We start from the raw sequence: 144,179 nt of genomic DNA, 5'->3' as shown, positions 1-144,179 counted from the left end.
AGGAGCACCAGCTCACCTTTTTATGGATGTCACTGAGTTTATGGCCACTGAAACTGTGCTAAGCAGGCAAGGCAAATGAAGCAAATATTATGTCTCCATTTGCTAAGAAATCAGATTCACACTAAAAAGTAATAAAACTATAATGATTTTTTTACTGGTTCTCCTTTTAATACTACAGTGAACTCTGTTTCTGATGAATGACAGACTTATTGGGAGAATAACCTGTCTGCTGATAAGATTTAAAGAAAAGGGACTCCTTTTTTTTTTGTTAACTAATGCTTTTGAAAATGTCAACCTTTTGCTCACTGCAGTTATGGGTTTAGACAGATCCCCACCAAAAAAGCAAACTTTGATCCAGCATAACACTCACCAAACCTGGAGCAGAGCCAAGGATGCCTGCAATTACAGGACAGCAATGTGCCTCTATCCTGGGGGTCCTGTGCTGCAAAACATACAAAACATTTCAGACAGCATAATTCAGATAATATTTCAGATAGCATAATTAATAACAATTGCTTTAATTAAGCCTTATCAAACAACACAGAACAAGGCACTGTAATACCAGCACACCGAGGCTGGCGCAGATTTTTTAAGATTTGCTCAAGCAAGTTGTCATCAACAGCTCTGTCCTGGCAGGAAATTCAAAGAGAAGAGGGTAACTGAATATTTATGCAGTGACACATGAGCTTACAACTATTAAATGCAAACTTTGCAAAGAACTTCCTAGAAAGGGCAAGAGACGTTCAAACCAGAATTAGACCTTATCGCCAACTGAGAACAGTTCTTCAATGGTCTCTCTGTGCCTACTGAATGTCTGTCTTCAGCCCTTCTCTTGGGAGATATCTTGGCAGAAATATTAGAAAGGAAAAAAGACCTTCAGTACTTGTACTCTTTCTTGTGAAAGGACTGTTACCACCTCCACCCCTCCTTCTTAGATCTGCTGTGCAAAGCGGGTCTGCTGAGGGGTTTTGCATAGCAAAAGTTCTGAAGATGATGATGCCAGAGCATGGAGCACAGTGGGTGCGCACCTGGCCTTCACTTGGTAGCAAGAGAAAACAAGGTGCCTTCAGCTTTTGAAGTCTTTTAAGCAAATCTGTTCACCTGATCAGAGGCAGGCTGTCTACTTGGAAGTAGGTTTTGTAGGAAATTGTAATGCAGAGAAATAAAATTTAAATACCCCATTTCAATTTAATTAATTGACTTGCAATTATCCAGTGTAATTCATCAGCAGTTCTGCAGTTCTGCCAGGATGGGACAGAGCGTACATCGGCACACCGGAGAGACACATGTGGCCTCAAGGGTGCTCACACTGGCCCCAGTCAGCCCCAGTGTCTGAACTGGGACCCAGTCCTATCAGAACACAAACCTTAGGGAAATGCAAAAGGGTTCAAATCCTCATCGTGGCTCCTTTCCAGCACACAGAGTTTGAACACCGCAGGGTGTTCACAAGGGGTGCGCATGGTCAGGCCAGGTCCTGCAGCCCATCTCTGGCAATGCATCATATCACTCCACTGGCACGGATGAATGAGTCAAGCCAGGGGTTATCATATGTGAAGATGATGTCTGGAAGGTACCTTTGATCCAGAAGAGGTGTTATAATGCAAAAAGACCATGTCTTGTTGCAGACCATTGCCCCAGTCCCTCACCAAGTCCTCGGGTTATAGCTGCATATATCAGGCTCCAGCTGTACTTCACTCTTTTCCAGCAGCAGCTCAATAGTTTGTGTTCCTTTCAAGGTGAGTTCTTCCTTCAGTTTTAATTTGACCGTGTCGGCATGTTTTTGTGCTCACATTCAAGTGAAGTTAATTTTATATGGCAATATGCCAGTTCAGGAAACCAATACGCAAATTCATAATTATTCATGCATAATTCAGGAATTATTTGCATACAGTAAACAGGCCATCATCCTGATGAAGTGTCAAATGATACAAAATGCTAATGAAAGAAAGGAGAGTAGACAAGAAAGGATCATGAGACCAAGAGAGAGAAAGTGGGAGTGGAAATATATCCTCTAATGAGCTTTCGAAAGTCTCTCTAGGCTCTTGTGCATGACAAGAGACACTCAAAACACTTTTAAGCACAGACCCAGGAGCCATCTCCTCTCCTGCATTTGCGTTCAGGACAGTACAAATATTCCCAGCAAGCAAAGATCCATTTTCAGTCCGGCCCAGGGTTTATCCTGGTATAAATCAGATCTTTCCAGTCAAACCAGAAATTATTTCTTCCAAGACCTAGCAATTCAAAAGACCTGTCATTGTCAGAGGTGAAGTGTTTCATTATTAAAGGGTTCCTTGGCTGTCTCAGGAGGGTACCTGCACTCTTATTATGTATTATGTATGGTGAGATTATTTTAATCATTTCACTGCCACAGCAAACATTTCCCAGACTCATTCAAGTCTCTCTCTCACTCTTATCCTGGGGTCTATGAGTGAGACAGAGTCCCCACCCCCAGCAACTGCAAAAATACTCTGTATTACTAAGAGTGCTTGTTAGCAACATATTATTCACTGAGGAAGAAAGGGAGAAATGGATTCGCACTGTGATACTCCAGCATTGGATTCATTCACATTGTTTTACAGTGAGTGTTACATCCAGTGGAGAGACCCAGCTCTTACTGAAAGCATTCCATTCGCAAGGAAAAACAGTCAAAGTTTTTTGCTGACAGTAAATTCTTCCCTTTTAAATATGCTGACTTTCATTATTATTACCTTGAGCTTTAAAAAGTAAATATTTCAGAAAAGGGCTTTTAGCTTTCAAGATTCAGAATAAGTGTGCCTCATTTTTAATATGTTTCTATGTAGATTAATATTTCTACCAAACTGTACGTCTAAGTAGTTTCAGTATTCATCTTAATAAAAACCTCAGAGAAAAATGTTGAGACTTGTTGTGAGAAGTATGCTTTTTTAAAAGCAATTTTTCAATGTTTAATTTTAAAAACTTAATTTTTAATCATAATTGCTAATGAACAATTTGACAGAGCAAGGAACAGTGCAAAAACAAATTAGAAAGCACAGTTCTTGTTCTGATTTATGGTGTATGACCCTGTTGCTTTGTGCATATTATAATTGGCATAAAATTAAATAGAAGTGATAATGTATTACACCCGGTAGTGACTCCTGCTAGACTGAACCAAGTCCAACCAGACTGTTTTAGGCTCACAGGGGCTATGGAGTTTCTAGCACTTTTTGTGCGGATGCATTATTGGGTGGTTTATCATTGATTAGGTGTCATAAAAGACCTGACTTTGCTATCTGCTTCCACTGAAGTGGAAATCAGTGGTATCTAACCAGACTTGCTATAGATTTATTATACTTCCACTGAACTGAAAACATACCTATTATTAACGGAGGGGCAGTCAACGTTGTCACTAAATACAGGTAGCAAAACACTCATTATCTTTAAGCGTTTTGATTATATTACAGTTTGCTCATTTTTACTCTCACATCAAGAGCAGCAAGGCTGCATTCAGAGGACAAAAGGAGAGACAGGCTTTCTTTGTGTGCATTTTTGTTTGTTTGCTTGCTTGCTTTTTAAGCAGATAATTTTGCCTCTCCGCAAAACCTATTTACAATCAAGGCTTCAGTCTTGCTTTCTTCTTGTTTTATTTTTTTCCGTGAATGGACTGCCAGGGGGAGCTGAGATTGGGAGATAAATACATTGGCTGCACTAACTCTTGAGCAGAGCTGATGATCAGCACGGCGCTCTCTTCCACGCTGCTGTACGCATGATAAAAAGGATCTTTTCTGGTGAAGATGCTCTAGGAGAAAATGTTCTAAGTGAGGTGCACAGCAGAGAAAGGAGGAGGGAGACAAAGTCTGGAAGAGAAGGCGGGAGCACTTTGTGCCATAAGAAAAGATTTAAGCCTGTCAGAATGAAAGACAGGTATATTCAAAGTGTGTAGTTTCCAGAGAATTACATGGGATGTGGGTGGCTTCAAGGCTTCAGCTCCTGCTCTGCCACAGATAGGTTTCAAGGCCAGAGTCTAATTTTATCCTGTGATATAACAGTCTGCATGATGAAGCTGCTGAGGCATGCCGGAACGCCTGTTGCCCAAAGTGATTAGCACCTCACCTTCCTTGTTTCTCTGAAGCTGCAGACAGTGCGAGAACGGGCGATTTGGGATCGCTCCGTGACGTTTCACACGTCAGCCTCGTGAAGAGCACGGGTGACATGGTCACAGCTACAAACACTACTCTGAGCAGCAGCACAACCACCATTGGTGGCTTTTAAGATGAGCTGAAGGTGATGAAGGGGAAAGAAATGAAAGCAGAAACTCCTGTGTGGAACACGAGCTATGAAAAACGCCAGGTTTTTTCCAGTCATCCCACAGAAACCTTAGCTTGAAACTTAACCACTTCTGTGCGGGAACCAGAAGTGCAAGGCAGGAAGATAACATTAGCAGTGATTTTGTGCCCATGAATTCAAGAGTAAGTCTCAAATGAGTTTGTAATTTCCCTGGGAGAAGCATTGGGATGAAATCAGATTTCAAGGAAACTTCACCCAAAGAAAAGAGCAAAGAAAAAGCAAATTACATGCAGAGACAGACCTTGAGGAAGCTGACAAGGATGAAAACGTTTTCATGTCTGTTCCTCATAGAGGAATGCAGGGTTGGAGAGGACTGCAGGGCTGGATGGTTGTGATCTCTGGAAATGGGTCCATCGGGGTTCCTGGGATGGGCTCTCTGAGATCGGGGCAGGCAGAGATCTTCACGTAAGTCCTTCTTGCCTTGAACAAGCATGGGACAAAATGACTGTCTGCATTCTCTGCCATTCTCTCAGCCCTGCTATTCAATCATTTCTTAATACCCATGAATTCCCTCTAATTTCTCTGTTGGCATCTGCAATGTATCCCAAAGACAGACATGAGGAGACCTGTGAAAGAAACTCCAGTAATGGTTTTTGGTGCTCAGAAGGCTTTGCCTGATTCTCTGGAGTATCTTGTGACATAAATCATGTTATTGCTAGCATTATTTCTAGCAATGCATTGACAATTCCTTGGGAGATACTGGTCCTGTCAGCCCTCAGATTTAAAAAAAAAAAAAAAAAACAAAAACAGCACAAAACAAAACTATCTTGATTCTGGGAGACTTACTGAACACCAGCAGAGAGATCAGCAAGGGGCTTGTGTTCACACAAATTATGGATAGATCTAACTGAAAAGAAACAATCAATAATTCCCTCTACTCACATAAAAATGACTGCTATCAGCACACCAGCTAGGAGAGCTCTGTGGAGCAATTAGAAAAGAAAAAAAAAGAAAAGAAACAACTTCACCCTTTGTTACATTTCCTATGTATTTATATGAACAGAGACAGATGCCAAAAATTAACATTTTTTCTTTTTTTTTTCTCTTTTTTTCACAAAAATAAACCTAGAAATCATGAAAACATGCAGGGCTGCACAGAAAATGCTGGAGAGCTGGGTATATCTCTGCAGCCCAGGGCTGCTGCTCTGCAATTGTCACACAGAGAATGTCAGGGTTTGCTGTCACCACCACGTTCCAGAGTCAGCTCAAAACACTATTAAACAGAAAGGTGAATTCTGGAAGAGTGGTCCCTTCCCGGTGAAATGCAGCCCATTGAGTGTGTGAGCACCCTCGGAGGGTTCAGCTCTGAGCACCCTGCCTGCTCAGCCCTGTGCTTGCAGCCTCCAGACACAAGGGGTTTTTTCATACCTTGCAAGCCCTTTCTCTCCTGTGAGCTTACCCATAGCAGTATTAAAGCAGTCTCCTAATGACGAGCTCAGAGACACATTTTTTTTCTTGCCTACACAAGATCACTACTAAGTCCACCCACCAAAAGTATTGACCACCACTGAGATAGGGTCACGCCTGGAGCAGCGAGACAACAGAGAGCTGCAAATTATAAAAGACAAATTCAGTCTCCATTGACAGTTCTGAGCACCAGCACACAGAGAGCTTTTTCCTCCCAGCATAAGGCTTTGTAATACTTTGCTAGATTGAAAAGAAAAATGGCACATGGCGACGACCTTTGGGCAAAGGAAGAGCCAAGTAACAGCTGGAGGAGGTGCAGGATGATGCTGTGGGAGCAGTAACAGTACCAAGAACTGCACAGCCACCTCTCTCTTCTGCAGCATGGATGACAGAAATCAGCTCCATCAGTTCTAGCTGAGCTGACATCAGGCACCAGTCCCCCAAGTTAGAGACCCAGTGCCATTGCAAACACTAAAGCATCTGGCAACTGTAAACCACAAATTCTCCTCTGAAACACTGCATTAAAGCAAAAACTTCACTATCTTTCTGACACAGCATACATTTATTTTGCCTTGTACTTCACATTGTATTTAGCTGTATTAAAAACAGCTTATTCTACACCAGTACAATGCTTGCTATAAATTATGCTGCTGATGATTATAAATTCTTCATGTTATTTTTCAAAGTAGGAAAGATTCACAAGGTGGGAGAGTCTCTCTTATAACCCTTTTACCTTAGTCAATGAAGCTTGTAAACTTATTATAAAGAACACAATCAGAACACCAGTATCAAATTTCTTTGACAAGGTTATCTTGCCCTCCTTTAACATTTTACTGGTTATGAAGTAGGATTTAAATGCCTTAAAGGTACCTCCGCCCCTAGCAGATGGCAGAAGTTGCAAGGCAAGAGCTGTAATTGAAAAATCAATAGCAGTCTCATTTACTCATGCACAGCCTCTTACATCAGTGCTGAAAAGAAAAAGAGGGGTGTCTGTTTGCTGATGTTGAGCGTACACATTTTCCAGTTTGATGCTCCTTTCCCATGGCTGCCATGGAGGATGGCCACATCCCACTGCAGTGGTTTTGGAAATCTCTAAATTGTTCAGTTGTTTCCAGGACCAAAGCCAAGGGAAGATATGTCACTTTGCCTGCTAATAAGTCCCCAGTTGCTTTTCTTTGATGCCTTTGGAGCCAATTCACAAGGATTGGCAGGGGAAGGGCACTTACACTGGGACTGTGCCTTTTGCATCCCCCTGAGAAGTGAGCAGGCTCAGCCCAGAATTTCCCCAACACTAAAGTGAATGCATGCAGAAAAACAGCGCTCCAAGAAATGCTCCATGTGCATATGGGTTAGACCAATTTTAATTACATGCTTTCACACTATTTTTCTCTCCCAGTTTCTTAGACTTGTGCAGGACCAGCAGGACATGCTGCAGGGCTGGCTCATGATCCACTCATTTAGAAGGAGCTGTATTCGTAAACCACAAGAGTAAGGTCAGACCTGCATCCTCCAGACCTGCTTCCTAAAGTATCAAATCCTCAGCAGCAACATGGAAAGCTAAGGAACAAGTAGCACTTCTTCAAGCTTTTCAGCAAGGGCTGAGACCAGCTGGCCTGGCTCAAAAAAGATGCAGAAGTACATGAAGCACCGGTAGTGCTTTGCCTGCAGTGCTGCCCCCAGCCACAGCCTCCTGCATCTCTGCTTTTTGCAACCCAGTCCTGCCCGCTGGCAGGCCTCCAGCACATTGCACAGCAGGCTGGAAGGGTGGGAAACCAGCCCCAGAAAAGGGGTACTGGCAAGCATAGAGTGTATCATGTGGAAGGTAACAGGACAAATGGTGCAGGGGTACAGGCAGCGTTCACTCAGAAGCAATTCTGGAAACATCCCACAGAGTAGGTAAATGACAGGGAAGAGCATTTTCCTTTAACAGTCCCTTCATTTCTCTTTTATTGTATCTGAAGTATGCAATAAAAGGAAAAACATTTGAAGCCATAAACAGCCTCAAAGAAACAGCCTGGCATCCCCTTGAAATACTGTGCAGGGTTGGACCCATGCAATTTCAGGAAGGAACAGGGTGCTGGAATGAAGGAATAGTATCAACAGCCCATGCTGGGCTCATCCCTCCCCAAGATGAAATGAAAATCCCACACTGTCTACCCCTCAGCACTTGTTCTGCTCCAGGACACCTGCCTACAGGCTCCACAGTCATCACTGGGCACCATGATGCTACCTGGGGAAGAGGAGCTGGTGGATAGACGTGAGGGTGCCTACAGTAAGACAGACCCACAGCAGCACCACATGTTGCAGGTCTCAGAGATGTGCTATGGGGAGATGATACAAGACAAATTCTGTGCCTCCGTGCCGCAGCATCAGGAACCAAACCAGCAAAATTCCGCCCCCTTGGACAGTAATAATGCATCGATGTTGGAGCATCCCTAGCTGAACTGCACTTCACTAAATACCAAGGAAAACTGTTGGGGTTTGCTTTGTTTTGTTTTTTAGAAACTAATAAGGTATCAAAACCCCAGGTTGTGTGGAAATGCTATGAGGCCCAGTTAGGGGGTTAGGATACCTGCTCCCATCGATACCTGGAGTAGAGCTGCAGGATGGGAGTGGTCTGTGCTGCAGATACTACAGCATGGCACCAGTAGGGCTCAGTGGGACCAGAAAACTCCAAAAGTGAAAGGTTTCATGAGACATTCAGTTTCAGAAAGAGTCTGTGCTGGGCTCACTAGCTACTATCAAGAACCTCATTTATAGGAAAGACATGATAAACAATTTTTCTGCCTATACACGTGGGACACTGCTGTGTATAAGGCATACCTGTTCTCTCCAGCTCAGATACACCTTCTGGACAGATCATACACACTGCAGAGCTGTAAAACGCTTTTGATTTGAGGAAATTTAAGCCTGACTCTGCCGTGCTAATGAGCAGTCATTATTTGAAGATGCCAGCATCAAAGTCAAGGGAGAGAGATCCTGCAGCAGGCTGAAAACACAGAGGGGTGTCAGGGAGAAGCACAATTGCCTTCCCTATGAATGGAGGGTGCTCTCACTCAAAGGCTGCCACAGTACACCTGGAAAAGCAGCTAAAATGAAAGAAGTTACCAGAGGAAGTAACAAGGAAGCGGCTGAGCTGGAGATGGAGCAGCTATGACCCACCACTTCCAATTTGGTGGTTCAGTTCTGCTTCAAGCATGGAAGATGCTCACCAGCTCCAGGAAGGGGGACCAGCTGCAGCTGGCTTGAGTGAGTACACGGATTTGATCAGGGTGGTCTTGGTGCTGTGAAGGTCGACCTCCTCCCTCTTCTTCCTCCACTCTCTCCTCATCTAGTCTGTGCAGGCTCTTGCTGCCACATTTCCCCCTTCCAGCAGCACTTTCAACAATAGGCAAGTATCTGTTGCCTAAAACTCCTCCCTCCTGCCCTTTATGCCAGGGGCTAGGGAGATCACAAGGAAATAAGCTTGCAGCAAGCTGAAGTAGAACCAAAATCCCTGGTAGGAGGCAGGGGCACTGTGCCGGGTGCTGAGGTGGTATCGCCTCCAGCTCTTGCCCAAGCAAAGCAGGCAAGGAAGAGAAGGCAGGAGCAGGAGAACCATACGCAGGGAGCACAAGGGCAGCAGGAGGGGTGGGAGAGCACAGAGGGGGCTGAGGAGGAGGTGGGTACCTACACATGGGATGGCCATGGAGAGGGCAGGTTACTCACTGGGGCTTTCTGGGAGAGCGCATCCAGGTTATTCAATCCTACTGATTTTTGCTGTTAAAAGAACTTCATAAATCCAAGAAGGAAGCAAACAACATAATTAGCAAGCAAATTACACATCGCAACATGATGAAGAGTGAATAGGGGAGAGGTAACTCGTTGAGATCTATCTGCAAATAAGTCTCCTATTGGAGTAGGCTACATAAACAATTTCTCAGAAACTTATTACATCTCCATGAGTCAGAATTGGCTTGAAAGCAGGAAAAAAATGTAAAAGTTCACCACATTCTAATTGGCAACAAACATTTGATCAGCCTCAGAACTAGTATCATAACTACAGCGATATAAACAACACTGGCTTTCTTATAAGGTGTGTAGAAAGATGTTAAATAACATCTACTGCTGTTTTTCATTTAACTGGATGCTGTAAAATAATGCCAATGTAGGGAGGAAAAACCCAAAACAACCCAAAAGACCAATTTCCAGTACCCAAGTGTCAGTAACCAAGCACATGGAAGAGTTTAATAATAATATTTAGTGTAGACATGCATTATGCTATTGGTTGTCCAGCCAGCAACACCTAACTGAACTAAAATTATTCACTCTGCACATCTAATTAGAAGGCACAATCTCAAGCCTGTGATCTAATCAGTCACTCAATGTCAGGCTTTTATATGATACACAGCTGATGACACTCACTTGTGCATGGCACGGAGGAAACGCCAGAGCTGGAATCGCAGCTTTCATTTCCAGCAGATATTACTGTTTATGATAGCCTTGATCTTTTTGTCATAAATTTACAGATCCTACTGCTGCGCACAGATATCACACACTAAATCTATCAGAAAACATTACCCAGTATGGCTCTTGGCAACACCAACTCTGCTACGTCAACCAGCCAAAACAGGGCTCTAAATGAGGAGAACAACTTGGATCATATGCTTTGCTAATTATGCACAAGACGACGACGTAAACAAGCTCCATTAAGATTATGATGCATGAGTTCATGTTTTTGCATAATTCACAAATTACCTGTAACTTCTCCTCTCAGATAAATAATGTTGGAACAATAAAGCTGACATTTTGTGCTGAAGACTATGACTTCATTGTGGCTTTCAGAGAAATTACCCTTAGATTTATGGTCTTATTAACCCATGACCCTGAAAAATGTCTGATGAGACTTATCATCCTAGTCTGGTCGCTGAAAACAGTCCTTTTCTTGATCCAGATGACTCAGTGCAAAAGCAATATGGCTCTGAACTGAATCCTTAACAATGTGGTCTGAAAAAAACAATCCCAACTGTGCACAAGCATGGATGTCCCTGTTTTACCTAGGAGAAAAGCTGCCTCAGGAGGGAGAACATGTAGGATATCTTTCCTTTTCTGATTAAAATCAAGTTTATACAAAATGGGAATGCTAAAAAAAGACAAAATTTCTAGAAAGCATTTGTCCAGCAGAATCCATGGATCACACCAAGCTTGTGATGCTTCTGCAGAGTGATGCGTGGAGAGTCTGTGGGGTGAGGACAAAGACATGGGGCTCCTGCAAGCAGCATCTCCGTGTCCTGGAGAAACACATCTTCAAATGTATAAAGCCATGGCCTCTCCCTGGGGCTCAGATCACACCGAGCATGTTGCTTTGCAATATCACTCCCTTTTTAAAGCATTTCTGGCTTCATTCCTAACTCATTTGGGGTTTTCTCTTGAAAAATGTCAGGAAGTGACTGCACTCAATTTCTTGGTGCCTTTGTATTTTTTAACACCGCCTAATCAGATCAGGGCAGACTTGTGACTTTTTAAATTAACCATATTATTATTTTGATACTATTTTCTTCTGGACTGTTCCATAACAAGAATGTCTTTCTAACCCCATGTCACTCTGCAAATTGCTTTAATTTGTACCTACTAAGTACTGGCCTACTGTCTGACACTAGAAAGGATAAATTTCATATGAAGAGATTGCCTGTTTTTCTACAGTATCTCCCAACAGAGCTAGAAGAAGGAAATTACCTCCTGAGATGAGAGTAACACAGGACAAGTACGTTAGCCAGCACTGCAGACGGCTTTGTTGGAGGAGAGCAGTGGTCAGCAGGTGTCTTCCCTTGACTGAGCTTGTACGCATGCAGGAGGCCTTAACTAACATTTGTTAGATTTGTAAATCCCTAAATGATCTTTCTGTGTCTCTTTAAAATAGTTTTGAGGCACTGCCAGGTTCACCAACCTTGCTTCATTTCCAAAATGTTACTGAGAGCTTTTACTTAAACTGGGGGTGTGGACCTCCTTGTTCCAGCTGTTCTCTTCACACCTGAAGGGCTTTAAAAAGATAATTTGAGGACTTATACAGAAATCTCCTCCATATTCCAAAACTAACCATCACAAGGGACACAACTGCTGTACTACTGAGTGCCTGGTGGACTGGAGGGCAGAGCAAAACCCCAGATGGAACCAACACGACCTGGGTGTTAACCCCAAACTAACCCACGCCTCCATGACCTGCCACTACCTTCGAGTCGGAACAAGCCTGTGGTTTCCTATGGATGCATTCAGGCATTCAACTTTCAAATTCAGCTTGCTCAGGGGCTCCTGTTCTACGTAAAACGGCACCCAGACCCTGAACATAACATTTGCTAGTGGCATCCTTGTTCTCCTTGACTATGACATTGATAGCCTTTAACTACAGGTATTTTAGAATTATATTAATGTCTCCTATATTATGTAAGGCAGATTAGAGTTCTGTTCCATTTAATCTTGCTCATCCATCATTTATTTAACATTGCACATTGTCATTCAAAGCAAGTATTTTAAAATCAAGGCTCCATTAAACCCATTCAATTATCTATTGTTCTGGGTAACTTGTCACTGGGTGCAACAGCTTTTAATAACTGAAATAGAACACTATGAAAATAAAAATACGATTGTTAACCTTGGAGTATCCCCAGGTCCTCATTTTAAAACAGCTCAGGCATTAATCCTACAACTTATAAATAAAAGTTTATTAAAAAAAGACTAGGGAAAGTTGTAGAAACGGACAACTAAGCAATGTCTTCCATGATTGATTTTGGTTTTTTTAAGCAGGTAGGTCTTTTTTCCGTGCAGCACACAGAATGGCTTTGATGTTTTATGTAATGCTGTCACCCATTGAAAGGCAACTTGGAGTTCAGCGTAAAATTAAGACTGCACAGAGAGTCTAACCTTGCAACTCCTATTTATGAAATGTTTTATATTTACGAGTATTAATACTGCTTGAAAATTATGTTCAGAAGAGACACAATTGTGGCGACTCAGTCTTAATCATTTTGTAATTAGATGTGGGTTTAGTAACTTCAAAGTAAGGGGAAATATTGGTCTATTTCTGTACTATTCTTACTCTATGTCATGCTTGTAAAAACTTCAAAGTGTTTAAAAAAACAGTCTGATTTCATACATAATTAGTCGTGGAACTGATACTTCCAAACAGAAGCCTAAGACAATAGCAACCCATTTTCTAGCATTTGGCAAGGAACAAAACAAGGCAGAGACAACAGGAAGAAGTAGCTGATACCATAAATCACCTCCCGGCTTTCCAGAGTGGGAAAGCTTGGGATCAGACAAACCATGCTGGCCACACTTCTTTAGGCTTCTCGTTTGTGCCAAGAAGTTAGCGAGGAGATCTTATGGACTGAAATGTATTAAATGGTCAGAAATAGGTGGCTAGACCCAGAAACACTTTTAAAACATGGAGGTGTAGAAGAGTAACACACTTTAAGGGAAGATGCCCTCAGCCCAGCTCTCTGGATCCCAACGGCACCTGATATAGCATCATAAAAAGTAGCTAATAACAAGGCAAAAATCGCAAGATTGATCATGAAATTTCATGATGCTTAGATACAATAGTTAGCTTTCTCTGGGGAGAAGTGTTAACACAGGCATCCTTGTGATCCTTTCTTTTCCCAGCGCTGGCCAATACCACATCATCCAAATAACCCAAACTGCTCTTCTATGGACGGCACAGCACAGCTTACCTTCACATCAGCAGTTCTCCAGTGCAAGAATCAATGTGAACTAATATTAAAGCATATTTTTTTCTGTTGTTCCTCCATCACAGTGCAGAGAACCAAAAATTACCTTTGAAAAGATGTACATATGAGATTAGATGAATTACAGGCAACAGGAACAAGAGAGGTATGCGGGTATTGACTAACCTTCTTGCTCAAAGTAATTATTGCAGGCTGCAGTGAGAAAGCTGCAGTTTCCCAAATACCTTCAATCATATCTCTTTGGCCTCCAGCCAGATAAACCTGCAAGAATCTTTTCAATCACACGATCCTATAAAAACCAATTTGGTTTCATGGTGGTGATAAATCTGTCCTCCGACTAACCTTATTATTTGCTTGCTTGTTTTGAGAAGACCCAGATCAGACAGCTTCAGATTTACGCATACATTTTTGGTGTTTTGTTAATCACTCTATTGCTTTATCGATGTTCCCATATTGGACAATTACCTCCATCTGAAGAACACTTTCTAATTGTCAGTACTTGCGAGGCTGGGCATTTCTGATAAATATAATTAAAGGGACAGCATTTCTCTTGTTTTATCAGAATGTAATAATCAGCTGTTAGATAACAGAATAAAAACAAGTGGAAAACAGAATAAAATGCCATGTGTTTTCATCCACGGGAAATCATGCCAGACCAATAGGACGTCATTTGTTATAAGAAAACTACCTTGTTGGAACAAGGAAACACACTAGTCCTCATCAATCTAGAGTGTGGCTATCGGTGAAGTCACCCCGTGTGACGTACTGCTCTGAGGTGGAGTGGTTGAGAATTAATAGCAGGAACCAGCTCCGTGAGGATTACCAGCAGACTGTGCTGAAAAGGGACTTCTCAGAGCACAGACACTACCAGTGATGACAATCCTGTTCACGGTGGCCACTAAGGGTCCTGGGCCGTGAAGCAGCTGTGATGTTCAAGGAACACGCAGGCTCACGTACAAGGTAATAGCTGTCTTGCAGAGCAAGACATAACATCAATCCTGTGTAAAACTGCACTGTACTACTGGGCTTTTCTTTTCTTTTTAAACCTTGAAACAGGCAGTCTGAGAGTCAGAGAAAAGACGGTGATATTAGAGGGACTAATACAGCTAAAGAGCAGAGTGCTCTGCAAAGAGACATGGCTCGCCTCTGCCCTGCATCGGGCTGGTAATTACTGCCCCAGGCCCCTGGGAAGGGGAGCCATAAGAAATGTGTTTCATCTCCTGAAGAATCAAGAACTGAAAAAAAGATGTAATCAACAATGCAATTTGCTTCTAATTCAAAAACTTTTGAGGTCTTCTGCTGTGAAATAGTTTATAATGAAGCAATTTCTACCACCATGCTGAAGAGGAGAGACATATGGGCCAAGAACAAATCGAAAGCCACTCCACCAGAATCATCCCTCTTGAAGAGCCATCAGTATTACTGCTGAAGTGTCTTCAGTGCACATGACTTAGCATTTATTACCCACGCTGATGCCATACTAACCAGCCCCACGCAGGTCAGTGTATTTCTGGCTCATCTCTGCTGTCTGTGCTGTGCTGAGGCTGGGAGGCCAGGTGGCATTTGAGCTCCTCCATGCAAGGAGATGTGGAGGACATGGAGTATGAAATGCTCCCACTTGTCTCCCAGAAAAACTTCAAGTCTAAATAATCAAGTAGTGGAGGAAAAAGGTGGTTTATAACATCAGCTGCTGAAGCCTATGTCTGCAAAGCCTCTGTCCATAGGGGTACCAGCAAAGGCTCAGCTGGTGCAGAGCAAGGCTTTAGTCCCCACAGGGCTGAAAGCAACCCCTCTGCCAATCCAGGATACCTTGCAGTGACCTGCCCGTGCTCACCAAACCCTTGGAGATTTGCAGGATTTCCTCAGCTCAGTTGGGACCATCAGGGCACAGGGGCAAGCAGGAGCAGCGGCACGGCCAGCTGCCAGGATGGGCACCTGGGGGTCAACACTGCTGGTCCTGCCCCAACACCAGGAAGGCTCAGCCAGGGCAGCTTCTAGACTGTGGCATCGCAAGCTTAGCACTCACCCTAATGAGCTACCAATTACATCAACAAACTGCATTAATTTTAATGCTCTCCCATTTACGCTGGAGTCATTATGCTTTTGCACTCCATTTACATGACAGTGTCCGGCGAGACAAACAGCAGCTTACATTAAAGCAGCAGCATCTCCGCACCCCCAGGAGCCCCAGGCCAGAGGACCAAAGCTCAGGCACAAGCTCAGCAAGACCCAGATGCAGCACAGGGGATGCAGGAGATGGTGGACAAGCATTCTCCTTGCTGCCACTGCTGGGTTTCCCCAGGGCAGGATCGGTGCCCGGCTGAGGGGAAGTGATGTTTTTGCATCCAAAACCATCCCAATCCCTCTGCAACTGCAAGGTGGCTGATGGACCTGAGCAGGATCCTGAGCAGCAGTGTGCTGGACACAGAGGCAGCCATGGGCTCTTCCATAGGCAAGCAAAGCTGCCCAGCCCCTCTCATTGAAGCACATGTCTGATAGAGGATGTCTGTTCATCAGAAACTGCAGTTTTCACAGGAAAAAAGGAAACAAGTGGCATTTTTCACTCTTTCCCTTTGAATTTTTAAACTGAAAATACCATGATTTTCAAAGAAAAGAAAAAAAAAAGAAAAAAAATTACAAGACAGTGCATAAACAGAAATTAATAGAAGTATTTTAACAGGATTTTTAAGCATAAAAAAGCTTTTATAAATATCTATGAGAAAATTACTGCTATTTTGGATCAGCTGTGGAGTCAGCATCAAGCAACATATTTTGCTGAGCATCCGCTCCTCTAGAAACGCTTCCCAGGATAGAAAGCAAAACTCCCAGACTTCTCAGCACATTTTGCTAATTTTGTCCAAGGAAATCTACTCACCAAGCTGATCCCTTTGTATTTCAGAAGAAGTAGTCCCAAGAAAGACCAACAGCACTGCAGACACTTTGGTCACCGATCAGCCCTTCCCAAGGCTGCACTACGGTGTACGTAGAACACTATGTATATACAAAACAGTGTACGTGAAATATGGTGTACGTGGCCTAACTGGGGTCTGTCAGAGCCTTTCTCTTGCCAAATATACATTTTTAACCATTTTAACGCTGATCCTCCCTGCAGTGCCTAAGCAGTGACAAGGGGCTAAAATACGGACAAAGCTTGGAGGCAGCGACGAAGCCGTTCGCGAGGTGTTGGGGAGCACCAAACTCTGCCCAGGGGCCCTGGCAGGAGCTCAGCTCCTCCTTGAAGCAAGCAACAGGAGTCAAACAGAGCGGGAAAAGGTTGAGGAACTTCTTCCAGTTGCCTGGGGGTGCTCGGCATCACAGGCAGCCACGCTGAACTGGGGCTGGCCTTAATTAAATCCAGCAGAGAGCACAGAGAGCAAGACCCTTGAGAGAGGGCAGAACAAACTGTATGGCCACGGCTGTTGACTAACTAACAGCAGCTTATTATCTAACCAATGATCAATTAGTGTAAAAGCATGAGGCCCAGCCTGTTCCAGAAGCCAGCAGCAGCAGCATCTCCCTTCAGAGCCTGTAGCACCCAGGTGCACGTGAAAAGACCTTTCTCTACGGGAATTATTAGCAAAACCAGCAACCTCTCCCATGCTGACAGAATAATAATAATAACTTTAAACAGTGGAACTACTGTGATTTGACCACACATTTGGGGTTTTCCCATCCCCTGGATAAAGCCCTTATATTATAATTTATTTATTAACACAAGCCCTTATTGTAATCAGGATTAACCTCCTGCTTTGCACTGCTGGGTGCTGAAGAGACACAGGGGACGTGGGTGCAGCACAGGGGACCCATGTCCGAAGGTACCCAGGGTTTGGTGCAAGCTGCAGGGACTTGAAGCCTTACCAAAACAGCATTGCTGGTCGCTGGGAGGAAAACGGCATCAGCAGTGTCGATGGCTGGTGCTGGAGAGGTGCTGACAGCTGCAGTTCCATCCCCAGGTTGGTGCTGCATCTTCTGGCTGAAGACAAGCGATGCTTCCCTGAGCGGGGCATGATGCATCAGGATCAGCCGACATTTGTCGCAAGAGCTCTTCCAGGCTTGTCATCACCCACATGCTCACCCGTGCTTTCTGTCTGTACCACAACAATTGAAACCAACTGCACTGTCGAGATGTCACTGCATTGTCCAAATGCAGATATGAACACAGGGGAGAGCACAACTTCCAAAAGCACTGCAGATTTTGCACATAAAAACCGTTTGTTTTTTTTTTTTTGACAGAGTAAATCAGTATACAGAGACAAATCTCCTGATCTACTGATAAAGTTTATTTCCTGACAACCTGCTGTATAGCAGAGCAGCATTCACTCTTACTAATTCCAGTTAAATCAATGGAAATAACCAGTAAATAATTTAGTCAACAGCTAATTCATATTCAGCTGGTCAGGACGAATGACAGTGTGGTTCCTCGTTTGTTTGGCTGGTTTGTAACAAATCTATTGTCTGGACTTGAATAATAATCCACCCCGAGGACTCTTAGTAGAGTATTGATGCATTTTTGGTTCAGCCCCAAATCTGTTCAATACAGAAGGACCATTTTTACCGACTTTGGAAGGGGTTGGTCAGGGCTGATCTCCTGGAGGCTGTGCTGTCCCAGGCACAAGGCACACAGAAGAGGCTTTGGAGCTCGTCTGCACGCCTGCCTGGACCAAAGCCAGCACCCGCTGGTCCCAGCTACCGTTCTGCAGAATGGGAGCTCCATTAAAAAAAAATTTATTAAGGATTACACAAGCATAGTTGGGTTTTTTAAATGTATGCCAAAATTAACTCTGTACCCATCAATGCCATAGCAGAGCTCTGCAATGCCGGATGTTTGTAAGACTATTTTAAAGATTTTAAAAAATTGGGAAGTGAGTAAAAAAAAAGAAAGTTCCAGCTGAAAATTTTAAAGCCAGTTCACCAGCTAAATAAAGCAAGGAAAACAAAAAAAGAATTAAAAATAAAGTTAGCAGGCCTTTAATACTACATTTATCGGACAAGCTAAATATAGCAGCTAAATATAGCAGCATTAGACTAAAACACTCTCTTCAGCAGGCTGAAGCTTCAACAACTCATTTACTATTTGGCATCTACATGAAGTCACTTAGCATCTCAATTTTTTAAAACAAAGACAAATAGTAAATTTTTATCTCTTTAAAGAAGCTCAGATTACGGTGGGCTAAACATAGAAAAGGAGAATGATGTAAAACCTAATTAAAGACCTTTGCTGCAAAATTGAAAACCAATTAAAAATCTCTTTTTGCCTAGAAAAGTCCCAGAAGAAATTCCTAAATCTTAATTTGCTTCTGTCCTTATCTCCTTTGTGACAGGTCTCTGAAGCCTCCTCTGCTAAGCCAGGAAGATAACAGCAGCAGCGCACAGGGTCTGCCTCCCCCTCTGCAGACAGAGCTGGCTGGACCGTGAACTTTAATTATGGAGCACAATCAGATGCTCCATTAGAGAAAGGGCTTTTAAAACCCTATTTAAAATTTGATATGGAAGCCTCGATACCTTGCTGCTAAGTATAGCCCTTGCAGATGATGAAAGACAATGTTCAGCCCAGGCTGTGCCCTGAACCCACCTCCTCCTGCCAGTTGTTTCAGCTGCTCCCAGCTTGAGCCACTCTGGGTACATCAACTGCAGTGCAAGCAAGGAGGCAAACTGAAATTTTGAAGTTTATTCCAAAAAAAATTATAAAATGGCATTATAAGGATCAGCGCACTTCTGCCCTGTTGCTTGGGGTAGTGCCTCAGCACTTTGCCAGACACTTGATACCATTTTGTTTTATTACTGCAGAGAATTATCAAGGAGACAGGCTGGGAACACTTAGAAAGCCTTTTTACAGGTTTATATTTAATTTAAGAATCTAATCTAATTCCTTCATAGCCTTTTCTTTTTGTTAAATTAATACTTAATTCCTTCCTTGCTATTTGAATGAATTCATATCTGTGGTCAGCCAGAGAAGATGAAACTGGAAAATACAATTCTGGGGGTGTCATGCTGCATATGAGTAATGAGAACTAGGGGGGTTTTACATGGATTTTGACATTTATTAATTTTCTTTAATACCACTTTTTGTTCTGTCTGACAATCTCATTATGATCTGGGGTTTGAGATTCACAGCCATGGCAAGTACAGAGACCAGAGGTAACCAGACCTCAGCCCTGCTGCCTGCTCCAGCACTGGGAAGACGCAGCCTGCCCACCGTGTGCCCACTGAGCACAGCCATTGCCCTCCCAGGCATCACCGACACAGGCCATCGAGACCCTCTGAAACGTGACCTAGGAGCTGCTGCTGCCGTGCCAGAGGGGGGGCATCCAAGGGTGGAGAGGGTGTGGTGCCAGATGTGCTGAGAACTTGATGCATCCTTGGAGTAATACAAAAGCACCTTTTCTCTTGCACATCTTCCCCTTTCATCGCATGCTCCCTTATTCCTGTTACTGCACTCCTTTTTCCTTCGCTTTTTTAGGCCTCTAACCTATTCTGTATTTTCCTTCCCACCAAGCCATACTCAATGCTGCTCACACCGCCGCTCTCACCAGCTCTAGTCTTCTCACCTGGAGAAGGGGGATAAAAATTTTCTTAGCAAACTCCTGTAAGATGACGGATGACTGACCACTGCACTTTCCCCCTGGAGATTCCACTGGCATTGCTTGAGCTGGCAGTTTGCTGGGATTTTCTTAGTGTGTGTCCGTGCAGGTTCCTAAAGAGCATCTTAGGCATTGCAGGTCCTTTTATTATTTTTTCTGCTGAAGCCCCAGGCTCTGTCCAAGTCACCAGCTGCAGAGAAGCAGCCTGCACCTGTTCAGATACAAGGACATATCACAGTGCTGGTATTTACCAGCAATTACATAAAGCAAACTTTCACCTTGAGAACACATTGACATTATTCAAAACTTGTGCTCCCTTTTGCCTGTGCACATCACGATGGCAGCTGCAGCAAATTGCCACCCCAAGTGTGCTGTGCTGCACCGGTGGGGCTCTGATTTCTTCTCTCTCCCAGCGCCAGGACTCTTGTTCCCCACAGCAGGGCTGGGCACTTTCCCCTCCACCCTTCGGGTTTGCAGCTCCCAAAATCACTGTGCTAGTTTGGGCTGGGGTAGAGTTAATTTTCTTCATAACAGCCAGTTTGGGGCTATGTTTTGGGTTTGTGCTGAAAACAGCATTAATAACACAGGGATGTTTCAGTTCTTGCTGAGCAGTGCTGACACAGAGCCGAGGCCTTTTCTGCTCCCATGCCACCCCACCAGCGAGTGGGCTGGGGGTGCACCCAACAACGAGTTGGGAGGGGACACAGCCTGGATAGCTGCGCATCTTCCCCTGCGTCCCTCTGTGTTACAGCTGCCGTCCTCCCCTGCTGCAGAGTTTCCCTTCTTCTCTGGGCAGCAGCTTGCAGGAAACCCAGGGACAACTGACCCTGCACGGCAGCTGTGGGGGCATTGCTTTTGGTGGGCGCTGGCTAAGCACTTCTCAGCCTGCAAAACCTGGATGTGGAGAAGGCAAAAGGTGGTGTTTCCAGCAGGATCGGTGCCCAGCGTGGCCCGGCAGGTCCTGCCCAGAGGGGAGAAAGGGGCTCTTCATGAGGGTTTTGAGCTGAGGGACCAAACGTTTAAGTTGCTGTCATGGTTTAACCCCAGCCGGTAACTAAGCACCACACAGCCGCTCACTCAGTCCCCCCTCACAGGATGGGGGAAGAGAATTAGAAGGATGAAATTGAGAAAACTCTTGGATTGAGATAAAACCAGTTTAATAGTTGAAATAATAATAATAAATTGTAATTAAAAGGAAAATGAAAGAAATAAACCCCAAGAAACTCAAGTGGTGCAAATGAAAACAATTGCTCACCACCAACTAACCAATGCCCAGCCAGTCCCCAAGCAGCAGGCTCCCCACCCCCAGTTTTATTGCTGAGCATGACATCATGTGGTATGGAATATCCCAGCTGCCCATTGAAGAAGGGAAACTTTCTGCAGCAGGAGAGGATGGCAGCTGTAACACAGAGGGACACAGAGGAAGATGAGCAGCAGGGCCCAAAGACCACAGAGACACATATCCTGTCTTGAGCAGCTAAAAATCTCTGCAGAGAACCAGGTACCAACCTGGGCTCTCTCCCTGCACACAAGAGGGTTTTCTGCTCACGCAGAGGTTCTCAGTCCCTGCTGCCATCAGGAACATGCACACAGGGCTGACCGTGCATGGGGACCTCACTGCATGTGTGAGCTCAGTGACATGGTGTCACTGCTGGGGATGTCCACACACAAGCAGGTGAAGGCTGGGGCCCTCCACGCAGAGGCCAGGCAGCTGCAGGCTGCTAGCATTTGCTGGGCTGGTGCTGCTGTCTCAGAGCCCAATTACAGAGCCAGAGGAAGCGACGTGTTGGCCATCAGCAGCTCTCTTGCTCACTCATAGGTGTAATGCACCCAGATGAGTGATGAGAGCTGGAATACCTACCCGCCCCAGGGGCCAGCTTTAATTGCAGCATCTTCCCTCCCAGGACGGGGGCCTCAGAGGGCAAAGTCTTTCCTCCCCAGGGACCAGCTGTGATCTTGAGGTCTCACTCTCTGGGAAACGTGCTCCAGGGCTCTGGTGGTCCTTTTGCTTCAGGTTCATGCACTTGTCATCGCTTAGCATTTGCAACCAGCCTTTGAGGATCATTTCCGTGAACCTGATCAGTTTGCTTACCATGCAAGTGAGTTTTGCTGCTCATTACATGAAAAAAGCAGCTTTAATTTGGGGAAGGCAGCTTTAATCCTGCTGGAGGAGAAAAACCATCAGGAGTTCATTTAGTGCAGTTTGGCAGGAGCTCTGTGTGTCGGCTCTCACACCATCAGACACTTAGTAAGAGGCAACTCCAATTGAGAATTAACCCATTTTGCAGTTACGGCTGAACCTCTCGGTTTAATTATTTTAAGGAAAGTATTTTAATCCCCATTGCTGGTCTTTCCCAGAGACCTCGCAGCCTCAAAGGAAGTTCCTTTCTACAATGGCAACTTCAGGACCTTCTCTAAGGTAGGCTGGATACAGAGCTCAAGTGGCCCCAGGCCATCAGACCCATCCAGGTATCCCAAGACCATCATCCTCAAGGACTCTTCTACACATAGAAATAGGCTTTTTTTTTCCCTCCCTCCATTGGTACAGCTAAAGTTTATTTTCCCTTATGCCAAGCCTGTATTCCTGAACAACAGACTGCCCTCAGAGAAGGATGGAAAGGGACTGTCTAGAGGTTTGTGTATTGTAAGGTCACAGCAGGCTTTCCCTGATGTAAGTCACCAATAGCACCGCTAGACACACTAAATGACATAAAAGTCTAAAATGGACAATTATATTTAATTTCAAAGTGATACTTACTCTACTTGGAAAGAGCACTGATTTACCGTGTCTAATCCTTTGCAAAATGTCTGTATATTAAATAGCAATATTTAATGCAACCACATATTCTCTTGGTGGTCTTGTTAGTCTATCCTCTTGCTAAAAATACTCTTGGTTTGTCTCTGGGAATACAGTAATTCTCATTAGCAAATCATGGTTAGTCTTATCTAATACAACAGCACAGACTAATATACATGGAAAATACATCAAAGAAACTAAACGATGGCTTTATGACTTTCTGAGTGGTAAAAATAATCAAAATGATCAGTTATTTTCTTGTGAGAATAGAAAAAGAAACCCAAGCCACTACATGCAAAAACTAGCGATTATCTTGTGCATGTATAAATTAGACCATACACATCATTGTGCTCAGACCATGCATCATACCCACACTTACGTCCTTTCATTACCTTTATGGCATATCTTGGAGGTCCTTGACACAAGCCATACCTACCTGGCAGGGTTATGTGCCAGCTGAGAACAACACCTCAAAGTGCTCTACTTCCACACCATGCTCATTTTGGTTTCTTAAGTTGTAGCTTTCCAATGTCTCTTTGTCACAAGAACTTGGCCCCCAATTTACAGGCAGTTGCTTGTTGAATTTCTCCAAAGCGGGTGTTGCTTTCACACCATCCTTGCAGAAATACTCCAGCCTTCAGGAAGCAGCACAAGCCCTGCATTGCCCTTTCATACAAAGCCTTAATTTGCAAAAAAAAAACAACCCCTGTGTATTTTACAGAAGTGCTAAAGCAAGTAACTGGGAATTCTTAAGACTATACAAAGCACCTCCCATAAGTGTGCTTATGACTGGTTTGGGCTCAACCTTAAATCAGGATCTCCCTTTCTCCCTCCCTGTCCCTCAAGGTCAGATCCCTTATTTACCAGCAACTAGGCTACTTGTTTGGATGACTTATAGGCAGGAGAAAGCACCTAGTTACCCTGCAAAATAGCATCAGGAAGACAAAAAACAATCACACCCACAGGTTTATTTTTATTGTTGTAACAAAGATTACCTATCAATGAAGAAATGTAATGACGCTTTTTTGAAATACAGGACAGCTTTTGGGGGCTTAAAAAAAAAGAAATATTCCCAAAGCCCCAGACTTACAGATTTTTTTCCTGGCAGTGGGACTCTCTTGGGATCTGGTTAGACAGCAAATAGCACTTGCATGCAAGAGCTCGTTTGCCTTCTCTGCTTCATATAGCTTCTATATTGAGAAAATGAAGTGACCAAAGTAATTTTCACATTCTCCAGAAGGCATCCAGTTTGGAGATCACCCACTCAAACAGCATGGCTGAGCAAGGAGCAATCTGTAACAACAGCAGCAGCCCAAAACTGCTGGCCAGGCAAGTGCTGAATCCAGCCCCTCACAAATGAGAACAGGCTGTGAGAGATGAGGCTGAGGATGCCTGCAGTGAGCCTGGCTGCAGGTGAGATGCTCCTTTCTCTGGAGGAAAGCTATGCCCGGGAGGGTATTGAAGCTCTCGGGTACCCCGCAGCCTTGCACAAGGCCTGAGTGCTTCCCTGGCCTCCACCACCTTCTTTAAGCAGCAAAACCCTAGGAACCTATCAAACAGGCTGAAAGGTAAGCAGTATTTTTACTAAAATTGCTTTAAAATTGCTGTAGCTTTCATAAAACTCATTTTAGCAGTAATTTTTTCATGTTGTTTTGGTAAAAAAAAAGCCCAGTCACTGCCTGGCGACAGCCACAAACAAAACTCGCACCACCCTGTGCCTGTTGTAATGCTAGCAATGTGCTCCAGATTATTTCTGAGCCTAATATTACTTGAAATAGCTTTTCAAGACATGTAAATCTGATCTGTGACCCACACACAAGTATCTTGCCTTGTTCCACATCATTCACTGAAGCTGGAAGAAAAATGGACCTCAAATGAACATAAAAGATTTTATCTGAGTCTTTTTCAACTAAGTGAAACCAGTTCCCCCGTTACTTGTCTCTTGTTTATGACATTATTCAGCTGTGAACACCTGATTATTGGTGACAGATATTCTAATAAGTAAACAGAGTTACTTTTAATTAGTAACTGAAGTTACTTTTACTGAATAAGTAAACTGTAAAGCTTTCTTGTGTGCCTACAGAATGTATTTTCTCTTATATTGTCTATGATTATATTACCTTAGGCCTCCTATTAGGCAAACCTGATAAACGAAGCACAAAAATACAAGGCAGGGTCTGAATAGGACAAATGTTGCTGGTGAAATGGCTGGTGGGGCCGTAGAGTTTCCACTAACAAGTTGCCACTAACCTGCTGCACCTCTTCCCAGTCTCTTAATGATGGAAAGCAAAAGTGGGAGCTTGTTGAGAAGTGGTAAAGCACTTCCTACAGGCAATGAGAAGGAGCAGGGCTGAAACTGCCATATATTTGCCACTGTAGTGCACAGTTTTCCAAGCAAATGTTGATGTATAAACCATCATCCATCAACTACGATGAAACAAACAATAAAAATGGAAGAAAGAACAGTTAGCTGTTATTTACCCACTCTAGTTTTCTATTTAGTCATTCAAGGTGGCTTGATTTTTCCCTTTTTTTTTTTTTTTAAACAATTCATCCCACTCCACCTTGACAGCTTGTTTACAATGTTTTTACCCACAGACAACCGACAGATGTGATGTAATTAGCAAGACAAGACAGCCTAAATACAGAGCAGACAGCACAGCAGAAGACGCACACCAGGACTGCAAGCTACTTGGCATGCTTTGACATACCTACAAGTCCTGAAGTTTGCATCTGAAAGTAGAGATGGGCATTAACCCCTGCAATTCCAGGCAAGGTTAGGTTTCAAATCTGACTGCACTTAGGAGCAGACCCAGTTTCTGTAGAATTATAGAGAAAAAGCAGGTGGTTCAACTCTTTCAGACAGGAACATTTTCAGCTCAGTTCCACGATCGTTAGCAGAGTACTAAAATAATTATTGCAGTTCAGCTTGTGCCCTGGTGACCTTCTCCTTGATGCCATCTCTGCAGTGCTATGGTAACAGGAGCCTGTGCAGCAGAGTGCCACAGCTGCTCTGATCTGCAGGAGCAGAGGTGCCTGTGGGGAAACACTCCCCTCCAATATTCTCAGTTGTCAGACATGAAGTCATCTGTGTATTTTCCAAGCAAAGGGGTAGGGATCAGGAGGAAGGGGAAAAACAAAGAAATTGCCTAACAAATCCAAATGAGTATCTTCAGTGGGAGTAAATTCAAATACCTGGGGTCACCCTTACTAGGGTCTTGACATCGCATGCTTTGGCTTCTCAAAAAAAGCAGAGGCATTAACCAACAGGGACGAGCATCTCCTGGCTCAGAACACAGCTGGCTAAGATGCCACCACATTTTTTTAATTGTTACTCATCTGGAAGATGGGGAAGCCCTCTCACCCAGTGTGTGGCGGTGCTATTTCAGTGTGGCTGAAAGCTCAGCACCGGCCAAACAGGACACCCAGCCAGGCTGCGGCCACTTCCCACACTTGAGCAGGGATGGTTCAGAGCCAGGAGGGGCAGCTTGGACCACATAAATCTGTACCACACCAGAGTTTCAATCAGTTACTCCTGCAGCGAGCCCAGTTACATGCAGCAATTCAATAACTGTTTTCATATAACAACCAGTGCTTTCCTCCTGAGGTTCTCCCACGCCTTCCATGTGTGGCCAGTACAGCTACTTGACAGCATAGTCTTTGCTGTTGACATCAAAAAGCCCTGAACTTGACCTACCTACCCTCAGGCAGATCACAAGATGTTAGGGCTTTTGGAAAAAAAAAAAAAAAAAAAAGTAATATCAACAAAGTGTCAGAGGAAAAAGTCCTTCAAACCCTAGATGATAACCAGCATCAAAAGAGTGGGATAAATTATTTGCTCCCAGTTCATGCATAAGGGAACACAGACTGTCCAGACGGCTTAGAAAAGGAACAGGAAAGAGAAAGCTCTTCCTTTAGCGAACGGGAGAATTACAGAAATACAGATGCATCACACCCTCCCACCAAGACCCACTCCCTGGGTTGACATATTGCACGTTCCTCTGCTTAATTCTAATCCATTTCTAGAACTAACCTGTTTCTAGTTCTAGGGACTAAGATGAACAGAGTTTAATGGCTTGGTACTGCAAAGTCAGTTCTGTGTGGGTCATGCAGTGGAGGGGAAGACCGGAAGCAGGGGCTCTTGTAAAAAGAAATTCCTATGATTTTTAACTTGTTTGCTAATTTATGGACTGATTTTATACTGCCCAAAATAGTAACTGCTATTTCCCTTCAGCCAGTGGACTGTTAATGAAGCTGGAATTTGTCCCAGCAACCATATGGCACACATCATCTCTATCAACTTATCTAAATTCCAGAAAGTCCACATTTATAAGTGTGTAAATATGGAAGAGGAAAATGAAATGTGATTTCTTAAGAAGTGCATTTTCTGGAGTAACGTGACACTGCAAGATGCAGCTGTTTGGCATGGTTTCTCACACCACATGGTGTTAAAGGAAGACCAAAAAAAATCATCTTAATTTGGAATAGACAGCAAAAATGAGGAGTGATGTAAAATGTGCAACATCTTTTAAAACTCCTAGATCTAATGCCTGGTCTAATGCAAATGTATGTTTACAAATAGGATGGGTTTTCTTTGGGGAGGAAGTAAGGAGGGGGAGAACAAAAAGGGCTTTTTTTCTCATCAGCATCACTAAGTACAGGACATATGCTTGGTGACACAAGGAGGTCAGTCATGGTCCTAACTGCTTAGCCACTGCATGCCCCAGCCTGCCTAGAATAAGAGACAAAATGTGTGAGAAATATTTAAGGACTACACAGAAAATGGAGGGGGGGATGCCAACCCTCTCCAACATCAGTGGCCGATGAGTGCTAAAACTGAGTGGTCTCACCTAGACATCCTCTTACAGTGACCTCTACACGCAATGATTGCAGCTCATAGTTTGCCCTATGCTTTGGAGAGTGAAGATTCAAATTATTCCTATGAACAATCACGGATTTAAAAAAAAAAATAATCCTTCCACACTGCCAGTTGAAGACATTTTCAGGGCTCTGCTGTCTGCACAGGAGCCACGCTACAAGCCTTGCTCATCCCTGCTCAGGCAGGCACAGCCAGCACCTGACCTGAGCAAACCCTTGTTCCCTCCACTGACCTTCAGCTTCCCAGCGCCACGGGCTGGAGCCCCACCTGGGGCAGAGGTGGCCACGCAATGATGGTCCTTGGTTTTGGGCGGCCACTCTTGCTGCGGGGAGCTGACCCATCCCTCAGGCAGGTGCACGGAAACGGGATTCGAGGCTGGCTGCCTCGGTGCAGATGAGTGTGCATTGTTATTCCACGGCACGTGACAAAAGTAACAGCTTGGGGAATAAGACAAAGGTATTTGATAGTTTTCCTGTCCCAGCCCTGTATCACTGCAGGCCAAATGGAAACCTCCTGGGTTATTAAACAAGATAAATTTGACAGGATTGTAAATCATAAAATTGTCCCAAATTGCAGAGGTGCTGACAGCATATGCTATAATCTGGTTGGTATCTGATGTTTCTTTTTCTTTGTTTCTTCTTGCCACAGGAAGAAACGTCCCCTCCTTAAATCTCTACAGCAAAAAGCAGCAGCAGCAATGCCAAAAAACTTGAATGATGAACCAAAACCTGACATTTCATGTTGTCTTTGCTGGGTTCAAGTAAATGCAATAATGTTATAATAGTTAGATACAGAAAATGGCTTTAAAAATTGTTTCAAAAGACCCCAAAAGTATATCCTATAATATTCTATGTAATTTAAAAATATTATTCAGAGTTGACTATAAAGAACACACGGGAACTAGGCATCATTCATGTGATTACAGCAAAAAAGTGAGGCATTTGTTATATATGAGCACATGAGACATCCCATATATACACACAGTCAAATGTTAATAGTGTTGCATATCAACAGAAACAATCTGTTTTGGGGACAGACTGGGAGATTTACTTAATTGTCTTTATTTACAGCAACAACCCTTTCATTGTTAATACCCTGAACTCCCCACAAAGCACGCCTAAGGGACAGCAACTCTCCCTCCCCTTCCTAGACACACAGGCTTTCAGATCGAGACGCTGACTTTTCTTTCTTAACTGCAATTAAGCTGCTGCTTTGATTTTCCATCCAAGTTCAGTTCTCCTGGCCCCAGTGCAGGTTCCCTAGTTACACAAGGTTGTTCCTTTGAAGCTGGGAGAGCATCGCTCTCAACAAGCTTTTGTGGGCAGAAAGGGAGACTTGCAGGCAGGGGCTGAGTAAACCTCACGAGCCAGTGCTCTACCCACCTATTAGCAAGGAATACACACTCTCTTTAAAAAGGCTACGTAGGTACTATTTGCAAAAATATATCTGAAAAAAGTAAAACATTCAAAACTGAGTTAATGAGCACAGGCCAAAATAAACTGCATTTAAATGTCCAATTCAGGGCAGGTCTATTCTTCAAAGCAAATTATTTTTCCAGATGTATTTTATTGTTAGGAAAAGGGATGAGACCCCTCTTTACCATAGTCAACAATGCAGCACAGGATCCTGTACCCATTAGCAGGAGTTACATGACTTTGTAATGGTATTTATTGACAGCTGTCAAAGGTTTGGGTAAAAATATGGAAAGATACACTGGCAGGCACTGTGTAAAAAAACATGGGAAGGGAACTTAGGTGATCAGTGGTGTGTTTATTTCGGTGCATAAAACATGTAGGGAAAATTATTTCCATACTTCTAAGAAAAGGTTACAAGCAATAACAAATGGAAAAAACCAAGCAATTTTTTTACAGTGATGTTGAACAATGGAGGTAAAGGCAAAGTTGTTAATTCAACAGAGGCCAAGTATTGTGGAACAATCCTGGATATGGAGAACACATGTTAAAATGGACCAAATTTCATTTTTTCCTTCATTAATTGATATTATTCTGTGAGTTAATGTTGAAAATCTGAAGCGTTCCTACAGGTCTTTCTCCCACAGTGTTGTGCAGGCAGATGAGAGTAAACCAGCTTGCTCACTTCTGGGATCTGGGAAGTGTGACCAAACCCTGACCCTCCCCTCCTGCAATTTCCATATGGGCATAGAAGAAAGAAAGGGCAGAAGCAATGGCCAAGAAAGAACTATCGCATACCAAAGAGTTACTATATTTACCCACTTCCAGAGGACTCAGCAGCTCTGGTACACAACCCTCCTTGAAAAGAGGACAAGGAGATTCTGGTTGTCTTTAGATGCCAGGGTAACTAAAATTCTAGGTCAGCCTTAAGAGATTCGCCTCCTGCACACAGATTTTAGCTGGGTTTGGGAATATTTGCCTGCAGGGCAGCAATGGGCTGCTGGGTAATGAAATGTCAAAGCCATGGTCCTCATCCCCCAGCTTCACATGATCTTTAGCAGGCCAGAACCACTACATACTTTAGATAGAAGATCAAAGCTCAAATTTGTTTTGGAATTCAATCAATAGGCAATATGGAAGACAGGAAAAGTTCTTTTACACTTGCCCAGAGAAAAGAGACCCCAGCCAATGCAGAATGCTGCGGTCTAAGGGGCAACACAGAGACAGGCCAGCCAAGAGTGCAAGCAGGTATGACCAACTGAGCTCTGGTTCACCTAAGCCAACTACAAATTATTTAAAAAGAAAAATAAATAAATATATATATCTTGCTCCAGATAGCCTGTGGGAGCTAAATGTCCAAATGAACCTACGAAACATGCCAACAAGCTCTAAAAAATGCGCTTTTTTCTGCCTAGATTATATTTTTACTCTGCAAACGTACTAGCTTTGCATGTTTCCAGTCCCAAAGACATTTTCATCTGAGATCTCTTCACATCACAAACTGAATTCTTATAAATGCTTAGGAAACAGAGCCCTAAATAGAAAACTTTTTAATGAATATGTGGATAACCTGACAGCATTCAGCTAGCTCAGAAAGAGCCAACTGAACCTTTCACTCCCACTACAGATTCAGAGAGGCATTACTCATTTCATGAATAAAAAGTGAAAAACCCGAATAGCAGCAATGAACACTCTCAAAGATGAGGAAAAAAACCCCAGCATTCAAGATCCAAAATAATACACAGAGGAGGCGGCAATCCCCATTCCAGACCATCCCTTCTGGAATGTCAGCCATGCTCCTGCTGTAGCACCACTCCCAGGTTATCTGGGCTTGCATCTTCTACAAATCGCCTGGTTGTAAATAAACTCCAGAGGACTCGTGTATCACTCATGCAGGAATTCCTAACAAAAACTTGCCATGTTGTTTTACCAAGATATGTTGTGAAACAAATCCCACCACATTTTCCCCAGAGTAGGTAATCAGCAGGTCCAACAGGGCTGGACATCAAAAGATAGAGCCTAGGGACTGAGAAAAGAAGTTCACTTAATGATGTGTAGAAGACTGGCAACAAGAACATGTGAACTGGTGGCAGTCAGTAAAGTCATCCTAATTCCCTAGCTTGTTCTCGAAACTGATCACCTTTTCACAGCTGATAGGGTCCTGCAATACTCATGGGACCAAAGACTTTATCATTAAACAAAGCATACATAACTCTGCATTTTAAGACTTCTTTTTTCTGACCACATCTGTACACAGAGAACTATCATTCACATTTTAACTAAAATACAAAAGAAAAAAATATCTGATAAGCCACATATGCTGTGCAAGTAAAGAACACTTTCACAGAGCATGGAAAGCAAGTGCTACATGAGAGAGCTTGACTCACCCTCCAGATCCGTGGGTAATCTATCACTACACACAACTTAAAACATCATGTAAGGTGTGAGCCAGGAGAAAATGGGACATGCATGACTCCTTCAACACACATATACCTTTTACAAGGTTAAAATTGCTTATATATTTCCACGTGTGCATTTATCAAAAGTATGTTACATACCAGCAGTACGCTATTTTCTCCCTTGACGTGAGGACCATGCCACTAGAAAAGCTTCAGCTTTACCAATTATGTTTAGGAGCAGACGAAGTAACAGAGATGTTAGCTACAAAAATGAAGAATTAAAAAAACCTAGCTACCAGTAGAGTCAGACACCAATGCAAAGATGAGGTAATTACCAGCTGGAGGGTAAATTAAGAAGTAACAACAATCCTAGTAAGTAGAGTGAACTTTGCAAAAAAGTGCTCCAGATCAGATAATCCCCAAATCTTTGGCTATAAACTTCTCCAGACATTTGCATTGCACTTATTGCTATGGCATCAAATTATTTTTTGATGTCCAACCAGCCTGTCAGATTAAGGCTGTAAGCCTTTGGGGAGAATTTATTTATCTGTATGCAGACTGCCCTAATCCAAGATTTCCATTATTCTGCTAAAGAATCAGACTCTTGGTTTGAGCTTCTGTTACTAACATGCTACTCCTTGAAGACACCACCCCACCCCCCACCCCACCCCGAAACAGAATGGCAATTTAAAAATAGCATTGGTATGAGAAACAGCTCATTTTTGTCCTGGGAAGAGGTTCAAACTCAGTGATTCTCCAGCACAAGGGAACTCTAGAGCTGCAGGTCAGGCTGTCAGCCAGCTGCCTTCTCCTGCTCTGGTTCTCACCCCTTCATGACAACTCCATTATCCCAAGAATGCCAAGATTGCAAATGCCCCAGGATAGGTTGGGTCGTGCCATGATTTGCTTTCCCTGAGCCAGACTCTCAGACTTTGTACAACTTTTTAAGGGAAGGGGAACCACGGAAAACCGGACATCTGCAGATGGTCATCTCTTTGATGTGAACAGGGCAAAGAAACTTCAAATAATCTGGGTTTTCCCAGGTTTTCTTTCCCATCTTTCTTACCCTATTTCAAAACACAGCACAAGGGAAACTTCATCCCAGGTGTCTTGAGTCATTCAGAGTACTGTGTGTTTCTTTGCAGGGATATCAGCTGGGCCTTTTGCTGAGTTGTATATGGAGGCGAGCACTTCTGGCATTTGCTGCTAGTTGGGCACAACAAAAGCCAAGTCCAAATGAATTCTGAGACTGCAGAGTGGGTCTACCATCATCAGGAGAGGGTGGACAGCTCCAGCGGCTCTCCCTGCTAGCACACTAATGTAGTCTTATTCGCATTCAGGTCAAATATCTACTAATTGCTTTTTATCCAGATGCTTTTCTAATTTAGGCACTGTAACTGCAAAAATGAAAGCATTCACGATTTATGAAAAAAGAGGTGGCTGCTTATCATCTGGATGCTGCTGGCTCTAGATACTATGACGGGCTTACTCTTCATAAAAGCAGCCTTACTGAAAATGGAGACTGAGTATCTGCTATATCTACAGGTACACCCAGAGCTGTGGATTCAGAGATGGGAAGGGTTTGCTCTGCTACAGTTAAGAAAGATGTAATGAGCATCAAGTCATTTTACACTGCATTACAGAAGGAAACAGTTTGCAGGTCTTGGCAAATCTTTGATGCTTGCTTTTCAATCCTGATGAGTAGATGTTAACTAATGTCATTATGAACACTTTAATCCAGAGGGAGATATAAGAAAAAACCTCAAAGATTAATTTGATAGAAGCTCTACATTTAATTCACTATGCTATGTCCAACACTGATGACAAAATGACACTCAAAAAGAATTCTTCCACTTTAAGTAGAATAGATAATGAGTCACTAAAAAAATAAATCTCTACATTGTGGCCATACACCAGCTCCTGGGCTATTCTCAAGGCTCAGACACAAACTTTGACATCCTGACTTCTATCTCATAATGGTTAGAACTCACCCTAAGTTTCTTCCGAACAGAGAACTGGTGAAGATACTAACTTCTTTTAAGTGTGTGTCTCCTCATCCCCAGCATACAGACAGCAGCATATATTTACACTATCCAAAAGGAGTTGCAACTTTCAACTACTTTTTAGTTTAATTAATAAAATAAAAATGGAATATGGATTTCAGGGGATTTAAACTCAAGCAGGCTCTAAAATCCAGTCTCTGAGATGGAAAAAAAAAAATTAGTAGCATGTGACACTTAAATGACTGACACATACTTAAATGACAGAGCAACGTTTTCCTATCTGGTGCTTTGCACAGCATTAGAAGAGTATTCTTAAGGTGATGAGTCAATTCATCCTGACTGGCTGCTTTCCAAGAATATCCACTGGTGCCACTATTAACACCTGTAACAACCTTGCACAGCTACACAGAATTAAGATTATTATTTTTTTTAAAGAGGAAGAATTACTTTTGATTTTAGCTAAAACAATTATGAAACCTAAAGCTTACACATACATTTTGGTAGTGATCATTACTAGTAAACTGCATAAAGAATAAATATCAGTACTTCCAAAACTGACACCATCATAACACTGCTGCTTGATACATCAAGCAGGGACAAAACACAAATAGCATACTCCCGACGGAAGTCTATTAAGCTTTACAATGTTATTAGGAATAAGTAGCACAATAGAATAAGCTAACTGATTAAAACAGTTTTCCCCAGATGATGCCCCTCTATGTTCATTAGCAAAACCACTTGTAACATACAATGAGAAGTTCAGAACAAGCACAATGGTATTAGCTTTCTATAAGCACTCAGAACTGCAATTTGTCAGCAGTACACTGTATTTTTGAGCAGATAAAGATTTCTGTAAATTTGCATGGCTGCACACATAAGCAGTAGTTCTCCAAGAAAAAAAAAAGTTAAGACACAGTTTGTTGTTTTGTCAGTCCTTAACAAAATGAACACAATCGGGCCAAAACAGTTTCTTAAAAGTAGGTCAAAAATACCCATTCATGATCACTTCTGCATTGGTTTCCTAGCAAATTAATCTACCCACACAGATATACGTAATGCGTATCCTGGAGACAGTGAGGCAGAGGAAGAAAACCAAATACATTAATGAGGTAGCTTAGACTGAATAACTGCAGTTAAAAGTTTTATTGAACAAAAGAAGGTAAAATGTGGTACTCCAAGTTCACTGAGCAAAAGCAGCTCTCTCGCTGAAGCTGCACATTGTGCTAAATAACCTTATTAACTGAGACTATACAGAGGACACATTATGCAAGTTATCTCAACAGCAAAGGAGAAAATGTAGATTAAATTTGATCTGATGGAACGATTTGGTCAAATTCTGTGACTTAATGTTTCTAGCCCTTATCTACCTATATTCAGTACAGGCATACAACAGAATATACAACTGCACTGAATTCCCATTAGTTAATAGTGTGTGCTCCCATGCAAGTGGAAGCCAATTCCTGAAAAACACCCAATTAAAAACCCCAAACATTTTAAATCTTTTGTTTGAAACGTCACTCAAGCGACTCAGGAAAAAACACTCAATATATTTTATAAAAAAAACCCTCGGCCTCTAGAAGGTCCGCTTCCTGTATAGTGCTAATAGTTTAAAATTATTTTATTTCTCCCCTCTGCCTAAGAAACTTCATATGCTCTGAAAGCACCCACAAAGTCAGGTGGGTAACCAGATATGTCAAAAATACTCTGTGAAAAGAGGGAGGTAGCTCAGGCCCCTTGGCAACCTTCTGTCATAGTTCACATTCACGTGATCTACCTCCCCTTGTAATCGGCAGTCAAAAATGAAAGGAAAAAGGATTTCAACTATGAAATTTACTGAAAGAACGTGTTCAATAAAGTCTTCAAATTTGACTCACTGGGTTTCCAAATGTAAGCTATAAGGTACCTCACACCCAATACACAACATTAATAATGTACCTAGTTCATACATTTTATAGACAATATCTTCTCATCTGTTAAACATTTGGCTCGGGTGAGTACATCTTTTTTTGTTAACCACTTGACAAACATTCTAGGCCAAACAAACAGCACAATTAATGTCAAGGTCTTTTTTTTTTTCCAGTAATTGTACAAAATGCTGTAGGCTAAGCCTAACACAAACTACTGAAGAAAAATAATAGACTCCATGATGCAGTGCAAAGGTGTTACTACAACATCATAAGTCAAGGGATGTTTCTAAGGTGCTGAAAGAGGAGATTCTCTAGACGGTGACCCCGTATTGTCCTCCGGTGGGAAAACAGTAAGAGTGCAGGCTCGAATGCCACCAAGCGATTCTGGAAGGTCAAATACTTTATGCCACTCATCTTTCTCTGGATCGTATTTCTGAACTATTTCCACCATACACCGATTATTCCAAGAATATCCTCCAACAACATAGATTTTATTTTCAAAGACAGCAACCCCAACATCACTTTGCCCACGTAACATGGCAGCAATTGGAGTCCACTGGTCTAGAGTTGGTGAGTAATATTCACAGCTTAGAACATCATCATAATCACTCGTTCCTCTAAAGTGATTTCCACCAATAACATATAGCTTGTCTCCTACAGTACACATGCAATGCAGACCTCTGACCGTTGTCATCGGAGCTTTCTGAGTCCATTTGTCTGTGTCGGGGTCAAAACACATAAGTTCCTTTTGGAAAGTATCATGGGTAATTCCCCCTAGAAAAATAAAAACACATTAGAGCAGTGCTCACCCTAATAAGCAATAAATAGCATAAACATACATTTTCATTAATTAATTCAGCCTTCCCTAAAACTATTTCACATTAGCTTAGATTACTATCACATATGTGCTCTATTTCAAAGGACATTTTTAATGTACCTTGTTCCTTTAAATCTGCATATGGAAAGAGGCCACGTGTCATACAGTACTTCAGTACATAAGATGATGCTGGCAGTTTAAAAGAACAAAAACTTGATACCTATGCTTCCTTTTAGCAAAATTATTTCTTTGCTTACATTTTTTCAGTTTGCTTGTTTTGTTTTTCACCATCAAGAAAATTCATTTCCCTTTCAAATTTTGATACGACACTATTGTGTTTTAAGTGGTCCTACCACACAGCAGAATTTTCTTCAGAACACTTTTCATCGACTTGAACTGAAGAGAGAGAGGACACTGATTTCAAATATTCTTCTGTTAATAGATGCCTATGGTTCTCTCTATATTTACCTTCTCTATGGCTCCCTGCAAAAGCAGTTGGAGAGGCTTCAGGGGAAATCACAGGACAATTTCCCATCAGTGGATGAAGTGTCCCACCTTTCCACAAGGTCACTAGGCAGGTCAGAAAGCAGTCACACCAATTTCAGACACTGTAGGCTTATTAGCTATGGTTTAAGACCATAATGCAACTGTATTTGAGGTGCTAAAAAATATGCAGAGAACACTGCTACTGAACAACCTCCTGCTGGGGTAACCATTCAACATTGAATTATCACGCTTGGGTTATTAGCAGACAGAGATAGCACAGTGTCTATAGGAAGTTATGCAAGAAAGTACTTCAACCTCCAGCTGGAAAGTAAGAATTACATACAGAAAAAATAGGGGGACTGTCCAGCCCTGACACTTAACAACAGCCATAGTAGTGGCATTGCTTGGGAGCCTATCAGGGAGGCAGAAGCTTTAACAACAAAAGAACCAATCTTCACATTTTCATCCCCAAAGTGTCCAGACTCACAGGGATATCTGAGAGGACAGGAAAAGAAAACTATGTGGGAAATACACACTATTTATATGAAAAAAAAAATCACAGCAGGGAGCATATACGTGTGCCCCCTGCAGTAAAACAAGCAAAATGAGCAAAAAAAGTACAAATTGCAGCATAATGATTAGCTTAATGGACTTGCTCATAGAAAAATAAGCAGCTGTACCTTACGGTAAATTTTAAAGCAAATCCCTCCTAGTCTACTGGCACAAGGCCCCCTTATCCAAAATACCCTGAAAATCAATCTGCTCCAGTGCATATCCCCACCAGCTCTTCACAGCTGAGTAACCTGAATTTCAGCTTAGTTCTTAGAAGGCATCCCTTACAATTGCAGTAGGAGAACATATATAGGTCTGATCTCTGTAGAGATCACTGGCAGACAGATTGAATCTTCTTTAAAAACTGAGCAGATATCAGATTTTCAGAAAACCTGCCCCCAGTTTGGAAAAAAATGGAATGAAACTATAACCTGTGACATATAGGACTGAGCATATTACAAATGAAAGACTACTGAAAGTACAGAAATTATTCATATATTGTGATTAACATGAAAACTTATCCCTTTCCATTAGCTCAGTGAAGGCAGATGTTCTTCTTTAAAGTATAAAAATTTCCAGTGCTAACCAAAATGCAAAGAGGATGTATTTAACGGTTATTTCTATATCAATGTATCTATGTGCTGTTGCCACAAAAAAAATTATTCTGACAGTTAAAGTAACTGCTTTGGAGTTCAGAGCTATCATTTACTAAGTAAATGCATAATAGTATCAAAAATAATTTTGTCAGACTCTGCAGTATTTATGTTATTTGACTGGCTTCATATGAATTTGCATCACTGCTTGTACCATGGCAAACCTATTGCAATCAGAGACTAATTTTTATTGTCTCCCACTGAAATAGGAAAAGTTAGATTAGTAATTGTTTAATAAAAATTATATGATCATATGAATCATTTACCTGAAATATACATTAATCCCCCATAGACGGTTCCAGCATGACCATAGTGGGGTTCATTCATTTTTGCCACGTAGCTCCATTCATTCATTCTGGGATTGTAACATTCCACAGTGGCTGTTTAAAACAAATGAGAATATAAAAATGTTGAAGCTAGCATGGCAGTCTGAGCACAGTAGCAGTGGCAGTAATATATTCACAAACAGAGGAAGTATCAATGGGAAACATTGTTCAGCTGAGAAAGTGTCAAGGGAATTACTGAGTATTATGTTGAGAGACAATACAGAAAAACCTCAAGCTTCGTCCCAGAGGAACAAAGAGGAAGAAAAACCCCTCTTGCCTTCTTGCCTTCCTCTTGTCTCATTCCCATTCCTGCTTGACACACAACCTGCCCCGGCTCACGAACCCGGCCGGAGGTACAGCTCTGGGACAGAGAGAATGGCAACAAAGCTGGGTGAACTCAGCTTATCTACTCTTTCCTCTTGTACAATTCCCTTCAGTGTCTGCTGCAGAGAGGGAATAAACTTAAAACCCATCTCAAAGAGCATCAATACATCTGGCGACTAGAACATTTTTCTCAGACCCATTTCTTCAGCAACACCCCACCCATGCAGAAAATCAGGCTAGATTTTCTTCTTGGTATTTTGCATTGAAATGGTCCTGTGCCCTCAAAAGGGGGCAGCAACTGTTGAGTAATTTTCTATTGTCTTGCAATGTTTTAAGTACTTGCACATCAACATAGAGCACAGCCTGTGCAAGTCACTAATTCAAACAGTTTACAAGAGCCCAGGTTTTAAAAAAATACAACATCACTGAATCTCGAATGGAGAGAAGCAGTGCCTGTGTCGATACACAGCTCCATTTCTGCAGTTTTCTTTGTGAATTGGAATGTTAAAATGATCAAAGGTTTTATCAAATCAGAAATCACAGAGGTTAGTAGAAGTTAAAAAGAAACCCAGAGCCCAGGTGTCCTTGCAGAAAGCATTTCTGAGAAGGAAGCATTTCACTTCAAAGTGGGATGGAAGAGGTGTAAGGTTGCAGGAAAAGGGATATGCAATAAGCACAGAGACTAGAAAACAGATTTAACAATGGATCTGAGCAAGCTGTAGAGACTGGCAGCTTGAATAGTACAGTATGACCAGAGGGGCAAGAGATCCTGAAAAACCTTGTAATATAGCAACCTTACGATGCACAAAGCAATTATCAATAATTGTGTTATCTTAAAGACAAATTAAATCTCATTTTAAATAATTAAGCATCAGATTCTAATGCTTGTTATTCAGTGCTTAATCTCTGAAGAGAGATGTTTATGAACTATGTGTACAAAACTGAATCTGTCTTTGAAAGTGGTATTTTACTTGCTCTAAGAACAAGCTTTTTATCTAGTCAAGGGTAGAAAAATCTGAGCCAGCTCTATGGAATCAATGATGGTGACTTACAGTCCAGGATTACACATCAACTGAAAGAGACAAAAAAAGAAGCTGCGAAACTGGACATTTTGAAGGCAGAAGCTAGTTAGTGTTAGTATAAGCCTGCAGAATTAGCAGTACTGGCCAGGCCAGTAAAGGACATCAATCAGTAACACTCATACAGTGACCATAAGATACCCCAATATAGAAAAAATTCTATATTGCACATGAGAATTGCTAAATTGTTACAGCACACTAGATTTCCTTTGGCTTTTCCCCATCCAGGAGCTGAAATTTAAATTTAAGAAATACAGAAAAGTGCTGGTCACGAACATTAAGTTCACGATATAAAGAAAATCCACTAAATTCCCATTTCTTTCAAAACAAATTCTATACTTTGATCCATAAGTATGAAATGATTAATTTCACATTCTTGAAATTGTTTAGTAATGACAGCCTGAAATGCTTCTGGTTTTGTAAGAGTGGCTTGCACACATACTCCCAGTTACACCAGCCATCTCGGGGCCTCGTAAGATGGGTAAAAAATAAAAAACTGATGCAAAGTAACTGAAGACAAGTGGCTCTATACACTACTGTTGATATGCCAAATTTGTGATTTTAAAAAACCTGCTCAATATAATATGGGCAAGTTCTAAGGTTTACTCTAAGACATCAGTCCTTCACTAAACACTTTTCCTACAATCTAGCCTTCTTGTCACTGCATTTCCTACCTCAGCCTTTTGAAACGAGCCCCGAGCTGCCTTTCACATTACACACATGTACAGGTAGATAAAAGTCTGCATAAGGAAAAGTACAAAACGGCATTCAAGCATTCTTCTAGAATGAAAATTTTTAAAGTCAGGCTTGATTTTTTTTTTTTTTAATCAAGTCAAAAATCTCTTTAAAAAAATTGGCATTTTTCCCATTTGATATCCTGCAGACTTTGTGTATCCATCAAGGACTTACATGGCCATAATGCCAGTGAATGCTAGAGACAGTATCATGCTCAAATAAAGGTACAAGCACAAAGAATTGATTCCACAAATTAGACCTAAAATTAAAACTGAATTGTATTTCTGTGTGCTGCCATCTTGACACCATGTGCAGTATTTGCCCAATCCCCAAATAAACCCACGCTCTTTTTTGTATAAATGTATTCATCCATTCCAGTAGTCTTCTAAAAAGGAAAGCTCCTTTCTAGTCCGCTCTATTTAGCAATCAGAAGAAAACAAAGATGTGCAGAAATTTCAAGAACAGAGAAAACCAGATTTGATGCACAAGTAATTATAGCTGTCCCAGTTCTACCCTGACGGCAGACCCTTCTGACCTGCTGTTCACTGTTATGCTGGACCAAAATCATCGTTCTACTTGTTTTCACAAAAACAAAGGCATCCTTCCTCCCATGGCACTTCCACTCTGTGCTGAGGTGAGGAACTTCAATTTCTAATACAGTATAAGGACAGGAAGAGCAGAGTACGTGCAAAGCCATCGCAAAGCCAGCAGCAACCAGATTAACGTGGCATTTCACACTGGTTTATCTCACTCTGCACTACGGATTGCATTCAAGAAAGAAACTATGGCCAAAAGATCCCTTTAGCAACAGAAGATAAAACATGCAGAAATTGGCATACATTACAGCCATCTCTATCACCACATTATAAAGACATTAGTTATCTAAGAAAGGATGCCATTGACGCCAAGATCCCTTTCTGATGTGGTTTCAAAATTCTCTCAAACATCACCAGTAAAGCTAAAGTGCTGTTTGACGGTATTTCAGACAAATCTCACATCTACCATGCTCTAAAACAAAGCTAATTATTTCCCAGCTGAAAAAACCCTACTGTTCAGTTTGGTGGTTCTGCATAGTTGTTTCCCTGTTTCCTTGCAAGGTGATTCAATTTCTCTCTTCTAACAAGATCTCCCTCTGCACTGAAAAGGAAAAAAACATACAAAATTCCAGCTATTAAAGGTGCACATCAATTTAAGAGAGGCATCAGGATGTTCTATATGTCATCACCAGACAGAGCACAACTCACAAAGCACTCAAAGGAACTGTGACTTTACTGAACCTAAGTATACATTCTATATAGCACGAGACTAATGGATTAATTTTCCCAACAACATGAATGATTCAAATCAGGCTTTATTTATGTTTAACAGTGGAACTTCTGATCTGTTCATTACCATAATCCAGAGAAGACAGGCCTCATTTTAATAGAATTAAGCAATCTCAAAAAGACACAAAGCTTTGGCAGTCCCAAGGGATGCTCAGTCTGCACTCATTTTATAGTGCCATCTGTGACGCTATTTGAGGAGTATACAGATACTTACCACTTCTCTGTCAGTAGCTTCTCATGTGTCTTGAGGTTTATTACAGCAGCACTTAGCAACTGCGCGTGATGTCCCAAAACCCAACATCTTAATGTTGTTATATTATTTCTATAATACGGCTTGCTTCTGTAGAACTCAAAGCTGACTTGGTTAAATTTAAACACAGCTCTGAGTAATTTTGTCCCTAGCATAGCAAGGAGCCACTTCAAAATAATCTCCTATGCAAGAGGTCCTCCATTTCACACTTTGGTTTGATATTCACAGTACTACACAGAAAGCCCAACTGGGTAATGATACATATTCTTCTTCTTAACTAATGACATTTTAAATATATATTATATAGACTCACAAGAGAAGTTTTTACATAAATAAGTTGTTTGAATTGAGGGTTAAGTATCATAGAGGGCACCTGGAAAATAAATGCCTTCCCACTTGTTCGGCATGTAACTGTCCTGCCCTGGAAGTCTTCTCTTTCCGTCTTTATTGCAGCATGATAATGAAGGTAACAATGAATCAGTGGTTTAGTCACAACCCAACACCCCCTGAAGTGCTTAGGAAAAGCTCATATATAAAAATCTCAAACTCCACTCAAGCCTATCAACAGCAGTAGCTGAAGTATCCGGAAAGTACCTAACTGCACAAATTTTCTAATGCTTAAAGGCACAGCTTCTGTCATCGCCGTCAAGCACCTCAACCAAACACTTCCACGAGCAGCTACAAAAATCTGTTTGTCTGAGAAAACAGTAGCCAGTGCTCTGCACAACAGCACAATTGCCGTGAGCTCTGCTCATGAGTATCTCTGTGAACCACATCTGGTTTTCTCTTTGTCTCCTTTCCCAAAAAGTCTTGCCTTTTGCACACCTGCCTTCTCCAGGCTGGTCTCCTGCTTGTGCCAGAGTGCTGCTCTCCCTGCCTTCTGGGAATGCCTTTGGCAGGTGCCTGCTTTGACATTTAAAAAGAACCAACCAAAATTACGTACAACCCTTCTAGGATTGGTGCATGCTTCTGCACAGCCCTCAGTTGTCACAGGGTTGAAAAAATCTGAATTATAATTTCATAATTCAGTGCCTTTCAAAGATATATTTAGCATATTCCAATGTACGTACCACATACGTGCAAATTCACCTGTACTCACCAATGAACCAAACTTTTTTCAGTGACATGCACTGTTAAAGCAGTAGCTGTTTATTACTGCTAAAGCACATCCTACTGCAGTAGAAAAGCAGTATTTACAAAGTTCTCAGAAGATTAAACGTTTGAAAACTGCTTGGGGAAGGCTTGATAGAGATCCTCAAAAAAGTATAATTGTTATTCCAGTGAATGTCAGGAGAAAAAAGAAAAATAAACTCATTTTAGCAACTTTAATCCTTTGGCCCTTTTCCATAAGAGCTGATCTTCTGGAAAGCTGAATTCAGGTTTTGGGAATTTTTCCTCTCTAACAACAGATTGAAATTAGTTTGAACCCAAGGGCAACTTCTTTAATACCTGTCCAACACACATTTAACCTTCTATGAAAAGCTTGAGAGTTTTTCCGTCTGAAGAGAATGGGAAGTTTAAGCTGGATTTCATCTTTTGGCTGTCAAGATTTATGAAAGAAACATGAAAATGAAAAGTGACTTGCCTCACAATTAACAAGAAAAGAAACTGAAGCCCCAAATCAAAGCATCAGACAGCTACAATATTTAGCATTTATAGAGTGCTCTTCCCACAGAACAATCCAATGACATTTTTCAGGTCTGTGTGGAAATCATTGCAGCATTTTAATGATATCTTTACAGAAGAATTTTAGACAGGTGATAGATTTTATATTTTAATTAAAGCTGCAGAACAGTTGAGGGCAGCAGAACAAGACTGCTTGATCTAGTTTAAGAAAAACACTGCACTTAAAGACTGTTGTACACACAGGTTGCACTTGCTTAGTGACAGTATTATTTCACATTGATTTTGTTAGACTTGCAACTTTCTGACCAACATTCTTATGCCCATACGCTGTTTAGATGGCACAGTACAGAAGGACAGCAATCTGATTATCTGCTATTAATTCATACCATTAGAAAATAGTTCAATGAAAGTCAGGGTTTCTGATACTCAAGATAAAGATCAATACACATTAGTTTGTACCTTTGGTCTTTTACAGGGTATTAAGCTTGCTTTTAGAATGTATTTTCAGGAAGATAAAATGACATGTAAGAGAAACTCTGAAAACCTCAGGATCTGCATCAGAAAATGGCTAAGAAAACAAATTATTGCAAAAGAGTTTCCCATGTTTTTTGGAAACAGGAAACATTTTTTATATCTCATTTCATCAAACATTAGAATGGATTTTAAACTTCTAGCAAAACTAGCCCAGTTTTGTGTAGTGGAAACAATATACTATATGTTTCCTAAGAAAGTTTGCAATATGATCATGAAATAAAGTGTGTATGTGAACAACTGACAAGCATTAATTAAAAAGTCACAGATGCTGCAGCACAAATTAGGTTTTGTATTGTTTCAGTTAAATGTATTTCTCACTGCATTTGAAGATACTGGTGTATTTCTAAAAAGCAAATCTTAGCAGCACAAGATACTGCCACAAAGACTTAATAAGACACGGTTAAGTATTGGGCTGAAAGCAGCAAACAAAATAATGAAATGTTACATCTGGTTTAGATATAATATTATGCTAAAGTTCCAAGCATGATCACTGTAACATTTCAATTTTAAAGCACAGACAAATTTATCAATTGAATATACTCTCCCAGACTTGACTGCAAATGCTAACCACCATGGCTCTGGAAAATACAATGGATTAATACAGGCCATCCTCTACAGACTTTTGTTAAATTAAAAGTTACCACATATTTATTCGTTTTCAACCATCTTAATTCCCTGAAATTGATTTTAATTTTTTTTTTTGTCAAGTAAAATGAATCATCATTTGCAAGGCGGGGGGAAAAGTAGGCAGCAGGACAGAATCATTCATATTATGCAATGGTTTGGGTTGGAAGGGACCTCAAAGATCATCTAGTTCCAACTCCCCTGCCATGGGCAGGGACACCCTCCACTAGACCACGTTGCCCAAAGCCCCGTCCAACCTGGCCTTGAACACTTCCAGGGATGGGGCATCCACAGCTTCTCTGGGTAACCTGTGCAAGTGCCTCACCGCCCTCACAGGGAACAATGTCTTCCTAATATCTAACCTAAACCTACCCTCCTTCAGCTTAAAGCCATTACCCCTTGTCCTGTCACTACACTCCCTGATAAACAGTCCCTCTCCTTCTTTCCTGTAGGCCCCTTTAGGAACTGGAAGGCCGCAGTTAGGTCTCCCCAGAGCCTTTTCTTCTCCAGGCTGAACAATCCCAACTCTCTCAGCCTGTCCTCACAGGAGAGGTGCTCCATCCCTCCAGTCAGCTTCGTGGCCTCCTCTGGACTCACTCCAGCAGCTCCATGTCCTTCTTATGCTGGGGGCCCCAGAGCTGGATGCAGTACTCCAGGTGGGGTCTCATGAGAGCAGAGTAGAAGGGCAGAATCCCTTCCCTTGACCTGCTGGTCATGCTTTTTTTGATGCAGCCCAGGACACGATTGGCTTTCTGGGCTGCAAGCGCGCATTGCCAGCTCATGTTGAGCTTCTCATCAATCAATCAATACCCCCAAGTCCTTCTCCTCAGGGCTGCTCTCAATCCATTCTCCACCCAACCTGTAGTTGTGCTTGGCATTTTCCCAGAGTTTGTTAACTATGTAGTCACAAGATCACAGGCAAAATGTAACATTTTTAGTAACCAAAAAGTTCAGAATGTCAGGAGATCTGAATCTCACTGATCTGTGAGTGAAACAAATCGCTCAGTCATTAGTTGTCTTAAAAAAAAAGACTAGCATTTCAAAATTACTATTCCAGAAAATTTGCATCTTTTAAAATGCAACCTTCATTCAACAGTGAGTTTTAGTTAGAAAGTCATGTATCCCTTAAGAGTCAAAAGAGTGGGTTTGGTTTCTCAGCTTAAGTAATGATTTTTTTTTATATAGTTGTGTTTTTTTATATATATATATACACACACACACTTATACAGACACACATGCTTACTTCATGTTTGATGATATTGGTGAAGCATTGGATATTATGCATTAATACACAAGAGACATGTATTTGGAATTTTTTTTTGTGGAAGCCCTTCTAAAACTAACTGCTAATAGCACCCAGACAAATTTCTCTATGCATTTGTAGTATTTCCAGAAAGAAGCTGCATGCCAACAACTTCAACTTGTTTCCTCTCCACCCGTTCATAGGGCAGCATAGTATTTCAAGGCCTAAAAAGCAAGGCAAGAAGCCATGCTTCAGGAGAAGCACTCACCTAGCTCACCCGCTGCATTTCGACCACCGACTGCATACAAATGTCCTTTGAGGGCACTTAGGTGGAAGAAGGTGCGCTTCTCATTTAAAGATGCGACTTGCATCCACTTGTTGTAGCGAGGATCAAACCTAAAGACTGTGTCAACTGCCGTCTTTCCTTTCGTGTCATAATTGCTCTGGCCCCCAACTACATAAAGAAAGTTTCCAATAACGGCGATGCCGTGCTGGTACCTTGGTGCATCCATGGGAGCTAAGGATTTCCATTCATGGGCCTTTTCATCATACATCCGTAACTCCTTGCTGACAACCAGCTGCTGCCTGAGCACTCCCCCCAATGTCACCAAGTGAGTACTGTCTGACCGAATGGCAGTTCTCTCCGACTGCATAACCGGTTGCATGTATGGCATCATTTGGTAATTGCTGGCTTCCAAAAGCAAGTTTACACAGGTATTGTCAGTTCTCATGAAGTCCACTGTTTGAACGTAGTTAATAAGATCCTGGGGCGTCATCAGCGGAAACCTGATGTTCTTCATTAGCTTTGCAGCGTACTCCATCCGAGGCTCCTCATACCGTAGCCAGCGACAAGCCGCCTTGAAGAGTTCGAGTTCAGTGCAGTGCTTAAGGCTATTACTTGAAAGCACAAAGGCAAGACGTTCAAAGGGGAGTTTCACAAATTCACCAGTACTTAATAATGCAGGGAAGTTCTTCAGGATGAAATTATTAACATATTTATCCACTTCTGTGAGATTGTATGTGTTGGCAATTCGCCCAACCTCAACACAGTTTTCCAACGAAACCTATTAAGTAAACAGAAAGAGGAATCAAAACACTTTCTTAATTTGGCATCTAAATGATAATGTAGAATTTAATGAATACTATAGCATCAGCAATATTTCGTCATTTCACAGTGCTCAAGGTGATTTGCACATAAGGAAATAAATATTCAATGTGATGTATATATTCATGACTGCAAGGGTAGACCCAATGTACTCCTTATTTTGAAGACAGAAATGAGACAAGTAACAAGCAGATGGCATATATTAATTGTGTCAAATACATTATACAATGATGATACATAGCAATTATACAGCACTTCATCTTTGCAAAGCTCCGCAAACATCTTCGTAAGAAAGACGTGTGGAAAATACAGTTAAGAGAGGTGATCAGCCCAAGGTTACAGAGAATAATGCAAAAGTAGGTCTTGCCATTAGACATTTTCTAACATCATTAAAATTATATTGTCGTAATGCAGCCAAAGAGAATGGTACAGCCACCTCTCCAATGCTACATATTTCAGACAACTTACAGTGTTCCATCCCATGAATACATTCCTTAGAAACAAACAAAAGTGGATCTTTAGTAAATCAAGGTGGTGCTCTTACAGAATATGTTCAAAATGAAATACATGTCCAAAAATAAGATCAAGGTAGTGATTTTAATGTTTTTATATATTTTACTTTTTTTTATAAAATAATGAACCTAGGAGTATTTCCCCTAGAAATATCCAGCACATGAAATGTTTTAGCAGTATGGATTATACCCTAATCTATTTCAATACTTGAGTGACCATATCTTGATAACTATCTCTTTTACACTGTTGCTGTATCTGCCTTTCTTACATCTTTGGCTCCTAAATTTCTGAGGTCGCTTGGGATCCAAGGCAGAGGGAGGAAGAAAGACAGCAGGGATGGGACATAACTTAAAGTGGGTCTCCAGTGAACCTGGCCAATTCATTTCAGCAAGCTCTATGGTACATATGCAAAGCAAGTCAATTTTTCAAATGCTTCTTGCTGAGAATTGTAGCTTTTTTGCATTCAATCCTTATTCTAACCCAAGCTTCATTTACACATGCTTTCTAGTCTCCCTGCATGTCAGTCCTACTCAATGTCGACAACTTCCACAACTTTGTGATTCTCATTATATTTTAATGCCAAAAGAATTTAAGCTTCCAAATCTCATGGTTATTTTTAAAAAGATTATAAAGATTGAGGACTATGATTGATTGCAGCCTAAGAATTCAAAAACCTTCAAATGACCTTCTGGTCATGAAAGAGATAAGATTTTAATACTGTGTAACTCAATCTGATCATTGCCCTTTAATACTAGATAATTCAAAAGTCTAATGAGTATGGGAACAGGAGGGGTTTTTTAATTCACTAGAAATTGATCCAACTTGCCCTAGAGTTAAGATCTGCAGTCATCCAAAGTCTTCATTCACACATTCTGAAACACCTTCTTACAGCCAAAGGTTCCAAATCTTATTCTTCATCTCCAGGAACACTAATCCTGTAACCAGGTTCTATCTACAAGATGAACGTGTGGCAGACTGTCAGGAATTCTATTACAAAAATATCTGTGCAACGTATACACGGAAATTATTTTTGTATTACAAGACAGACCACATTGTTTATATCAAAATATCATCACATGAGCTAGCAATGACCTATATAACATTCTCTGATGCTTAAGAAACATTTTTTCTTCTTGTGACTGTTTTTGAAAGTATCAAACTAATTTCTGTACATTTTCTTTTAGGATTTTTAATTTACATAAATTAATTGCATACTAAAGTAACAGCATACCTTAAATTAAGTAAATGAAGCAGGACATTCTTACTTCTAAAATTTCTTTCAAGTTGTATAATAAAAATAAAGCGACAGAAAAACCACCCCTTAACAAGCAGCTGACAGTATATCACAAATCATGACTCTTGCTATACAGTTATTGTATTTAAAAACTACTTTGGAATAAATTTACTGGCATCAAAGCATAGAGATGCAGCATTTTCCCCATATTAAGGTAAGCAGCAGAAGTATATTCTCGCATACAGAAAAGGCATGCTCGGAAGTTAAAAGATCAAAGCAAAAAAGGTACAGATTATGTCCCATTGGTACATGGTGTTCAGGTTGCAGTGAAGTATTTAGAATATTGTAGAATTCATATCAGTTATCAAGTGCCCAGCATGCATCTCGTTGATGTATTAGCTTACAGTGTAACATAATTATATCTATGCAATTGAATATATTCCTGGAATGCTTACATTTGAGAAATTTGTCAACACATTACACACTGTTAATGACTGACGAACATGACATCGGCAGTTTCCAGTAACCCCCTAATTCTCAGAAAATTTACCTTTTACTGCCTTAATTAATCCATTGGACTTGTGCTGCACTCAGGTTTCAATTTTTTCCATACTACAATTGCAAGTACTCCCCATTACGTTTATAAAATTGTGCACTTTGTTTGGCTTGCTAACAATTAAGTAGTTTATTAAAGGTTAATTTTCCTTGGCAAAAGTACTATTACCAGTTTTACTGTGCTCTAAGATAACAATCAATGTACCAGACTAAATTATATTGCAAAGATTTCAGTCATAAAAACAGAGAGATTCTTAAGTCCTGAGCAAAAAAATAGTCCTTCAGCAGAATGAAATGCAATAGTTACTTTTACTTAAATATTCAAATTTGGACAGTGTTAAAGTACAATAATGCTATTTAAACACTTCAGTACTTAAGTTACTCAAGTGTGGATTTTCAGAAAAAACAGTTTGACTTATGCTAGGGTACTTATGAGAGGCACAGAAATGGTTCTCTATGGAAGTCAAGTCAATCAGGAGCTCATCAACGAAGAGAAGGAACTGTTACTTCTGGAAATCCCACTACAGTGAACGGGAGGAATGGAAGTGTCAGACAAAAATATAAGACTGGCTGTACAGTGAATCCAGTAGCTAGTAAAGATACTCAGATAGAAAGAGCTAAAAGCCATAACTGGTCAAACAGCTAAGCAACTTCATAAGAAATCAAGAACTTTAAATAAACCCTATTTTACTTGGGCTTTGACTACTGAGCAGAGCTACTCATTCACATTACTCATTGTAATTGCTCTTTACAAAGCAGAAGTAAAAGTTCCAGAAAAGACTAAAAAGGCTTTTCAAAAAAGAAAGGTCAAGCACAGCACAGTTTTATTACAGCCTGAAAAACCAAATGCAAAAGCCAAAGTACTTTCTTGACAAAGCAGTTGACTTAAGCACAAATACATGCTGGGCACAGAATGGATTGAGACCAGCCCTGAGGAGAAGGACTTAGAAGTGTTGGTGGACAAGAAGCTCAACATGAGCTGGCAATGCGCGCTTGCAGCCCAGAAAGCCAATCGTGTCCTGGGCTGCATCAAAAAAGCATGACCAGCAGGTCAAGGGAAGGGATTCTGCCCTTCTACTCTGCTCTCATGAGACCCCACCTGGAGTACTGCATCCAGCTCTGGGGCCCCCAGCATAAGAAGGACATGGAGCTGCTGGAGTGAGTCCAGGGGAGGCCACGAAGCTGACTGGAGGGATGGAGCACCTCTCCTGTGAGGACAGGCTGAGAGAGTTGGGATTGTTCAGCCTGGAGAAGAAAAGGCTCTGGGGAGACCTAACTGCGGCCTTCCAGTTCCTAAAGGGGCCTACAGGAAAGAAGGAGAGGGACTGTTTATCAGGGAGTGTAGTGACAGGACAAGGGGTAATGGCTTTGAGCTGAAGGAGGGTAGGTTTAGGTTAGATATTAGGAAGACATTGTTCCCTGTGAGGGCGGTGAGGCACTTGCACAGGTTGCCCAGAGAAGCTGTGGATGCCCCATCCCTGGAAGTGTTCAAGGCCAGGTTGGATGGGGCTTTGGGCAACGTGGTCTAGTGGAGGGTGTCCCTGCCCATGGCAGGGGAGTTGGAACTAGATGATCTTTGAGGTCCCTTCCAACCCAAACCATTCTATGATTCTATTCTATGACTTCATTCTTTGAAATTTTGAAGCAATCACTTCCAAATCTCCGGTAAAAACTTCATTGACTATAAAACACTAAAAAGCCGGCCACAGAGCAAAAGGATTGCAAGCATGAGAACCCTGGAGCACAAATCAGGAGAAATAATATGCACAGAAAATGAAGTCCTCAAGCCAATGCCTCAATATTTAGGCATTTTCTTTTGTTTCAATGACTGTTAGACATTGAAGCACTTAACATGATGTTTCAAAAGCTCTAAGTTTAAAAGAGCTTACATTCCCCTGAAATCCTCAATTTTTCTGTGGGGTCACAGAAATAACATAGTAGTAATTTGACCAGTTCAGGGAGGGGGGAATCAATTGTATCCCCACGTTAGAAAAGGTGAATTTCGGGTGGCTGGCAGACCTGGCCTCGGCATCAGATCCCATGCTCCCACAAAACTGAGCCCATCTTGCTCCATCCTCAGTTAACCAAATTCTTGTGACAAGACAGGACTTCCAAATATTGAGACCTCAATATTTGACAATGTGCTAGTTGCTACAAAAATTTAAAGCACAGAATTATAGAAGGAACAGAATTTTCTTATGCAGCTATATGAAAGGTACAGCTAAGACATTAATTTTTTGTGTTTTGGAATGTTTTCTTTAATTACAGTGTAACAGTCCCTTCCCCATTAACCTGTGATTTTCCCCCAAGTGCTGTAATTTACTTGGATAGGTTTCTCATCTTTCTCCATTTTGTACACTGCTGCTACTTTTGCAAAAACATTATTGTGTGATCTCTAGCACTCACTACTCTGAAAACATTTCCATGGCATTTTTATTAATTGTAATTACACTACGGTTCATTTAGACATGAACCTGGGAGTAGTCCCAGTCTATCGTATAGCTGTAAATATTTAATGCCAATACTAAAAATAAGACTGAAAACATCTTAGGAAGTATTCCAGTGTTTCTCTGGGAGTCTGGCTGCAGAGGAAAGATTATCAGAGCAATGGGCTACTTGACAGGAGGAGTGTAAATACAGAACAAATAAAAAACCACTTACAAGTCAGGTACAACATATACCGTTCTTTGAAGGTCTCACTATTTTTTACACAAATTAAGATGTTACCTTAAGCCTATGTTTTTCTTTGTAAATATTTCTGATACCCTCTTATGAAGTAACACAGTTACATTATGCTTTACATAAACTGACTTCTATAATCTCTTTAATAATGGACTCCCTAGACAATTTAAAGACAATTAAGTATTCTATGATTTGTCTGGGAATGGTTACATCAGCTCTCAGATGCTGCTCTCAGCTAATTTCAGTGGAAATAAGCTCAAGACTTGCTCAGAGAACTCATTTAAATTACAGAAATGCTACTTCAAGAATGGAGCAAAACTAGTGTAATCTCTGTAAAGCTAAGATATGGTAATTAAAAAAGCAAAACCAAAGTTTGCTTACCAGCTCTTGTTCCTGTTCAAATTCCAAAGAAAGTTCATTCAAAAATTCTTTACACAAGGATGCTGAGAACATAACCAGGCTTATAACTTAACTTATACCTAAGTTTTGTACTTTCTCTACAGTTATACAATGAATGATGTCCCCTTAGACATCAATATGAAGGAAAATATTTAAGAGAATCAATAAAACTAAGAGAATGAATGAAGTCTTCCTGATCCTGAACCTCACCCCTTTCAAAACATGGTATCAAACAAGACGTTTCTTACTTGAACCAAAACAGTGACTGAGTCAACATTGTAAGCGAAGGAACCTTTAGAAAACAGGCATATCAAACAAAAAAATTCTTCCAAATAACACAATTTAAAATGAAAGAAGCTCTTTCCCTAAGAAAGCAAAATAAACAAGCCACTGCCCTACCCAGAAAGGGGAAAGGGCAATACAGTGTCCCTGGGGCTCACCTCCCACCAAAGGGAGGCTGCTCCAAAAGCACACCAAGACCTTATTCCGAGTTTTGCATTTATAGCAATGTCAACCCTGGAGAGGCAGACTGCATAATTTTGGAAGATAAAAAAAAAACAAACCTGAGCAACGTAAAATGGATGGTGTAGGATTTAAGAGTATTAAAATTAATGAAACATTATCACAAAATTCTCTGAGAGCTGGCCAGCTAGAAAATATGCCAAAATTAAAAGCAAAACAGTAGGGTTATAAAGCCTTAATGCCTCTAACACTTTCCCTGTGAAACAGATTGCTGTTATTAGCAGCCTGAAGTCCTCTTGTTTGCATAAATCCTGGTACATGTCTTCATTAGGGAGGTCACATCTCTGAGCAGCCATGGGAATACCTGCTTCTTTATTTTTCATTACAGACTATCAGAAAGCTGAATTCCAAATAGTATTATAATTCATGTAGGACACACTAGTGTCCCTGTTACAGGTAAAGTGAGATTTCTAGCAAGGTACATAAGCAATTAACATCAGAAAACCTCCAGGAAACATTAGAAATAATGCCAAGGCGCGTGTCTATGCAGAACTGCTTTGACAGCACAGCTCTTACAGCCCTCATTCTGCAGCCCCACAAAGTAGGTGCTCCTTATTGTTGGCAGGACAAAGAGTTATATTAATACAAGACAGCAGGGCAAGAACTAGGAAAGGTGTTGAAGCATCATATATTGGCATTTCTTATATACTGTGTTTAAGCGAAAAAAAGGTAACTGCACCCATATTCCGAGATTGCACTGTTTTACCTATAAACTGAACATAACTGAAGCATCCAAAATGTATGCACTAAGTTGAGTGTAACGCTAGAATGAGTGCAGTCAATGCAGTGAGACCCTGAAACCTCTCTGATATCAGAGATTTAAGAAATAAAGGATGTTCATAAAATAAAACCTCTGAAAAACAGCCCAAGCTGATCAAATGTGTATGTGAGCTACGCTTAGTAAACAACAGATTAAACAGAGGAGTACAAATCCAATACTTTTAACAAGAGGTTGGAGCCAGATAAATGAAGGGAGTGTTTTCATGTCACATCTTTCCTTACATGCCTTTTCCCACCCACGAAGACAAAACCCAAGAAAAAGCTTACACAAGAAGCCAGTTACCACTTAACAAGCTGAATCTTAAAGAGCTCTCTTTCTTTTGCTAAAACAGAAGTTTTTAATACAGAGAAAACTGCAAAACTGTTTGACTTTCAACTTGAAGGGAGCACGGCATTCTTCTCCAAAGCACAGCCTCAATACAAAACAGGACATCAAGTCTGAAAGGGGGAAGGAAAGGAAGAGGAAAAAAGGTTGTCAAAGTTCCCCCTCCCCCAAGAGTGGGTTCAGGACCTGAGAATTCAATCTCTCAAATAAAAATCAGCACGGCACCTGTAAGCCATAGACTGTACTGCATTGCAACAACAGTATACTGCTTTGCAGGGCAAACTTTTTATTTGTTCCAATTGCACAAAAGCAACCGTGCTACATAATTATTATTCTTTTAACCAACTGTTATTGGTAGAAGAGGAGAGGTTTGCTACTTTGAGGACTGTCCCCTGATTATAAAAGCACTTATTTCAGTGATTGTGAAAAAATACTTCCCAGTAGGCAAAGCCATTTTTAGTTCTAGCAAAATATGGCAATCAACATAAAAATCCTTGTAGCTACTTTTCTCATATAACCAACATTTCTGAAATATTTTTATTAGTAATTGCTTTAGAAAATATATTATTATAAAAGACTGTGACCAAGTTCACTGGTTTACAAAGAAAATGTCATGGTCTCTCTGATGATCACTACAATTGTGGGCTTCATTCCTCAAAACAGAAAGGTTTCAAGAAAGTATAGTAACAGACAGCAACAGCAGCTCACTTCCTGCCCCCCCACTTAACTCACCAAGAAACCTTCTTATGGAAGGATACAGAGTCTGAGGGCATGAGCTAAGAAATCCAGTGAGGAATCTGGGAACTATGATTATCACAGTTGCTACCATCACTGCAATATGCTTAGGAATTAGAAGAATTTTAATGTGGTATAACATTTATATTGAACTCACACTGTACATAATGCTCAGAAGAAAAAATATTTTCAAGGAAACTACAAAGGAAACTACTTCTCTGTGAATCCACATTATGAATAATGGCAAGTTTTAGACTTAACTTTGACTACTATGTAGTCATTGTAAAAACATACCAAGGCCTTAATCATTGTAAATGTGAAACAAGTAGTAAGTCTTACCCCAGAGATAAGAAACACTTTACAGAAGTCCAAAACAGGTAAAATCTGCAAAAAACTGGCAGCTTCCAGAGTGTCCTGAAGGTTGTCCATGTTAAGGGAAAGTTTTGCAGTATAAATGAAATCAATGATCTTCTTTAGGCCTATTTTATTCACACCATGAAGCTTAATGCACATTAAATCCTGTTCCTTCATTCCTCCTGAAAGACACATAGGAAAGTTTATATGATCTTTTTGATTAGGTTGAAATAATTCCATAAATTAATACAAAATAAAAATACAATTTTAAAGTCTAATTTAAAAATCCATATGCAGCAGTAGAGAGAGTACAACTACATAGAGTTGTTTGCAGTCCTGGGCTGACACACACAACACTGAACATGTGTCTGAGTGTTCAAACGATGGCAAATGTGGAGCCAGCAGTATGGATTACTTTAACAAAAACACCACCTGTGAACATAGCCTTGAAGTAATCACTTGCAGAAGCCATCATTGCTCTGTGAACAGGAAAAACTTCGTCACCATCTCCTGGAACAAGTGTCACATCACAAAGCAAACCTTCCACTCGCAGTTGGTCAAAACCCTGCAAGAAGAGCATAACGCAAAGCATCCATTTGATTTGGGAGCAGAGTAGGAGTCTCTCATTTCCCTTAGGTAAATACTTACTTTTATTTACATATATACTGCAGTTGTAAAAAGTCACTAAGAAATAATTTGTCATCTTACAACCATTATCTCTAATATATTCAATGATAATTATTAATTGGAAAACAGCAGAATAATTATTATTTTCCAGAAATGGCTGAAGAATGCAAAGTATACTGAGCCTTAGAAAGCAGCTTTATTCCACTAATTATTTTCAGGAAGGAATTTGTTTTGTCAGCTTGCACTCCAGTAGCAATTGCTTCAGGTAGGGACTGATGTCTTTTTTTGGACCTACCATTTCTGGACACATATACATTCTAGATAAATTTCTGTTCCACACTAGTTTAAGTGCTTCGCAACCTAAGAGGATGCAAACACTGGGGCCTAAAATGAAAGCTCTCATCTGGTTCTATGTTTATCAAATTTATTACTGAAGTTTACATGGCAAAAAATCCAAATTAAGCTCACATTATATATCTGATCTTTTCTGAATTACCCATAATGGCAAATTGTAATAAAAAAAGAAAGTCATCTACAACAGCATCAGAGAGAAGATTTTGCACTAAGGATATGCCCGGCTGGAGATGCTGGAAGATGGATGGAATACTTGCCTTCTTCACGCACTGCAGAACAGAAGCTCAAACATAAAACAATTTCTTTTAAACAGGCCTGTCTGATGTTTTTCTAGTACTAACAAGAACGTAAATATTGTCTTTATAGATTTACATTTAAAGAAGTCTTGGCATCAGCCCCCATAGTTTAAAATGTACGTTATCTTAAAGAGAGGCTGTATTTTTAGAACTCCAAAGGTAAGTAGAAATGAACATTCAAATTTGTCACACAAAAAAGAACAGAGTACAAATGAAAACAATGAGTTATTAGCTCCGATAAATACCAGAAGCCAAACACAACTTTACACGAATTAAAGTATTTCAATGCCTCGAATGACTTGCCTGTAGTTTCTACAAACAAAGCTTTTTAACTACCAGTTCCCCATTTGCTCAAATTTTGAGGAACAAAATTAAATGAGGAGGAAATAAGCTCTGACCACTTTGCCCTGGATTCCCAACATCACTATTTGCTGTTATGTCCCTTGCCACATTAAAAGCGAGTCTCTCTGCTTCTCGTATGCCGATGATTGCAGTCTTTTTCTAACAAAAGTACAAACTGAGCAAGACACAACTCTACACTGGGTGTTTTACAGTTTTGTTCTCCCCATTTCTGTCCTTCACTGATGATCTTTTTTAGTACAAAATATACAATATAGCCAAGGGACTGTATAGTCTAGAAGCTTTTCTTTTGGATGGTAACAAGTTTATATTCGTGCCAGTAACCTTCGTCTCACATTGAGGGAAAACTTTCCATTGGCTAACTTTGGCTTTAGCTAGAAAACCTACAGCAAGCATATGAAAAAACATAATCTCAAGATTATAATACCTAAATAGACATAGCAAAAAATATTTGGAACAACTTAACTTGTTCCAAAATTTACAAACAAGGGAGAGCTATGCACAGATGCCCAAGCCTTAGAAACTAAACCAAAAGAATCGCTAGCTTCTCTGAATAAAATTTAAAAAAAAAAATCCTCATTTTTGTCCAAAGCTTAGGCAATCTATTTAAAATGGCAGCAAATTGAAAAAATAAGTGGCAGTTCTCCAAGGACTCGTGCCATACAGAAGTCATCTGCACTCCTGAGAAAGACTGCACTGGATAGTAGCAAGAACTACAACAAGCTGCAAGCTTGAGTCTGTATGGCTCCAGTAGAAACAAGACGACAAAATGAATTTAAATTCTTAAAGTTTCAGAGAGGATAACATTTTTAACTGTTAGATGACATTTTTATCCGTTCTACCGTATGGTAGTGCCATATAGTCAGCACCAGCACAGGGCGTTACACCGAACCTGGGAGGGCTCTGCCGTCTTAGGGACATGAAGGAGCATGGAGCTCTCCTCGTTCACATCCCTAGCGCAGCTCTCACACAGGAGATGGTACAAGTCTTTGCCTAACTTTGTTACATTCAAGTGAGCTTCTTTGACACAGCTGTCACTTCATAATTTAAATGATGTTATCTCTTAGAAATTGAGAGTGGACAGGGATACAATCCAAGGAAAAGGCCAGGGGTTTTTCCCAAGCTGTTGGTAAAAGCTGAACCTGTAACTCTCAGGAAAAGAAGTTACAAGCCACGTTCGCTTGTGGGCATTGTCAGCACAGCACAGTGACGTGCATTTTTTTGAGTCTTTTTAGGAATGACTAGTCTGATAAAGTCTATTGAGTGGAGGCATTGTTTAGAGCAGCCAAAATTCTCAGTACAGATCAATACTGACACAAGAACATTTAATTACCTGTAATACCACAGAACTGTGAGTATTGCTGGTGAAAAATCTTGTGGTCCCTGTCTTAGAAGACTGTAGATGGGCAGAGACGCCCATATCGCTGCTACCAAGAGATACTTTCATATGAGGATCCTCCTCTTCCACCAGAGATCTAAGAAGATTAGAACAAAGAAATCTTAAGACAAAACTCATTTTCATTCAGTGCTTTTTTGTTTTAAAACCACAGTCTTCTGGGATGAAACGTAACAGCATAGAAGCTATAGATCAAATATCAGCAGGCGACAGAATCAGTCCTTAGTGGTGTCCTTCAGCTAATCTAAGAAAATGAAGTGTTAACAGTTTTTAAACCAGCATAACTTCAAAAACTTATTTTTCAGCTAATAAATTTTTCCTTTCCTTCCACCCCCACATCCTTGATTAAGACACTTGCACACTATTTTCTCTGTGTACTTCTGGTATTGTAGGATGGTTGCAGGGGTTTCATCTCGTTTTCAAAATCAAGTATTCTACCAGATTGCCAAGGAAAGCTAAAAGATTGAAACTCTAAGTGTAAAACTAAAGTTCAGTAATTTCATTCTTATGGCTTCACAGAATCATTAAGGTTGGAAGAGACCAACCGTCAACCCAACACCACCACGTCTATTAACTTGCACTATCTTGCTCAAATGTGAACATAATCGAAAATACACATAGTGGAGTTTTAGGCTGTAACTTAAGCTACCTTTAGAAACACACAACTAGAAGAACTCCTTTAGGACATGATATCTAGTATTTTGCTACTGCAGGCAACCACTTCATAATTTTAATTTAAGATTTATTAGTGTGAAGTCAATACTTATGTTTTTGATTCCAAGCAATTACTGTCCAAATCTACATAAGAAGGGCTAATTTTAGGTAGAACTGTTAAAGAGTTACTGCACTATTATTAGCCTTCCATTTTAATCTTGAGATGTAAATTAGGTTTACATAAAGAGATATGCATATGAGATTCTAACTACCCTAACCTGTAATTATTATAAAATGTAAATAAATTTAATCTCCAAAAATATTAACAATAACTGGTTCCTGTATTTTCTGTGATCTAATGTACTACCTATTAGCATGCACAGCAGTATAATACATATATACATAATATTAATTAGCAAAAATAAACTGTTAGTCCAGACTATTAAAAAGACTCCATATTTAAAAAAAAAAAATAATAGCAGTCTGACATATTGCTGCAAATCTCAGGTACAAAAAGTTTTCCCATTTTAAACATGCAGGTAAAAAACATTGGCCTCTAAGCTGGTTTCAGAAATTACTTTAAATAAGTGACAAGAACGTGTTTAAATTACCCTGTCCCCAAGATTTGACTGCAATGACTATGTAAGAGGAGGTTTGGAATTTGCAGATGAAAAATAATTTTCATAATTTTTTCCCCCACCAAAAATTCTTTTTTTTTTAAAAAAATATTTCCCCCCACCTTCTTTGGGTACATGGACGATGCAGAGCAGTTTCTGAAACTCACACATTACCCTGAAGCACTGATGTGCCTTGTTCAAACCCATGAGTACATAAGGTCAGCTATGAAAACATATTCAAAACAAATTCACCATTCAACAGTGTACATGGGTTTGAAACACTGAGAGTTTATGCACACAGACATAACAACAGATTGTAGGAACAAGAGTACATCTCAATAGCTTTGACTTCTAATGTAGAATACTCTGACATCTGGAAAAATTAATAAGTGTGTGTGTACTGCAGCATGCAAGAATTATATCATTTTTGAAACAGAATTTTCTATTTTATTAAAAAAATCCGGAGTGTAGTTTAAATAAAGTTTTATAGTGCATACCTTAGAGAAGTGCTCTCCAAACTATCTTTGGCATCTATCAAATGCATACAACAACGTAACACAGCAGCAGAGTAGTTGCTAGCTCATGACCCAAAATACTTTTGTTCACTTTATGCTAGTGTTTTGGGGTTTGGTCTTTTTTTGTGGTTTTTTTGTTTGTTTTAGGTTTAACAAAATCACATCAAGGAAAGGGTCTAAAAATTGCAAAGGACACCCAGTCTCTAAAATTTGCACATGTCTTTCTAAGAAGAAATATAAAATAATGTGGGGAGACTTATAAGCGTGGGTGGGAAGGAACAGCAGATTCAACTAGCATGAATCTGACTGTGTTTGCTCTTGAAAGATCTTCCTGAAATGTCAGAGCAGATAGTCATTATATGAAGGGGCTTTAAAAAGACTTTTTCTAAATTCAGAAGAAAATAGAAGATGTACACATCAGTTAAAATCATTAGGAAAAGAAACATACAAGAATGTCAACTTTCTTGGCTGTTTGGTGTGGGTTTTTTACCATGCTTGCCACAAACACCATGCCATTTATTTCCCAACAGCCAGCATACTTCATAAGTTTTACAAACGAAGGCAAAGACCTTGACCATGATTCATTTACTCCAAGCAATAACGGAAGCATTTTTCTAACAGGCCATATGACATACAACTTCCCAAGCTTCTCCTAAGAGGTCCTCCAGAGCACAAGATGCCTTGTTACAACTGCACAGCCAGAGAGGATACAATCTTTCAAAACATTTGCAATACTTAAAAGTACACATCTGACATGCCAGGTGTGGCTATAAGCAGTTATTTCCCCTACCTGATTTTCAATACATAATGGGCAGTTGTCTAATACCTATGTCACACACACAAGCTGAGCAGCTCACAAGTTGCTCTTCTGCAGAAGAGATTTTCAGTATTTCTTTTCCGTGTTTGCTGTTATGTACGTACAGGAACTTCTGTATGCGAATTAGACATTAAAAATTGCAAACTTCCACACTATAAAAATCTGCCAGAATATAAACGTTACAGTTCTAGTCTCAAACACCATCTTGGCTGTGTATGACTCTATGCGAATAAACTTAAAGATAACCAAATTATATTATTCCTATACGGTTTTTTGCTTTGTATCTAAACAACTATGACAAATTAAAAAAAAAATTGTGATTGGTGGGGGGGTTTGTGTGGTTGGGGTTTTTTGTTTGGTGGTTGTTTGTTTTTTTTAATTTGCGGGGGGTGGGGCGTCTTTTCTTTTGTTTTGTTTTTTTTAAATGCACCAACTTTTTACCTACAGCTTAGCAGTCTGGGAAGGCTGAGCACCCTCTGCCATAATGCAGAAAGTGACACTGAAGAGCTGGTTTTGGCAGAAGTTACAACACAAGTCAGCAGTACGACCTGACGAAAGCACGTTGATCTCTTGAATCCCAGCCTTGTGGCATTCGCTGAGAGGGAAAGAGCCTTCCCAGAGCAACCAGAAATGATGAGTTTGTCATTGGCTTTGTACCAGTTTCAGCATTTATCTTCACGCAACAAGAGAAACCCTTCTTTGTAAGACAAAGTGAAAATGCAGCAGCTCTTACACACTGTGTTGATACCAATACACAAAGAAACTGCAAAACCCAAGCGCATTATCGTATACAACGAGAGTAATTTAAAACTGCCCTGCAAAGAAATTTTAAACTACTCAGAATGTAACTTCTGTTTGGGGGGCTGTAAAGTGAGTATTCAGAAATAACTCTGCCATTCACACCCGGAACAGATGGGTAACATGCTTTATATCTGACCAAATTCCCAACAAAAACCCAGTAAGTACATCTGTCTTGTTTGGACACTTACCAAAGGCGTTATTTACATTCATTAACATAGGTCTGCTAAGCACTGTAATTAATTAGATAATAACAAATGTAAACTTATCGATTTTTTTACTTTAAGTACAGTATATCACAATTAAGCATACTACCAAAGAAGAAAGCTAATTCATTTTCTAATTAATTTTATTGTTCTGATCAATAGAAATCATTAAACAAGACATGCAGCAGTAGCATTTTTAACCAGGATTAAAAAAAAAAAAAAGTTGGAGGAGACAGATAAAACTACAATAATGTGTAGTGATAATTCACAACAAGTTGCTCTAAATGTGGATATTAACACCACTTTCAATGCATACACTCACTCCGGAGGGGGTCGAACATTATAGCGTTGAGAACAAGGGAACGTTGAGGTTTAACGTGAAATGAATGTTAACATTGCAATGGCAAGGCAGAGGAGCTGCCTGACTCTTTCTGCAACCTCTGGGAAGCAGCGGCTTGCGGTTCAGAGAAAGGCACCGAGGTTAATTAGTCACTGTCACAGAATAAGCTGTCAGTCAGAATTTTCTTTTTAACTTTATGTTGATTCTTTCAAGTACAGCATAGTTTTTTCCAAGCTACTGTAACCAAACATGCTTTTCTCATGACTCCACATTAATCCACCATGTAACTTCCAACTGGTATTTTTGTAGTGATGAAATATGGAGTATGCATTATATGGATATTATATTATATATAGCTTTGATTTTTACCATTAAAAAAAGATGTAAATGTAAGTTTTCTTTCTATTGACAATTGCCCACTAGATTGGCTTTCATTTATATTCTATCTAAAGATACTATTTTTTATCTTGTTCATCTGCTAAAAGATACCTGAACACCCTCTCTGACTATGCAATTAGCAATTACTTCAGAACTAGAAAGATCATAATCCAAATGTTTGGCTATTAAAAAAAAATACAATAGTTCAAGAGTCTTGCCAAGCTAATGTGAAGCTACACTGACTTTTTAGGTTTGGGGGTTTTTTTCATAGACAGGCAGAGGAAAACTATAGCTCAGGACCACCTTATAGTGGAGAAAATAGAGTTGAAATTGGAACAAATCAATAGTATTATTTAATATTTCATTGATTTGAAAGATACAAGCTCAGTGGCTTTTAAATATTATTAGATATATAATTCCCTGCATCTTGTCACGACACAGGACAAAACATGGTGGGGTAACAAGACAACCAGCTGACTTATGTTAAGGAAAAGAAGATTGGAAATCATCTCAGTGGGTCTTTGTATTGGGTCTGGCTGAGATGGATTTAGTTTTCCCCCTAGCAGCCCTCATAGTGCTGTGCTGTGTATTGGTACCCAGCAAGCTGTGGAGAAGACACCAGGCACACATCAATGCTGGCTCTCCAACGTTTCTCCCCCTCTCAGCAGTAGGCTGGGGGTGGGCAAGACCCTGGGAGGGAACCCAGCCAGGACAGCTGACCCAAGCTGACCAAAGGGATATTCCATACCATATGGAGTCTGCTCAGCAGTAAGAAGCTAAGAGATAGGGGGACGAACGGGGCGGGCGGCATTACGGGTTTTTATAACGTTTTATCTACCAGAGCAACCGGTACACATATTGAAGCCCTGCTTCCCGGGAAGTGGCCGGACATCGCCTTCTGATGGGAAGTAGAGAATAATCTTTTGCTTTTTTGCTTTGCTTCCACGCGTGGCCTTTTACTTTAGCTACATTAAACTGCCTTGATCTTGACCCACAAGTTTGGGGTTGGTTTTTTCCATCTTATTTTTCTCCCCTCCCTGCCCTGCTGAGGAGGGTAGTGATAGAGCGCCTTGGTGGACACCTGGCATCCAGCCGAGGTTAAACCACCACAGTCTTCAAGTGTTTTGAGTTTAATTGCAAGCGCCTGCATATAGAGTAGTGTCACAAGTAAATACCTAGACTGGTACAAACATTAAGGAGCTTCATATTCCAGGTGAATACTAAATGAACAATTTGAAAACACACAGACTGACCATTTACAGACGCATTTACAGGACTTCTGTCCACTACTGTTCCCAATTCTGTATGGAACCTCTCTAGATTACTTCCCATGAATTACAGAAACTGTGAGAAAGGAGAAACTGAAACAGGTGTACAGCAGAAGAGCCACTAACCCCGTGACTAGGACAGAACACAAGACCCTGTAGTTGGACCCAGAATCTGAACCTTACTCAGTCCCTAGCTGGAGGCTTGCTGACAAACATAGCTGCCCACATCTCTAGTGTAATTGCTACTTGCGCCTTCCTTCAAACTACGCTTTAAGTACTGGAACCTTCCAGCAAATACTGATGAGTATTTTTGAACTATATTGAGTTAAAACACAACTCAGAGGCCAATTTCTTTCTAAAGCACTTAGCAAATATTAATCACTTAAAACAGTTCAGAGACATCCAGGTCACCCATAATAAGCAGGGATCTGTGGAAACTATGACAAGTTTTACTCTCAACTAGAATATTCAAATTATGGAGTTGCCATTTTGTACAGAGCTCAGTGCAGGAATGAAATAAAACAATATTCTGTCATGATGACTTCTTCAGAAGTAGTTGAACTCATTCCGATGCATCAGAAACAAGGCAACTATGAATATTATTAAGGATTTGTTCATTTACATCAGTAAACCATTGATCTGTTTGCAATCGTCAGAGCATAGTGCAGAGTCTTTGAAAACAAAGTAAGGAGATCAGCCTACAGCTACAGATATTTTAGAGTGCGTGTTCCCTGATTTTTTTTAAAACCCATAGTCTTTACATAACTCAGTAAAAGCTTGCCAAAGCCATATTGGCCAGACAGTGAATTCTTAATTTGGTGAAGCTCAATAGCTTGTTTTTGAAAGGATTATAACCTTATTTTCTCTGTCAAATTACTCTTCAATGAACCATGACTGCAAGTGTTCTGGTCACTGGTATATGGCATCTTCAGCAATCACTCCTGGCATGTGCCAGTACTCTGGGATTTATCAGTAAAGAATCAGATTTCAATTTCATGTTAAGATATTCTTTTTACAAGACAAATCTTTACTATTTTATGATCTACCAAAAAAATATGGTATATTACAGGGCTATCCTACACACGCAGCTATGCATGTATTTTGCTAATGAACCTATTAATGAACAGGCCAATGAAATACAATGAAACTTCTACTTACTATTAGATACAGAGTAATTCTTTACTTTGTATGCATAATCTGCCTAAAAGTATTTTAGTATGCTTAGTCTGCCAAAAAATAATTTAAGTATTGACTATCCTACTGTCTTCCCATTATGAACAGATGTTCCAGCTTTGTGAGTAATGAATTTAGGAATTCCCCAACAAATTACATGGCCACCTAGGAGCTCAATAAGCATAACTGATACGGCAGCACCGTATAAAAGAAAATCTCATAATGCTTCTATTAAGAAATTCAAATATTAATATAATGATGAACAAATTCTGCTATCATGGTATTTCACATTTCTTCCATTCCATATCTTCTACCCATACAATTTCAGGAAATCCTTTATACTGGCAAAGAGGCTGCTTTTACACTTGTCCTGCCTTAAAATAACATCTCATCTTTTTATTACTGTTTTTAACAGGAGTTTCTAACAAATCCTTTGTGATATCAGTAACCCAGTAAAACTAGCCAGTTTTGTAATTTGTTAATGGTTTCCTATTACAAAAATACAGCAAAAGTTTCTGTAGGAAATGCAAGTTTACATTTTAAAACAGATACATGACTCAGCTAGAAGAGAAAACAAGGCAAAAGGTCATTTTTGTTCTGGTAGGTTGACAGAGCAAGTTAACTCCTCTCAAGAGATCAACCAACATGTTCAGCAAACTTCAGTTCTTGTTTTGGGGGCATACAGGTACTGACATAGGCTGCTGCTAAAGATCTGAAAATAGGATGAACACAAGAACAGCGCTGGAAGGCAGGACCAAAATGACCTGTGGTACACACAAAGCATTAGGAGCAGGAATTAAGGCTATTTTTCCTTTCTTATTATGACTACTAGTCTCACGCTATCAGCTTCAGATGTCACTGTTTGTACCGGAGAGTTCAAAGGCTGTATTTTTACTAGATGAACTAGAGGCCAATAACGTAACTAGAAACACTTTGCATTTATCAGGTTACTGCATTTCTTAAAAATGTCGTTTTAATGCTGTTCATTTGACAGGGGCCACCACAACCACAAGTTTGCAAATTTTTTTCTCAAGTGAGTTAACACTGCGTTTTAACTACTATGGGTGTGATTTTTCAGAAGTAGCCACAGCAACTGGTGCAGAATACTGCTCACCTTGGGCAATGCTCTGGTGTTTATATTTGAATATCTCACTTTTCACACTTGACCTTGTTTATAGATTAGAAGGACAGCAGTAAGAGCAGAACATTTAAACATTTGGTTAGTAACTTAATACTGAGCTCTTCTAAATCTCCACTCCAGGAGAAAGGCATAAAATAAAGCTTACTGGTTATTAAATTAAAAAACAAATAGATGTTCCTATATCCATTTTCTACCTTTCCTCTAAACTAAGGGTATTCTGTAAAAGCTGAAAACCTGGCTCTATATAGCAGAGCAAACCAGTGAGAAGTGGCATTTTACTTTCACAAGGCTCTGGCTGAGGGCAGCAGGAGAGGAGGATATAGGGCTTCCAAACCTCCACATTCAGCAGAGAAAGACAAACATCATTTCTGGACACATGCTGACGGGCAGCAAGCAGAGGCAGGTAGGTCACCAACTTTAATTGCTGTTTGGGCAGTTACAGAATGAGATGATCATTGACACAACCACCTTAAGAGGAAATTAAGTACTGAAGCGATGTCACCTGAGCAGCTCTGCAAGCACAATCACCAAAGGTAGCAAGGCCGTGAGGGGAACGACATACACAAACTGACTTGAAGGACAGGATTACCAAACCTTGTTCAACCACAGTCAGGCTTAAGGTAACATACTTAGGCTATTCTAGAAGCAAAGTTTTGGAGACTAGGGCATAGAAGTCAAGCCTTTATCCTTTCTTTTGGTTTTGCTGGGGATTTTTGTTGTTGTTTGGGGTTTTTTTGTTTGGGTTAGGGGTTTTTTTGTTGTTGTTTTAATACAGTCAAGTCTCTTTGGACATCAACACACAATCACCATCTGGACAAAAAGTTTCTGCCCTAGCACACAAGCCCACAGTGTCAACAGAACCAAAGAAAGCAACTAGAAACACTATGATGATTAAAGATGCGATCGCTGTTCCAAACACAGACAGCACAGAAATGACATCACTTGAACCGTTCTGTATCACTTCAAAGTAAGGCTACCCTGGGACCAAAGGCAGCAGAAGAGGACTGAGCAACATCTCAACCATTTTAGTCTGATTTCGCAAGGATACACACACAGAAAATACTCGCCTCAAAATTCTTTCTAAACAACTAAACTATCAGAGGTCTCAAGCTGTTTGCAGCATAATTACAGCCCACTGGTTAATTCAAATTTGTTTTCCACAGAAACAAAGCAATATTTGGCTCAATCACTGCTATAATGCTTTTGTTCCTAACAGTATTTAGTCTCTCCGGGAGCCTTAGTATCACATCCACATTTATCTGTTTGACAAAGGGTTTACATTCATTGAGCCTTTTGTAGCTTAAATTTGCAGACTCAGATTGTTTAATGATGCTAAATTAGAAACGGTTCTCTAATGACTTTTTGCCAAAGTTGGTGTTAGTCTATTGATTCCTACTATTAAAAATAGAAAAAGCAAAGCAAATACACATGCTTTGTAGCTTTTCTACAGAAGCATAACTACTTTATTTCCTTGACTTTTAAAAAGGTAAAATACAGTCACTCAGAGATTTCACAGTTTAGGCTGGACTGACACTGCACATCCTATTCTCTGCCCTTTATATTTGGTCTTAAGTGTTCAAAAAGCAAGTCATAAATTTAGCAAGACAGCTCGTAAGTGTTCTGTAAGGCACAGGAATTAAGAAAAACATTTCGCATGCACTAGCAAATTACAGTTCTACCCGATGTGTCTTTAAATTTAGTTTTCCTACGCATAGAAATTGTCAAGTTTGCAGAATGGTTCCTTAGAGAAAAAAACCTATATATGTCTAAGGTGACACCTGCATGTTCAAGATTTGGTCACAGGGTATACATCCCACTGTATTCCTCAACAGATTTAGGAGCAACTACTTTCCAGAGTGTTGGTGCTTTTTTTTTCCCTGTATACTAAACAGATTAATTTCAATAGATTAAAACAAGATTCTGACCTTAGAGTTTGTTAATTAACTGCCACTCTTTCTGCTGTCTAGGTCTGTTCTACCATTCCTCTTGCTCTGTCACTTCTCACAGTTGTTTTAGTATTCCTTTATTACAAACTCCTGGGGAGAACGTACGGTTTTTTAATTACTTCAAATCGCAAAGTATTTTTCCCTTACATTATAAAGAGTTTAAATCTAAGTGTGTCGGTAACAGGTATGGGCAACTTGTCGATCCCATGGGGAAAAAAACCCCATGCTTTTGCAACTTGGCTATTGCAACAATCTCAGTCACTGCAGAACAAAATATTACAGCAATAATATGGATGTGCTCTTCCACTTCAGTGTTATAGCTACACATTATTACACTACAATTCCCACTATTACCATTTAGAACAAGTGACTTATTTTAAAACCCCAATATTCACCGAGTACTCTCTGAAAATCCATAGGTATCCCTATCCAAACTTCAACAATACTGTGTAACATTACAAAAAGCCAGTAAGTAGAAAGTGATTGCACAAGATTTTCCCACAATAACGAGGAAATAATGGCAAAAATGACAAACTGGCAGAACTGACATTCTGGCAGAATAGGCTGAGTAACATATTCAATAAAGATGCTTTAGCATGTCACAACATAATGTCAATATTGCAACATCACACTGTATAAGAGGAATGTGATTTTGAGGACCCATAAGCCACAGTATCACGTATAAAGGTCTGCCCAGAAAAGTCACTAGCACTGGGAAATTTCACGACAAGGTTTGGGGTTTTTCCTTATTTTTGCCAGTTTATTACAGCAATGAAATTTTGAACTTAAAATAATCTATTGAAAGACCTATTATTTAAAAAGCAAAAGTAAGATCAACAAGCACAAATCAGAACTCTATATATGAAATTGCTGGGATTAAAAGCAGTCTTCAATTTATAAGATACAACCCACTTCTATTCCCCAGCCACCCAATTCATCTGTTTGCATGCATTGCCAGATTAGTTTCAAAAATATTTGGGGTAACCCACACATTGACTTTCAACATGATGAAATTTGAAATATCTAGGAAGTAATTGCTTAAAACCAAAACATTGTCAAAGACAGGCGAGTGTTTCAGTGTGAATACAGTGTAGTCTGTCAAATGCTCAAGAGCCCAACAAAAGGGTTTTATTTACTAAAAAAGACCAGTGAAAATGGTAGACGCATAGGGTGGTCTCACAAAAGAGAGCTGCCTAATACAGATGGTCTGATGAATTATGCATACACACCTTTTTCCATTAAAGTATATATCATTGTATAGCATAAATTCAAAGAGTTCATTGTAGAGCAAATCAGAGAGTTGAAAAAAGATACAAAAGCATTAACCTATATAACCTATATAAGCAGCTAAAACTAACACTGATTACTCCAGAGTATTAAGAATTTATTCTACTTTTCTGCACAGCAACTGATTTCCACTACTGCAAAGCATTTCCTATCGGACAAGTTTCACAACCACATGACTCAGGATAGATAGACTGTGTTGCAAACCCTTTGATAGCAATATATTTGGAATATCTCATTTGTTTATTTCTCCTAAAATTAGTCAGTTATTTATGAAAATACACGCAAAGGATAGTTTCCATTTAAAATATCAACACACCATTCCAGGTAAAAGGATAGAAGGCACTAAGTTTACAAATGGATTATTCTGCATTAAGATTTTTTTTTTAATTTTACCTATTTTTAATCACGGCATGTTGGAGACAAAATACTTAACATTCAACTTTTCAGAAAACAGCTAACAATCATTCTCACATAACATAGGCTTAGAGAATAACCCTATGTCACAGTATTTTTGAAAATAGTATTTTTGCATTATTGAATTCTTTGTAGTCTTTGTAGATGTCCATCATAATACTTTAATCTCCAGAGTTTCCACAAACATTTCTTCCATTTGTGTTAATGAAAGATGTGCGCAACTTTGGAAAACAGTATGACACTGCTCATGTGAGTAAGAAAGAATTCTCCTCTTAGTTTTTAATGTACAAGATGACGTGACCCGTGAACAATAATTCACTTGCTGAAACTGCTCACCTGCCCACATAATATATAAGTCATCTAGGTCTGTCCCGACAGTCAACACAACTGCAAATATGAATATGATTTCACTAGTGGAGCATAAACTTGCTGTAACAGCTTTCACACTCGTTTTGACAAAAGGAATCTATATTCTAAACCCCAATGCCATACGTGTCATGAAAGAAAATGTAAAGCAGCTTGACAAAACACATATCTGCATATTTTTAACTTGTACACTAAGCCAGGCTGCATTACACCTGTGTATATTGTTCACATGCCAGCGGTCCAATTCTAATACTATCTAATTTTCCCTATGCAATGTCACTGGATCGTCAACCTGGGGGAAAGCTCAACCTACTCTGGACCAGTTCCACCAGAAGCCAGAGGAACATCTGTATTTCCCTTCAGAGGGACCCTTTGCCCTCCATATAACATGAAGTTACCTCTTGGAGCCAGGATATCCTGAAAATATCCCTAATAAACAACTGGTGGGAAACAAAACCACCAGCCATGAGGCAGCGATTCACTGCTGCTCCTTCCCATTGCCAGCAAAGCAGCACCAGACCCAGCAAAACCTGCAGACTTCCCAGTAACAGAACCACCCCCACGCCTACAAAGCTCTCAGCTCATCTTCAGCAGGTTCTTTATTTCACATACTACCTGGCCACAAGTTTCCCGCAACACAGAACGCTCTGGGACGAGCTCTTTGTATTCATTCCTCACCTCAGGAACGACCGCAAACTTTTCAGATGGAGACTGCAGCTAAACAGCCCCAGCTACACAGCTTGCAGGACAGTTAACCATTTTACAGTGGTACTTTGTACGCAGACGCCTGCTTCATCCAAAAAGCCAAATGTGCTTGTAACCACCAGTCTCAGCATTTCGATACCGGGTAACTGAGGCAGAGTTCAGATATTGGGTACACAGACAAAAAAAAAAAAGAAGCAGCCACTAACAAAATCTATGTGTTCTGACAATCAGCTTAACCTCTAGGTAAGTTACTTGTAAATCATAGGCAGGATGAAGCTTTTAACGTTAAGGTCAACTTTACTAGAAATACCTGCAGAAGTGGAATTTCATTTTAAGTACAAAAAAAAAATTACACTACAAACCTGTTTTATAAAATTAAGATGTCAAGTTTTAAAGGGATTAAAAGCTCAATTATACCTTTGCATACTCTAGATCCAAAATATCAAGTACAGAAGTGTTCATCTGTAAATTCAAGAGTTTTATGGTCATTTATTTTACATCAATACATGTTCCGTTTCACACATCACTTATTCCTGAATCTTTTACTTGAAACATAAGCCTATTGCCAGTGTGCAGAGTAATACTTATGAAAGAAAACTTACAGATGCAAATGTGAAAAACATCAGATCATGTAAAACATTAGCAAATTTACTGTAATCTCTACAATGAAGATAATGAATTCCATCACCTATTTTACCGGTCAACCTAAATTACAAGGTTGTTTTTATCAGGTGATATATACTGCCTAATCAAATAGGTGCCATTTTGTAATGTTGTATATGAATGTTTTGTAATGTAAGTATATGAATGTATGTATGTTTTGTAACGTAAGTATATGAATAATTTTAACATTACATTTAAGAGTCCTGCTAATGTCAGGACTGTGTGCCAGCAAAGAAACATCTCCATAAACACTGGGATACACTGACTCATTATAAAAAAGATGATTAAGGCTGCTGATCACATATTTCTCATGGTCCAGATAAGCTCAGTGTCTTATAGTTAAGCATGATCACTAAACCTGTTCACATACTTTCAACACGCCGAGATAATCAGCTACATGATCCCCATCATAAAAGCCGGAGCATACACGGAGCTAGATTAGCAATTTAAAGGCACAAAAGAAAGAATCAGTTTCAGCAGCCGATTGATCACACTAGGCTATTTCTGATTTTTCTTGCATTTACTAAGTACTATAGTTTAAAAACAAAAACCAGAATATACAACACTAAAGACATTGTTTCCCTGAAATAGGTTCAAAAGCCTCACAACTCTTTATCATGCTGCTGTCTTTGAATTTAGTCATATTTCTTAAAAAAACCTCTTAGTAAGTAGCAATTTATTGGACATAGCTTATTTTCTGGTAGCCTTAAGCATATTTGATGCATCCAATGAGTAAAAAGGCTGAAGCCCTTCCATGAAAATTAATCTTAGAATTAAAACGTGCACAGCACAGGTTGTACAGAGCCCAGTTAGCTCCTTATAGCCCAGCCTTTCTGACCGAGAACAATAGTGACCACGCATACGGCATTGTATTGTTTCAGCTCTACTGCTTATCAATGCAATTCTCGGCAACAACCAAAAAAAGAAGACATTTAGAGGACCTGTAAATACCTATTTCTTACAGCATGTCCCTACAGCAGCTGAAGCAAAAGCTTATCCGCAAAGAGACAATACAAGCTTAAAAGTAGTAATATTGTAGATATTAGGCTAGAATACTATTGGAAAGTAAAACAGTGTCTTTATAATAATTTCCAGATAGGGAAGTCTTCTACATTGCTGCTTTTGCATTTTAAAGCAACTCTTCCTCATTTTGAAAGAGCTGCTTCCTTAAATAAAGGCAGCAGCAATTCAGTACCCTGTGCTTAGTTTTATTTCACAGAAGGAAAAAAGCCACCTGTATATGCTAACACAGAACTCACAGCAACAAAAGGTGAACAAAAGCTCCATCAAGATTTGGCAAGACAAAGGCTTATTGTTTCCATGTGTATGAAAATACTCTTCTATGTAAAGCTACTTTACATGGACAAACTGCATAACTATTTAAGTACTCAGATACAAAATATTTATATTTATGTCTTCGTAAAAAGACATTAAATTTGTATTAAGGCTAAGACTTTCAAGAATAAAACAAGACCAAAGCAAGATGATTTCTTTTATATGAGAACTCACACGAACAAAAGTGCAGTACAATACAGCAGGTGAATTCCATGTTTAATTTCAAAGTGTAATAGTCAGGAGGAGGAAATGTTAGCATATACACTACAAAGCAAGCCTGCCTCAAAGCTTAACTTGTCAATTCAAGATCAGCTCTACAAATTAACAGCAACACGAACTTTTCAAACGAACATATACGGTATTATGAATATGGCTTAATCTGCACAATTTCTCTATGTTTCAACAAAGAGGGAAAGACTCGACACAACATCCATCATGAAAAATCCAGGGTAAAATCTGGGGGTCTACATAGAAAACAAGGTAAAATTCTGAGTGCCAATGTCATTTAATATATAACAGGGTATTTTGCCACAGGGTAGTCTCACAAAAGCAATCCCACCTTATTATCCTCATTTCTCTCACTTACATGTATGCTGGAGAAAGTGGCGATGACCTGGATGTTTTAAGCACAGGAACTGGGAATTTCCAGATAGCAGGAGAGCTCGTTTTCCATTTCAATGGCATGTTGTCACCACGGTACTACAATAACAGTAAACAGCGTTTCCATAACAGACTACCAACTAGGACTTCCATTCCACACACTACTGACACAGCAGTGGCTGCTGCTAAGAACAAGGAAATGATTCTGCCAATGCTCTTAAACCGATGCTTCCAATCTGTAAAACAGGGCTGCAAGGCATCTCCTTTTAAATCCTGCTGTCCCCTAAAGCAATATGATGATTCTATCCTTCTAACTCAACAATAGTGCCACCTCGTTAGGGAAGCGCTGACTGCAGTATATGTTTAAAAAAAAAAAAAGAAAGACTGCACTGTGCACACCAGCACAATGCAGCTTTATATAATAAAAGCAGCTAATTTTTAAAGAACTGTTTCTGATGCTATTGTTCTACCTTAACAGGGACACTGCAGCACTGTACTATATTCTCTTCCTATTAACCTCATTTCTGACCAATGGAAGCAGAAAAAAAAAATGGGTTTCATATGAAAATGAAACAACATACCTACTCAGAATACACTTGTCATCCTCTGAACATTCTTCTTTTGAGCTGCAACAATACAAATGGGATATAAATCTCAGCATAGCCTTAGGCCACGGCTAATAGAGATCAGTGACTAAATTCAGCAGCCTGTTTTCCTCCTGTGCAAGCTCTGACCAAACAATACAAGAATGCCATTATGGAAAAAGCCCATTGCAAAAATCAGTCCTTCTAATCCATAGCTAGGAAGACAAAATAAAGCATAAATCACTGCAGGTTTCTGCATGCTCTTCTAATAGCTTCTGGTTCAGGATGCTCTCATTTTCCTATTCTCATTTCCAAGGAGGATGAGCAAAATCTCATGCATTTTACAACATGCTATGGGAACACAAATATCACTCTCTGCTTCTCTACTGCAGAAGACAGAGTAGCACGCTGTTAATAGCAGTCCTTGTAGGGACGCTATCAACAATCTAATTCTGAACACCCCCCAGCAGCTCACAAATTGCCTGAAGACCTGACGAAGCAGACAGTCACACAGGTGTCCATCAGGGACCACTCTGCAACTCTGTGCTCTGCTTGGTGATCCCGGGGCTGATGACAGCGGGGAGCATAGAAGGCAAGCTATTAAAAAGGGAACGGAGAATTTAAGAGCATATTGTGCATAAGCAGAGCAGGTTTCTAGGGAAAAGAAGGTAGAGCTTCAACTATATCAATTCCCTTACGGGGAAAAAAAAATACAGAAATCAGTTTTAATTTATTGCCACAGTAGACCAAATCAACACTAAAATGTTTAATCCACAGATTTCAGAACAGTCTTTGTACAGCACAACAATTTTTCTGTTCATCAGGACAGCTTAATCCTATCACAAAAAACCAACATCCTGTCATGCTACTCAACAATACAGAACCAGGAGCAGAATTTCTAGAAATTTAAACATTTTAATAACATTTAATATGTATTATATAATATATATTAACATAACACTGGTAGGTTTTTTTGTAATGGTGAAATCTACATTGTTAATTTTATTTTGGGGATGAAATCACCAGGGAATAATTGCTGTTTCTGATGATTATTATTGAAAGTGTTTGCCCAAAATAGTTTTGGGCATTTGAAGCTGTAACCATAACCACAGGCAAGGAGCTAAAATAACCCAGGATGATCAGAGCTGAGGACTAATTCAAAACCAGATGCACCTATTTGACGAACAATTGAGGAGCTCTCTCCCACTTCTTTGAAGAAGTTCTAAATTACATGAGCAGCATTAGCACAGGCAACAAATTTCACAGAAACTGCTACTTGAATGCTGAGCAGACATTTGCTGTGTAGGACAACAGCATTTATATGCTATAAATATTAAGAAACACTAACCCTGCAGAGAGCAAGCATGCAGTTTCAATATACAGAAGTCTTACTTTTCATAAAAGAATTCATGCATTTACATGCGAACAGCCATGCCTGTCTGCACGCATTGTAAATATTGCGTGCAACAGTCTCATACATATACATAACACCAGACTACTAGATCATGGTTTCTCTGCACTGAAGGTCAAAAAGTTAAGTTGAAAGAGATGTTAGATAGAGGCTATTACAACCACAAAGAAAAATATCGTGATTTTGAATTCATACACTCAATTTTGCTTTTGTATTCCACCATAAAGAAACTGTCTTAAAATACAATAACGGAATGCTGTTACTCCCTTCCTCGCGTTGAGTGCACTGCCAGTGCAACAACTGGTAATTGCTTTTAAAGTTGGTATCTCCCTGCTCTGCCAACCCCAAGGAGCTGAATACACATTTTATTTATTAACAGCAGCATTAGTCATATAAAAGAACGAGGCTAAGGACAATCAGTGGGCCACTTTTTCAAAAGTAACTCTTGAAATACCCTTTTGACCAGTAAAATAAAAGCCAACTCAACCCACAGTCATTCCCAAGCATTCACTGGTATTTAAGTCTATCAATGCACATCCAGAAAGCAGAGTTACTTCCCACTTCTGACCTCAGCAAGATTTTTCAGCTTAGAGGGCGGCATCAGTGCTCAAATACCTACTCTCTCTATTCCCATTTATTTTCCATTTAATTTACAAGCAACCTAATTTAAACTTTTACTGAAAACCTAGCAGCAGTCAACTTCACTCCTCTTTTTTTTAAGTGTATGAATCCCAAGCACTGCCCAATCTCATCTCCTCCAAATGTCCAGCACACACTACTCGAGCAAACGGCCAATGTACAAAATACCGAATTGAAGGAAGTAGCAGTGCCAGGTACTCTAAAAATAGACAAATGCTTTTCAGTTGCAGAAGAAGAACCACGTAAAAAATGAATCACCTATCTGCGCATAAGGAGAAAAAAATAAATCAAATACCATTTTCTTCCCGACAGTCACAAATCGGTTGCGTATTCCCAGGGAAAAGATTACCTAAATGTATTCTATGCTTTGCATAAACTATTCCTAAGACAACAGAAAAATCACAATATATTATTCTGTTGTTTTAATTAAAGCTTCAAAGTAACAGTTTAGTTACACAGCAAAGTAACTGACAGGGTATCAAGAACTTCTGCAGAAAACTCCTCCATAAAGTAACTGAACAGGTGGCCTAAGAACAAAAAAAGAAAATTAAAAGACCAAAGGGAAGATCCCAAGCCGCCATTTACAGACCTGAGCTGTTAGCAAGGCCAGACGCTATCGATAGAGGCTGTACAGCAGTGCGGCTCTGATCCCACAAAAAGGTACACAGAAGAGTGCTTAAAGGAGCACAGCATTTCTCATCCCTCTTCCTCCACCCCACACCCCAAATTCTTCTTCACTATTGACCGACAAGCAAGATTTGGGCCCAAGCGAGGGGAGCAGGTACACAGCACCGTACTCAGCATGAACAAACCACACAGAGCCCCCCCTTGGAAGCGTGCCGATCACGGCATCTTTTACTCTGCAAGTTCCCCCTGATCTTCAGGGTAGGCATGCAGCTAAAATCTCTTCCCTTGTGATTCTCTTCCTTTTTCTTCTGATATCCTCCTTCCTTTGCGCAACTTGAAAGCTAAGTTGCTACCGTGTTATTTCGTACAATTCCATTGTCAATACGTATGAATTGCTGCCTTTTACATGCATTATAAAATACTGGTTCTCCTCTTACAACCCAGTATGTTTACATTACTGGGGATATATACTTCCAACAAAAGTTTTAAACCACCTCTGCATTTCCCATAAGTCTTCCTTCATAGTTGTTCAAAGAAGAAAGGTCACACGTAGAAAGATGTATCAGAGCCCAGTGGCAACATAAAACTTTACTTGTCTGAAAATACTTATTCTTAGCCTTAGAATACCATATGAATTTTGTGAGGAAACTAAGCAGAGCACTAGTTAACTTCTAGACATGCCACTGGATTTTCATCAGTTTGCACAGATTGAGTTTAACTTTTTTCAGTCCTTAAACTGTTAAAAATGAAACCGAAATATATTTGCTCAGTCAAGTGATTTGCTGTGGTTAAAAGATTTGCTGTTCCACTCTAACAAGCTACTTACCTCTCTCCTTTTATTCATCTGCCAAGTATCAGAGGAACCAAAAGCACTAAGTAGAAACAGGGTAATGCTATATGGAAACTTTCTCAAATCTTGCAAACCCTTTCTAGCATGACCTGAAAGGTCTTCTGCACTTCCAGAACACCAAGCTTCTGTTACCCGTACAGAAAGGAAAATACTCAAAGTTACAGTGACTGTGCGATTTACATCTCCCATTTTCATCTAAAAATGTAAACATACAGGTCTAAATATCTGTGTCACAAATATTATGTTTTCTAACATTAGACTATTTCCTACTGACAAAGTGTTTGTTCGTATACTAAAAGATGCCAGACTCAACAACACAGAAAAATAGGTTAAAATGGTGGTGGTAACACCAGTAAACATCTTCAGACTTTTGATATTCTTTTCCCCAACACCTATGTTCTAAAAATTCACTGATACGAACCCATGTTTCCATTTTAAAATGGATATATGTTATTATATAATAAAACCTCTGGTTTATGATATTAGCACTAGCAAAGCTCACTCCAAACCAATGGCAGAAACTGCGTTTCACATTGGAAGGAACTACTCCGATCTTTTGCATATCTTACAACTACCAGCCCACTGAGCTGATGCATACTACTACACAAGACCATTTTGATACAGAAGAAAGATGGCCATAAAGGCACAAGTCTAGAAAAATAGAATAAGAGCAAATAAGGATGCATAACATTTCTCTTCAGGATCCCTAAAAAATTGACAGTGTGATAGTTTAATTGGCTTCCTTATTCATCACATGGATGCTTCTCATGCCTCTACCTCTGGCTTTTCAATCTATTAAACTGCAGCTGTTCCAATTACTGGAAGAGAATAATTAAAAGATGGTATTGACAGTCTGCCCCATATACAAGTCAGTTAATTAATACAATTTCTTTGACCATATATCGTGAAAATATTCATACCAAAATTCATATGAAGGGAAAGCAAATCTCTGCCTGAAGAGGAATCCAAAAGAAACCAGTGCAGTTATGTTTGCAGTCCTCTCACAGTGACATTGTAACATTCCCCAAATACTGAAGTACTGAAAAAACCTGGCAATACTTATATTGAAATCGCAACTTTTCTAGAAACCTCAAAGATCTATCTTACAAAGAAACAGTCTTTCAATTAAAATTTTTAAGCTTTAAAATAACTGAAGACAGTTCTGAGAATTACACATGTACTTTGACTTACTATCCATTATGTTGTCTCAAAGAATTTTTTTTTTCACTGGCAGGGAAAAAAGGTCTCAGACACCAGATATAAGTTACAGGATCTTTTGGAAGCAATGGCACTGTATACATCAAGATGCACACAGCCTCATAAATGGAGCAGAGATGCTTACAAAATGGTTACTATCAAATTGTGTTGGTTTTGCGTGGCAAGGTTTTGGTAGCGGGGGGGCTACAGGGGTGGCTTCTGTGAGAAGCTGCTAGAAGCTTCCCCTGTGTCTGACAGAGCCAATGCCAGCCGGCTCCAAGACGGACCCGCCGCTGGCCAAGGCCAAGCCAATCAGCGCCTCTGTGATAACATATTTAAGAAAGAGAAAAACAGCTAGAGAGAGCTTTTGCAGCCAGAGAGAGGAGGGAGAAGATGTAAGAACATCTGCAGACACCAAGGTCAGTGCAGAAGGAGGTGGAGGAGGTGCTCCAGGCGCCGGAGCAAGATTCCCCTGCAGCCCGTGGTGAAGACCATGGTGAAGCAGGCTGTCCCCCTGCAGCCCATGGAGGGAGGATGAGGAGGCATAGAGATTCCACCTGCAGCCCGTGGAGGACCCCACGCCAGAGCAGGTGGAGGCACCTGAAAGAGGCTGTGGACCACAGGAAGCCCACGCTGGAGCAAGCTCCTGGCAGGACCTGTGGATCCGTGGAGAGAGGAGCCCACGCCAGAGCAGGTTTGCTGACAGGACTTGTGACCCCGTGGGGGACCCACGCTGGAGCAGTTTGCTCCTGAAGGTCTGCACCCTGTGGGAGAGACTCATGTTGGAGAAGGTCGTGAACGACTGTCTCCCGTGAGAGGGACCCCACGCTGGAGCGGGGGAATGATGAGTCCTCCCCCTGAGGATGAAGAAGTGGCAGAAACACCGCGTGAGGAACTGACCGTAACCCCCACTCCCCGTCCCCCTGTGCCGCTGGGGGGGGCGGAGGTTGAAGCCGGGAGTGAAGTTGAGCCTGGGAAGATGGGAGGGGTGGGGGGAGGTGTTTTAAGATTTGGTTTTATTTCTCATTCCTCTACTCTGTTTTGCTTAGTAATAAATAAGATGAATTCCCTCTCTAAGTTCAATCTGTTTTGCTCGTGATGATAATTAGAGAATGATCTCTCCCTGTCCTTATCTCGACCCGTAAGTTTTCTTTCATTGTACCTTTTCTCCCCTGTCTAATGAAAGAGGGGAGTGATAGAGCGGCTCTGGTGGGCACCTGGCCCTCAGCCAGGGTCAACCCACCACACAAATATATTTAATACTTTTAAATTGGGCTGACTGCTCAAGGAACAATCATAAATTGTAAAGCCTAAAGTGGGGTAAACTAGGTTTTTAGCCAACCCCTCCTGCTGTCAAAATGCTGTAAAGCAGTACAGGTTCCTGTCTCTATAGCAATATGTGTAGGGCCATTTCTAAAACAAGAAAAAAAAATCCCCAAATCTTTAAATATTAAGTTAAGCAGTCAGGGCATGTACCACACGTTTAACAAGAAGTACGCAGTTTGCCATCCACCTACTCAGCATTTTTTCCTGTATAAATGAGGAAATTGCTGCAGTAACATTTTAGGATGCATCACTTCAATGAAAACTATTTTTATACATAAATATACGTATGCATACTATATATATGTATGTATGTGTTTGTATATATAATAGTGTGTGTATATATACACACACTATATGTGTACACTATATATACACACACTTTATTTTTTATATATATATATATATATAACACCCTGCATCTGACACAGCCACTTCCCCTTCCCTTCCAGACTCCTCGGTTAGGAAAGATTTGAGTTCTCACATGACTTTTCAGACTACCAAAACGTACAGTCTTTAACAAACCAAAGAGGTAGTAGCAGCTGGCTGACTACGAAGTAATCACATTGAGTAATAAGTTTCTCCATTACATACATTCTTCAAAAACCCACACCTCATTCATTAATGAGAAAAATGTCTTGACAGCTTAAGTATGAAATTTCTGAAATTATTGAGTAAACAGTTTAAAAACCCACACCATTTCCTATCAGGTCACAATAAAATGATTTTAAAAATATCTATAAAACATAACTTAGGTTAAAACTTAAATCAAATTCCCAGAATCTTACAGGAAAAGGAGGACACACAAGCAATGAACAAACCTAATCCTTGCAGTATTCACACTTTTAATATTTAGGAGGGTTAATTTATTAAAATATTAAATTCCATTTCAGGTATATTTTGTAACTACACAGAGTCTCAGAAATACCACAAATTATTCCTAAGTGTGTGTTTCTGGCCATGAAATTAGTTTTTATTTTATCCCACTTATGGATGCCTTGCATTTTCTTGTGTGTATTCTTGAAAAGGGCTTTGCTCTAAAATTAAGGTAAGATTTCTACCAAGAAATCACTTCCAAGAGTCAAGATGGACTGTTAACTTAATGACAAGCTACAACTTACAATATGGAAAAAAAAAAATCAGCTTTGCTCGGGCAAACTACTCTTACATAAAAGGCATTAGGTAAAATAAGGTCTTAAAACACTTAGTAGGAGGTAAAACCACAAGTGAGTTAATGAAGGTTTCCAACTTTTGATCTAAGCCCATGTACTCTGCTGACAACATACCGCTAAGAAGAAATGCTTTTGAATTAACACAGATTTATTCAGAGAACTGTGCTCATCTTCCCCAGGTGATTATATTTAATAAATCACCACAGAAATCTGAATGCAGAGTCACAGCAGCCAGACTGACCCTGCTGAAAATAATTAGTCTGAAGCAACAGTTATTTTTATTAGGTCAAACTGTGAACTACAAAGAATTTATTTCTAAACAACTTCTCCACAGCTGTTATGGTCTGTTGCCTGTGCAATTTATTTTAGTAAAGTATGCCTAAGCACATTTACACATCTGACTCATATGATGCAAATATATTAAACAATTTGGTAATTAAAAGGAGGCTAGGATTGAGCACCAGCCACTAACAACTTCAGTATTTCCTGCACCACAGACAGCAAACTGCAAATTACATTAGTCACGTGTTGATTAAAGTACTTTGAAAGTATTCTTAAAATAAAAGTTTGTAGGCTTTTTCTTTCATTCTTCCATTATTTACATGGAATCCGTTAGTCATTTTGCATTCCCTAAACTTTATTGTCTTTATCCGCTGGAGTTTTTGTGGTCCTGCACACCTACACAAGCAGTCCCTACTGAAAAGGGCAGGCATGGGGAGGCAAGAATAAAGCCCATTGATCACTGCTCTTTTTGTGCATTTCTGTAATGACCCAATTTCTTTAAAGGACAAAAAGATTAACTTTTTCTGAGCACAGGAATTCCCACTGCATTGTCACCCCTGATGGATCCAGCCTGCTAACCCACAACCCACAAAGTTTCCAGCGTGGGCAGTCTGACATCTTTATCTGAAGGTCAGAGTCCCTTGGGGAACACTCTGACAGAGAACGAGATTGAAAAGGTCTCGAGAAAGATGCTGATGCTTCAAGTCCAGGTTGTCAAAAATCATTGTGCGCAACCTGGGAGCCAAGAAACAGCAGGAATGTATCTTCTAGGAGAAGACTTGAACCTGCTGCACCATGCTGCTCACTGTCACTGTGCTGCTGCTGGCTGGATTCCTTTAAGAAGTCACAAAAAATATCATACTTACATAGATTCAATCAATTTAATTATTTGCCATCAGCTAGTCTTAAGCATGTTTAGATACTAATTTTTAGGAAACAACAACTTGAAGTTATGCTTGCCTTCGCACACAAAGGCATGCGAAAGGCTTACACAGCAAAAAGTCATTTCAAATTCATGACTAATATTAGTATTTCGCCCAGAGTAAAAAAAAATAAAATACAATTTCTCTACACTAGGAAAGGAGTTTCAAGTCTGCAGATCATTCCAACTGAATGCCATGAGAACAGGTGGAATTAGTAGCGAAGCTGGAACAGCTGAACAGGCCATGAGAGACAAAGGGAGCCAAACCCCACACACATTTCTTCAACTTTTTTTTTTTTTTTTGGCGCCTGTAAGCCAGAGGCAATCAGGAATCAACTCCTCCATGTGGCAAAGGGATGCATAGTCTAAAGACTCCTTCCCAAAAGACAAGGTGGGGGAACTCCCTGGTTGGTGTGCTCAGGATCCTCCCTTCCTCAGCAGACCAAACCAATGGTAACCTCCGCACTACCTGCTCCCAAAAGGAAAGCAAAATCGAGTAACCAGGTCTCTTCTTTTCATGCACTTCCACTCCCCACAGCAGCAATGAAAATTGACAAAAATGGGTAGTTTTTTCTCTTGGTAGGGGACCAAGAGCAAAAAGACATTGAAAATGTGTGTTTGCAGCTGAATGAAGATTTACACCTCAATCTGTAACCACCCTAGCAGTCCTAAGTGCATGGAACAGCTTTAATTGCAAGATTTCTGCCAAGTTGGATACTACCTTTTCAGAAGATATCTACTCATCTTCTATAGCAAAAAGAGGTTTTCTGTAAATTCCCACTGTTGAGCGTTGTTATACAAAGGACCCAAAAGACACGGCCTTTAACATTCAGCTGGGTGGGGGTGGAGGGGGATGCACAATCAATGTGTATGCTCATGCCACAAAATTAGCACAATCTTAGCGGTTATTAACATTTTAAATATGTAAGACTTTCAAAATGTATACTTTGCTTACATTTAGATTTTTCCTGAAGATAAAAAAGAATGATTACAAAAATGACACTTCATATTAAACAGTTCCATTTCTCCAAAACACACCATTATATTTATTTCTAATTTGCCGAGCATCAAAATTCCTGCATAATGATTAAATTATAGAAAGAAAAAAAACCTGGTTTCTTCTCTAGCATCTAGAATATAAATTTGAAGAAAACTGTACGTTTCCTAGGCAAAGTTTTAAAAGATATGAGTTATTATTTCATTCAAGTTTGTTATGGTGGGCAAATGTACAAGCTATGAATAAATTTCCAAAAGCAGATTTAAAGTGACAGTTTTAAGATATTCACTTAGCAGACTGGAACAACTTTGGAGTCACAACATCCCTGTTTAGTGACAATGTAACTATCTGGATAATTTAGGATCAAATCAGGACATACTGCTTTGCATAAAATAATTGTCCATAGCAAGAAAAGTCTAAGTACAAGCTGTTTTTAGAAAGGACCACAGAAGAATGCTAATCTTATTTGGATTTCTAAAAACAATGAAAATCAATTAAAGTCTCCAGATTATAAACCTTTATTTCATAAAATTTGAAACATCTGACTCTTAATGAAAATTGAGGTGCTTTCAGAAGAGTCCACGTAGTGGGTTATACAGGTCCCACTGCTGAGCCGTTTGACCAGCACTGCAGCACATTCTCGACAGTTTTCCTGACCAACTGTCCTTCAGAAACACAGAACTGAAAAAAAAAAAAAATTGTCGAAGCTCTGAGAAGGAGAGGACTGCATGGAGGTGGGTCGAAGGGCTCAGCCAGGGTGACAGCTACCCACAGCAGAGCTGCACTGCTTCCCTTCCACCTGCCCTCCCAGCAGTTCAGTCAGCAAAAAAAAGGGTTTAAATTCTGCAAACACTAGACTTCTATGCAAAACAGTCACATCGCTCTCATCTGTGCCGCTCTAGCGAATCACAGCAGGCTCAGGAGAGATGACATTATAGGAAAAAAAAAAAAAAACCCACACAATAGATGAGCATGGTGTAGAGGTCCTTGGGGTGCAATGGCATTGCACAGGTGTGACATGCAAAAAGACTCGTACAAAAGTCAGTTGAGACAAGAAATATTCGTATTTCTGTACCTTCTGCAGCTGCAGTCATCTGCTTTTCTACAGCTGAAAATCTTTTTGATGCATATGTACGCAACGCCAAACAACTTTGATAGCTTTTGAGCTGGGACAAGCCTTTCTCTGAGTTTAAAATAGTTGTAATTCAAGTGTTTGCCTGCCAGAGGGAGCTGAAGGAAAGAAAAAAAAAAAAACCACATATCTCAATACTTGCAAAGTTTTGGTTCTATCCTACACCAATTAATTTAACTGTTCAGACCAAAAAAGGTTTTAATGCAAAAAACCCAGCACAGCCTCATCCCATCACAGGGCACCCCTGCACCAACACCCCCACTACCAAAATGCCCACTTGCCAATTATGCCCAATACACTCACTCTATGAATAAGTCCCCCTGGATCTCTGAATGGGAACAATGCCTACTTTTAAGGTATCTTTAAGTACTTTTTGATCCACACCATAGTGTGGATGACTGCCCCAGAGACAGGCTTCTCTAATAAGTAAAGCATCAGATGAGATGGTATCTAATGCCTTATTGCATCAACTTGTCATTAAATGCACAGCAACACCGTGCAAAGACTAAGCTTCCAGTTTTGCCAGATGAAACGTATATTATGCTGAAAACAGATTTTCATTTAGATGCTTACTGGTCCTTTTTGCACACTCTTTCCACTTACTGCTTCTAACATTAGTACACCTATAAATCTGCATACAGTTAGAGTTGCTACAGCATAAAACTATAAATTATAAGTTACTATATTAATAATTTATTCTTGCATAGCACCAGCCCGAAGAGGATAAACCAGGAAGGAATTGGTCTCATTTTGCAAATTGGTAAAGCAAAATATCTAAACAATGTGTCCATAGGAAACTGGGATTCTGTAAAACAGCTCAGGAAAGAATTTCACTGCACACACGATGGACAACCCCTTCTTTCCATCCTGCACTTCACTAAACAACTTCAAAAACTTTAGATACAAAAGCCAGGATGAATCCCATCAGAGTTTTCACATTTTGAAAAAGAGCAGAATGAGTATACCTTTAAATAGCTCCCTTAAGCATTAAAAGCTAAACTGATCCAGCTTTCCTTACATCAAAATTTGATGAACAGCTTTAAAATAAGCTTAGCAGCATCCTATGTTATTTCTTGTAATCAAAACACTTATAGGAAAATCAGTTATGCCACCTTCTGGTATTCATAAGAACTGCTCTACAAGACAAATACTAATTTTCATAAATTCCCATTTTAAATGGGAAAAAACCCAGCATAACTAGAGAACTCACTTCATGTAGGACACTGATGCAAAATAGGATTTCTTCCTTAAGCTTTGGTTGATTTGTATAACATCATTAGCTCCGATTAGCTTGTGCCCAGCCTTAAAGTTCCTAAGTTACTTGCTGACAAATGCAGCACCATTCCCCCATGTTGCCTGGTTTGAGATAGGAGCTCTCTGTCCCATCTCACCAGCTGTAGCAATGGAACTGGAAAAGGCAGAGAGTGAAAACGATGAGCAAACTTGTGAAACGGCATGTGTACAAGGAACAACTTGTAGATTGGACTTAACAGCCCAGAAGGCAGATAGCAAGAAGAAATACAGTAAGAGTCTATAGTGTCACAAAAGCACGATAAAGGTGAACAGGGATTCATTATTCACCAGATCTCCGACACAATAAAGAGAAAGCTTCAAATGAAACTAGCAGATGTCTGGTAAAAAAACAGGAAACTTCATGTAATATGCTTCAGCTATCACACCATCAGCTTTTCAGTAATCATTTCTTCTTACAACAGATTCACAGAAGCAACTGTGAAAAGTAATTTTAAAATAAGTAGTTTGAACCGAGAGGCACCGAAAGAGACTCAAGCAGTCACGTACAAGGCCAGCAAACATCTTCACCTTACCTCCCACTACCAAAGCATCATTAATATCATAGCAGGACAAACGTATGGATATTTAGGAACAACTATAAACACCCTTCCTTCCGTATTATACTTAACTCTATGCAATATAATCTGTACTGCTAAGCCCAAGGATGAATTTAAGCTATGACTCCATTTCAAGAAATGTTTCTGAGATAAGCCTTCAATATGAAACTGTTTCTAGACAAAGTTCCACAGACAATTTCTCAGGCAGAAAAAGCAGTGCATCTTCAGTCAAGGGAGAAAGAAGGTATGGAATTGGGTATGAAATAACATTAAAAAAAGAGTATGTGGATAACTGACCCCGAGTGTGTCAAGCCTGATGCTCCATTGTTTCTTACAAGATATGAACATCCAATTCTCCAGCCTTAGCCAAACTTTCACCTACAAATTAGGTATTTCTGGCCATCATTTTCCACTGTAACTTTGAACTACACAAGTTTAGTTACATGAATTTAAAATTTAATTATGAAGTTTAGTGTAGGATCGGATAAATCCAAGACTATGCTCAGGTACTTATGCACAAGTAGCAGAACCAACACAAGACACAGCTGCAATACAAGGCCATCTATAAGCATCCCCACTTGCTCACGACACCTTCCCACAAGCCTTTGCACATTCTTTCAGTTATATATATTCAGCTCTTTACGGAGCTCTGTCTCATTGTGTAATCATTTTCTGATCTCTAAACAAAGCAAATCTTATGTTAAGCAAAACTTTGCTCTCGCCTGTTCTTACAATTAAGGTTTAAGTTGTTCTTAAATTCAGCATTTTGGTTTCTGGAGAGGCTGTAATTATCACTTTGCCCACACAAGGGAGAATGATAATATGCAGAAGGGTATACACACATCATGAGAAGTACAATGTTGCTTTCATCACAAACAACACCAGAAGTCATGCTGCAACACCACTTTATTTGCCCAAAGATTTTCCAAGAACCTCAGAAATAACTAATATTAATATAACACCAAAGTTGCAAATACTACCTCAGAAGAATCATGATAGTAACTCAGACCAGGCATAATGTGACTGAGGCCACTTGAACAAAGTCTTGCTGCATACTGAGCGAAGTATTGCCTGGAAAATGCAATGCTGTCATCCCACATAATGAAGTATTAAAAGAATCAAATTTTTTTAAAAAGCGCCAAGCACTGACATCAGTCATGCCTGAACTGTTTCTGCCTGACCGTGTATTTACAGACACTTAAAACTGCCTCTGAATACATTTTTGCAGTTTAGCAAACCTTAAACTGAAAGCAGTGTTGGTGTCTAGCAATTCAAAGGCAATCTCAAATGAACTCAGTACTTTCATGACACTAAAATCCTTGAAAGTTGAAGCTTTTGAGACCTTTGAATAGCATATACTGGAAACATGAAAAGAAGGCAAGATTAATTCTGGGGGCACCTGGGAAATCTCTGCTGAGCCAGCCATATGCTACTCCACATCCAAAAGCACAGGATACAGTAGTGAGATTAGGAAGGGAGGAAGGCAGGACAGTAAGACAGATATTTATTCAGTAGGGTCAGTACTGAACTTGAAGTGAAAAGTAGTTGGTAGCTCGAGATAAGATGAACATTTGCCACAAGCGTCTCTGTAAACACTGAAATAAAAACTGTCCAGTGAAAAATAAACCTATGCAGGGAAACCAACAGTTACAGCAACTACGGGACCCACAGGAGTTTCACATAAACAGTATTACAGAAGTGTTCTTTCTTTAGTGCTTCTCATCAAATTTCTGCAAACTTATGTTCTGGCTCATATCCTGAATCAAGCAACAACATGCACAAACATACCTCTTTTTGTTTGATTCTTTAACCAAAGTAGAAACATAAGCAAACTACCAACACCTTGCTGCACAGAAAGCAGCTGTTGGGGAGAATTATTTTTTTTATTTGTAAACATGATAAAATTTTGCTGGGTGCTGAAATGCATTTTCAGGGATTTGGGGAGGATCAGCGGCAATACCCATTTAAGCATAAAATACTAAAAAGAAAAGACGTCTTTGAAGACTACCAGGGATGTTAAATAATTACATCCAATAAAGAGTTAAGAAGTTGTCAGGATTCTTAGCCATTGTATCAAGCACCTCTATGTAAAATAACTAAATTCTAGTATTTGCAGATAAGCAGCCTATTCAAGATTATCTTTTATCAACACCCCAGAACAATGCACAAGGCAGTGTGACTAAGCTTTTACTTCATTGCTGTAACCTGATGAAAGCATACAGAAACCAAAGGGTGCATATCCCATTTGGAAAAATTAAAATAAGTACAATTATTGAGCCTCAGCTTTGAGTTATTGAATGCACACAACAAATTCTTTTTAAGAGCAAATTCCACTAATGTCATTCAGCTTCTCCCTCCCTTTTCTCCCAAGTTTTCCATTGTAAATGGTCTTATAACCCAGTACATTAACTGTCCAGAGAACAAGGCCATTCCTGTTCTTAAACAACACTCCTCATTACTCCTAAACCATGCATAGCAGAGAGATGCCCAGTCTAACTGCAGATCAAGCCAGCGTGCATCACATAATTACTCCTCATCAGCCAAAGTCTTTGTCACACCCCACTAAACAGCAGCGATGAAAAGGACGTCCGGTGTACAATGACAGACCCGTGGTGTCCTGGCAAAGCCCCTGAGCAAAACCCAAGAGAGACTACCATGTATTTTACTATATGGGCCCGGTTCTAATTATCTGAAAACAGAACTGAACACAGTCACATTGGTGTTCTAATTACTGTGGAAACAAAACAAGAGAGGAGAAAAATCTCACTGTGAGAGCAAAGAGGAACCCAGACAGCAGCCAAAGATGCTGCTCTAGCCAGCAGAGAACAGCTTTACAAAGCCTGCAAACTCCTCTGCTTCAGTTCTCATGTTCAGCTTTACTCCCACATTGCTCTGAGTCACTCGAGTCACATCGATCCACATTTAAGCAACTGCAAACACGGCTTTGCTATCCTTGTCCAGCTGGGCTATGGAGGAACTTGCTGACTTGTTGATACATGACCTTTATGCTGTTGGGACAACAGAAGTAAATTGAGAGCGTCTGAAGATTCAACACATTCCCTTTGAATTAAGTTTCCTTCCAGATCCTTGCCTGACACACCTCCACCTACCTGGTTGTCAGCTTTGATTCAACTAGCCTGTAACAAGTGAGCTGGAGCAGAAGAATGAAACTAGAAGCCTGGAATTTGGAACAGGGCAGTTGCACACTGAAAACGTTTGGAATCCAACGTGATGGAGCTGGATGTGATAACATAGCTTGGGAAGATGGAAGGAGATTAGCAAGATGCTCAGGTTTCAGAAATGTCATAGGAAGGTCAGGCATAAATATACACACAATACTATAACGAGGCAGAATAGCAGTAGTTATAGCTGAAGCGTTTTCTGTGACATACATACTGCTACATTTTAACAGTACACTTCTTTTCAGTTGTTAAATATACTATTACCTGCAGGAATCATACTGGTACCTGGATTTCAGTGTGCATCTATTTATGGGATTGGTAGTCACCAGGCTGTAAAAGAACATACTGTCTAAAAAATTGGGTTGTTTCCCTCAACAGCCTTCACTGGTCCTGCAGGATATTTCTATACCTCTGAAGATCATGTGAAAACTCAATAGTTGCTTCAGCTTTCACAGTCCAGGGTAGGACACTAATGCAAATATAACCTAGCACTTCTCATTTTCACAAGATATGCTTAATAACGTTAGCAAGCTTGAAGTGCAGCTCATTAACACAAATCCATTTCAGATGCAAAACCTACTGATTTCCCCATACAGTGAACACTCAAGCAAGACTGAGTATCCTGTTTTTCCAGCGTAGTCCCGACCACTGTGCAATTACAGATATGCCTGATTTTACATCCAAGTGAACTAAAACCTGAATCACATCCCAGATGTCCAAAGACAATAGAATCAGAAATGTATTGCCAAGCTGCATACATGAACGTACACACAGAGAACACCTCTAGTATTTTTTTTTTTTTTTTAAAAAAAAGGAATACACATGCAGGTTGGGTTTTTTTGATTGGTTTAGGTTTATAATGCAAGTTTTTTTGGTGTTCAGGTGTGGGGTTTTTTCCCCTTCAAGTAAGGAACAAAAATACACATCCTTCAGTTGTTTTGAGGTAGGCTTTTTGTTTTTAAATGTAGGAAGTACCAAACTATTTAGCACCCACAAAGGTATACTTTCTTTCTCAAAATTAGGTCACTTCTTATCAGCAAAATGAAATAAAACTGATCAGATGCACCCACAGAAAAGTTTTATGTTTTCTCCCCCTTTCCTTTACGAGTAAAGTACAATGGAACTTCTCCATACTCAACTATATGCAAGGACATTGATTACAGCTGAATGTTAGCACGAAAAGTATTTTCTGGGAGCAAGGAATTTAAAGACAGCATTGTTTGTTTTCAAGATGAAAATTTGTATTTCAAAAATGTTTATTTAGATGATCAGCTACTAAGGCAGATTAAGCTGCATATTAAAATGATTCACTTTTGAAACAGGAGTTAAGTTTTTCAATGTTCTGGGCATTATTAATTTAAGAACAATGCCAGTCTGTACCCAAAAGTGACATGCCCAGTTTAAATATAGGGTCACAATGGAGAAATTATGTGCATAAAAACAAATTCCATACTCCCTCAAAGGGAGAATGCTATACACACTATTTGAGTAGATTATTTTAGATTTAAGACTCTAAAGCACCTTATCATAAGCATAAAGTCACTTCGGATAAAGCTCCTCTTTTTAACTTGATGCATTCAAATGAACACCAAACTGAGCAGGGAAACAATGACTCATAGCACAGTGACACTCACCACTTGCCATGGAGAGAACACTTATAACCAATACGCATCCACCCAAATGACAGAGATATGGAAACAAAAGGGAAAATGACAATCAGCATGAGGTTGCATTACACTGCTAACCACGTGTCACCAGTTGGAGAACTTTCCAGCATTGTACCTTTTCAGCAAATCTGCTCAGGCAGTATTGAACACAGCACAAACCAGACAGATTTTCCAAGAGACTAGCCTGGTTTGCAAGCTTTCCCATCCCATTAAAAGCAGTAGGCTGACTTCTTTCATATATAATATAATCTATTTCAGATTCACACCTATTTGCTTCCCACATCAAGATCAAGTTGCAAACATTTCATGTGTCAAAGGCACTGGTTTACAAGCCATATACTAAAGCTACATTAGGACAGATGTTAGGATCCAGAAGCCATGCATAGAGGGAGTTTAACTGCAGTTAACCCAGAAATATACCTGAACCAAAAACAAAACCCAGCTTTTAAATAGGAAAGAGGATGTTTCTTCTTCAAACTACTGTTCCTTTCTTCATGCAAAAAAAATTTACAGTACACCCTATTCTATGCTTCCAATATATTCAATAAGACTGTACATAAATTTCTGGTCATACAAGAGCAACTTTTGCTTTTTTACCAAATATTCCATCATGAAGAAAACACTACTTTTATCTAGCCAATCTTGAAAAAAAATCCAGAGATTTTATTTAAATACAAGTCAACCCTAAAGCTGTGAGTTTTTACTTTATTAATCCTTAAGTCATTTGGAGTGGTTGGTTAAAAAAAAAATTGGAGAGCTAAAAGCATTTATTAGAGAAACAAACTTTTTATTCAAGAGACTAATTCTTCCACTGAGGTTAAGAAATCATTTCCTCCTAAACAAGCACAAACACTGTCACACACACCATACTGAGACCAGATGCAACCAACACAAGTGTCCAATAAGAAACTTGTCATCTCCTCAAAAAAAAAAAAAATCCACTGGATTTCTTCCAGTTCTTTATTTTCTAACTTTAGCTCTTACATGAATATATTCAAAAGGCTTCATACAAAAATGCCAACATTCACATTTCAAATGAGTATGTACTTCTAAAATATTCAAGTGCACATGTCTAAGAACAAAGGACATGAATTCATGGACTTAATGAGAAGGAGAGAAAATACTTGAAATATCACCGTTACAGACAGAGAGGGGCATGACTGCTAAATAAAATCAAGTACAATAGAATAACTAAAGAGAAATAGGATGGAGTAAAGAGGTCCTGTTTGGGATTACTAGAGACTGGAAACTTTTAAAAATGGAGGGAACACATACGCAATAACTCTGCTCTAAGGAAAGCCTTTTTCTTTTTCTTCTTTGAGTTTCACAGCATTATTCACTAAATGGCCATTCTTCATGCTAAGCAGAAACGCAACTGACCAAAACACTGCTAAAAGGCTGTATGCATTCACTGAGTGACAGCAGTATACAACAATTTCACTCATACACAAGTCTGAAAAGTGGAACTTGAGACTGAATATGCTCAAGTCACCATAACTGCATCCAGCAGACAAAAAGCACTTGTGTGCTTTGTTTTGTTTTTTAAAAAAGCAGGAAATCTGTTGCTTCTAATCCAAGATCAAACATGTAGTGAAAATCCCCCCGGAAGCGGAGAGCAGCATGCAGATGAGTTTGATCATTCTTCAGGAATGATTTAGCTACTGCCAAAACATAACTTCAATAATTTAAACTGTTGTCCCATGAATTATGTTTAGGCTGAGACCAAAGTACACAAGATCAGTCAATGAAACTACAGAAACAGCTTTGTTAGATTTCTTTGGTCTAAACTTGCTAAAGCATAAGGTTGCTTAATGTCAATACAACCTTTGGAACAGAAATAATTGAGCATTTAATATTAAGAAAAATGCTCAAAACAGTTCTTTAAATGAAAGGTTTGAATGTCATTATCAAGTGAAGAATGTGGAAGCCTTAAATGGCATTAACAGAAAATTGCTAGTCGTGAATGATGCCATTTGATGCAGCAGTATTTCCAATCACCTACAAGGGAAAACAAATCCTACCAGCACCGTTTCCCTACTGCAACACTCATGTATGCTGCTATATTTCCCCATCACATCCCCAGGGAAAAAAAAATAAAAGAAAAACCCACAAATCAAAACTAACATTCTTGGCACGATGAAGCTCCTTTGCAAGGAGTGTCAGAAACTTTTCTTCTAGCAGCTATTTCATTATAAACTTAAGACATCTAAGCTTATGTTTTCTTTTCATTTAAGTATGAAGTTCCTAATATAACCACAAAAAGCATCAAAATTTAAAAAAGATATAGCATACAACTGAAAAGATTTTCTACAGAAAGATACTGCACTAGAAACATACTGATTTTTCTAGTTTCTTTGAACAAATGAAACCAGTCTTTCTAAGATAAATTATTCAAATTAGACAAAACTACCATTACAGGTATGCAAAGTACAGCGCAAGATAAAAATATAAATAATGTTATAGCTTCCAGGTTCACTTAAAGGAATAATTGTTTTAAGAAAGAACTTTATTTCAAGAAAGGAGGACACTGAAATAAAGGTTGCTGGAGTTTCTTCCAGGATAACAAGCATCTCACCTCTTGTGAGATGTGTGAATTTTCTTTCTAAAAAGAGTTAAAGCATAAAAAGATTAAACAGCAAGCAAAGTGTAATCAAGATAGAATCGATAATTTAAGACAGAAATACCTTTCCAGCCATATCAGGAATCTTTTGGACATAGTCTGAGATATTTGATAAGTAACTGTTATTGCCTCCTTGTTCTAAAATTGGTCTTTGAATACATAAAAGCAGATGCGATGGCAGCTGGATCAACTAAATTAGAAAAATCCACAGAAATCTTGGATTAGTGAACTGTTAAGATTAAGGCAAGGCAATGTGGTGGGGGGCATCCTGCTTTATTTGAAAAATCACGTAGTCCATTATGTGAGGAATAAATTAGCTTACAACTCACTAACTAGGTCCTTTCATTTCTTAAAGTCACCTACTAATTAGCTCTTCCAGAATTCCTCAGTTTTCCAGATGGGGAAGAAAGGCTTCCAGGCTGTCATCCTGGAAAAATCCCACGGACTTCTCTGCAGGAATTCAGGCACTGGCAACATACCTGTCGTGAAGCACTGCTGACACCTCCCCTCTGAGCACAGAGTGATCCATGCCGCCCAGGTTAGTAACTCCCCTGTTGACCAAAGGAGATAAATTGTAATCTGTAATTTTAGATGAGAGTAGCCACAATGAAGTGTGCTTAACACGGTACAACACATGAACTTGCAGCAAAGAGCTGCCAAAGATCTGTGGTGTCCATCTTTGGTTTTTTATAAGAAAATTAGTTTTTTTGAGAAATAACAATGAGCCACAGAAAGCCACAAAGCAGATGAGCCACATTCTAAAATTTATTCAGGCATAACAGGATCTGTGTGTTGTCCATCTCCATGCTACCTTTTGAGCTTTTACAGTGTCAAGGCTATCAACAGCAGAAGAAAGAAAACTGACTCAATAAATACCATCAACTGAAAAGTCTGATGTTGGAAAAAAAAGTTGTGACAATATAAAAAGTGTCAATCTCAATGAAAAGCTTTTACCTCAATCTTCCCCAAACCTAGTGCACAGAAACTCTTCCTGCATGAATTTACTCTCTACTGCTCAGCTGTGTTGCCTGTATTTCTGCTACTGCCTTGACTACCATAAACTTCAATTAGTCTTCTCTTGGCTTGCAAAGACAGGATCTGATATAGGATGTTAATTTCTAATTAACTTGTCTTGTATTCATGTGTGCTTTATGAACACAAGGAGAACATCTAGGAGGAAATATAATCACAGCATTCTGTTTCTATGCAAGGACCAAAGCTTCAGTGCACCAAAGCTTCACTGCTCCTTAACTGTTGAAAGTCTGAACAGAAATGCTAAATGTCTGAACAAAAATGATAGCAGACTTGGGCATAATTTGAAGCACAAACAGTAAATGAAATGAGAAAAATTAATTGTTTTCTTATTTAATTGCTTATCTTTGTTCAACTCAGAGAAGCTGTGGATGCCCCATCCCTGGAAGTGTTCAAGGCCAGGTTTGATGAGGCTGTGGGCAACCTGGTCTAGTGGAGGGTGTCCCTGCCCATGGCAGGGGTGGTTGGAACTAGATGGTCTTTGAGGTCCCTTCCAACCCAAACCATTCTATGATTTTTATAAGAAAAGGTCAAGAGGGATCTAATCATAGGTTTCCAATACCTAAAATGTAGCTGTAGAGAAGATGGAGGTAATCTCTGCACAAGGATGCATTTTTCCTTTTTCTTCATTTAAAAAAAAAACAACCTTTCTTGAAAATGTTATGAACTGATTTTTTCCATTGAAAAATCAACATTAAGTCACTTCTCTCACCACAAAGCATTCCAAACAATGAAAATATTCTGTATTAAAAAAATTAAAATCACTGTACTAGTTGTTCTCTTTGCCAAAGCATCAAGAATGAAAGTGAAATTCCAAAGTTGAACGTGGTCTTTAGACATTTTAATATTAGAAAGCCTTGGGGGAATGTGACAATATTTATATCAAAATAATCTTTTCATTTCTTCTTTTCTACCCACATACTACTTTGAGTCTTTGGACAGATCTACATTTATGCTTTTCATCTTGCCTGCAGTACTACATCATTAGGGATGTGCAATTTTGCCTGACTGGTAATTTGTTTGCTGGGGGGAGTAAAGAAAGAGGGGTTTGTTTGCAGGATCTTTTCCCTTGGCAAGAGATTGAAGATATAGGAAACATGGAGGGTGCTGTTTCTCTAAAGAACTTGCACATTCAGGCTAGCTAGTGCCTTAAACAAATACAGTTACATTGATAAATGACTTTATCCTAATTGATTTGATGAAATAAACTGATAAAACTTTGAATAAAAGCCATCTTTCACAAGTGTATGCTGCCTGTATAAAGAGTTACTCTCAAATACCCAACAATTTTTTCCAGAACTATTTCTCTGACATCTTCAAGAGGCAAACTTTTGTCCTTTGTTATCTACTCTGGTAAAATCCATCTTTCACAAAATTAAATTATTCTGGTTTCAGACAAGCTCCACATTTCTTAAACCTTTCAAACTTCTGAAATGTCTTCCTGCCTTATCCCTTCAGCCATGTTAATTTACTACAGTGCATCCATCCAATACTCCTGCTTCTCTCACCACATCCAACATGAAAAGCTGCTTCCTAATGCCCTTCAGGCCTCAGCTTTGCTGGTTTTGCAACATTTGTTCCCCTTAATTAGATCAACCATCGGCAAACCGTCCAACAAGCACCTCTATTTTCTTTCATGTGACCCTTTACGCACAAAGGTGCCTCAAAAAAAAAATCTCTCCTTCGAAACAACCAGCAAGTTGGCAATGACACATGGCACTTGACAGTCAGAGTGCTGATACATCACAACTATTTCTTCTTAGTCACTCAGTTTGATTTACTATAGATCCCCATCTGCACCTGCACTCTCTTTTTGCACTCGCATTATAAGCACTTTGGATGAAAGATGTTTTATTTTACCTTTGTATACCAGCATTGTTTGTCAGGTGAGTATTCAAACAACATATTAGCGAAGGAGAGTTTCTGTAAACTAGATATTGAGCTGTACTTTTCACAGCATTTTCACGTACACACAGAATTAAGGAAAAGTATAGTGTCATTAAATTCAAAAGAATAGAAAGATCTAAACTTGGTCACTGAATCAGTCGTTCATCTGGATGAAGTAAAAAATGAGAAGTGTGCTTCATAAGTTCATAAAATTCTTCATTTATTATATTTTAATTTTTTAATTTAAAACACAAGACTGCATCCGGTAAGGTAGACTATCCGTGAGCCTTTGCAGCAAGAACCAGGAGCTCAAGGTTGACATCACACAGGTAAGCACTACAAGTGCAATTGTTAAGGTAGCACTTTGCCTCTTGCAAACCCAGTACGAAAAGCTGATTATCTCTGCTCAAAGGCCATCAAAACTAAACATGACTGCTGAGCACTCTCACAGCATGATAACAGCAGAGACTCAGGCCGATCCATCAGAGGCTATTCTGATCCAGCTGCAAACACCCAAACGCAACATCTGTTGCCTCAGGGTTGCTTAGGAGCAAGTGTTAAAGAGGGTATCAGACAAATGTTTTTTTAAAAAAAATTCCCCACAGATTTTTCTAATTGAAAAGACACTACAACAGTGTTCCTTACTATGTTTAAAAAAAATAAAAAATAAATCAACATACTGTTATCAAAGCTTTTCCATTTTGGCTCCTTGAGGCAGGAGCAAGAGATCAAAGAGATCATTGTTAAAAACAACAGTTGTGTGAAACTGTCCAAAGTCTAAAATTTAAGGAAGCTTCTGTTACTAGAAAAACCAACACACTTCATATTGCACACAGGAGTTCATTAAAATTCAGCAGTAGGCATATGCTGGATCAGTTCAGACTTCCTGAAATGCCATTTACAAGCAGTGTAATTTCAGGTAAGCCGCATATACTAAAAAGGAAGCGAGACTGAATAGAACAGGATCCACTACACTGAACTCCAAATACAAAGTTTATAGCCATATTTATACAAAACCATATTTAAAATCAGGGCAAGTAATTCTTGTTTTATGTAAACCATTCTACTGCAAAACTACATTGTACAGCACACAGAGCACTATTAAAGCAATGTAAACATCTGGCACGTAAAAAATACACTCTAACATGCAGGATGCAAGCTAGCAATGGAAGTATTACTAGTGTGCAGAGCCTAAAGCTCCAGAAGAGCTACTGCTTTGCCCTCATCATGCTAAAACATGTCCAAAAAAAAAAAAATCATTCAGAAGGACTCCTGCACCAAATCAGAAACTGTTTTACTGCATAGCTACAGCAACCTTTCATAAGGCATTGTACAGACAGCAAAATAAACCTCTAGAAGAGGAAGAAAGACCTTTATACAATCTTAATGCAATCAAACCTATAATCTCAAAACCATTCAGCAATTACAACCTCTGCATAGAATTTGCAGGAGCACAATCATGCTTCTGTGCTCCTGAGCTAAAAGGGGATTATTTCATTGCCTAACTACACCGGCATCTGTGCCCTAACGGATCTTGGCTCTCAAGTCAATTCATGTTTTGGTAGTTACAGGCTTCCTAATTTGAACTCTAAGAGTGACAAGTCTGACAATACCAGTGTCATTGTTAAATTTCAAGACAAACACGGAGTGGCATTTTATATAAAAGATTTATGTAAGTAAAGTTTAAAAACAAACCTGTCTGCTTACACACTCGTTAAGTGACACGCAGGATAAAAGCTGGACTTAAAAAAGAAGCTCAGAACACAGTTTTACTCAAATTCCAGCACACTGGTTTGTGTGAGCCATAAGTCATCCTCCGTGGTCCCTCCTCTTTGTACATTATTTCTATAGTTTATCTGAAGGAAATGAGCTACTCTTCCCACACCAATGACCTTGAAGATGACACAGCCTCCAACTAGTACCCTGTGTTTAGACTAACCCCTCAGCCTATCTGCTATGGCTTTGCAGCTGACAGCCTCATCAAGACCAGAGACAGCTCTTCCTCACCAATACTTCCCATCCAGTAGACCCCCCTTCAGACAGGTCTCTCCAGACTGTAGTGGAAGGGTCACCTCTTGCCACATCCACCATTTCAGGCTGTATTTCAGGTTTTGGACAGTAAGCTGTGAAGAACCAGGCCGGAGAGTTCCATGAACCTAACATGCCTTACAGGTGGCAGAAGGGCTCTCCCTTGTCCCCTTCCCTTCTTCAATGCCCTTACTTTACTGCCAGCAAAGTTAGCTTTTACCTGAAGATTCCCAAGGATGAAAAAACTACCTTGTTACACAGTATCACATCTTGCCCGCAAACGAAACTCACTCATTTCCACAAGGGCAGGGCACTGGGCAAGGACACAGTTTCAACCCCCTGCACTGAAAGTAAAGTACCAGAAAGCACAATTTTTGCAATGCTGAGGTGTGCATATCAAAACATTGTTTTAAATGAAATATTCTTTTGAATTTTAAGTCAGCTGATCAAGTGTTTCGTGCCTGGATTTACACAATGAACCAAAAGTTAACTCTCACATATTTATGGCAAGATTAAGCAAAATATTATGAAGCTTATTAGTTGGCTCAAAAATATCTAATCAATTTCATGTAGAATTGTTCTTAAAATGTTTGAGTCCTTACAGATTTACAGTATCTTCAGTGTTCTGTAAAGGACTTGCATTTCACCTGCATTTTCCATCCCTCCTAAAGCCTTTATCCAGTACAAGTCACCTATGGCTACAACTTCAGCATATTAGAGCTCATTCATCACCACCTACACTTAATAAATCCACACTGGTGAAACAGACTCCACTGACAAAAGTTTGATTAGATAAGCGTTGCATGTAAAAAAACCCACACACAGAAGCAATCCAGCAAATACAAGTAAAAGAAAAACCTGTATTATCTCCAGGAAGATAACAGGACTCATGACATTTGGATCCCGCTTTCTCTTCACTAGCAGTGAAAAAAATCCTGGTAAGAAACCAGCTGCTGACTGTCAGTTATTTTAAGAGCATAAGGCTTTATGTGGTTACTAAGATCAGGGAAGGCCAGCGGAACATATTAGTCCATTCACGAGGAAACTGAATAGCATAGATACAGCATGTCCCTTCGGTGTCCAACCTGTCACATACACCCCTAATCTACTGATTACCGAGGGCACAGCTCAAGTACCTATTACTATTGGACAAATTAGACTTCCTCAGACATGGGCAGATGTCAAGTAGAACAAGGCACCCTCATTCAGCCTGTCAGGAAAAAAAATCAGCATAGGGAAGGGGTACGTATCTCTGTTTTGGTTTAAGTACTTTATTTCTACAATTTTAAGTAAAATATTATCCAGTATACTTAGGAATTAATATTTTTGAAGTTTATGAATGTAGGGGTCAATAATACTAAATGAAAAAGCTTTTATTGTATATTCTCACTTTACTAGCAAAGCCACCTTTTAACTTAATGGACTAAGTTGCAATATATATTTTAAGCTCTTTAAAGCTTGCTGCTTAAACATTCAAAGGTGAAACATTTTTCCACTTTTAACCAGAAATCCTGCACATTCCTAAGTGCACAGTAATAACCACAATAAAAACAACAGTAACAGGTAAAAAGCAATTCCCATTATACATCCCACAAACTTTATATAGCTGCATATAAAGAAATATATTTCCCACTCACAGAAAGAGATACTACAGCACAGATGTTAAAGCCAAGGTTATGATCTGGTAGAACTGGAAAAAGAAAACAGTTCCTGCACCTCCACCCTGCAACAAGGACTAAACTCTATTCAATTCACAAGTATCCCATTATATCTTACCCATATTCACCCTTGCAATAATCCCATAATTAATGAAACTAGCCAGATAGATATTACCTGTTACTGCAGCTACTAATACTGACACAGAGGAGTCTTAATGTAGGCAAATCCAGAAACACCGTTCATGGTGGGTGTCATGGGCTGTAAGCCTTATCCGCTCTTAAGTATCTGAGCATAACCTGACCCAGCCATATGCTGAAGACCGTGAAAAGCTGACTGCCATGCAACTAAAAGGTCTGTAACAGCAGCCATCTGTACGAATTAAATGTTAGCCTTGCAAAATAACTGCTATTTTTCACAGAGCCTTTTTTAAAATCACCACAGTAAAATACAGTCAACATCTGTAAATATACTCAAAGAAAAATGTATGTATTATCAGTAACTGTGGCATCACTATGAAAAATATTTTAAAGGTATGAAGACTGAGACTTGGGACATTTACATCTAAACTATATTTCTTGCTAAAAAAAAAGAGATCAAACAAGTTCCAATGTTATTAAGCTGATAATAATGAAGATATCTTATTTAAAAAAATGTGAAGTTATTTCTCAACTGCAAGTTTATCCAAGCTCTGTAGAGTGATACCCAGTTGACAAGTACACACAACTGTATTTGTCTCACACACTGTACCTGTCTCAAGCACAAACTTACGCAAGCCTGAACAGACCAGCTGGCCACACAACTTCTACTTCATTTACCCTTTTATCTTCTAGAAAGCTACAGCAAGAGTTTAAATTTTTTTTTTTTTTTAAGATAAAGATTTTTAGTTATGAAAAAGCTCCTTTGTCCTAAGGAAGCAGCTTAGAAAGTTGAAACAAAGAATCTGAACCAAACCAAGTCTTTGGTCATATCCTCTCACCTCACCACTAACAGCAGAAATCTGTTGTTGAATTTGGAGAATTTCAACAGAGACACTTTTTAGAACAGTGTCATCCATGAAGGAAGCAGCCTAAGGAAGTAGCAGACCCCTGAGCAAGTCCCACCTGACATACTGGCTCTCGGGGGCAGACCAGAGCAGTTTGAGGAGCTGCAGAAGGGAGCTCTGCCCACGAGATCAAATCCAGGGAGTCTGCTTGAGCCCTGGCCAGAATCTGAAAAGGAGAACAATGCATGCCATGACCGAGGAATCAAATAATCCACTGCTCTGGTTACTCACATAAGGTATCACAGAACATAATATTTCTATTTAAAATATTAATTATTATTCTTAAAAGTTGTATTACTATTAAATAATACTCCATATTATCACTGCTGTTCAGCCAACTGTGGTAAAGTCTTCAAGGACTTCGGCCACAAGACAGTGATCTCAAGGTCACAAAGTAAATCGACTCAGCACTATCTCCTGGATAAGTCAGCTGGATCAACACAAGGATTTCTCCTGCTGCTTCATAAAGAATCCAGCTCCTGGCCAGGACACTGTTACAAAGAAATCCTCCCGCAGCCTTTCTGAACTGGCAAGCAGAGTCTGAAGAAGCCAAGGCAAAGATGACTACAAGCCTAAAAAACCATTTAAAAACCCTTTTCCTTAGATCTAGGTAACAAAAAAAGGCAAATCCTATGTAAGAACCCAAACTGGTTCCTACCTAGGAGTTTAAGCAATCACTAGTCTATTATAATAAAAGGGTATTTTTCAATTTAAAAAAGAACAAAATTTTCATGGTGTAACCTTAATACTACAAATGCAAAAAAAATTAGAAATTGAGGTGCCTGAGGTAACAGGAGTTGTTCTAACTTGAGCTCTTCAGTGCCAAGAAAAGCACTGAAGTTGTCCACAAAGGCACCATTCTCCAGCTAATTATCATTAAAACAAAGCAGTAGCTCCAGAGTATCAAAGCTTATGGGTTTAAAAGAAAGCACTCAAGACCACATTACTCATATTATACTTAAAACAACCAAAAAAAAAAAAGCACAGAGACTATCATGGAAAATTATAAAATAACATGCTGCTTTAATTCTCAACTGTTACTGGAAATTTAGAGGAAAAAAAAAAAAAGGAAACATTGGGACTAATTGCCCCAAAGGAAAGAGCTGGCTGATGAGTCTACATCACTAGAAATAGCATATTTATGGAGTCCATCTGACAAACAAGACATTGCATGACCTAACTGAGATCACAAAAAATGACCTTGTTTCCACAAAAGTAAATCCTTTAAGTACTTATCTAGGTACAGCTTTATTCTGTCATAGAGGTTCTTCCTTTCCTGTAACATTTTGGGACCGCAGTTTAGCTGTATGCTCCCAGAACTGTGTTCCAGTAGACAGGAACTGAAAACTTTCAGGGAAGCTTCTATTGTCTCCTACTATTCTCATCTTCTTTATGGCAAATATATCAGACTTCCAATCAAAATTAGACAAGGACAATAAGGTGTTACTAACCTGTCATGCAGAGCAGGTAGCACCTGTAAGCCTGACAGAAGAGCTCCTCTAAGTACCAAGTTAACCCTACTAAATGTTACCCATATACCCAATGTTAGGGGGTTTTACTGGCGTCTAGAACAGGTTCAGCACTCAACAGTAAAAGCCTTTGGTAGGCTGATTACTATAAAAAAGTTACAAGTCATGGTTAATCATTTATGAAATCGTACATATTCTATTGCTATCTTCCAGCTCTTTATTTCAACAATCAGCTTTGTCTATGGTTTCCTTGAAGGGCTCTATATTCACAGCTTTCCAGAACCAAATGAAACTGTTAGGCAAATGGCAGAGTTATTCTATGTTCGGAAAAATAATTCCCACATTAGCATTTTGGGCTTTTTAGAAAACACACATCAGTTACTCACAAAGTGTCTCTCCACATCATCTCTGATAAGCGGAAATATCTCCTCTGTTCTTCATGCACCTGTAGTCAAACAGAAAAGAATTGAAGCACAGTCACAGACAGACATCCCGAAATAGCATCTGCCTCTCAGATCCCATGGATTTTCACAAAACAAGCCAAGATTCATTCTAAAAGTTCACACACAATATGACTTTCCCCATTTCACTAACTTTCTCCAGTAAAATTGCAGAGATAAAGGAGCATGAAAGAAAGAAAGCTGTTTCTTGTTTGCATGTATTACACTGCTCTTTGCTGTGGAAATAAGAATGAATTATGAAAACTAATCAAGTGAACAGAGAGAGCTCATGCCCTAGATTTTTCAAATAATCTCTTGGTTTAACCCAGTTGTTTCTGAGCCTGCCTATCCCATGAACAATTTACTAAAATGGAAGCTGTGACTCATTAAAGCCACCTTTTATAAATAAAAAAGGAAGAGAAACAGCTCAAATTATTTATGTGCAAGACTTAATCACATTAAATTGTATGAAAGAGTCCAAAATTTTCATGAGTTCCGTTTTTAAGATCTAATATAGTTGATAAAAAACCCTCAGTGTTCAAATTTTTTTTTGTCAAGAGTATATCTTACAGCCTTTAACAAAAGTGAAAGACTACAGCCTATACTCAAGTTTGTGAAGTCGTACTTCCACTCGAAGGGACAGTGAAAAAGTTGTAACATTATCATTCAGCAGCAAGTATTGCAAAATATAAATGGTGCCTTAAGAAAGCCACAGTTCTGATTTTTGGTCTTTTATATATTTTACATTGATAAACATAAGTAAATCATTAAAAATTAGTAGTTGTATGAACTGGGTATTTCTTTAAAGCAATTTACTATTAATTCACAGCCCAAAGTAGAAAATTCTATTTTTTTAATTAATATCTTTAACATACAAAAGTAAATTAGTATTTCTAGATACGGTGACAAAACAGTAAATCTATGCAACAGATTTGAAATAACAAGTTGATTTATATATAACAGAGAACAGAAACTTCTGCAAGTTATCCTCTCCCCTCCAATTGCTCTGTACCATTAAAAATAAAATTCTGACTTCAGAGAGTAGGTCACAAGCAATACTGATTTAGGAGCCCGTCTAAAATTTTGTTTTGTTAAAGCAGATTTAGACATTTAGTGGAAGGAAATCATACACAGTATTTGTAAGCATGAATTATAAATTCAGGGTGTGCTTTGCAATACTTTAAATGTGCTGTAACGGAGACAGCATCAAACAGAATTGCTTAACAGCATCTAACTTGCCCACTCCCTCCCACTGATGCTCGAGCAGCTGGTAGAATAAGGCGGTTCTTAATGCCTGGTGTTGCTGCACCTTGGGACATCCAAGGTAACATTCAAACAAACTTCAAGTTTTCCTCTATTAAAGAAGTCCACTGAGTAAACAGGCTGATTTATCTATCCTCTATCACCAAACTAGGCATGTTCAAAAGTACCATGTACTTCTGAACTGCTTTCCTACCATCATACTCAGAAATAGGTATTTGCAACGTCCTACGTGATGTGCAGTGTGGTTAACATAAGGAGGATGGATAGTGCAGTCTCCTTGTTTTACCACCCTGTGGGCATTGCACAGGCTTCTCTGATGAGGCGAATACACTACACAGCAGTACGAAGAGATCAAAGGACAGGTGGCCCTCAACTTTGCAAAACTCTTAAATTAATTCTAAGAAATAAATGAAGTTGGCCTCCACTTGGGCAAGCATACGCTACAGACGGGTTTGTGTATATAGCTCAGCATCTTCTTTCCATACACCTGCTTGATGAGGTCAAAACCATGTTCCTTTGATGTGGTCTTTAATAGGGTAGCTTGTCTGTACGTATCAACTATACTGCTCACTCCAGTTTGCCTAAAGATTGGGAAGAAAACCTAACCTTTCAATTATTAACTACAAATAAAAGTAATTTGGGGGTTTTTTAATCTTTCCATTTTACATAATTTCCCTAAACAGGAGACTCCAAGTCAACTTAGCTGTGAGTTTGTTAAAGTTTTTGGAAAAGTGTTAGTAGTACATAGTAAATTTGTGCTGTACCCAACAAAACTAGACCCAAATTCCTGAAAAGATCAGGTTCACCTTCTTCCAGAGACTGTTTAACACATTAGACTGGCCAAACTATTTACATACTTTCAGTACTACTTCTAACAACTATAACCCTGTTTGCTAGTTTCAAATAAAAAGCTATTACAGTGACTTCAGAAATGAAATCCCTTCTATCTGTGTATCTCCACCCCTCACCTGAAGGTTTCTCTGCAATGAGGTTTTAGCTTATGGTATCCGCTCACATTACTCTGCTTGTGAAAGCAAGCTGAGTCAGTTATATTGCAAGGTAAAAGCTGAATTTTTCTTTTTATTTTTTTGTAAATTTGGGGCTTTTTTTTTTTTTAAACCACTGCTGATGGGACAAAAGAAACTACCTCTCTGGAGGTGCATGGCTGGCTTGCAGTAGAAAATCATGAGAAATGTTACAGGTATTTTTTTTTTCCTGTACATAGGAGAAAACTAAAGACTATGAAAATGAATAGTGCAGGATGGGTAAGCTGATGCACAGAAGTTATAGAACTGGCAACTGACTGATTTTCTTTCAATAAAGTACAAAATTTAGCAAGTGCATAAGGAATATTTACCAATCCTCATTATCACAGAAATTCAGATAGTTCAGATTCTATGCTAAAAATACTTTTTTTCATACTCAAAAAAGTTTTAATTAACTTTCAACTTTAATGATAGAGGTCCTATCAACTTTTCCGTCCTCACTGTCAATTCTACATGCCCAACACACAAATATGAGAAATTCACACCTCTGCTTACGACTTTACATCTACTCACTATATCCACAGAAAGGGCAAATCTGATCGCCAGCACTAACTTGCCTCCCCCCACCAGGAGCTGGGGCTGAATTTCTCGCTGCTGTGCAAGTTCCTCAGAATTCTGGTTTGTGGTGTTTGCTCCTGTTACTGCTGTTATATTTTGCCATCATTCTTTCAGATATGCAAAAGCAAGTACATATATTTATGAATAAAGATTCATTTCCCATATAACCCATTATATTTGTTTTAACGACCTTCAGCATGAGTTTAGGAAGACAATTTAAAAGGGGTGTGGTTAAGACCCAGGTAAAATTGATTAGCATTTCACAGAGAAGTTAAACTACTTCTAATTCCAACTCCATAAAACAAATAAAAACACTACATCTATTGTTCATATGCCAGTGCACATTTAAAGTGAAACTTATTTTTATGCCTGTATTTCGTCTTCTATCAGAATGCTCTAGGTTTTCAGAGTTGATGGACAATGCACATGGCTTATGTAGGTTACATGTATCAGTCACTGTCAGCTCTTCAGAAACAACAGCAAATTAGTGACACAAGACATGTCAAAGAGCGTACCATAAAGTGTGCAGGGCACAGTCTAGGAAGCCATTAAATGAACAAGCCCACGCATTCTCAGGGGCAAACATACGACCATACAGTGAACATGAAAATTACACTAGTCAAGTGAGAGGACAGATCTTGGCAAACACGTCATTTCTACAGAAGTCACGTTGTTTTCAAATGATGCTCAGGAATTGCAAAGCCAGAGGATGCTGTGATTTAGCCTGATCTACAACTTTACCACAGTCCTTTCTCTAGCACAGTAGCCAATGAAAATTAAAAGCCTAACAAAACAGAACTGCTGAAAAACAGACTGTTGACTAAATTCACAGGGAGCAAGAAGCTAAATTCGAGCCTGGAAACATTAATGAAGGATGCAGTTCCACACTTAGTTTAACAATGTGGTGGGCTGACCCTGGCTGGGGGCCAGGTGCCCACCAGAGCCGCTCTATCACTCCCCTCTTTCATTAGACAGGGGAGAAAAGGTACAATGAAAAAAAAAAACTTACGGGTCGAGATAAGGACAGGGAGAGATCATTCTCTAATTATCATCACGAGCAAAACAGACTGAACTTAGAGAGGGAATTCATCTTATTTATTACTAAGCAAAACAGAGTAGAGGAATGAGAAATAAAACCAAATCTTAAAAACACCTCCCCCCACCCCTCCCATCTTCCCGGGCTCAACTTCACTCCCAGTTTCTACCTCCGCCCCCCCCAGCGGCACAGGGGGACGGGGAGTGGGGGTTACGGTCAGTTCATCACACGGTGTTTCTGCTGCTTCTTCATCCTCAGGGGGAGGACTCATCATTCCCCCGCTCCAGCGTGGGGTCCCTCTCACGGGAGACAGTCCTTCATGAACTTCTCCAACGTGAGTCTCCTCCACGGGGTGCAGACCTTCAGGAGCAAACTGCTCCAGTGTGGGTCCCCCACGGGGTCACAAGTCCTGCCAGCAAACCTGCTCTGGCGTGGGCTCCTCTCTCCACGGATCCACAGGTCCTGCCAGGAGCTTGCTCCAGCGTGGGCTTCCCATGGGGCCACAGCCTCCTTCAGGTGTCTCCACCTGCTCTGGCGTGGGGTCCTCCACGGGCTGCAGGTGGAATCGCTACACCCCCTCATCCTCCCTCCACGGGCTGCAGGGGGACAGCCTGCTTCACCATGGTCTTCACCACGGGCTGCAGGGGAATCTTGCTCCGGCGCCTGGAGCACCTCCTCCACCTCCTTCTGCACTGACCTTGGTGTCTGCAGATGTTCTTACATCTTCTCACTCCTCTCTCTGGCTGCAAAAGCGCTCTCTAACTGTTTTTCTCTTTCTTAAATATGTTATCACAGAGGCACTGATTGGCTTGGCCTTGGCCAGCAGCGGGTCTGTCTTGGAGCCGGCTGGCATTGGCTCTGTCAGACACAGGGGAAGCTTCTAGCAGCTTCTCACAGAAGCCACCCCTGTAGCCCCCCCGCTACCAAAACCTTGCCACGCAAAACCAACACAAACAACCACTTGCCTACCTCGCGCTGAACCTAACAAACCCACCAGCTGCACAACTGAAGAGAAAAGGGCTGTCGGTGGGCAAGCGGCGCCCGGCACAGCTCGCGCTGCCTCCCATCAGAGGAGCAAGGCGATCCCGCTCACCGGCTGGCAGCCGCACAGCCCCGGCATTCACTGAGCAACCATGCAAAGAGCAGAAGAAAGCAGCATTGTCGCTTTTAGCAGCGGCTGAGTAAATCTGACATTGAACTACACTCCTAAAAACTTCTCTAAATAAGAAGTAATAATAAGACAACTTCTCTCTAAATACAGAGAAGTATATGCCTAAAAAGGCACTTTTATCTTAGAAGTAGGATGTAGAATAGCCTGATGTAGGCAGTTTTCAGGATGAACTTTGTACACATTTCTGAACATTAGCATAGCCTCCCAGTTTTTATAATAGGCATCAGAGTTGCATTACCCAAGAGCAGCATTAACATGTATCAAGTATCACCTGACAATCAATAATTAACAAGTAGAATCATTACTAGTTTCCACCTACAAACTAGAAGTAAACACTTTCAATAAAAATCAAGTCCACATATAAAAGAAACCCTGTATCTTAGACTACAGAAGATACAACTGAAGCTACCAATTTGCTTCAGTCAACCAAGGTACTGCATTTTGAAAAACTCAGTATCATAAAGGAAGCCAATAAACCATTGAAATACAATTCTAGGTAGCAGAACAGATCTTATCCTAAAGGAAATTTAGTAATTGTATTAAGAAGTTTTACCCACCAAAAGCAATGCTACCATGCTTGCTAACTGCAATTACATAATGACCTTGGTTAAAGGACTTTAAAAATATGTTCAATAAAAATTTTATTCAACCCATTTTAGGAATACAAAATAAACCAAGCTTCAGCATGTTCACACAAGGTTAGAAGTCTTCAGTAATATTTTATACAAAACCCCACACTTCTCAGTATAGTATTTCACTCATATAGCAAGAGAAAACAGTTCTCTGAAGATCGAACCATTAATACACTGCTTATACGTCACATCCAAGTAAAAGACTTGCAGTTTAAAACGGCATCACAGGCAGCAGGAAAATGCCATGCCATATTGGACGTCCCTATATTATGCTCTCAAAAGCAGGAGCTTCAGCAATTACAGCATAGTGTAATCCAACCCCAGGCAATGAATGGACTTTTCTCCATTAGGTTGAGCTCTAACAAGACCAGCTCCAGTCTGGGACCAAAGAAGTGGACAAGGAGGAGGCTGCAGATAAACACACCACATGACAGTGAGTTTAAGGTGCCAGCACAGGGAGGGGACAGGAGGCAGCAAGGGACCAGTGTCCCAAAACACAGGAAGCATAAGTGAAGCCGGCTCCCTGACAGCGCCATGCAGACCTGACAGGTTAGTAACTCTCCTGGGTTCACATCGGCTTGAAGCTTGAACGCAAGCACCGCTCTGTCTCTTCTGCCCTCGGCCCAAACATTTGCACCATCTCTTCATCCACAGCTGCAACTCCAAGCATCCTTCAGAGCTGTGCACAGCACCCAGATGGTCTGGCAGTGACAGCTGCCTAAAATGTTGTTGTTCCCCTACTGCTAGCCCTACATCCACAATGCAAAACAGGTCCCTACCAATGATGATGCCCATACTCCTCTCTGTCCCTGTCCAGTCTTCCACGACACTCCACTATTAAAGGCAACATGGGCTTCTGCCTCCGTGGCTATGACTGAAGGAAGCTTTTTAATCAAGAGCCTTGAAAGTACAGAGTTATGACTCCTACCCTACGTGGATTGCTTCCATTTGTCAGGAGCTCCATTCTGGTGAGTGTATGCCACAGATTTAGAGGCATCAACTAAATACTGCTCTGGAAGGATTAATGAAGAGGTCAGTTCACCTCAGACTGAAAACAAGTGATAACAACAGGAGGTGAAATTCTGTGAAGATTCCTAGTAAAATAATGTACACCTCAGTAGACTGAAATCTTCCAGTCTTCAGACGTGACTTTGGGATAGCCACCATACATTATCTGACAATAAAAGCAAAAAAGCTCAGAACATTGAAGCTCACTTTCCCACGTTCTGTTGTAAAACCTTTTGGTACCCCTCTCCTATACCACACACGAGAGTATCCAAGCCACCAGCTTCACTGAGAAATTAAATTCGTAAGCTACCATTCAAGTATCCATGTGACAAGCTACCTTGGAATCACTTGCCACTAAACTCTGAGCCTTCCCACCTGCTGTTACTTTCATCAGCCACGTCCTTTACCTGCAGGCTTCAACTAAACCACATCCTTGGAAAAAAAAGAATCTACATATGCAAATAAAGGCCTGGGAAAAATGGTTCTGGATCAAGTCAGTCAGCATGAGTTCAAACATCAATCACCATCAGCAAGCTTAATAATTTTGGAGCACTGTTTACAAGTGAAGGTGGAAGCTAAGGGAACACCAGGCTGCAGATCAACTTAAAGGCATTGCTTTTCCTTTGTTTTCTAACAGCTATTTTGAGCATACCTTAAAAAGACACAATGGCTGAACTGATAATTCAGGAAACTTTAGGTCATAAGGCTATCCAGAGCACAACACAGTACACACCACTCACTGGCTTATCATAAGCCAAACAAATGACATGAGAGTTGAATAAGATGCATTTCACACGTTGGTAATTTAGCTTATTACATAGTAGCATATGGACATTTTCTAACACTGCAAAATTAATAGCCAAAATGATATTTGGATTTCTAATGCTACTTGTCCTAAAAATGGACATTAAGAACCTCCCAAAGATGAGGACCTCGAACACCAATACAACAGTCCAGCTCTTTTGGCTCCAACAACCACCTCAAAAGAAGAGCCGGAGGAGAAGCCACACAACTTATATATAACTGATTGGTAGGGAACAAAAAACCCAAGATCATTCTAGATGTCTCAACTCGTATGAAGAATCATTTCCATCCTTAACATTCCTCTTAACCGCACTGCACATGCGTGGTTATTCTCTGCCATTACGTACATTTGTTCTCAACTCCACAAGAAATCACAAGGCTTTGTCAGAGCAAACCTGTAAACAGCAAAGTTCCCTGCCTTACATTTCAAACAGTGAAGCTTGCTCAATAGGACAGTTTAAAATGAATGAATGTTTTACCTCCAAGCAGCACAGCTTTAACTGTTAGCTCAGTCTATCCATGATCAGAAAAAGCAAAGTGAAGCTTTAGCCACATTCTGGTAAGATTTCAAAGCTATTTAATAATCTACAAATATATACATTTATCTTTTTCAGCTAAGCTGAACAAACTTCTCAAAAAGCTGAAAGCAATCAGTCTTAACAATATCTCCCTGTGTTACACACACTACTCTGTGCAAAGAACTAAACAGCTCCCTGTGTCTTTATCAATTGTTCTAATAAATGACCTAAGGCTACATAATTTAATCCACAACAATTTAACAATTACAGTATTTTCAAAGGAGAGTTCTGAGATTTTTCACAATATTAACTGTGCCTAACATTTCAAGTATATAATCCAGCTTTTGAAAGCCCTGGGTAAAACACTGCTGCCATGGAAGAATTAAACATGACATGGTCAGAGAGTTCTACAAAAGAAAATGGAATATTTTTCATTTGAACATTTGCATGTTAAGCATTTAAACCGCTGTGAAGAGTTTAGATACAAAAGTTTCCAAGAGCTGTTCCTTTCCAATTGACTATATCCAAATCATGATATTTAACAATACAAAAGTCTTCTAATTTCTGTCCCAGTGAAGGCTGACAAATAGCGTCAACAGCATCTGCTGAAAATTTACACTTTTTTTATGCTACTCACCCACACAGTCTCTCATAAGTCATCTATTTTGTACTGGGAAAATTCATCAGAATAATTTTCAATGCATTAATTTAAGGATGCCTACTGCAACATCTGGAAAACGCTACGTAAAGAATACAGCATGTACACACATAAGTATTTATTTATGTATCCTTCAAACTAGAAAGTTTCAGGCTACCAACAACACAAAAATATCTGAGTATTTTGATTAACACTCAAGAATATCTTTAAAGGTGCCTGCTTTCTCGGATCCATAAACCATTTAATCAACATCTATTAAATGCTAAGTCTCACATAAGGAAAACACCACACACAAGCCAGATATGAAAGGTCAGACTGAAGACCTATTTAGCCATGCTACCTGTCAAACAGCAGCCAGTTCAGGAGCGATGCTGGTAACACGAGACTGCCCTCCAACAGCTTCTGTCAGGCAGCATTTTAGGGACTTCCCTAAAACTAAACTGCATCCGGAGTGTAGTCTTTACCACTCCACAATTCACTTTTTTTCTTTCATTAATTTGTCTAATCACATTTCAAACTAATTTGTGCTCAAGATACCCCATGACAATGGAGTCTTGATATAATTATACTCTAGATAACAATGGAGTCTCACAATATAATTACACATTACAGGAAAGCATTCTTCAGCTACCACCTCAAAAATTTGATAGTGTACCACCCATAGTACCCTTCCCACCTCCAGTGTCATACTGGCTGCAGAGACTCCCCTAGTTTTGTTTCCCAAAGAGTGTTCCCCCCCAAGCCACCCCTCTGACTTACTGTACTGCCTCTTAACTGCATGAAAAGCCAGGAGCGCATCCACACTGAACTACACAATGCGATGCCTAGTTATCCTAATTGAACAGGAACAATTCTGCTAGGCTTTAGCCATTTAAAAATAATAATTATTTGCATACACAAATTATCTCAACTTTCTTACTGTTCATGGCAGGATCCCAGGGCTATGTTTCGCCATTCCCAAGTAGTCCAGGTTAATTTTGACATCTAGAACAAGGTTCAGGAAGAGAAAAAAAAAATTGTCACACACGTTTGCACACTGTTATTCACTGTAGATGTTATTTTAAAGAACTGCAGGGTACAGCATCTCCAACAGAGTTAACTATTGGCTTCTGCAGCTCTTTGAGCTCTATCTCCACTGTGAGTGGAAAATTGGATAGCCCCACTTCTTGCCTGGAGGGAAAGTTCACACAACTCACTACAAATCTGTGGCATCCTGCTCTTTTCCACGTATACAGAGCATTTCATACACAATTCTGCATGAACACAACTTCAAATAAAAATCAATATCAACAACAGTCTGTAAGAAAAAAAACCAAACATAATTTTTGCTTTTAAACTAGTCAGACAGTCTCTCTGTGTATCTCAGAAGTAAAGCCACTATTTCATGTAAATCACTAAATGCATACAAGCCACAGGAGGTACAGAAGTCCTAACAGAAGTAATATCTTGCATTACGATACTAAGCCAAGCATGCTTTTCATAAATTCACCCCATAGCTGCTATCACAGCAGGAAGCTACCTGGCTGGGCTTGCAAACTGAGCACCAGTCCCAACGTTGAAGCACAAAGCAAAGTTACAGCAAAAGGTTTCGCAGCCATTGGGAAGTCATCTTACTGCCTGAACCAACAACTGGAGAGCAGCAGTTGGGAGGAGACACTGCTTTTCTTTTTAATGCTTAAAGATAGCATATCCAATTGAAAAGGAAAAGCAGGCAGTTAGCCCAAAATGCAAAGAGCAATTAGCAGTATTGTCATTTGCATTGGCAGTCATTTTTTTATTCATTCTAACAGAGCGGAGTGAGGAAACACTGGCGACGACACTGCCAGCTTTCACTTCCTCTGTGTTTCCTCTCAGAAAAGAAAAAAATGGAAACATTACACTTGGCAACTCACATTCTCACATTGTTAGCACCAAGCAGTGAGGGTCACTTCTACAATTCAATAAACGAAGGACAGTTTTTTCAATTACAAGCCCTTGCTGACCCGAAGTTATTCATCCAGTTAAAACAATGAAACAATACTAAAAACAAAATCACGTTGGAAACTGCAAGTTAACCAATAGTAACAGATAAAAAAAAATGAAACACTATGGGACATTCAAACTTCTTAACCAAAACAAAGGAGTTACCTGAAGATTAGAGAGGTTATTGCAGTTTTATTTCATGAAGCTTTCTTTCTTTTTATATTCCTCCTTAAAATGTGTCAAATTATTTTGCTTTTTATAGATGCATATCTATGTATGCCAGCCATCAGCAAGACGCCTGTTCCAGAATTAAAAGGATATTAATGTGTCAAGGATGACACAGACAAGTCATCAGGAAGCCTGTTAGGTCATTTTGGTGAAGAAAGCCAAAAAGACAAGAAGTTAGAAAGTAATTCCTGGTGGCAAGAAGCTCTCTAAAACTGGGAGTAAGATCCAGGCTTCCCACCATTCCCTGTCAGGGCATTTTGCATAACCTGCATCTCTGCAAAGCCGTGTCAGGCTACTCCAGCGACACACACAGCGTTACACTGGAGGGCCTTATGAATGGCTCTCAGTAATGAAAATCTCGAACAATGTCAGACTTGTTAGACACATCTGGGATGGCACTGAAACAATAAAGTCAATTCAAAGATACCATTTTTCCTCCAACCCACTCATTTTTTTCCTCCTCCCATTTCTTTTTCCACCATTATTTATTCCTGACTCCATGTTCAGGACTGTAGTGTTGCCATGCAACCTCTTCTCTTGCACATTTGCATTTGCCGGCCCAACTCCCTCCTAACATTAATTTTGCTAATGAATAAACAATCTGAACTAGTAATGGGAGCTGGTTAGAACCATTCTGCAGGCACGTGGGGAAGACAGGACACTGTCGCACAGCAACCCCACACCACGTCCCACGGCGCCTGGCAGCACTGCCAGAACAAGGCTAGCACTCCGGCCATCCCCTGCATCCCCATAAACCACGGCTACATTTAACCACTTCTTTCACTCCACACCAGCAGATCACTTCAGCCTAACCGGAAAATACATTAATTCCCTACAAGGACGACGAACTGGGATTCTCTGAACTCACTTGTAATCACAGGGTTACTTGCAGGGGAGAAGATACATTTCTGCCTGCGAACGTCTGCCCTGGGTTTGGATCTCCTCCTCTAGGTACAGCTCAGCACCCTCAGCTGCTTGTCCCTGCTCTCTGCCAGAAGGCTACCAGCTGAGCTGCTCTAAGTACTTTCTAACCTATTTACTCAGGATCAACCCATACAAAGAGTGATTATTTAGGCTGTTTAAACCACCCCAGCTTATTTTGGCTGGCATTCTGCAGAAGAACTCACATAATTCTTTCAGCTGCCAGAGACAAGGTTTACAGCCCCCTCACTGAAATACTTACTCCTTCTACAAACCAGGAATGATGGCCAACAACAAAACCAGACAAGAAACTCCTGATAGGATCCCTAAAGAAATTAGGGCTCTTGGCACACTCATCATCACCTAAAGAATGAATTTTAAGAGGATGGCAAGTCTTGGTTACTTTTGCTCAGCCCTTTCCAGACAAGTAATTTCCCCTAGCTCTCAGAAAAGATGTAACTTGCAGAGCTCCACAAGGCAGGACAGCCATGTGAGCACCTATAGCAACACTCCATACAAGACTTTGCCCTTGCAAAAAAGGCAAGAGGTGATGGTAAAATATATCAAGTTGCCCTAGGGCTACAAGTTTTCAAAGAGGAAAGTGCTACCATCATAGGCTAAAGTTAGACTACATGCTTACTAAGATGTTGCCTACAACGTTAACCATTTGTTATTCTGCTGTACTCACCCCACCCACCACCACACACAAACCCCACAAAAATAACAGGTGAAAGAAAGACTACTGCAGCATAACATCTTTTGGGAACAGAAACTGCCGTTTTGGTCTGTGCATGTGAAGCTCTATGACATCAAGGTCTTGGTCCATCACCGTGGCTCTTAAACAGTACCATCAATTTTACTGGGGAAAAAAATCAGAGGATAGACTAAGTAGGATAGTATTAACATAAGTTAGATGTACTCATTAAAAGTTATACAGTATCGTTTCTCATTAGTGATTACAATTTTCTTTGAAAAAAAAGTAAGAAATCCTGAAATTTACTATCAACCAAAAATAGAACTTTCTAGAAGATATATAGATCAGCAAGACTTTTATTAAAGGAAAAAACCCCATCAAAATTAAGGAATTGTGGTAGGAAATAATAAAAAAAAAAACCCAAACCCACAACCTCTGGATCTCTATCTCCTTGCTAAAAGGAGATTCTAGGGGAGTTGTACCATGGTCCATTTACAGCCTCACTGCAAATTCCTCCATGTATTCAACCTTACATTAAGACAAACTACTAAACCATTCCTGAAAAAGATTAGCTTATTTGCAAAGATACGAGCCAGGCTCTCTAAGAGCCCATGATACCACCAGCATCACTACGATAACCGGCTGAGTTAATGACACTTCCACCACCTCCAAGATAGCTGATAACATGATTGTCTCATTACTACTCTCCTTTAAAACTCCCTGTTTGGACATTAAGGACAAAATTTGCAGACTCAGTGGAAAGATATGGTACCAAGTCTTACCTGGATTACAAAATTCCCCACATTAGCCCTTCTACCATTAAAGATGTCCATGGTTTATATTGTCCGAGTCTAATGAAGAACAGAGTAAATGCTTACGCGTTTACTGTTACTCCTCCGTGACAAATGTGAGCACCCACAAGAGACTGATTTGCATAGCCGCTGAGGGAGCAACGTAAGGCAACTCGAGCAATCTAGTAAATTCCGATTCAACATTGCTGAATTATCTAGATTTATCCTTTGATTCTTTTGTAGCTCAAGCGTTTAATTCATGATTTCCAGTTTGAAGGCGTAAGCTTGCAAAGTCTTTAGTTTATATATCTCATATGACATATATCCTGATGGAAATACTTTAGTTCCACTGTATAAAAATAAGCTTAAAACGGCAAACACAAGAGCCCAGATTAAATTTCTAGATATAACATCACTACTAAATTATAAATTCAATATTAGAGAGAACAAAACTTGTTACATTCTGTTCCTGTTAAAAGCTTCCAACATAAACAGATAATAAAATATAGTTGTTAATAAGTGTCAGCAATACAACCACACGTGTTTTGTAACTTCTAGTTGTTACTACTTAAAGTTACTCACTAGCAGTAAGTGGAAAGATGATCAGAGAGGGGAAGCGGGAGGAATAAACTATTAATACAAGTCTTCTACAACTCTTGCCCCTGTGGTGGATAATCCACTTCTAAAAAATACATATATACAGAATACATGCTAACGTCCATGGGATTCTAGTGCCACTCACAGCTTTCTTTAAATAACGGATCTGCTACTCACTTCCTCTGTTCTATTCAAAATCTGTGGGCAGCTATAAACTTGCCCAGAACCATGCCTGTTTCGTAACACTGAAGCTACTTGAGAGTCAAGCACTGAGAAGCAAAAAGTTGACAAGGTAGAAGAGCAACCCATTTCTCCCTCTTGGCTTCCTTCAGGAGTCAGATAATATCTGTGAGCAGGATGCAGGCCAGTGCTTTGATTCCTCCAGAGCCAAGACAAAAGCTTTCCCCCTACCTTATTGTAGTGCTGAATTCATGCTTTCATGTAAAGATTTTACTGAAAGCACGAATTTATGTGGATCATTCAGCTCCTACACAGGTGGAAAGCTAGCTGGAGAACAGAAGTCTCAGGAACATCTCTTTAAAGACATCTGGAAACATGGCTAGTTTGAAGTGGGAGCACTGTCCCAGTCCTACCGCGCTGAGTTAGATGCTCCATCCCCAGCATTTGCTGGGAGAAGCAGTGCAGCTTTCCCTCCACTCACCTCCAGCCACATCATTCCTGCTTCTACCTGTGAGAGCAACAGCAAGGTGTAGCCACAGGGTGAATTAGCAAACTGATAAAAATGTTACTGCGCGGGTTAGTTTCCCATGAGATAAGTAGCATGAAAGAAATCACCCTGCAATCACACAAACACTAGCTCTGCCAAGGGAGCTGCAGCAGGAGATCGGGGCGCAAGGCAGGACCACCCAGAGATGCATCAGAGGAGGTACCTGCAGCACCAAACTGCCTCCAAAGCCTCTAGCATCAGATTTTACCCTTCCAAGTGCGAATGTTCTGGTTAATTTTAAATCCATAACAGATTTATGAAGAAGTTTTAAATTTAAAAGACATGTATCACATTTATTTCTTATCAAATTATTTAAATATGTGAAAAATATACTACAACAATGTATAATAGAAATGGAGCTTCAACTTCAGAGAGCTGGATTTTGTGCCAGTAAAGTAAAAAGCTACTGGATATTTCAGATCATCATCTTAACATAGTGCTGGATATTTCACAGTAGCATTATCAGATAAGGTCAGTTATTCAAAAGAATCAAAGTTCCCATGATGCTAAATAAAACACACATGGAACACATTCAACTTGAAACTAGAACAGACCACTCACATGGAGATCCCAAAAAACAATCAGGAAAAAAATAACTGGGTTGAAGTTCACACATTTATCCTTGCTTTCTTCAACCCAAGGTTTCTCTCTAATATTTAAGCCTTATCACTTGTACACCTCAAAAATTCTGCTTTATTTTTTTTATGACACGGAACCTCACCTTCCTTGTAACAACAGTTTGTGCTTGACCAGATGGAGGTGTAATCAAGCTCGTATACAATGTAGCATAGCTTTCATTTGTCATGTTGCTAAATCCTGGTCTGCAATTTCTGAATTATACAGGCTGATAACTTTGGCCCTCTTAGTTTATTTTTCTCACTGATAATAAAGCAACCAAGTTCTTCCCTTGCTTCCCTGCAAAGATGGAAATTTGCATTCATAATAGGACTAATACGTTGAGATGCCAAGCACTGCAATATCTGTTAAAAAATTTACTTTTAAGTCCTCTGAGCTAGGACAGGCACTCAAATCATCCCCTCCCTGGTTTTAACCATGAGACCTGTGCTTCATGCCGACTGTCTTCTAACAAGGTGGAATAGCTTAGACAGGACCTCTGTCCTAAAGCAGCTTATACCTCCCACCTTCAGGCAAATAAAGAGACTTCCGAGAGGCAGGACAAACAAGTATGTATGCCAGTAGGCAGAAGGAGCCAAAGGAAAGTGTCTGACATCATGGGTAAATAGTCCTGCTGCTTTGACTACTGACAGCCAGTTCCACTCTGGTCCCATCCACACCTGCACAAAAAAAGCATCAGCAGTTTTGCCCTGTTGACAGCCTTGCTGTGCACCACTGCCTGGACACCCCTCCAGAGCAGGGTCCCTCGGAAAGGAACGGCAGAACATGCAACCCGACAGTTCAAGCAGGCATGGGGCACCTGGTAAGACTGATGCTCTTTAATATGGAAATGGAAAAAGGTTTTAAGTTTTCCCCAAAATTTAAGCAACTACAAGTTGGGGCAAAAATTCTGAGAACTTCTTTGAAAGCAAAACTTCTGTTCATAATCTATTTTCATTTCTACTTTCACCTGTGTATAAGCTCTCATATTTTAAATATTTCCTATTAAAAGAACCAAGCAGAATAGCTTTAAAAACGCAGAGCATGTTGGCATTGCCAAACAAATCTCACACATTTCACAACTGTAGAACACAACACCAAGCAGCTGCATCAATCACAAAGAAGAAGTTAAAACAAAAGCCCCAAGAAATCATATGACAAGTGTCATTAGTATTTACAACAAAGCACTGTTTCCACAAAAGGAAACAAAATGACATATTTCCCACAGCAAATTTAAAGCAAACACATTGACAACACAAATCAGTAGCTGGTGCATTCTTCAAAAGATTAGTACACCTGATTCACTTAAAAATAGCTTCTCAAAATAAGCATGGAAGAAATCAAATTCATTACAGGACACTGAACATGGGAAAGCTTTTGAATTTTCTTACTGTTAATCTTCCGAAACACACAGGCCAATTAAAGGGGGCAGACTTAAATTTTGTCCCAGCCTGCAAGCATCTCTTGGATTTAAACAGATCCCTTTCTACATCATAATCCAAGAGATATCTTGAAGAAGTGCACTTGTGAAACACTCCTGTGACCAATACCAAGTCGCACATTGCAATTCCCTGTATCTCCCATCTCGAGGCACTTACACCTTAGCTCCCCTGCCAGATCCTTCTGACACAGGCTATCTGCACAATATGACATAGGTGTGCTTTCACCCCAAAACACTTACTACTGAGTAAAACCCTTGGAGATAGTTTATGAAAATAATTCAGATAAAACCAGCGAATTTATCGATTACCCTGAATGTCCACTGAAAGCATGCTTTTTCTTCCAGAGACTACTGTCTAACCCTGCTTAATTACTTCCTAGTTTTTCAAAGACGCTTTGCTTAGGGATAGCAAATATACAAAGAAAAGTTTCTTCCATTATAGCATTTTTAATTTATCCATAAAGCTCCCAGTTTTAAGAAACCTCTTGCATCACGAATAGTTAAAAAGAAAACCATAAAAATGTTTTCATCCAGTATTCTGACAATGCAATACAGCTGTGAGAATTTAAAAATCTGAAAGTAGAGAACCTTGAAAGGAAAGCAGAACATATGTTGCCCCATCTATTTAAGCTTTTGCCTCCCACTCACACTCATATACACTATGCCAGATCAGTGATAAAGGCATCCATCCCTGTGAACCTAGCCTGAGGCTGTCGAAGTCAACTTCCATAAGCTATTAAGAATCATTAGAAAAGTTTTGTACTATTGATACAGTGAAACAGCCAAACACTGAATACTCTCTCTCAGAAGCTGCTAGCTGTTAAAACAAATGCCCCGTAACTGTTCGCTTTTTGCCATAGCGCAGTTTCTCAGAAAGTTTTGCCAGCACAGATATATCAACTAAAAGAGTAAAGAAAAAAACCCCATGCACTAAGCATCACAGCTACTTCAGCAATATAACAACTATGAAAAACCAAAGCATTCTTGACAGCTTTGCTTGTGGTGTTTGTGGAGGTGATACAGTAGCGCTAGCAGAAACACTCCTAGCAGAACGCACTGCAAATTCATTTGGAGTCTCTACCAACGTGTTTCTTTGTAGTGTGAACTAATTACCTCTTTCTAATAGCTGGACCACACTAAGAACATATAGCCCTTGAGGTAACATCATTGGAACGTTTAATTCAGACAGCAGAGGTTATGCCTTTAGATCCAGACTTCCTGGGCTTGATCGCCACTGTCAAAGAAACATATACAAGTATCACATTACACTGAGCTACACTCAACATGAGATAGTTTGCTGACATTTTTCTCAGCTTGTTGCAAAACAAAAAAACCCTCACATGTTTAAGGTTACCAGATTTAGGGGGCAAAAGCAAGACTTTACTTCATATGCTTTAATCCCTCTGTGCTTCTAGCCAGTTCACATGCAGCACAAGAGCCCTTTCTACAGCAGCTACATTTCACTTCCCCACTGAGCCCCCTTACAGCTTAATGAAGGATTCATCATCAATCTCTCACGCTGCCTCTGTAGCGGTATCAGCCGAATATACTCCTTCTCTGCTTCACCCCGCTCAGCCCTGCTTTGAGCGAGCCAAATCCTCACAGGCTGTTCGAGATGATCCCAGTGCTCATCATCTCCCCACAGACATGCTCTGCTATCATTTGTGGGAACACACCGCAAACTGGATCAGGGAGTCTTTTTTCTGGCTGGGTGCGTTTGCTGATCTGCTTTACATCTGGCATCACCAGTAGTTATGCCAGTGATACCGCAAGTCGCATAATTCCCCAAGTCACCATTACCGCTACAGATTAGGTACAGTTGAACTATGGCCTCAGATGACTTTCAGTTTAGTGAATCTTTTACAGAAGACCAGAAGAAACTCTTTAGAATTAAAAAAAAAAAATGCTGGCTGGGGCAAAGTCACTTTAACTCATTTTTGACACCTGGTGTCAAGGCAAGGCTCACTAGAAATAGTCTTGCTTCTTTGAAGCAGAGCAGCATGCTAATTTGTGCTGGCAGCTCACTCCATTTTCTTTTGAACTTCAGAAGTAAAGGAAAATGTTTAGAAGCACAATTTTAAAAATCACAGAATTTAAGAAATCACAAGAAGTGCATTCAAGATAGCATTTAATCCTAGTTACTACCCAAACTTTTTTACTACCAACATTCTGCAGTGTATTCTAGTATTAAACAGGATTGCAGAACAGGCTTTACCACGAAATCAGAGAAGTGGGGAGAGTGCCCTGAAGGTTCTTCATTAGCATTATCTCTGCGTAGCTCACTGGGGAAAAAATAAGGAAGACTCCTCTGTGCCATTCTATTCAAATGTATGAGCCATATTTAAATGGGTAAGGGAGATATTTCTGATGCAGACTTCACAGCAGGTCCAAGTCAGCATCAGTTTAACACTCAGAACATCCAGGCTAAAGAGCCCTTTGCCATACAAAACTGAAAAAGATGTGCACCTTACATCTCCTGAATTATACAAAGGATCCAAGCCAAGACTCCAAGGGCTCTCAAGTTGATATCGTACTTTTCATACAGAGGCAAAAAGTCCTGAACAGTACCCAATAAAAACAGAGCTTAGCCTAAATTTTAGGTGAACAGGGACAAAAGGAAACCGGCAAGTTAATTACAGCCCACAGTCACATCCCCATTTCTAATAGCTGCATCTCAGAACTAATCCCCAAAACTCCTTCCTGCACCCAGACCTCAACCAGCCTGTTTAAAGAGCGGGGAACAATAAACACTGATGAGCAGAAAGGGTCACGGGAAGGAAGAAAGCGATTACAGTAACTGCAAAACAAAGCCTGGAAAAGGAGAGCTGAAGACACTTTTTCAGAGAGGCACAAATCCCAAATCCCACCAGCCCGGTCCCGAGCAAACCGCCAGCTGCGACCCCCGGCCGGGTCAGTCCCGCTCTGCTCCCTGCCATTCCCACCCAGGACCCCGGTCCTGCAGGAGCCCTGTGCCCCCGCTAACCTCCTCCCCCCCCGAGGCACGGCACACTTGCTCTCCCCCCTGCACGCAAGTGCGCCCCGCTTTCTTCCCCGTCGCAGGGCACTCCCGACTGAGAAGAGCGCACCCCTCTTTTCCTCCCTCCCAAACCGGGTCTCCCTCCATTGCAACGCGCCGCCCCCCGCCTTGCAGAGAGGTTACTGCCCCCCCCAAAGTGCAGCCGGGGCACCCCCGTCCCCTCCCGCACGCAGGGAGCCCCCCGCTGCCAACAGGGCACCCCCCGTTGCAAGCAGCGCTCCCCTCCCTCCGTCCTCAGAGCACCCCGCGGCGGAAAGGGAGCCCCCTCCCTGCCGCACCGGCCCCGCACACACACACACACCCCCCGCCCGCCGGCCCGCGACCACCGGCCGCACAGGCCCCGCAGGACACAAGGGCCCCCAGCCCCTCCGGGACCCCGAGCGGAGCAGAACCGGACAGCGCCCCCCACACGCCCCTCTCACCTGCGGGCCGCGGCTGCCCGCCCGGCCCTGGCCCGGGGCCCCGCTCCGGAGCGTTCCCAAAGTCCCGAGCGCGGCCCGGCAGCGCGGCCCCGCGCCCGCCCGCCCGCCGCCACCTGGCCCCGCCTCCCGGCACCGCGCGTCACCGCCCGCGCCAACATGGCGGGCCGCCGGGCCTGTGCGCATGTGCCCAAGGGCACGGGCGGGGGGAGGCAACGAGCGGCAGGCGGGGCTAGAGGAGGGGGCGGGTCCGGGGGCGGGGTGGTGGCGGTGAAAGGGGCGGGGCTATAGGAAAGGGGCGTGGTCTCTGTGCCCGCGGGGCGGTGAGAGGGGCATGGATGGATGGATGGATGGATGGATGGATGGATGGATGGATGGATGGATGCATGGATGCATGGATGGATGGATGGATGGATGCATGGATGGATGGATGCATGGATGGATGGATGGATGCATGGATGCATGGATGCATGGATGCATGGATGGATGGATGGATGGATGCATGGATGGATGGATTGCACAGGGGTGCACACGGTCAGGAGTTCTGCCGGCAGGGGCTGTCTCCACGAGCTCCGTGCTTCAGCAGAGCTGCTGGAAGAGCAGGGAGGACAGCGAGAGGCAGCAACTTAGGGAATGCAAGTGATAGATGTACAAAAACATCTCCTAGTGTTCTCCAGGGGACTAATTTGGGACTAGCATCATTAGCAAGTGAAAGGCCAACCCCAAATTGCTCTCCTGACCATAGGGTTTTCTACTGGAGAGCTCAGAATTGCTTCGCCTGCTCCTGTAACACTGCAGGATGGTAGCCCTGAAAGTTTCTTCACAGTTTTCTTCTCTCTTTCATGTGGCTGCAGCTCTGATTTGGGAACTGTTGTTCCTCTGCCTGTATTGTTTCCTGTAAACACACCTTTAATTACTGCACCCCCAACATTCAGCAAATTTTTGACTGTAGGTAATCTTAGGGCAAATAATGCCTTAGTTAAACCCAGTCAACCCTAATGAAGTTCTAGGAATTTCAGCAATGCAATTCAGGGCAGAACTTGATGCAAAACTAATTATGAAGCCATAGGTAGCCTTCCAGCCAAGACTGCAACCATCTCCTCACAGCAGATCTGTAACTTCAGCTTGGTAAATGCCCTTGGCTTGAAAGATGCCAGCTTTAACCCTACAGGAAAGGTTAAGCAAAATTTGAGACCATACCACACCATCTGAGAGTTGCATATCTCCAACACTGCTGGCTTTTAAAGCTATCTTTTATCTGGAAATTTTTGAAATCAGCTTATCAAAGGCGGTGCATCATCTATCTCAGAGAAAGATTCTGGCTAAGTAACTCTCTAACAGATTTTGCTATGGGCAGTTTCGGGTTCGCTTCTATTCTCTTCACATCATTAACAGCAACTGAAGCAAATTCAGGCACAGAGAACTAACTTATCACTACACTCAAGCTGACAAGAAATTCAGTATCTCAGTTGCAGAAGAAAACATTTTTTGTGTATATTTTTCCTACTTCTGTCCTTGCAAATGACCTCTTGCATGAGCCAGCACCAATCTTGACTTATCTTTACAAAACTTTGGGAGGAATACATCTCTGCTGAGAAGGGACACGGACATAGCAACATACTGGGTATTTCAAAATGTTCCCAAACAGAATAACTGAAGTCTTGGAATGTGCTCACTCACAATGGTTTACAAAAGGCAAGTTGTAATAGAGAGCCCTTCACCTTTTTTTCTTGTTTATTTCCATTAGAAAGTGAAATTTGCCATATAAATAGACTGTAGCTACTAAACACTTGCCTCTCTAGGTATAATGCTCTTGCAGCTCTTTTTACTCCCAAGGCAAGGTAATGTCTCGAATGCACATTTAACATGGGCTCTTGTCCAGGTGGCAAACCGATCCCACGCTTCTAACCACACAGACACTTCTGACCTTCTTTGCTTACTCACATGACAGAAGGTGGGGTTTTTCACAGCCCAGGTTCCATCTCATTTCACAGCTGAATATATCGAATCTTTTGCTAAGGACTTGGCAAACAAATCAAGTGCTAATAGTGCTCCAGTGTTTTTCTAATGGTTCCGCTTTGAAAACCAGGCAAATTTTCCCAGGCTTTACCTGGGACCTCTCAGCACCAAACCCCATAGATGTGCCTCGGGCAGCCCCCAGGAGATGACAGCCCAGCTGTGCAGGGGAAAGGCTGGAAAGCTGTGCTCAGCAGACCTAGGCTTGATCACTAAGGGTTTCTTATTGAAAATATGTGTACTAGTGTTGCTCAAATGTTATTTCGTTTTTAATAAAATTTTCTACAAGCTTTTCATGTCTCTGTTATGCATTTCTCTGCAAAAAATCCACCTTAAATTTACTGTAGACTCTGTCAGGCATCTCAAAGTATAAACATGACACAAGACAAATATACAAAATTACTAAAACAATTTACAAGGTAACTTTTTATACATAACTTTAGCACAAGACTGTAATCACAAACATTTTCTATTAAAGTCTACTTATAGCATAGTTCCTTTCAAAACATCATTCTAAGTATTTATGCCCACAAATCTGACATTTGATAACGGCACTGAACACAATTTGCTGTGGCAATATATGTTTTCAGCATTTAACAGCAGTCTAAAGAATGAACAAAATTACCAGTTCAGACAGAGCATGTTTATATCACCTCGCAATCATTTTGCATTGATATTACAGATTATATAGAGAGAACGATATCCATTAAGCAACAGTATTTCCTGATCAGAAATTTTACAACTTGACTTTATCTAAAAAGAAACGATAACGTGTACCCACTGCCACCTGAGCTAGAAACAATTCACTCTGAACGTTTGCCATAAATTTAACAGAATCTATTACAAAGCCGAACACAGAACTTGGGTAGAAGAGGAACTAAGCTCTATTAAGCTTCAATTGCTTGTGACGAGGTAGAGTCACTGTTTGCAGTTGTGTAGATAGTCACTGGTGACCTTAATTTGAGCGTGTGAAGAGTTGCAGTGGCAGTACCCATACATGTGTATTTAAGGCAACGTTTCTCCAGCTGTTTTGACTTGCGTTGCCTGCCCAGGTGAACTGCACCATCCATGACCCCTTCTCCGAGTGCAACGCTGTAGACGGAGATGCATCTATCTTCTTCCAGCTCTTGAAGCGAGCTCTTGCATTGCATGAGTACTTTTTATTTCCTCTTAACTTCTGCATGCTGCAGTTTAGAAAACAGTTACTTTCAGAATTTTTACTTTCTCTATACTGAAAATGTTTTGTTTCAGATAGATCTGCATATTCATGCCGCAGTAACAGCCTGAAAAAATTAAAATCATTCTAAAATGAGAGGCGAGGTATATATTTGTCAAGCAGTAAACACTGAAAATACTTTGCAATAAAAAAAATCATTCATTTTAAGTATTTTTAAAACCCTTGACTTTCCCCCTCAACCACAGTTATAGACAGCTTGATTCCAGCAATGTACAGTGCATTTCCAAAGTTCACTGACTACTCGGGTCCCCACTAACGCACAACAAATCCTACCGAACTCATTTTTCCAAGTCATTTTATTAACCTAGAGTAAAACGTAACATCTGCTGAGCGCAGGCAGCCGGTTCGTGGCTGTTCCCGCAGGCTGGCATCCCATGCCATAGGCCTGGATGTGCAGCCGGAAGCTGCTCGGCAGCCGGCCATCTGGAGCGGCTCCGTGAGTATTACTCCAACCTCTGAGAGGGAGAAAGGGATTTGACCACCAATAAATCGTCTTTGCTGAGGCTTGTGAAGCCTCATAAAAAAATCCTTTCAGAGTGGAGTGTACCTACATCCTATTCTTGCTGTTTTCCCACAGCGTGAATTGGAAATTTCCCCAAGGACATCACCAAAACAAAAATCCCTAGAGGGAAGTTCACTGTCCCAGCAGTGCTCCACCATGTTGTTCTGCTCTGTCTCTGCTTCCTGCAGCACCCAGGAGGCATCAGCCACGTTCCAGGAACTCCAGCAAGGAAAGACTCTCCCATTGCTCCCAATGGCCTTAAGCTGAAAGAGGGTAGGTTTAGGTTAGATATTAGAAAGAAATTCTTCACTGTGAGGGTGGTGAGGCACTTGCACAGGTTGCCCAGAGAGGTTGTGGATGCCCCATCCCTGAAGTGTTCAAGGCCAGGTTGGATGGGGCTTTGGGCAACGTGGTCTAGTGGAGGGTGTCCCTGCCCGCAGCAGGGGGGTTGGAACTAGATGATCTTTGAGGTCCCTTCCAACCCAAACCATTCTATGATTCTATGATTTCCCATGCAAGGAAAGATGGCCTCGCAGTCTCTCTCCCAGCCCAGAGCTGCAAGCACCAGACACCCTCGGTGCTCACAGTGGAAAATGGAAATGCCAGCTTCCCGCCTCATGCTTTAGGGTGGAGAAATAGGCATTATCTTCTCCACCACCCTAGTGCAGGTAGGATCAGAGCCAGCTGAAGCTCACTGAGCCATGGCCGTGCCTGGCCAGACAGCTGCAGGCAGCCCTCAGAAGAAAATGACACTAAAAGTATTTTAAAGCTTGGTGAAAAAGATATTTGAAATTACTTTCCTTGCAGAGTCAGTGTCTTAGCATTAGAAGCCTGCCAAGTTTTCCCCTGTGCTTGAAAGAGGAAATAACTGCCTGGTATGCGCTGGCACACATTAGCATTTTAAATTACAATTATAATACAGATAGATCCTGCATGTGCAAGCCTTGATTTTCAGCCTTTTGACACCATCCACACTCATTTCCACAAATGTAAAAATTTGGGGTAAAACACCAACATAAAGACTAATATTTTTTGGTGCCACTTTTAATGTCTCATCTCTCTGCCTTCCATGCAGTCTCCCACCATGGAAATAATAATTATTGGGGCAGCAGAGAATCACAGGCTGTTTTGACAGCCTGCCTTTCTCTACCAGGCAAAACCACAGCAGAACAGGGAAGAAATCAGCGTAAACATCATTGCTATTCTCAGAGAAACATTTCCAATGTAAATGGAGCATCTCACTGGAGAGATACAGTCAAAATATTAAAATATGTAGGAAGGGGGAATTATTTTGACCACTGAGCATTAAAATTCATCATGTGTGGGGGAAAAAAAAAAAAGCAGAAAAAATTCAGGGTAAAATTGATCCAAACCTTAGGAGTTTGGGAAGATAAATGAAATGTGAAAGGAGTGGAAGGAAAGACAGGGAAATCAGAGAAGACTACTGCAGGGAGTACAGTCCGTAACTACCATTCAGGCAGAAAGGAGGCCATCCAGCGCAAGGGAGGTTTCAGAGCCTCAGGAATTTGGAGTGGTTGCAAAATTTAACATAGCAACTACAAAGACAGTATCTGACCTAAATATGCCACTTACATCCTTACATTGTCCAGTGCTACAATAACCTCTTTAGTTTGAGAACATGAAGGACTAAAATAAAAGTAACACTGACACTTTAATCCTTATTTTTTAAACTCATACATGAGAAGATTGCTGATTGAGGGGTTTTTTTTAAGAAATAGCAGTAGATTTTACCTGCTGTATCATGCCAGCTTTGTATAAATGGGTGAAGTGAGGATCAGACAGTCCATCACTCCCTTCCATCGCCAGAGGTTCATTGCCCGGGGTATAAGTTATCATGGTGGACACACAAAAGATTTTACCCACTTTGCCTTGCAAATTCTTGTATGATTGCAACATTTACATTTGTAACGAGGACTTCCTCATCTCCAGTTGACTAAATTGTTTTGGAAACCTTCCTTGGGCACATAAGCACTGACAAATAACAACCTTTACCAACTGCATTCTGCCAGTCCCAGCCTGAAGTCTTCCCTTACCTTGAAGGATTTCACTCAAAGAAAACAAATAGCAGTGGAACTTGTCATTTCCTCCAAACTCATTTTGGAGTTTATCATATTTTTCCTCCAGCTAATCTCAGTGAAGCTGAATTTTAGATTTGTAGGAATAGCTATTTTTAAAATAGGTTTCTTTATGCTATAAAATATTATAATAAAATATCACTGTCAAATGCAGGTGGTGCCTGAGAATTCAGTGCAGAACTCAGTCAAGCCATTTCTTTGGTAATTCATGTGTTCTTCCACAAGAGCCTTCATTTGTAAGTCATACAGGAATTTTCTTGCAAAGTGTTTCCTTGCTTGCTCTCTTTGAGATATATATTCATAAAGAGGAGCGGGGCAACTTCATTTTTGAGTTGTACTATTTCTCTACATTGCTCTTTTTCTTAATTTCTTATACACATTTTGAGACAGTCCGGAGAGGGGTGGGAATCTGAAGTTTGAGTCATATATTTTCAGAAAGTCGAAAGTCTCAGTTATCTGATTTTTCTAAGCCAGCTTTGTATCTTTACCCTCTTGTTTCCAAGATTTGTCCTTTTTTCTAGCTTTAGTATCTTGGAAAAAAAAAATCATCAAATGTAATTCTTTTTCACTGTTAGGCAATAGGTGAAGCAGTGCAAGTAAGGAAATGCTTCCAACAAATGTCAGAGGAAAAAAGCAAAATACAATACTCAGCTTCAACTCCACACATTTACAAAATGCACTACAATAGCGCTTTTAATATCATTCCCATCAATCTCTTTTTTTTTTTTTTTTAAATGTCTATACAGCAGAATGTACAAGCATTGAGCTTTGATGTGCTAGCATGGGGATGCTTTATGATTCATGAAATAATTACGTTCTCATTTACCATAAACAAGTTCCAACAGCCAACAGAAATGCTGGGTTAATCAATGTCTTCTGCAAGTGCTCACTGTTCTTCTAGTTTGGACAATAACTGCAACAACACTTTTTGCACAGGATTATTAGTCACTGCAGATAACTACTTCCACCTCTGTAGACTGTATATTGTCCAGGCTAAACAATTTATCATTGCATGCTTACATACTTTTGTTCCCCTTTATCAAATGTTATTAACTCCTTTCATATCACTGTAGGTCAGCTTTAAGAACATGACAGGAATTAAACATACTTTTTTTTTTTTTCTCTCAAACTTCAGTAAAATCACCTTGCTTTTTATTCCTAAAACTGGTGATACAGGACTTTCTTATCACAAAGAGGAAACAGGAGCTCAACACTCCTCACCTTGCCAGGAATGCGGCAGGATAAAGAAGATCACTTTCATCCTCCCCGTTCCGTTCCCACAGGTGGGGATGGACAAGGAACAAGTGCCAGCAGAGGAAACTGCCCAAGCCAACACAGTTCAACCAGGATGCAGGAAAAGTGGCCTGTGCCAGGTGGAGGGCTGATGTACAGAATTCCCCTGGGAGCAATAGGGAGAGCAGTGGCTTCTGCTGAGGCAATGCAGCAGGGCAGTACAGCACCGCACTGCTCTTTGGCTCAAGGCACATGGCATAATCCATATGCTAGCTTGGTACCCAAGAATTTCTTTCCATATAGAAGAAAGCAATGCACCTTTGTTTCCTTATAATTAGCACTAAGGATAGAAAATTTGGAACTCTAACAATCCCTATATGGCTTAATAAATTAGCATTTATCATTATGATATCAAAACAAGACCAAACTTCTGTCATATATGATTTTTAGTCTCACAAGAAAATGATTAAAAGCTGGATTTTGCTTGTCTTTTGCAAACACTCATGTAGATATCTGGAGCACTGCTCATGTGAAAGTTGTAAGAGCTGACCAAAGCTGGTTATGATACAGCCTAGCTATGTCGGGGCAGAAGAGCTACCTTTTACCTGCCCTAGCACCACAAAAGCAGTGCAAGTAACTGTATACTCTTGTTCTCCAGAATGTAAGCTGCTAAGGGGGCTTTCTGCAGCAATCAATAGTTCTTATATCCAAGCAATCCATCTTTAGGTTCAGTCCTAATTAAAGATCACCATTGAATATAAAATAAATTATTGATTACTGTCAGGAAATACATTAACACATCTGTCTCCAAGCAAGAACAGCTCAATGGTTCCAAGTGGAGCAAATTTAGTAACTGTCAGTGATGTGGAAGCACTCCATTCATCAGCTGAGCTCACCCAGTAGTAAAGCAGCTTAGTATCCTCTGAGCTACTCCTAAACCTGGTCAGGGGAACAACACGAGACTATTCAGCGGACATTTCCAAAAGCAATGCTTTAAAAAGAAGTTTCAAGTTGCCACAGGATAAAACGTAGTGCCTCATCATGATATTCCTGAAAGCAGGAGAGCACGTGCTAAACTCACGTGCTCTCCTGCCCTGAGACAGATTTAGGCACATCTACTAAGGCTAAACTGCACTGCAGGACCAACAGTGAAGAGTTTATTTGCTAAGTGATTTCTTCAGGGATAAACAAATCGTCGTGAAATGTGCTTGTACCATTGAGATACTGCAGCGTACACAGTATCACCAGAACCTAATGAAACCAGCTATCTCGTTGCAGGGTATTTTACCGCAGAAGCTGTACTGGTAAAAATCCTCAGTTTGGAGTTGTGACTGCACTGAAAGTCCATGCCCTTACCTTTCCATCCAGCACAAGGATATTGACTGTGAAAGCAAAACAAAGAAGCAGTTTAGTCCAATACTTTCGTAATAGGGGAACATTTCAGCTACTTGCATACCAAATTGGTAAGATCTGCAAGACCAGAGAGGACAGAGGCGAATTTTAGAGACACCCCACTGAGCCTGAGTAAATGGCACAAGGAACGTAAAATTCACAAACAAAAATACAACACCACACATATCAGAAGAGAAATAAACTGAGGTCCTCGCAAGGTTCACAGCCCAGCTCCTGAACAGATTGCTGTCCTGCCCAGGGCTGCCTGTTCTGACCACAGAGATTTACTCTCTTCATGAGCTTTCTAACATGGGCTTCATTTAGGGAGGCACGTTTGGCTGTAAACAACCGCAATCAGGCCGTAGTATCATGGTTTCACTACCTCTAGTCGATCTCCCCTACAGTGTATTGCCATATAGAGGCTGCATGAGCAAAAGCTCCTGCATATACGAGCTCTGTATCCATTGAGATGTCATCCTAAATTTTGTGTATGAGAAAAAGGGGGCAGAGCAAAGAAGGTCAATGCTGACAGAAATCTTGATCACCATCGCCCCTCCTTGCTGTGCCCCAGCACCTGTAAAACTCTGCTTGATATTATTTTAATTTTAAAATCTGATTATCTGTGTTTTGGCAGAAGTTCTCAGCAGCGTGCAATCCTCCCTTCACCAAGACAAAATGAATTAGCATAAAGTGGGGGTTGTAAATTACAGGTCATCAGTACTGGCAGGGAAATTATAGGTGCTCGGCAGCACGATAAATACTGGAGGTGAACCCAGCCAATTGCTTTCAAAACTCCTTATTTACTGCGGGCCCCAGCTGCAGGGTTGTGATGGCTGTAAACATCGCTCCTGAATAATGGGACAGGGATCACACAGAACATCTGTCCATAGGGTATAGAGGCAAACCCATAGACAAAACAGTGAAATGCAGTATTGAAAGTAATACAAATACAAATATGTCTGTGACAGTGAAGCTGCGCTTCATTTGGTTCAACACATGACTGAAAATAATTTCCATTAAACTATACAACAAGCATTTTCAAAATACCCTTGAAAGGCTCCTGGAAATAATTGCAAGTGCCTGATGAGCAAGCACAGCTAGTGTTCCTCCTTCTGCCATTAAAACCAGAGGCACAGAAGCAAGCTCTGATTGTCTTTTCTCCAGTGTTTCATTGTCTGGGCTCCATGATGGTGTTTTTTATGCAACGATTGGAGCCTGCACATCGAGGAATCCAGGGACTTTACAAGGCAGATACTTCATTTTCTTTCAGACACCCTAGATGTCAGCTCCCTAGCACTCCTTTCAGTGCCAGAGAGGGATCCTTAGGGAAGCTCTAATCCAGGTGGCTGGGCAGAGAGGGGAAAAGAAAATTGTTTTTACATTTCCCTTCAAGAGCAGTGTTTCCAACATGCTCAGTCCATAAGCTGTGCCTTGCAGGCAGCCCTGTCTAGTCCATGCTTAAGGATGCAGTTCATGGTCCTTTGCCATTTCACAGACGGGCAGGATCCCTTGATGTCACAGATGCCTTCCCAAGGATGCTGACCACCCTGTCGTGCCTGGGTATCACATTCATTTAACACCAAACCTCTGCCTCCCCTCCCTGCCTGGGCACACTTGCCGCTATCTGGCGGAGGGAGTCTTGCTGTTCCTTTCCACCCGTGTGCCCTGGGTACGCCAGCAGCAATCAATTTTCCTTGCATGGGCAGATGTGCACCCAGGGGGGCATCAGCCCCCACTGCGTGTGGTTTCCAGCCTGCTGGGGTGCTCAGAGCCACACTGGGCCACGCAGAGATGCCTGAAAATATTGATGACTTTATTCCTTTTTTTATTCAGGGAGGAATTTAGAGCATCTTTTTTTAATGTTTTTAATATCCATTTTATATTTTTAATATCCAACTCCATTTCCTGGCCAGCCTGTACATCCTGGTGGGGTGATGTGTGTCCTCTGTGACTCCTCCTGGCAGAGAGTCAGTTTATTCAAAAATAAAATGAGTATTCTCATTAAATGAGAAAAATCATGTGCATCCTCAGAGCTGCTCTGTCTCAAGGCATCATTGCTGAGATGCCTAACCCTCTTTTCAGTCTCCTTGCATGAACTGTTTGTGTGCAGTGCCCCAGAGGCTGCTCTGAAAGGCCCCGGGGCTTTTCAGGAGAAAAAAAGACATTGAGGTACTTCCAGTGATATTTTTTTTTCATCAACAGACTTACCGTTAAAAACACACATTTCTGACAGCAGAAGCTTTCACTGGTCGCACTGCATTATTGGCAAGGAAGCCTGAAAAGAGAAATTACTGCTCCTGCCTCACTGCGTCCTTCATACTTGCCCATAGTGCTGCTGATGCTCGGAAATGCAGGCCGGTGTCCTGGATGCTGCCTGCTTTTTATTACGCAGCTCCTGAGGGGTGGTGAGGAATTGCACTTTAACACACTGCATCTGAATTTTAATTGAATTGTAGCCCGCAGCTAAGTGGAAAGACATTAAAATCAAACTCCAGTGTTTCACTGTATAGTTGATGTTCCACTATGGTGATATTTCCTCTGAAATAATTGATCATCTCTCTATTCATATTGTCTCTTTCTTCAGCAGCCCCTTCCAGCAGCCTGGTACGTCTTCCCAGGCAGGTCACAGAAATGTGGACTGTGTCCCAGTGACACCCGCTCAAACCACCGCCTGATGCTGACAGTGCTGGACCGCACGTATTTTCTATCTAAACTATATTTTAATGAGGACTGCTGTAAGGACAAGGTTTACAGATAAACTCTGAGTATAAAGAGGGACTGTGACAGAGTTAACCTGAATCTAAAAGGAAGACACCTTTCTGAGGCGGTTGTATAAATGAACAGCAACCTCCAGGTAGGAGGTTTTAGGCACTTCAGCTCACTGTTTTTATTTCAGAAGAGAAGGGCCAAAAACATGCTTGGCTTTTTTTCTAGCTAAAGAAGTCTAAGAAAGCATCTCTCCCCCATCGTTACCCAGCTAAAAGCTTTGATGTGTGTGGAGCCCCTGCTTAGCCAAAGCGGGACAGAAATCAGCATTGCTCCAGGGCAAGGGGTCTGGCCAGCAACAGGGGACATGTGTTGTCAGTCCCGCTGTGAAGTGTCAGCAGGAAAGCTTTTTTGAGGAGCCACAGCCCTCTGCTCCCTTCTCAGTGCCGCAGATGGGATGCAGCCTCCAGGCTGGCACCTCCGAGGTAGGCAGGGAGCACAGACCGCAGGCAGATTCATGTACACACTGCGGTTGCAGAAAGCTCCTGCAGAAACCAAATCAAAAAATAAATATTATATATGCTAAAAAGCATAATAAATAAATAGCACAGACCACTTCAAAAAATGTATGAGTCACTATGCACTTTGTAGCTCCCAAAATCAATTGCTCTTTGAATATGATTCAGTGGCAGCTGCAAATTTATTTGATTTGAATATATGTTGCCCCACTTAATTCACCCTGCCTGGGTTTTACAGAGTGACTACATCATGGTGCTGCAAAATACAAAACAGGTGTCAGAAACAAAAAAGGTGTTAGATACACTTATCCCCGTGCCTGGAGTTTTTGGGGATGCAGCACCCCAGAGACAAGGGCAGCCAGGATGCCCGGTCCCTGGAGCATCCCTGACAGCTTGCTGATGTGCTAGAGGTGCCGATGGTGGGGATCGCTGTGGTCAGTGGAGGCTCTGGCTCCCCCTGAGCTGCAGTTTAATATAATCTACTTCTGCTACAGCAACTGCACCCGCTCTGCTTCTTTTCTAGGCATGATGTAGTTCTCACCGCTAGTACTCTTGTTCTCAGTTACTCTACGTGTAGCACGAATGTGGAAAATGTGCAGAGGAGCATTGTAAAAGTTGCTCTTTTAGTTGGAACTCAACAAAAGAACAAGAAAAACCACAATCAGAAACACAGAGCAGCTATAAATGGATGGACACACCCTTGCAAGAGTGGAGATCCAATAAATATTTGAATATACCGATCTCTGAAATCAAAATGCTAAAAATAGTCTCTAGCTTTTGTTTTTCAAAAGGAGAGTATCCTCTTGCCGGAAGAGATTTCTCTAGTATTTGAGAGGTTCATAGCACACTTCCCAGCTGATGTGAACCTGCTGCTCGCCAGGAGCAACACAGGACATTCAGGCTTTGCAGAAGCTGCTTCCCACAAGGCGTAATTGCAGTTTCCACTCCACGTCCATCCCCACTCTGTCCCCGTCCCTGTGAGCCACAGCAGGAGAGGAGGGCCTCTCTCCTGCATCTCCGGCCGCTTGCCAGGGCAGGCGAGGAGGAGGAAGGGCTCTGGCAGCTCTGCTCACTGCAGAGGCAGCGCCTGGAATAAACTGTCACATTTTCCCTATGGAAAAAGTTGAATTTGTTTCCCAAAGCTTTGAAACCATCTGCAGAGCAGGAATGTCCTCCTCTGGCCAGCCCTTGTTTATGTTACTTGTCCATAGGAAATTGCGAGTGCAGGTGCAACATCGTGGTGCAGCGTGGCTACCCGTGTCACATCCCATGCAACGTCCTGCCTCTGCTCCATGGGGACTGACCTTTTTTTATTTTCCCAGTTTAACTGCCCAACATCATCAGTTAACCCCAGAGCACTTCTTCTCCATTTGCATTTGAAGACTATGGCTGTTATTTCAGACCTGAAGTGTGCGCTACATCTGCAAAAGTGTGTTGGGTTTTCCAGCTGTATCAATGTCACAAAAGAAATTGCATCTTCATGAAGCTTGTCCCACTTCCATCTCAAACCACCACAGCTCCAGAAGTGCCACTGTTGAGTATTTTCTAGACTTTTCCTGGTTTTCCTGGGGGCTTTAGGGTTGTGGGTTTTTTAGGGTAGTATGTCTCACTTTACCGTTGGAAGAGGAACCATTTTCCCAGTTTAGCTCCAGGGATCCTATCCAGCAATCTCCACAAAGATATTTCATAATTCATTTTGTATATTTTATGAGTCATTTAACATACATGGAAGAGATGAACAAACAAGGGTCTGCATGCCAATTCCTTGAAATGCCTGTGATGCAGAAGATAAATATTATTTGTGTAAAAGGAAAAAAATCATACTCCTAAGAAATGAAAGGCCACCGAGGAGCCTTGCACCACAGCAGCACCAGCTGGCTCATGGCTTGCTCCACTCCTTGAGGCAGTGAGGAAGGATTTAAGCCCTTCTGCCACTTCCAGCTAGTGGTATCGGGGTAGAAATTGCCCACCCTCCTGGGGCAGCATTTGGAGCCTGAGTCGAGCTCACTCCCCCAGCTGTCGAGTGCTCAAGGGATCACAGCGAGCAGCGATGGCAGGACAAGGTTTGGATGTGGTCCTGGCTCACCCCAGCTCCATGGAGGGGCCCGAGCACAGACAGTCTCCAAGGTCAGGGTGGGAATTCCATGAAGGGAAACTGAGGGCAGCCAGGAAAGCCCCAGCTTCTCCCCAGGAGCTCCAAGATAAAACAGGCAGAACTTTATAAACCTTTAATAACAGTAGAGAAGCATTTAATCGCAGCAACTAATATGGAGCATAACAAATGCACAAAGCAGAAATGCAAAGGCACCGGTCACTGTAGGGCAAACTGGGGCATTTTTGTTCATGATCCCGAAGGGCTCCCAGCACCTGCTCCATTCGGTGGGAGCAGAGGACAAGTGACACTCTGGGCTCACCCTACCCACAGGAGCCATTTCAGAGCTTAGGGGACCCCAGAAGACTGAGCTGTGCTGTCCTGGGGACATGTGCCAGTGTCCTGCACATTGTCTTTGGCCCTTGTGAGCACTTGCAAACCTCAGGAGTAACAACTGACACTAAAATTCAGCCAAGAAAAGTGTTCCCACCAAATAGGTGTTAGTACCTGCACTTGAGTGCTGGAGAACTGCAAAAAATTGCTCTCTGCAATACTGTATCTTACTGGAAAAGTTGTAAGGTAAGAAATGAAAAGAGATTGAGTATTGTGATAGAGGAGAAAACATGACTGGCTGGGGAAAGGAAATCTTTAGGAAGAGATACACAAAATGCAGCTGATAGAGGTCGACTGCTGACCTGTGATAGCTTCTGGAGCCTCTTGAGCAATGGGATCTACAAGAAGGTCACTGATCTACACTGAAGGTCAGAAAAAAGATGATTAAATGCTTGGCAAGGAAATATGCAGAGAGAAAATGCAGGTTTGAATATACAATATAGGAGAGATGATGCCTAGCACAGCACAGACCACTGACTCTGCTAGTGAACTCCTTCGAAGGGAGATGCAGGTCTGAGAAAAGGTGAGCAAAGATGGTTTCCACTGAGATCTGGATACCTGCAGCTACTGGCTAATTGTAGAGAAACTTTACAGACTGAGGCCTCCACCAGGCATGATTCTTGCTGCTGCCACTTCTGTAGTTGCCCTGACCTGTAAAAGGACATTCAAAAATTATTTCTACAAAAGCTTTCCACTTTCTATGCCACAACTTCAGCTTTTGGGGAAATGCTCTCAAATAGGAGTTAGTTACATTTTTTTAGAGAAAATGGAGATAAAGTGCATAGTCCAACAGATAGGACAGACATGGCCAACAGAAGCAGGGAGAAGGCTATATGGAGGTAAATGTAGGCAGAAACACGGATGCAGTGTGTCAGCCTTGAGCTTCTGCTCTGAAATATGCCTTGGCCTCACTGAAACATGCTGCTGCTACCTCTGTCCGACTCATCTCAGGCATGGCTACGCCGATGGCCACGAGTATTAACATGCTCCCTCGCTGCAGCCATCCAGCAGCGCTGAGCTGCATCCACAACTTTTTTTTTTTTTTTTTTGGCATCAATTTGAAGCGCTTCATGTGACTCTCATGTCCTTGCAACTCTCTGTTCAAAGTGGCTGCCGTGTTTGGAGGAGGTTGGGGCATCGCTGGCGCTGGGGTCTGCCTGCCTCGAGGGTCTGCTTGGGGCTCACGGGGAGCTGCAGGGAAGAGCAGTCCCTTTTCATCCACCCATCAGCCTGGGATTGAGATTCATTTGAACATACACATACCATCACGGAATGTAATTGTGTTTACAAGCGTGAATGAATCTCATCAGTTTTGATTATTATTTCAAGGGGGTTTTGCCTGCTTAATGCTCCGTAGTTATTGTCTCTCCTGTAGAAGAGACAAAGCTATTGCTCTGTTCTCAGTGACAGCTATTTTTATCTTGTAATAACATTCTCCAGGATACAAGGAAAGGTATGAAACCAACAGTGTAAAATTAGGACAGAGACAAAACCTCCAGGGCCTTTCTGCTCAAAAGCTGTCACGAATGTTACCACCTTGCTTTTGTTTTCTCTGCTGGATTGCTCCCCTGCAATCTCTCAGGTAGATGCTCTTTAATTCTGTTTATTTAAGCTTAATTCAAAGCAAAAGGAGTCTGTGTCTTTGGGGAGATCAGTCCCACATTCAGCAGTAGACATACTGACACCTCCAACAGTCCAGTGACAATAAATCTTTTAAGAGCCTCTAAATGCTGGGAAAATCAGTGGCAGCTATTGCCAGCACTGGTCAGATAACACCCCAGCTCTGCCTTTGCTGCAGCTCTCGCTGTGTTTGGCCACTCTGGGTTGGACATGTCCGAGCCTCCTAGTTGATGTGAAGCCACTTGCTGGGGAGAGATTCCCAAGGGAGCAAAGGGAACACAGACCCATGGAAATCAGCCACATCTGAGCCCTTGGCAGGTACTTATTGTGCCTTTTAAAAGGCTTCCTCTAACTTTAAAATCACAGCTTGTATTTTCAGGAGTTTGTTGAGATACTGCTTTGCTGCCCCCAAGATCTTTTTCCTTTAGCCATTCCCTAAGGAGAAACTGGCTGACAAAAATAAGTACTGAGTGATTCTTTGGAAATCAGACGTCAATGCTATTCCCTTAAATCTCTGCTGCCAAAATATATATATTTGTAGCATATATATATATATATATAGTTCATTGTGCCAACTTGTATTCAGATGATTTTTTTAGTTGTTTCCCCTGCTATCAAGCCTGTCTGCTAGTTTCACAAACGTAACATGAGAGGTCCCACCCCTTCAAAAAAATTTCTGTGTTTAAACGTGACTCATGTAACCAGATGTGCCACAGTGTTACACGCATTCTGTGCTATTTTTATCGCTCTCTGTTTTCTTCAATGATTAAAGCTTTTATCATATAAGCCAGCACTTTGAAACCGCTGCTCGAGTTCGACACCGCAGTTCAGTGCTCCGTCCCATGTAAATCTCTGTCAGATCGCAGAGAGATGCTGCCCTAAACGGTCTGGGCAGATGGAGCTGTGCTCTGAGCAGAGTCGCCACGCTGCCTTCTCTGGGTTTTGTTTTGAGAGGTGTCTCCTCTGGATGGGGATGAGCTGTCTGGGGTCTCCTTGGGCCTGAAGGAAGACAATTCAGGCCTGGAGAGCTACAGGGATGTTCCCAGCCCACCCTTGTTTCATGCCTGCCTGCCAGTGGTGGCCCCAACATCACTCACCAGCCAAACGGCTCTGCAGCTGCCAGACAGGAAAGTGAACCGCAACTCTTTCCCTTCCTCTTTTTTCCTACATTTTTTTCTTTCAGAACATATGCAAAGGATGATTGAAATTGTACATGGTTTCAAAAAAAATTCTAGTACTTGATAACGGTATCAGAAAAGTGTCAGTTTGAAAAAACCCAGCTATTATATACATTTTTAGAAAAACACATTAAAAAAAAGCTGTAAGTATTTCAAACCCCAACGCTTGTGACCGAGAAGCAAGGAGCAGAGCTGTGCCTGTGCACGTCCCTGTGCATTGCCCCGTGTCCGCAAGGAGCACGCCCGGGGCTGTCACGCCGCTCCTGAAGCCACCTGCACCTACGTGGTTTCTCCCATCGGCTCAGAGCTGCTGCCTCAGCACCGGGCTGCAGGAGGGGGGTGCACTGGATCTAGATAACAAATACGCCTTGTTCAACAAACATTTGACTAGAAATGTAGACAACATAATCAAGAAACCCATCTGCTTCAGAAAAGGCTTCTGAGGAGTTAAGTTACACCCTTGCTACGTCATATATCCAATTATAATTCAACTACCCCCTCTGGGAATTAGCATAGAAGCTAATCACTATGTAAACTGCAGAATGTGTGGGAAATTGTCTTTTATCAGCACCAGTGTTATCCCTGGGAACGGGAGGGTTCAGGCACCAGTATGCAAGCAGCAATGCTGCCTGCTGCTCTTGGCTGCTGGGTGTCTCAAGGTTTGGGGAAAGCAGCCTGGCCCAGGGCTTTCCCTGCCCCAAGCGCCGTGGGGTGGACACCGCAGACCCCTGGCACGGCTGTGGTCTAAGGCCAGGTCTGCTCCTCACTGTGGGTGAGGAAAAAAGGTGTAAGGGCTGGTGGTGGTGCCTGAGAGCCTCTCTGGAGCCTTGCAGCCAGTGGTGTGAGGATGGCCACGGATTTGGCAACTGGGAGAAAGGCTCCAGTGCCCAGGGCTGACCCACGCCTGGCGCTCACTGGCCACCCCCAAAGGACAAGTTAATTCACCCTGAGCATTGCCGGGGCATCTGTAATCCCCATGGCGAGCGCTGGAGCAAGCTGTTGCTCTGTAGATAAAGATGAGTCACTCCTCTCCAGAGCAGCAGCTTCCAACTACCAAGCAGGCAGAATTTTTTTTTTTTATTTTGTAATGTGGAATTTTTTTTGCTTGATCTTAAAAGGCGCATTCAAGAGAGCACAAAACAAATCTACACGCATGTGAGAAGATGGTGCAACTTTGCCCTTAGCAAGCCCTAGGAAGCCACTGTGCGCTTTGCCAGCAGGACTCGGCTCTGGATTTTCTAGTTGAACTTTCCTAGGAGATAGTGAGGTATCTACTACCTCAGTGTTTTCCCCTGAAACATTCTGGTTGTGCTGAAAGACTTCTTTCCCACCAAGAAATGAAACACTTCATTTTGATCCAGGTCTTTGGGGTTTAATGCCTGACATTCTGCAGTATCAAATCAAAACCTTTTCCATCCTCCCTCTGGATGAGCCACCACCATGTCAAGAGGAGGGTGGTCCTGAGCCCAGTCAGGGGCTGTCTCCCATGAGGAGGATGCAGGCAGGAGGCCTTGAACTGCCTCTCCATGAGCATGAGCAGGTATGTGACACACCAAGCAAACACCCAGCTGTATCTATAGAGCAAGGATATACTTTTAGAGTGGCTGATGGCTGAGGAGGTGCCTGGCACCCTGGGAGGGGCTGGGAATTGAGTCCTTACATGATGCTTCCCTGGACATCATGGTAGGGCAGGCAGACCCAGCACAGTGCTGAAATGTTTTGGCATTTGCCCCGTTTACTCTTTTTTTTTATTATTTAATTTTTCATATAACAAAGGCGTGAGATGTGCGCAGTGACCTGATCTGGGACACAATAATATATCAAGCTGCTGGCCTCTCCCCAGGCCTCTCCCCATCACTGCTGACCTTTGCTGAACAAAGAGCTTCTCAAACATCAGGTCTTGAGGCAAGCTCCCAGCTCCCACGAGTCTGCTCAGGCTGAAAGTACAAACTGGGGCTGGAGCTTTGCTGATGGACGGTGGCAGCCCAGGGTATGGCAGCAGCAGGGACAGACTGGTGTTGGCTCTCCAGGACATTTGAAGGACATTTGGAAGAGAGTATAGGTACATTTGTACACTGTTACATTACAGAAAGTCTGTGCGTCATGTTCCTTGATTTTTGAAGTTGCTCTGCAGAGTTGCCTTCACCTTTTCTACAGCCAGCTACAATTTGCAGTTTCTTATTGCTGGTGTTGGCCCACAGCAAATAAGCAGCAAAAGTCACATTAGCATTTTCCCACAATAGTCTCCTTGCAAGCCAGGACTGTTGTGTTATCTGCATTAGAGCAGCAGTTGGTCCCTGAGCCAGAGCCCCGATGCTCCCTTTGATTAGGACCGTGGTGCTGTAACAGGGGTGCTCGGCACGGCGCTGCGCAGCACCAATCCACCAGAGAGCCCTGGGGTGGGCATCCAGGCACCATTCGGTCCCAAAGTACTTCTGATTAGGGGGTGCAAAAAAATATTGCCATAGTTTCCCATTCCTCACTGGTTTTATGCCAGTGTACATCAGCATAAAAAATTGGATGAGTCCTCAAGTTGAAGAAATATGGTTATTCTTATATCTAATGAATGGGCAGAAATACAGAGATTATTCCTGGCTGAGGAGTAAATCAAATACAAGTGGCTGAGATGGCAATGGAGTCTAAATTTCAGTATGCTGAGGGCCAGATGCATCCACCCGAAGTACGAACACTGTGTTTCCCAACAAGCTGCTCTTCCCAGCTCCCGCCTGAGTTAAACGCTTTGAAACACAAACTGAGCTATGCTTTCTGCCGTGTCCTTGAGACCACGGTTCTGTGATAGTCACCCCTTATGAAAGTCTCTTGCACGGCCATCACCTATGCAGAGGTGAACAAATCATTTCTGCATGTGAGCGTGCAGAGTTTGGTGTGCTGTGCTGGGGTTTTGCATGGGCTTTAAACCCCACTGAGCTTGCTTTCTTCAGTCCTTGACTAGTGGGAAGTAATTTGAGCATTGATGTAATCCCTGGGTTCGGCAGAACTGCTGCCACAGACAGGACTGGATCTGGCCTGACTCTCATTAGCAGGAATAAGGACAGACTGACACAGTTGCCATCAGAAGTCCCTGCCTGGCCCTGTTGCTGTACCCCAAATGTTTCCATCCTGTATAAATAATAAATGCAATAAGCTAGGCTTGAATTTTCCCCTTGAAGACTAGATGAAGCTAGTTGATGAAAGTGAACTATTTTTAGTGCTAGCTAGAGGCACAAGCAAATGGCTGGCAAAGCACAGAGCATGTTTCCCTGCCCTGCCAGTGCATCCAGCCAGGACCTGCACTGCCCGGGCACAAAGGATGCCACAAGCCTCAGTGCTGTTAGGCAGCCCTGCTCAGCCTTGCCCCTTTTCATTTAGAGTATGCTCTGCAGTGCCTGTTTCACACAGAGAAGCTCCTTCCAGCTCAGATCCTCCTTGGGTACGTGCGTGTCTCTTTTACTTCACCAGTGCCAGGGGGAACATCAATGTATTCAGCACTGGGGTGCTGGTGTGTGAGCCCCATAGTTTCGCCCCTCGGTAAACGCTGCTCTTCTGCCTTGGAACAGCTCAATGGAAAATCCCCCTTGTGCAGCTGCTCTGTGTTGCAAAGCAGCCACATTGC

General features: G+C 40.8%; 1 protein-coding gene across 11 annotated transcripts; it reads right to left on the bottom strand.

Annotated features, from left to right (window-relative positions):
- Positions 1-34,632: 34,632 nt before the first annotated feature.
- On the bottom strand, positions 34,633-123,719 carry KLHL13 (kelch like family member 13). Of its 11 annotated transcripts, none has more exons than XM_075763219.1 (10): positions 123,587-123,710; positions 121,241-121,361; positions 103,404-103,462; positions 94,380-94,451; positions 58,160-58,301; positions 55,622-55,754; positions 55,175-55,371; positions 46,254-47,049; positions 38,186-38,299; positions 34,633-36,185 (listed from the first exon to the last, which is right to left on the bottom strand). In XM_075763219.1, exons 3-10 carry the CDS (start codon positions 103,421-103,423, stop codon positions 35,698-35,700), a joined length of 1,962 nt encoding a protein of 653 aa, XP_075619334.1. In that variant the 5' UTR covers positions 103,424-103,462; positions 121,241-121,361; positions 123,587-123,710; the 3' UTR covers positions 34,633-35,697. The 11 variants fall into 11 exon arrangements, with proteins under 11 accessions (XP_075619334.1, XP_075619330.1, XP_075619333.1 ...); XM_075763215.1 differs by lacking the exon at positions 121,241-121,361 and adding an exon at positions 113,048-113,135 and having other exon boundaries at positions 123,587-123,671; XM_075763218.1 differs by lacking the exon at positions 121,241-121,361 and adding an exon at positions 113,071-113,135 and having other exon boundaries at positions 123,587-123,658.
- Between the last annotated feature and the right edge of the window lie 20,460 nt (positions 123,720-144,179).

The sequence above is a fragment of the Balearica regulorum genome, chromosome 11 (assembly GCF_011004875.1).
Source record: "Balearica regulorum gibbericeps isolate bBalReg1 chromosome 11, bBalReg1.pri, whole genome shotgun sequence".
Taxonomy (NCBI): Eukaryota; Metazoa; Chordata; class Aves; order Gruiformes; family Gruidae; genus Balearica; species Balearica regulorum.
Note: the sequence above shows the minus strand (reverse complement) of the source record. Positions and strands in the feature narration are given on the sequence as shown.

Excerpts from the sequence above, each read along its gene's own strand:
- KLHL13 (XM_075763215.1), bottom strand. The coding sequence starts at position 113,077 with ATGAACAGTAAGAAAGTTGAGATAATTTGT. Across the intron at positions 103,463-113,047 it reads AGAAAGTTGAGATAATTTGT|GTGCATGAAGAACAGAGGAG; the intron begins GTATGCAAATAA and ends GTTTGACTACAG. Across the intron at positions 47,050-55,174 it reads AAGTGTTTCTTATCTCTGGG|GTTTCGTTGGAAAACTGTGT; the intron begins GTAAGACTTACT and ends TTTACTTAATAG.